The sequence below is a fragment of the Leptinotarsa decemlineata genome, unplaced genomic scaffold (genome assembly GCF_025532065.1).
Source record: "Leptinotarsa decemlineata unplaced genomic scaffold, Ldec_3_MD MMD2_tig00000251_RagTag_RagTag, whole genome shotgun sequence".
NCBI classification, from domain to species: Eukaryota; Metazoa; Arthropoda; class Insecta; order Coleoptera; family Chrysomelidae; genus Leptinotarsa; species Leptinotarsa decemlineata.
Window position 1 is genome coordinate 4167251 of NW_027412547.1, and position 144179 is coordinate 4311429.

General features: G+C 36.7%; 1 protein-coding gene and 1 long non-coding RNA gene across 2 annotated transcripts; both read left to right on the top strand.

Annotated features, from left to right (window-relative positions):
• Nucleotides 1–34843: 34843 nt before the first annotated feature.
• LOC141481647 (uncharacterized) lies at nt 34844–36311 on the top strand. Its single transcript, XR_012465077.1, has 2 exons — nt 34844–35584; nt 35642–36311. It is a non-coding gene; the product is annotated as an uncharacterized lncRNA (long non-coding RNA).
• Nucleotides 36312–63856: 27545 nt separating this feature from the next.
• LOC111512015 (uncharacterized) lies at nt 63857–108070 on the top strand. Its single transcript, XM_074173551.1, has 3 exons — nt 63857–64203; nt 101985–102998; nt 106476–108070. The coding sequence occupies exons 2-3, from the start codon at nt 102086–102088 to the stop codon at nt 106616–106618; spliced, it is 1056 nt and encodes a 351-aa protein (XP_074029652.1). The 5' UTR covers nt 63857–64203; nt 101985–102085; the 3' UTR covers nt 106619–108070.
• Nucleotides 108071–144179: the final 36109 nt, after the last annotated feature.

Genomic DNA, 144179 nt, shown 5'->3' on the forward strand with positions numbered 1-144179 from the left:
CTAATTAGCGGATTATTTCAGTCAAAAGTGCTATTTGTATGGAAAATCATCATTTATTTAGATTTGCATGCTACTATAGACCATAACAGAAGATATTTTGTTGTACCTACATGAAGTTTATATCCATTTTGCAGTCAGCAAATATAACACGCTAGAATATTCAATCACACTAAGGGAAAGAAGCATGCCAGAGTCATCTACTCCTATTTAGAAGTAACGTAAACAATTCGTGAACTGCACCATAGCAGAAAACTGTAAAAATGGATTATGTTCTTTTCAAAAAACAGTATAGATATCAGGTAGATAAGTATTGCCATATGGCAACGCCAGTCTGTTATGTGTTAATATCCAGCGATTCAAATCCAATGTGAATCGCTACTTTCGCACAGGCACCGCTCCTAGAGCGCCTTAAGGATTTCCGTAGTGCTTGTGTTTTGTTTTTGAAAAACTATCTTAGTCATCTCCTGATGGTGCTAACTGAGTCAGCGAAACTAGGGTCGAGAGGGTGGTTTTGTCCCGGTGTAGAAATAGTATTTTATTAGGTACACTATTGTACGTATCCTTAGAACTACTTCAATTCTCTGTAGAAGAAAGAGCACATGAATCTTTGTCTGCTGTTTTTGTTCAACCCTGATCATTTTGACAACGGTAAATTTGCGATTTTCCGACATAAATCTCAGAGTTCTCTATGTCAGTCGCAAAGAACAGCAGAAGACATACAAAAAATTACTTAGCATTTTTCTTTCAGTTCAAGAGGAAGAAGGACGGCCCAATTCTCCGTCTATTGTGCGGATGACAAATTTTCGATGCAAATAATAAAAGACGTTCGTTGGTGTTAATCCGCTTCGAGTATTTACGGTCGGGGTGCTATTCCGCCAGTGGAAGGGGAGAAAGAAATCAGGAAATTCCCATCCATTAACTCTTATTATTTTGAGGAAGATTACTCGTTGGAAAATGGTAGATGAGTATCAGTATGGTCAGTACATATCCGATATGCTTATATTCATTATGTACCTGTGCCTCAATATTTGAAAAATAGGATTCATATAATCAATTCATTCAGATACAAAGATATTACTTTTGCTTATTTGATTTGTTCACATCTGAAAGATAGTTTCGAAATGGAATCCAAATGAAATCACTCATGCGACTCACTTTCATACTTTCCTTACGGATTTTGTATGAAATAGTTTATAGAAATGGAAATAATGACTATTTCTTCTACTACTTTCTTTCGAAATTCGATGCAAAATTGAAAGATCTCCTATTTATAAAATAGGAAAATATGAATGCAGCATTGGCTTATGTTAGGTTAGATCCAAATTGAGTGGGTCTATTTGACCATCTACCGCAACCCGCAAGGGTTTATTGTGGCTCACGCCTATTCATACTCGACCAAATAAACCCAGCTTCTTAACGAAGCCGATTAGTTTGTATGGTGAGTGGTCTTTCAGGTCAGATGGTAAGAGTACGGCTCTGGCGAACTTTATAAACCTGATTCGGTCCCAAGCGGGCCCAAGCAGGCACAAAGTATATGCTCTGCTGTTTCATCGTTAATGATATAGTCGGATAGTCAAGGCGCAAACGTTTGCTCACCTGTTCATGGGGGGTTTGTTGCGGTTTCATAAGGTACCCCGCTCTTGAGGAGGTGATTCAGTCGTTTCCTGGGAGCACCACCAAATAATTTTTTTTCAGGTTCAGGTATTAGATCAGAAGTTGAAGAGTTGAGAAGCTCTCGCTCGACATCCATCTCCTCTGTAGACTCGCTCCTGATCTGCATTTATAGAAAGGTCAGGTGGAGTCGTAAGCTCTACATCCATCTCTTCTTCAGACTCGCTTCTGATGCCATTCAGACAGGGAATAACAGAACCACGAGTGATTCTGTCATTCTCGTATCCAGCGGGGCTACGTGGAAGCAGGCATCCGATGGCCGGATTGCTCAACCCTGACCTTTCTAGCTAATGCACTCGCCAAAAACAGCATGGACAGTGGTTCAGGCAGTGAAAGATGAACAAGTTCAGCCAATCCGCCTGCAGCGTTGGGAGACAATTTGCGAAAATCTGAAAAATATTTTCTTTCTCGTAACCATAAACTAGATTGTTGTTTCGCTATACGTAATATAGAAGATATGATTACTGAAAGTGCAGAAAACACGGGTATCTGAGTTTTCTTCATCTCCTAATGATGCCAACTATGTTGGTGAAACGCGCCCCTAGAAGAGTCTGGAATTTCTGGTGATTGGGAAAAGTACTTGTTTTTAAGTTTCCATATTTCACCTATTTTGGAATGATGCCATTGCAAAACACGGAGAGTTCCGGAATGTTTCGCTCGATATTTTTCAGGCTAATGATCGTGTTCAATTGATGAATCAGTCAATCGATATTTATTCGTGTCCGGCATTAAAAATGAAAGGTGGAACTAGAAGCCTTGACGTAAAATAATTCCAAAACAAGAACTTTGCCCACTCACTTGATTCACCATACTCTTTTCGAGGCGCATCTCCCCAACCAAGAGGTGAAGAAAACCCGAATTTAGACGCCAACTTGCTTGGTCGAGAAAAATATTGTAGTTCTGGTGATTGGTTAAAGTACTTAGATCTGGTACTGAAGATTAACTGAATTTTGTTAACGTTATTGTTTGCCAGTTTTTGTTCAGGGCTCTCCAACTTTCTCAATAACCATTCCTCTTGAGCAACAATCAATGGTTCCGACTCATATACCTCCATCAACTATTTCATAATGGTTGTACATATATGAGCGATTTTTATTGCTTCACGAAGCTCAAATTGAACAGTCTTTGGTATATCGCTCAAATACTGAGCTCTGCCTTTATGAATACTTTGATGTTATTAGATGCTGAGCAGAATAAAACAGCAGATAACATAAACAAGCAACTTTGTTCAATATACCCGTCATCTAAACCATATTTCGAATGACTGACTGGTTGGGCTAAGTTTATTCTTCACGATTTTCCTGATCCATTGAAAGATACCAAAAAAGCGATTCTATCTATATTTCAGATTGGATTTTTGGCTTCACATAATAACATAGTCTTCTACGTCCGGAGTCATGATACAAGAGAAGAAAATCTGGTAAACCGTGGTTGAAGAAGAATCTCTCATCTGCCGTCGGTTGATGTGGCGTTGAGAACCTGTAAAGTCTCACAAGTACCGTGTGGTACGAAGCCCTAGACATTGACATTAACAAGAATAACCCAGGACTAACCGGTTACGGTTAGTCCTGGGTTATTCTTGCAATTTCATGCGTTGGTACCGTTGGATGGTCCTTTACTGGCTTACGTGTGAAGCGTCTTACTCAGGTTCATTGACGAGAGGCTAACCTCGTCTTGCCAATTCAGTGAAGTCAACATAGTATTGACCGTTTCAACAGTCCACAGTCCACTAATGTTTCCAATTTGCCTTATCGAATTACTTCATGTATTAGCCTAAGGTTTAAATGGAAAATGGGAAAAATACCAGTGTGGTCGAAACAGAACTGGCTGATATCTCAATCGCCACAAAAAAATAACCAGGAAAGGATAACAATCTGAACTGACGGCAGACAAACGCTATTAGCCTTGAACAGATAACGTGCTACCTCAGAGCTAGTACTAGAGTGCCACCAAGATTTAGCCAAAGCCTCGATAGATGATAACATTATCCTGAGGTGGGTTGAAGGGTACGACAGGAGTAAAGGTATTGCCGACTTAGTCCAGCCGCTGGTATTGCCAGTGGCTGGACTAAGAATTTTGGGATCCAGTGGCACCTACGGCCTGATGATTTCGACAATTGCGGAACTACCCAAATGTTACACTCATGCTCAATCCCTAAAGAAATGATATGGAATCAAAGGATGTAGTATTGCCAAGATCACCCTGGGCGACCCTGGGAAGCTGGTGCCGAAGAAATATCTGGTGATGACCAAGAAAAATCTATGCTTAAGAGTAGGATTTCTGACTGGCAACTGTCAAGTGAGGAAACACCTACATAATATGGGGCTAGTGGACACACCTCTATGCAGGATGTGGAACAGGAAGATGAGACTGTCAGGCATGCCCAATGTGAGTGCCCGGAGTTTTTGTCAATGAGAGAGTGTTCGGCGAGTTTTGGCCTACACCTGCCGGTATAAAGGATATGTCTTTCAGTGACCTGTCCACCTTTCTGGAAAGGACAGGATGGACGATGATTCAGGAGAACAAATCCTCCTGGATCATCGAGCATGTACAATGGGTCACATGTAGCATAAGTGCTGTGGGCTCACACTCACCCTCCCTACCCTGCAGATACAGATACTTCATGTCTTACTTCTAACCTAACTTTTGTATTGTGTGGGGAGTGGTTTCAATTTTTTATGTTTATATTACCCTAGGAACAGGGTAACACTTTCAGATAAACAAATCAATGATAAAGCGCGAAGTCATTTGTCACATTTGCAGTGATCGAAAAAGAAAAAGTTTTGTCTCTTTGATGGCGGCGCTGCTGACATGTGACTTAAATCTTGTTGGGATTGATCTAAGCCACCTAGGGCTTTCTTTCACTCGGAGTACTGGTCAGAATCCATGGTACTCAACGCCACATAAACCTACAAACACATCAAACGGAAATGCAGGGTCTGTGGAATAGCCACATGCAATTGTGGCCCACAGTTGGCTGCGTTTTTGTGGAGAACATTCTGAGAATCTGTTTGAAGTTTGTTATCAGAAATTTCAATAAACTTTGAATTAATAAAAAACGATATACCTGAAATGTCATGATGTTACAAAGCCTCTGTTTTACCGAAGGTTTTCCCACTGGAACTCAAAAAATATTTTCAGTATTCGCCTCAATCTGTGAATTCAAATATTCTGAATCAAAGCTCATGAATTTACTGAGAGGAGTTGCATATTTCAGAAATATTGAAAATACTGATAAGTACTTTGTTCCGAAACTACTGTATATGGAGGGGCGATTACCAGTTTGGTTAGCTTGGGAGCTCGTTCTACTCATTTCTTCGACTGCTATGTGAAACGGTGGTTCGAGCCCTACATTCATAAGATCGATGTTCACTGCGTATCGTCCAATCCGTACCAGAAATCGCACGTTAAGAGTTAAAACCTAGTTAATCCTCATCACGTACAAGTTTTGCTTCTGAGGATTGCCGTTCAAAAATAGTCAACTTTGTATCAATTCAACCTACTCTCCAATTCTATAAGCTATGTTATCGCATGTAGAGTCTGTATGACCACTGGCGCTGTAGGAGCTTTTCCGGATATTTTGGCTCCATCCACTCGGTATCATCATCGTTGGCTGGTCTGATTTATAATCGTTCCTGAGTAATTTATATCTTCGGCCGCTTTTATTGTTCCATCGCAAGTTGGGGTCTGCTTGCGGGTCCTAATATATGGCTTGATAAAGCAACTGCTCGGAAGTTTTCACTTTTCCAACAGAACTTCCTGCCAGAGAAAAATGCAACTCCGCAATTTTTCTGTTCTCCCAAATGGAATGAATATTTTTATGGTGTTGAATTTTGTGCTCTATCAACGATCCATTTTGGGTTGAGAATTCTTTAAAAAAACGTTCGACCTATCAGATATGATGTAATGAGCGATTTCATTTCTCTGGTATCATTTAACATGCAAAAAACAGACTATATGATTCCAATTTTTGTGTTCATTTTGATTTGTAAATTGTGAATGGAACATTTTTATATGTATATATTTCTAAATTATTGATTTTCAATAGCTCAAGTTTTACTATTTTCTATTACTTCGAATGGAAATGTCAGTTGAATACAGAGTTCGTCAAGATGTATAACTTTCAAGTTAATGATTTGTATATGAATGCTATAATACATCAGTTTCAATATTTATCAGTCATACCACACACTTATTCGAAATCAATTGTAGACAACTGTGACGATTTTGAGAGACTTGAATACTATACTGAAGTATCAAAAACAGCACAAGAAATCAAACGTTCTCTACATTTACATTCTGAGGAAAACACTACCCTCGTTTTTCCCTATACAACCCCTGATAGCGAAATACTACTTTTGAACAGTAGATTATCACATGAATAGTGTACCAACTCAACATCAACAAATCTTATGGTCCTGATACCGTACCTGTCACCATATCCAACGGATGCGTCAATGATGGCTTATCAGTCCATCTTTGTTCGTGGCTTTTCAGCTTTTTCAAATACTGTTCCTTACAAATGGTCAACGACTGTTTTTTTATACCTTCGCCATAATGACGGTGTACCACACGGATCGATATTGGCTAGAAAGTTTCTTCTGGAAAAAATTCTTCATTTGAATATTCATTTGAATATTCAAGTATAAGCTACCAATACATACTTTCGGCACAAAAACAATAGCTCTCATTTTTCAATAGGAATCTGAAAAAAAATTATGCCTGTGGGAACAGAAAACTAGTAGACTACAATACTATGAAAACCCAAGCACCAATTTTTTTTAAGAGATTGAATATGACGAAGCCAAACATCATAATGTCGGGCATAGAATTCTGCTAGCTGCCTTGGTTGAACAGACTTTAGCTAGAAGACAGCAAGAACTCCACAAGGAAGAGAAGCTGCCACAACCAGTACTTGTACTTCCCTACATCAGAGGATTATCGGAAAGGATAAGACGGATTGGGTCCAAGTATAACATCAGGACCTGCTTCAGAACTGGGAACACTATCCGTAGCAGCCTCACGAAAACCAGGCCACCAAACGCGGACTGCGATTCCAAGAATTGCATTTATTTTCGGTTAATCTTTTTGATTTTTTCAGAGTTGTCAAATCAATTTATATTATATTAGACAATGGGAGTCTGAACTGAGGAAAAATCAGAGATCCTTCGATCTCTATTTCGAATCAGAAAGTTGCACTCATTACAGCAACATTCGAAGCTTCATAGATCTCAAACTAGAAAAAGTGCGGCCGAACGTGAAAGAAATGCTCACTGTGTTCTTGAAATTAAATGGCATTGGCATTGTGATTTTTTTCTTACTTACTTTCTTACTTACTTACTTTCGAAATAGAGTGCAGAAGTAGAAGATTTGATAGATGAATGTCACCTATATTAGTTACATACCTATGCATTCATTGTTAGGAATCACACGTTAAAAGGTAAGACCTCGTTAGTCCTTAGCTCGCACAAGATTCTCAACTTCTAAGAGTTTTCGTTCGTATGGAAACGGATTAACGGAAAACAGATTTTAAACAGATTCATCACAAGTATTATTTCATCTCACTCAGTTCAAAGAGTTCAGAATCATGGAACTCAACTCCAGTATTTTCCAGGATTTTGGGTCCAAAATATGATTTTCACGAGAATTCCATAACTCACAGTATATGTGATTTGATGATGTTTTTTCTTCAAATAATAATACCATAATACAATAAAATCGGACTAAATACTGTCTTCTGTATTTTTAACACGAGTTCCACTAACCAAGTTGATGTTGAAGAGCTACATCCGTTCATCCCCTGATAATGCCACTCTGGTTGAGGAAGTGCGCGACGATAAGAATATGGCAGTTTTGCTTTTGTTTCCATTCATCAAATATACTTCACATCTAAAAACTATAATTCACATCATAACATTAAGAGGTCTGAAGCGCATTAGATTTCTTTTATTCATAATTCCATTCGGAACGAAACAAAGATTGATAGTGTTGAAAAGAGGGTTCATCCGGAATAGAAGAAAACTTTTAATCCATCAAAGTTTTATCTGGCGCTAAGAACTGCTACTTAGCGTTCCTGTTCCAGCTTACATGGACGGTGGAATTGAAAAATTGTGTGACTAGAATTCATGAATAAAAGAAGATGACTTAGGTTGATGTTGTTTGAAGTGTTCATTGATTATGTTTTCTCCCCAGCTTCAATTATTGAGCCATAATAACTTCCAGGATGGTAAATAACTTCAATTGTGAAAGATGACACATTTTAAGATTGCAACTGTTCGATAAACTGAAAAGTAATTAAATCCAGTTTTGATATAAAATACAAGTGCACAAGATGATGTCTAAAAAATCAGTTGAAATTTTCAGTTTTGACATCAAGCACGATGGCAATCAGGTACAATATATATGAATAATGAAATAATGATTCATGAGCTTCCCTACTACAGGTGATTGATGTTTGAAGGAAGTCAGTAAAATACATAAGAGCGAATTACATATGTAATTGAAGACAATTTTGAGCAGAACAAGACAAAAAAGAATTCACAGGCAGAAACAATGAAAATATTATTGTACATTGCGAATACTTTTTTAGAAACAATAAATCAGTGAAAATATTATAAATTTTGTCATCATTTGTTTCATTTCAGCGTTGAAAACCCAAGCACCAAAGGGATTTCCTTCGATGAATTCTACGCGTTTTTAGGTTCGCTGTAATTTTTTAGTTATTTTTGGGCCTTTTGAAATCTTCTGAAATCTATAGGCGAGAGACGTAACCCTTTCAAATCCAGTTATGTCTCTTTTAAATTGAACATCGCCTAGATTATAAAATGCGTAGTGCCTATTATTCCATTACATCCTTCATTCCTCATGTTTTAGAACAAAATCCACTATTTCTCAAAAATGAAAACATATAGGTGTAACTGATTACTGTCTGCATATGAAAGATATCTGAAATAAACTATTACAATGGAAACCCATTATAATGATTTTAAACCACCAGATTATTGAAAACATTGTTTTTTCTAAATTTCTAGGACTATACATCGACAACGGTCTCAAATTCAATGAACATATCAAATTTGAATATAAAATTGTCTTCTGCTTGTTATGCTGTGAAAATTGCTGCAAACGAACTAGGGTACCCAATCGCAAAGACAGTATACTACTTCTTGATAAAGTCACATTTGCGATACGGTGTCCCATTCTGGGGAGTGTGCAGTGGTAATGTTCTTCAAAGTGTTTTTGTTTTACAGAAAAGAGTTCTGAGATAACTCTGTAAACTGAAATTTTGCAATTCGTGCAGATTTCACTTTGAGCATCATAACATATTCACGGTAGTATCTATATTCATACTTGAAATAGTGTGTCTCATGAATAAACACAAACAAAATTCCATTTCAGGGAATAGATACCCCACCCGTTGAAGTCACCATCTCAGACTACCATTATCATCTTCCACTCTCATTAAGGATTAAATTATATATAACGGCTGCAAAATGTACAATCACCTTCCACATACTATTGAAGATATATCGTCCAACGACAGCTTCAGAAAGGCAGTTAAAATAGAGCCTATTATAGTTTGGAAGAATATTATGTGGATAAAATAGAATGATAAGTAGACCTGAACTATACACTTTGATATCATAAACCTTCTATTGTTTGTTATATTTTGAATTTCAAATAGGTGACTGATTGTTTTTATTCAATTTAATTTTATATGGTAGTGACTGTATCTGTAGAGTAGGGAGGGTGAGTGGAAGCCCACAGAACTTGGGCCACATGTGACCCATTATACATTCTCCCGAGGAGTTGTCCTTCAAGGTCATAGTCCATCCTATTCTTTTCAGGAAGGTGAACAGGTATGTGGGAGAGACATCTCCTTTATATCGGCAGGTGTAGGCCAAAACTCGCCGATCACACACTCTCTTTTTGACGATAACTCCGGGCACTCGCATAGGATATGCCTGAAAGTCTCATCTTCCTGTTCACACATCCTGCACATAGATGTGTCCACTAGCCTCATATTATGAAGGTCTTTCCTTAATTGACAGTGGCCAGTCATATATCCTACTATTAAGCGTAAATTTTCCTGGTCATCGCCAGATATTTCTTCGGCGCCAGCTTCCCAGGGTGGCCCAAGGTGATCCTGTCAAAATTGCATCCTTTGATTCCATCCCATCTCTTCAGGGATTCAGCATGGGTGTAACATTTGGCTGGTTCCGCAATTGTCGAAGTCACCAGGCCGTAGGTGCCACTGGGTCCTAAAATTCTTAGTCCAGCCGCTTCCTAGGCTGAAGAGTCAGCAATACGATCACCCTCACTCCTGCCGTGCCCTCTAACCCACCTCAGAATGATGTTATTATCTACCAAGGCTTTGGCTAAATCTTGATGACACTCTAGTACTAGCCCTGAGGTTACACGTTGTCTGTTCAAAGCTGATAGGGCTTGTCTGATGTCAGTGCAGCTTGTTATCTTTTTGCCAGAAATTCCTCTCCTGGTTATTTATTTTGTGGCGATTGAGATACCAGCCAGTTCTGTTTGGACCACGCTGGTATTTTTCTCATTTCCCACTTAATCCTTAGGCTTAGTGATCTGGAGTACACTCCACATCCTGGGCCTTCTTTGGTTTTTGAGCCGTCTGTTCATATACGTATTGAATTTGTAGCATCTGACTCTGTGTTCTGTTTTATTTATATTTTATGGGGTTTATTGAACACAAACCTGGGTTCAATTGAATCACTGGTTGCCTGAAGCAAAGGTTGCGCAGTAAGTGCTTTCCGCCATAGGCCCAGCCTCAATTGACCCATTCAACTTCGAGGTTTATACCAGCCGTGCGCAATCGTACCATGGCCATTAACGCAACCTCCTTAACGTACAGGTCCAAAAGGGTCAGACCCGTAATCAATTCCATCGCCGCAGTTGGTGTTATTCTCATGGCTTCTGTGATGTTTAAACAAGCCAGTTGCTGTATTTGATATAATTTTTGGATGGCCGTTGCTTGTAGAGCTTTCGGTCCCCATGCAATGGCACCGTACGTTAACATAGGTCTTATTATTACAGTATAGATCCAGGTGACCACACATTGTGAAAGACCCCATGCACGTCCCAGTGTGCTCCGACATTGCTCATGAGCCTTATATGCTTTTTTTGCTCTACTCTGTAGGTGAGAGTGTCATGCAAGCTTTTTGTCGAGGATAGTACCAAGGTATTTCACCTCTTCAGAGAAGTTCAGTTTGATTTTGTATATACACGCTTTGTCAATACGAAATTATTCTTTGATATCACAGCATATTTTGATTGGGAGTGGTTTCAACTTATATATTATATTTAGCACCATTCAATCGGTTCATGAATAGATTGTCAATTAGAAGAATCAGGTGGAACATCTGTTGGGCAAAATATTGGAAATAACACTATAAAAATACCCTTGATTGAAATTTCAGTTAGCTATATAGTTCGTAAAATGATTCCCCACGAATCAAAGGTAGGCAAACACAAGCGCACATTTTGGAAAATCTGGAAAAACCCAAATAAAACTTGAGTTTTCGCGAACAATGTCGCTGACAGTAACTAGTTTGTCAATAATTTTCACTTCATACTTCGCATTGCAGTTTTATTTTAGTTTGGTTCCAATAACGAGTTTTCTTTTTCAGTAGAAAAAATAGTATCTATATTTCTATATGGAAGCAACAGTAACCAAACGGTAGTTCTGCAATCACCCCGTAGTAACATCTGAGAGACGGCGAACGAACGCGTCGAATCGAGATGCTGTCTCGTCGGAAAAGAGCATGAATGATGGATGGATTGCGTTTCCCCGCTGCAAATCGCAGACTAGGCTAGCTCGTTTGAGGTTAGGGTAGGTCAGTGACAGGCGAACGAGTACCGACGAACTCGGGACAGACGAACAGACAGAAAAAAGTTCAGGCAGTCGGTATCCAGACAGAGCATTCTAATCACCCTGTCATCGTGATTGAAGTCTCGCTAGAGACTTGTCCCCGCCCTACCAGACAACCTAGTGTGTGGATCATCAATTATTTATCTTATTTTATCTAGCCAGCACGGATTTATTGTTATAGCTGAGGAATATTGAATGATACCGGTTGTGGAGAGTTTGTTTTTGAATGCGAAGCTCCTGGTAAATAACTCATGTGCATTAGTCAAGAAAAATACGAATTTACGAATCTGAAAGAGGGCTATGCTATACTCAAGTGGTTTTTTCAAACAATCCAAAGTTTTTTCAAAGCATTTCTGGTTATTATTTGGAGTGCTACATCATATTTTGTTTGCTGTCATGTGAGAGGTTGCTTTCACACCGAAAAAACTGAAAAAATGATCATTGTGACAACTTAATGAATCAACTGTCTTAAACCAATTCATTTCCAACAGTATTTCACTAATCATAAACTAATTTATTTATAACACTTAGCAACTAACTCCTAATTTATTTCCATTATTTGAATTTCTTGTTTAGCCGCTCGATTCACTTTCTGAACTGCCCTCTTGAGTCGGGAAGCCGTGGTTATATAATGTAACAATCCTTTCTAGAAATCTGTAGTCGGTTCGGTACTCGACTGGAGTTTTACCGGCGGTTGCATACTTTCGCGGTGATGTCATGGGTTTGTTCGACGGGACAGGCACAGAGTATCTGCTCTGCTACGGGGGCCTGAATTAAGCACGTCATGTCTGTGGATGAAAGCTACAGAAGCATACGCTGAACATGCTACCAGAAAGGGTTCGAGGGTCTTAAGCGTCTCATGGTGGCCCTGCCCCTGACGTCATTTCTTCTATACCCGACCAGCTATACCCATCAAGCAGTTGCGTGATGGGTGTAGTTGGTCGAACCATGTCTTCGAAGACGATATACTATACATTTCAGAAGTGTGCCAGCATTATCACCAATGAACATTTACCACACCGTGGAATAAGTAGTCATTGGCTTCGTGATAGAAATCATACTTTGAAAGGTAGCTCGCACAAGTTTTGTTGTGGCGGCTTCTGTTCCTTGTGGAGCTCTTGGTGTCTTCTAGCTAAAGCCTGTTCCAATCCAAAGTGATGGTGAACCAGTACTTGTACTTTCCTACATCAGAGGATTGTCAGAATGAATAAGAAGGATTGGGTCCAAGTATAACATCAGAACCTGCTTCAGATCTGGGAACACTATCCGTAGCAGTCTCACGATGAACAGGCAACCAAACGTAGACTGCGATTCCAAGAATTGCATTTACCGGATACCCTGCGAGTGTGGAGAATCATTCATCGATGAAAGTAAGAGGCCATTGAAATTTCGCATTGCCGAGCACAAGAAACACATACAACGAGGAGAAACCAGCAGATCCGGAATAATAGATCGTGTTTGGACTCATCAACATAACATCAAGTGGGATCAAACTGAAATCATCTGCAAGAAGGAACACTGGTTTAGGACAAAATTCAAAGAAACCGCATATATGTTGTACAACAACGCATTTAGCCAAGCTAGCGTAGAGATACGCAACATATGGAAACCTCTAATCAAGCGGAACACGACCAACTCCCTGTTAATATTTTTTAATTTTCAGCTTTTATTATCTCAATTTTTTTTCTGGTTGTAGCTTGTATGTTATTTCCTTGTAATTTCAGTTTTTTGTTTAAATAAAATTGTTATTTTTTGTTAATCTTTTTATTTTTTTTTCAGGGATTTCAAATCAATTTATATTATATTAGACAATGGAAGTCCGAACTGATGAAATACACCACAAAACATTGTCAACCACCTTCAAACAAACATTGAATACCCGGTACGGACCCCAAACCAGCGACTTATTCCGGGGATATGAGAAAACTATGGTCAAGCTTACCAAAGAAGAAACTCAACTCAGCTTCTTGTGCAGAGCTAGAGACAACAACATATTACCCAAAGGTTTTTTGCTGAAATCGCCAATCCCAGAAGAGACAGCCAAACGCATATTGGAACGCGCCAGCCGAGCACTGATAAGGTCTCAAATTATTGACCACCGTTGGAAGAGGTCAACTCTGATGCAGGATGCCATTGAACGATTTGGAGAAATAAGAAGAGAGACCTTGGAAGAGGATCATGGACCAATCTTTGCCAAGATTGAAAGTACGTGCTTGAAGATCCGACGAGACATGGAGGAAGTGGAGAAGGTTGGTGAAACAACAATACCCAAATGCAGAACGAGAACAGGACAACTGTGAAGCCACCAACGGCATCAACATGAGTTCCCGCCCGCTCACGAACGTAAAGGAATATTTGAACCAGAGAACCAGTTTCAACTCCTAACGTCAGCAATGAAAAACGAAGAGCCCTGAACGGGCTACGTAGAGACAACACCATCAAGATCTTACCTGCAGATAAGGGAAACGCTGCTGTGGTGATGGATACTGATCTCTACGAACAGAAGATCGAAGAGGTGCTTCAGATAGGAAAATACACGAAAATCGTAAGAGACCCTACTGCATCAGTTGAAAGGAAGTTGTACCAGACTTTGGAAAAACACCAAGTCTATTTTTCGGAAAAAGAGCGATCATCGCTAACACCGCACCACAGTAAGCCACCTCACTTGTATGGACTACCCAAAATCCAAAAAAAGGATGTTCCGCTCAGACCGATCATTAGCTCCAGAGATTCAGCCACTCAGAACTTATCCAGGTTTTTACTACCAATAAATAAACCATTGCAAGGTAAAACATCATCTTTTGTGAGAAATTCAAGACATTTCGTTGAACTACTAGGGAAAATCGAAGTCAAAGAGCAGGATCAACTGATCAGCTTCGACGTGGAAAGCCTCTACACCAACATTCCTGTCGAAGAAACACTTCAAATCATACAGAAGAATCTATCCGAAGATGGGGACCTGAAATATAGAACAAACTTACCGATACAAGTAATCATGGAAATACTAGGATGCTGTGTACAAAACTGCTACTCCCAACTGAAGGACGAATTTTTTACGCAAGATGACTGCCACCGATTACAGCTAATATATATATGGAGTGGTTTGAAACTCTGGTCATTGAAGAAGCCCACAAAAAGCCCCAAGTCTGGTTGAGATACGTAGACGATACCTTCATAATATGGAATCATGGGAATGCAGAACTAGACATTTTCCTGAAGCACATCAACAACGTAAGTTCGTCCATCACTTTCACAATGGAGAAGGAAGTCCACAACGAATTACCTTTCTTAGACGTATTGGTGAAGAGGACCGACACTGAATGGGAAACATCTGTATATTGAAAACCCGCTCACGACAGTATCTGAACCAGAAATCCAACCACCATCAATCGACTAAGAGAGGAATCATCAAGACTCTACTAGACGTGCTTTCGGATCTGTAATACAAAGGAAGGTCTCGAAAAAGAAATAGGCATCATCAAAAATAACCTTCGATGGAATGGTGACTCCAGAGTGGTGGTAGAACAGGCTTCAGCTAGAAGACAGTAAGAGCTCCACAAGGAAGAGAAGCCGCCACAACCAGTACTTGTACTTCCATACATCAGAGGATTATCGGAAAGGATGAGAAGGATTGGGTCCAAGTATAACATCAGGACCTGTTTCAGATCTGCGAGTGCGGAGAATCATACATCGATGAAACTAAGAGGCCGTTGAAAGTTAGCATTGCTGAGCACAAGTAACACACACAGCGAGGAGAAACCAGCAAATCCGGAATAGCAGAGCATGCTTGGACTCATCAACATAACATCAAGTGGGCTCAAGCTGAAATCATCCAGGAAGAACACTGGTTTAGGAGAAAATTCAAGGAAGCCGCGTATATGTTGTCCAACAACGCATTTAGTCAAGCTAGCGTAGAGATACGTAATATATGGAAACCTCTTATCAAGCGAAAAACGACCAACTCCCGCCAAACGGTCATCTCCCGCTAAAACCAATGAAGCGGAAAGAGGAAAGAGGGGATAGGTGAAAGGTGAAAGCACCCGAATGACCTATAAATAGTCAGATCTCGGAGGAATAAGTCCAGTTATCACCCGAAGACGATTGTGGATATTAACAATCGAAACGTCGTGACGTAACTTGGTTCGGAATCTTTTGATTTTTATTTTTATTCTTCATTTTTGTTAATAATATTTTTTAATTTTCAGCTTTTATTAATATTTCAATTTTTTATTTTCTGGTTTTAGCTTGTATGTTATTTCTTTGTTATTTCAGTTTTTTGTTATTTTTTATCACCTTAAGACGATTGTGATACTAACAATCGAAACATCGTGAGGTAACTTGGTTTGAAATCTTTTAATTTTATATTCTTTAATTCTCGTTTTTTGTTAATAATTTCTTTATTTTTTCATCCCGTGTTCATTTTTTATGTTGTTTGTATGTTATTTCATTGTAATTTCAGTTTTTGGATTAGTAAAATTGTTATTCTTCCAGCTAATCTCTTTAATTTTTTACAAATTCTTTCAGGGATTTCAAATCAATTTACATCATATTGGACAATGGGAGTCTGAACTGATGAAATATAAAAAACGCAATTGTTCCGCAGTGTTTTTCAGCAACTTTAAATAAATGACAAGTGAAAGATGACAGAGGAGGAAGAAAATTGAATCGTGACAATATTTTGGTAATAAGAATAGTTGAATTGAGACGCGGAAATGTTTCTTTCTATAAATACTTGAGCACAAGAATATTTTAGCTATCATCTGTACTAAATGAAGCGTTCATAATTCCAGACACGAAACATAAACGAAGCATCTCACAACAAGGGTCAGCTGCAACCCTTCCACCCTGGCAAAAACTTCGTAGCCATCTCACGGCATGCCCCGGTTTATCCAACAATCTGAGTGGTTACATGTGACTTGTGTAAGCCGACAGACAGACCAACGGCGACCGAGAAAAAGTATGAAAGAAAAAAGGATGAAGTGCATTTTATCCATGCAGTCCGGCCAGCAGTAGACGGGGACGGGTTTTTTTCTCTTCGGAATCTCCAATTCAGGCCGCAGAGAGTCTCCAGAAATAATAGTTTCAAAGTGATTTGTCGGTGAATGACAGGCTTTCGAATCTCCGTTATGTCGAAGATAAGCAGTAAACGATGAAAAACTTGGTGAGAGCTCGGGTTGAAATCCTTTTTTAATTTTTAAATCGTTTTTTACGTTTTATTTCATCATTCCATCATTTTCATCGATCACATTTCGCTTTAAGAGTCATCTCCCAAATCATTATTCTTTCAGATCACGATAATTCATATTCTATGTGAATTACCCTCTTTATAATTTTGAATTTCAACCTTTTTGTTCGCGTTATTTCAATTGGAAGTCCGAATCACTAATATTGTGGCCTGAGTGTTTTGGGTGTATACTTACCCTCCCTTCTATACAGGGTGTAACTAAATAAGTTTAAAACATTTGAGGAGGTGATTCCTCGTCGTAAGGGGTGGAAAACTCAACCCCTTAAATTTATTTCCAATGTAACTTTTTGTCTTATTATTTGTTTACCATTTAAAAATTTATATACGATAGCCTGTTTCATTCTGAAGAAAAATGTCTCGTGGATTTTTTGTTCAAAATAAACCAGTTCGCATCAAAACATTATTTTACGAACAACTACAGAGATACATCGTCATAAATGCGAAAATACGAAACTAATCTATCTATTAGGTCGCTATTAGTGATAGTGGCAATTGAATTAGTATGACGCTGTCAGTTTATGAATTTTCGAAATTGAATTATTACTAATTGTGTGTTGTTTTTCTGTTCTTAATTTCTTACTTTAATAATTCACTTGTTATTAAAATGGCATACACAAATGAGAAAATGGCTGATATGCATTACGTTTACGGTCTGTCGCAGCGGAATGGGTGAGGAGCTTATAGAAGATATGCTAAAATGTATCCCCAACGGCAGCATCCTTCACATAGAATATTTGCTCGACTTCATCAACGATTACGAGAATATGGTTCATTCGACAAAAGAACGCAGGGTTGTGGTCGCCATCGAGAAGTACGAACACCACAGCTCGAGGAAGCAGTACTCAATTTGACTGAAGAACAACCTACTACCAGTAGATTGCTTTCCAGCTGAATTTTGATCATATGACGGTTTTTCGAATTTTGAAGGAACAACTCTTATACCCTCACCATCTGCAACGGATACAGGCACTGTTACCGCGAGACTTTCCGAACCGTCTTGAATTTTGCAATTGGATGTTGGAAATGATTAGAAGAAATTGTTACTTTCTGAAGACGATAGAATTCACAGACGAATGTAGTTTTTCTCGGGATATGATTATCAATTTTCATAATTACCACATATGGGCTGATGAAAACCCTCACGCTATTGTCCCAACTAACCACCAAGAACAGTTTTCTCTTAACGTGTGGCTCGGAGTTATTGGGGATGATTTAATTTCGCCTCATTTTCTACCTCCTCGATTAAATGGTGAGGCATTCGTTCGATTTTTAAAAGAAGTGCATCCAGTACTGCTGGAGGAAGTTCCTTTGGGCGTCAGAAGGGAAATGTTTTTTATGCATGATGGGGCTGCCGCCCATTTTAGTCAAGTAGCACGTCAGCATTTAACTGGAACATATGCAAATCAGTGGATAGGTCGAGGAGGACCACAGAACTGGCCCGCTCGATCTCCGGATCTCAATCCTCTCGATTTCTTCATTTGAGGCCATTTACAGCATTTGGTTTATCGTACTCCTGTTCGCGATGTAGAGGACTTGAGAAACCGCATCATCGATGCGTGCAGGGTAATCAGAGAGACTCCAGGAATATTTGAGCGATGAAGAATCACCTCCTTGAATGTTTTACACTTATTCAGTTACACCCTGTACACACACATACATACGTATTCATATGTGTTATACGTATTCACAATGAAAAATGAAGTCGTTACAGGGCAAACTTGCCATATAAAATTCAAAGTTAATGATATTTTCTAGAAGACGAAACGTCTTTTAGAAAACATAACGTAGAAAAATTCTACGTTACCGTGTGGTCCTCAGAAAGTGGCCATTGCAAAGTGCTATTTGTTTTACATTTCCTTCGAAAATAATAAAGCTAGGATGAAATAAGAACGAAATTCCTAAATTTCGGTTTTTCTCGGATATCTTCGATACTTTTCGGAAGATTGAAACTTTGTGAATGGCATAGTATTAGGCACATAAATGTGCTACTTTTCTTCAATTAAGTCGACCCCGTATCACTTACCGTTTCCTATGTCCCAATGGTGTTCATTGTTATCTGGGACACAGTGTATAAGTTTTTTCAGTGCAAAAATAGTCCACAAGTGATTTTTTCCTCAACAGCTCGTTCACAGAGGAAAAATATAGTTTGAAAAACTAAAAAACATGCTTTCAAAGAACATCGAAATAAAAAGTTAAAAATAATTTTTGTAAAAATAAGCTTAAAACAATAACGAACGGGAAATACTCGTATTATTGTGAAAAAAGCGCGGGATATACAAAAAATATCTCACAAAGCGTCCACGCTTTCTTCGCAATAATACTAGTATTTTTCGTTCGTAATTGTTTCAAGCTTATTTTAACAAAAATATTTCTAACTTTTTAGTTCGATGTTTTTAGCGTGTTCTTTAGTTTTTTATACAATATTTATTTTTAATTTTTCAGTTTCGTATGCTATAAAAGCGTGTTTTTTTAGTATTTTCAAAGTATATTTATTTTATCTGAACTTTGGGATCAATCAGCCGTATATTGTTCAGAAAAATGACCATTGATATTTTTCTATTCCGGAGAGGGAGCCTGAAAATCAGCTAAGCTAATCAGCTAAAACATCAGGCCAGCAAAGGAGGCGCGCGTGTTGATAAAAAATTAATAAAAAAATACTTTTTCAAATGGAGAAATACATGTAAAGTGAGTTCGAATTATAATAATGATGATGATAATAATACTGTTTATTCCTTTCAGATCATACAGTTATGATGTAGGAAACGTCAAACACAAGTATATTAAAACAACAATATGCAGATTAAAATATAACGGAGTTACATCAAGTGAAAAACAATTATTATATACAATATACATTTAAATACATATAAATAATACACACATTATGCAACGTTATTTTCATAGAAGTCTTCCACTGAATAAATAGTCCAATCAATTAAAAACCCTTAGAGGTTAATTTTGAACTTTTTGATATCGGAGAAATTTTTTAGAGTAGTAGGTAGACAATTGAAAAGTCTTGCTCTGGCCAAAAAGTTAGACTTTTCATAGGTTGAAGTCTCATGTTGTTTAATTTTAATTAAATTTCCTGATCTTGTGGTATATCAATGGCACTGAGAATTGGACACGTAGTCATTCATATTTTTCCAAGTAATGACCAAACAACCAGAGATATAAATTGTTGGGAAAGTCAAAATTTTATTTTGTTCAAATTTGGTTCTATCTAGATTAAAAATTAGGCGAAGGATTCTTTTTTACAGCCATAAAAACACGATCCGCTCCTGTACAAGATGACATTGTGTGTAGATTGAACCATAGAATAATACACGTTAATCAAAGATTTTACATCCAAAACCTGACGTAGTTGAAATAGTGCATAAAAGCTGCTATGAAGTTTTCTAATTGCATGGTTCAAATGAAATTTCCAAGATAAATTAGTGTCACCCAAAAATTTGGTTGTTTCACTAGGGAGAATTGTGACATTATTGAATAAAACCTGTATATGATTAATAAATATTTTTTCACCAAAAAATTCAACTAATATTGATTTTTTTGCATTTACGACAAGCTTATTATCATGACACCATGTCCTAAAATTATTGCTGAAAAAATTCAGCTTCTCTTCGAACTCTTCAGGACTATCTGTTGCTGCAGAAATCAAGGACATTACGTATAGCGTCATCTGCCAGCGAATAGATCAAGCAATAACGACGATATGTCAAGGAGGTTATGTACAGCGCCATCTGCCTGTGAATAGATCAATCATTAGTGTCGATAATTCTGTCAAACACAGAACCTGAGCTTGTGAGTTACAAACTAACAAACATACATACATACATACAGGTGAAGCTAATAAAAGCGTGTTGAATATATACTTTTGTCAAATGAAGATAATACATGTGAAGTGAGTTCGAATTATATCAAGGAGATTACGTACAGCGCCATCTGCCTGCGAATAGATCAAGCAATAATGTTGATAACTCTGTCAAATAAAGATCCCGATATGAAATGAAAAAGAGAGTTACAAACAAACGTAAGTACATACATACAGGTGAAGCTAATATAAAGCGAGTAACAAAAAGTTTTTTTTCTGAAGAGCCAATTGATACACATAGTCTAAGATCCCGATATAAAACGACCTTCACCGAGCTGGTTAATGGATAAAAAGTATTTCAAGTCAAATTAAATATATCGTTAAGTATATTGGGAATGGGTTGCCTGAACAATTTCAGTCCAGAATATGACTTTTTTATAATGAAAAAAATTTTTTTTTCAAACATTTCACTGGTGTAGTTAATAGATAAATTATATACCGTTCGTCAGTATAAAGTCTACAGAGTATGCAAACGTTGGGTTGCCTAATTTTTTCCTGCCCCAACTCTTGGGTTGCCAGGTATAAACAGGTAAAACGATAGTAGTAACTTGCACAGATAATTATTTTCTGAACACGGTGGTATAGGGTTGTCTGCGAAAAATCAGTCCAGAATCCCGGTTGTCGAATTTAAACGAACAAGCCAGCCTATGCGATGGAGAAGGATACAGCATAGCAGCTGTGTATAGTTTCTGCATTGCGGGAAAGAGAATGCGCATGCTAGTTGCCTGTGGAAATGAAAAGGATAGCGATAGGCTCATAAATACTGTGCATCATTTTAGAGTAGATCGTCTATATAGTTAGAATCGAAAAAACGTGCTACTTTTTATTACTGTAAAAAATGGTCAAAAAGTGTTTTTTGTGTAATTCAGATGAAGGTGTAATCGATTTCAATGATGAAACTTTCAAAAACTGTTAATTCTTCAATTTTAATGTTTTCGATTTTCATTTAAGGGGGTATTCTGGTCTAGACGCCTAAATTTTACGTACTTTTCTAACTAAGATAAAAAGAAATGAAAAATATTTTTTTTATCCATTTTTTTATAAGATTTTTATTGATGTTTGAAGAGTATAAACAAAATTTAATATAAAAAAAATCACAAAATCGTCCAATTACAGGCCGGTGGAGTGGGGACTGCAAAAAAAAAACGGTGCTCCCTGGTTGACATGATTTTAACCCTTGTAGTGATATAAAACAAAAAAATCAAGAAAATTCTTCAATAATAAGATGTCGCTATCGGGTTACCCGTTACAAAAAAAAAACACAAAATGGCGTCAACTTGAAAAATAATTTTTTTTCAACCTTTTTTTACGTTTTCGAATTTGAAAAAAATAATTTAAATTTAAACTTTTCGAAATCCGGGGCAGGTCCGATAGAGAGATGTATAAAGAAGATTCTCAACAAATTTCAAAGAAATCGGTGAAGTAGAACTTGAGATATCATGTCAACCACCTCAAAAAAAGTAGTTTCGAGAAAAACGCGTTTGAAGTTTGAGAAACAGTTCAAACTCAACGCGGCCGGCTTCGACGCCGAGTCACAAAATCCGCTGTATCTCCGGAAATAATTCTAATTTTGGAAAATCCGTTTAAGGGCATATTTTTGAAGATATAAACTTTGAAAATATACAAAAAAAATCGATTTTTTCAAATTTCTAGATCAGAATACCCCCTTAAGCTACTCCAAAATGATGCACAGTATTTATTAGCCTATCGCTATCCTTTTCATTTCCACAGGCAACTAGCATGCGCATTCTCTTTCCCACAATGAAGACACTATACACAGCTGCTATGCTGTATCCTTCTCCATCGCATAGGGTGGCTTGTTCGGACTTCTCTGTCACACATATCCGCTTGCCGCAATCTTTTACTTTTTTAAATTCGACAACCGGGATTCTGGACTGATTTTTCGCAGACAACCCTATACCACCGTGTTCAGAAAATAATAATATATTTATTTTAATGTAATTTTGATGTATTAACCAGACCGGTGCAAGTTACTACTATCGATTTACCTGTTTATACCTGGCAACCCAAGAGTTGGGGCAGGAAAAAATTAGGCAACCCAACGTTTGCATACTCTGTAGACTTTATACTGACGAACGGTATATAATTAATCTATTAACTACACCAATGAAATGTTTAAAAAAAACATTTTTTTTTAATCATAAAAAAATCATATTCTGGACTGAAATTGTTCAGGCAACCCATTTCCAATATACTTAACGATATATTTAATTTGACTTGAAATACTTTTTATCCATTAACCAGCTCGGTGAAGGTCGTTTTATATCGGGATCTTATACTAACAACAGTGACAAGCAAGTTCACTGAACTCGCCCTCGACTCACAGTCAATAACACTCCGTCCTGCAACCGAAGCCCATCCTGCCGGTCTCCGCCACCAGCCTGAGGGAGTGCATGTAGATCGCGCACCTGCTCTGTGTGCACACCAGCCAGCAGTAACTGCAGCTCGGTGCACTCAAAGGGCATAATTAAAAAACAATATTTTCTTGAAATGCTGCTTCGGCTGTTCGTCGTCCAGACGGCGGCGAAGCCGACCTGAGATAACTTGCACCACCCGCAAGGAAGCGATTGGATACTGGAGAAGGATTGAATTGCATTCGTGAAACGGGAAGAGAGAGAAATCAAATATGTCTGATAACTGTATCGAGGTGAGATATGTTCGTATAGGAAAATGAATATTTCGAAATGAAATCGTGAGACATCTTACATAAGTATCTGTCAGGTATATTTGAATGTCCATCGTGGTATTAGCCGGGAAAGTAGATGTTTTCCCGTGGGAATTCACCAGAGTCTACCGTGAAGAAACGTTGTGGGAGATTAATTTTGGTAGATTTCATTTTGAATTATTTATTTTCTTCTTCATAAACTACACCTCACGATTTGATCTCCACCAATTTTTCTCTAACACAGTAGCTTTTGTGTAGTGAAAGTTCATTTTCCATATCATCATGTAATATTTATATACTCCACGTGATCACAATTGATACTACCTATTTAGGTACTTACTCGATCATAATTATAAGAAGTATGGATTCAACTTTCATGGAAAGTTGCAAAAACATCTGCAATAACAAAATTTGCTTAGGTACGTCATACTCGAAATGAAAAAAATATACATAGAGTACATAAAAAAAATCTCACAATACAATAGTTATGACTCACAATATAAATACACATATATACACACACACACCCAAACACATACAGGTTTGATAATATTAGTGGATCCCGTGCATGGAAGGTATTTGTGGAGCCAGCTCTGAAATATAGCTGAAGTGATGCTAAAAAAAATCAGAACCTTGGAAAACTAATTTGTTTCGCTTAACTCCCCGTGATAAGACATATATGTTTAAAAACTATTTGTGGCACCCTAGATCCACTAATATCATCAAACCAGGGTGTGTACGAAATATTCCACAAATATTAATCTTCGAGATGACAGATATTCCACTAATGTAGTACAACATATATTTTGTGCAAGGAATATACCATAAATATTATTCTTCGAGATGAGTGTATTAGATACTCCACTATCATAGCACAACATGTATTTTGTGTGAGGAATATTCCACAAATATCATTCTTTGGGTTGAGTGTATCAGATAATTCACCAATAAGTATAAGAAAAAATTTATTTAACACACAAATTTATTTATCAGGTGAATAGATGATAGTTAATATAATAATTGGAAAACTGAAAATATTATTTGCTGATTTCAGGGACACCTAATTTGTAATTAGGTGTCCCTGCTAGTAATTTATGGATAGAAAATTAGAATTCAAGAATTGTATTCATTTCACTAATTCGGACTTCCATTGTCCACTATATAAAATGATTTGAAATCCCTGAAACAACTGAAAAAGAAGAATTAAAAATGAATAGCTGAAAATAAGAATTATATTAACCAAAATAAACCTGAAATGAAATAATAGGGAAATAAAATACAAATAAAATAGAAAGAAAATAAAAATAAAAAGTGGAGCGATTCCAAGTCACGTTAGTTCACGACGTTTCGATTGTTAGTATCTACAATCGTCTTCGGGTGATGACTGGACTGATTCCTCCGAGAGATGACTATTTATAGGTCGTTCAAGTACTTCCACTCATCCCCGCTTTCAATTTTCCGCTTCACTGGTTCCTTGGGAGATGACCGTTTTGGCGGGAGTTGGCCATTTTTCGCTTGATGATGGGTTTCCATATGTTGCCTATTTCTACGCTGGCTTGGCTGAATACGTTGTTGGACAACATGTATGCGGCTTCCTTGAATTTTCTCCTAAACCAATGTTCCTCTCTGTGCAAGATCTCAGCTTGGGACCACTCGATGTTGTGTTGATGGGTCCAAACATGGTCTGCTATTCCTGATTTGCTGGTTTCCCCTCGCTGTGTGTGTTTCTTGTGCTCGGCAATGCGAACATTCAATGGCCTCTTAGTTTCACCAATATAGGATTTTCCGCACTCACAGGGTATCCGGTAAATGCAATTCTTGGTATCGCAGTCCGCGTTTGGTGGCCTGGTTTTCGTGAGGCTGCTACGGATAGTGTCATTGTCAATCACCTTCAAACAATTGTATTCATGATATAATTTAGTATATTTTTGCCTTGAAGAAGCCATTGTATGGTGAATCATATGTCGCGGTTTTGTAAACTATCAATCTGTGAAAATCGATTATGAAGTTTCATTATGAACATTTGTTTCTATTTTGTCCACCAACTTGTTGGATACCCATACTAGAATCACTGCCAAGTCCACAATTGAATTATTCACATTCCTTCCATGTTCTTCTTTGGTGGAAAAGGAATGTGAAGGATACTATGGTTCATAAAGCTGTGCACTGGACAAGATGTAGCTTTCAACAAGTCGTTGTGAAGATTAAACAGTGTTGGTACTGGAATTGATCCCTGTGGGATGCCTGCATTTATAGATAGAATGTCGGATGAAACTCCATCAACTTCTACGTGAAGTGATTTGTCTAAAAGGAAGCTAGATAGCAAGGGATATAACTGTGGGGCAAGTCGTAAGACGGAAGCTTGGCGACGAAACCCTGGTGCCAAACGCGATCAAACGTCCCGGAAATATCTAATGCAACAGCCAGAGTTGTACCATATTTCAGATAGAAGACTATGCAGTTCAATTCCATTCACAGTTACATTGTTGTTGAATCATTATATAATGGATTTGAATCCGGTGATCTATCAGTGAATAATCAACCACAATATATTCTGAAGTTGAGTAAACCACATTCATCTCATTGCAACCAAGGACTATCACATTGATAACTAATAGGAAGTTCATCTGTATTCTGCAAGATTCCCACATATTTTGGCCAAGCAAATTGTCGTCCGTGAATAGAAAACTAGTTTGATATCTCTTGTTCTGAATTTAACGGAGTTCTCTTGGGCATATATTGGTTCCTTCGATTGAAAATGCCTGAAATCTTGGATTTAGAATTATATTTTTAGCGGAATTTGTATCATATCAAACTTTCCTTTGAAGTTTTCTTGGTAATGATGGATGATATTGGATGAAGAACTGTAACATAAGATCATAATATTTTCAAAAGATCTGGGGAGGTCACAGTGTAGATAATTCCAAGTCCACAAGTCCCATACAAAATTATTATTTCTTTATAAAAACACAAAAACTATGTCACTGTTACTCTACACGCGTTTCACTCGCCAAGTTGAGATCATCAGGATCTACAAGCTATTGATTATCTATAAAACTACCTGCTCATATCAAATACTCAGTCTGGGAATAAATAAAAGAAATATATCTTCTGGTGACTGACAGACCATGCGTCGTGTAACAACGATATATATATATATAAATATATAGATGCATTCAGTTTTCATTAAGAGTGGATTTGATGTATTTGAATCTCTATCCCAACTCTTACTGATATATAAGATCATTTTCACGATTTTTCATACTTTTTGAAAACTAGTTTTTGAATTCTTTTATTTTACCTCAATTAATTTTGCATGCTGTTTCCTGTACCAATGAATCCAAATAAAGTATTCATGAATCGTTTCTTTGTACAATGGTTGTTATAATAATGAAAAAGTATTGATTGTTTTTCTCTCCGAATGTATAAGTAACAAAACTCAATAATCCAGTTGGTATTCCACTAATATACCCGAATAGGTAGAATATTACTTACACAGCTACAGCTAGAGATTCTAAAAAATTACTGGAAATAACCCATATAAAGGGCGCTCAAAGCAGTGACTTTCGGTATTCCACAAATATTGGTGTGTGTAGCAACATGCATGAAGGATCTTAGTGGCATCTTACACATTGAAACTGCGAAGTAGGTATAGATAGACTCGTCATCAGCTGACCTATGCGAAAATCACCTGAAAAATTATGGTATGAGCGTGCAAGTATACCACAAATGTGAAGTCTGCCACAAATACTGTTTTTTATATACACAGTGTTCCACTAATATATGTAAACGTACACATATACACACATATATAGGTACATATATTAGGACCACTGACAATTGAATACCTCATCAAAGTTATAGAAAGCTTGAGTGACAAGTGAATATTTTACTTTGAACTTCAATTCTTTGATATGAAGGTCTTTCCACTCACTAGGCAAAGTGTTATATATTTTTATGGGAAGAAACTCAGTTTGTTTCGCTGTGTTTTAATAATGCATCTTCGGTAGCCTGATCTTTGTGTTTTGTATCATAATAATTGTGAATCCTGGAGCCACTATTTTATTTATTTTCATTTTTATGTACAAACAATACTGCTTCTAGAATATACATGGAAGGTAATGTAAGTATGACCCATTTCATAAAGATTGGTTCAGCATGGGTTCTGGAATCAACTTTTTCTAAATCTCTCATTATCTTTTTTCGGATAATGAATACTTCACTTGGATGTGAGGAAGCACCCCATATCAGTATTCCATAGTTTATGTGGCAATGAGCCATGCCACAATATGCAGTTCTCAGCACATCGTTTGAAACTAAACTCCTTAGTCCTCTCAATGCCTAGCGACACCTTGAGAGCTTTTTACATAATTATGTCGTATGTCCATTTCAATTAAATTTGTTGTCAATGTGGACTCCTACACAAGGTGGACACACCTCTTTGTCACCGTCAGACAATTGGGATCTATTTGTAGTAGTTATTTCCTGAGTTTTATTTGCGTTTAAGCATAGAACATTAGCGCTAAAGTATCTTTCGCATTTTGTCAGTGTTTCACTTGACAACTGATCTAGTTTCCCCACTTGTTGGTTATTTATGACAAAAGTTGCATCATCGGCATATAAAAAAAATCTGCTCTATCAATACATGTAGGAAGATAATTTATGTATACAATAAATAAAAGGGGACCAAGTACGGATCCCTGAGGTACTCCATGCTTGATAATTTTGGTATCAGATTTTACATTGTTATATAATATATATTGCAGCCTGTCTGTCAAAAAAGAATGTATTAGGTCATATGCTATGCCTCTAATACCATATTCTTCAAGTTTTCTCAATAATATGTCATGTGAAACACTGTCAAATGTTATAGATAGATCGCAAAGAAGGAAGCGAGTGCTGATAGCCAAATCTTTATTATGGGCAATGATGCGTGAACAATTTCCGTCATTGCTTGTAATGTAGACCTCATCGATCTGAAACCATATTGAGCATCATTCAAGTATCTATCCCCTTTAAGGAAATCAACAGCTCTAATCATGACTTATCAATTATGCACAGAAAAAAGTATTTCTTTGAAAGAAGATCATAAGTTGCTTTGAAATTTTTATCTCTATTGGGAAAACTATTACTTTATGCCAACATCGCCATGTTCCACCAGAAAATCACACTTTTTTCAACAAAGAAATCAAATTTCTTGGCCTTTCAACGACATAATTCGTTTGATCATATCATTGCGTAGATGAACTATTTTGAATCAAAAAAATATAATATATCATCTCAAAATCCACCACCTATTTGAAGGGAAAAATAAACTGTTTCCAATGGAGAGCAATATCAACTTGATCTGTAAGAGGAGTTACACCTCTCTAAGCGAAGCAGTAACTCGTCTTGATAATGCCATCTGAGATAATGGCGAAACGTCGACTATCGAATAGTACACAACGGATGAACAGCCGGAAAAACAACACATCATATATATATATATATATATATATATATATATATATATATATATATATATATATATATATATATATATATATATATGGAATTCCACTTCCATATTTTCTGTTTCACTGTCGTGATTCAAATCAATAATGAATATATTTCCACCATTAATATGGAAGTGTCCAATCTCCATAAAGTTTTTTTCAACTAAAATAATTTTTTAATCCTTTTCTGCTGTTAATATTCTTCACTAATATTAGATACTTCTTCAACTAGCTCTATTATCTCCCTATCAAATTTTGGAAAATTATTTTCACGACTGATGCTTTATTCCAAATCAACTCGATGGAATTGAAGAAACAAAAATAGGGTTGGGATTCTCTGTATGGTGTGCCATACATTTCAGCAATAGTCTCAAGGGCATACATTTTTTCGAATGTTTTCGTCTGTAAAACTTCAAGTAGTTGGTTTTTGAAAACTTTGTATTTCATCTTTCCTCGAATTTTCATTCGATACTTTGATCTGCTTTCGGGAATGATAGGAAGCGTTGTCAAGAACTATTACACTATTCGTATCCAAATTTGGGATTATTGTGTTTTCAATCCATTCCTCGAAAATATCAGCTTCCATGTTCTTATAGTCAACATTGCAGTCCTCAAGTTTTTTCCCACATAATTTCAAAGAATTCGATACCCGTCCTTTACTTCCTCCGCAATGCGCAATGATTAGTCGTGATCCTTTGCTTGCAGGCATGTTAGGCGTTAACATTTTTGAACCATCAGTCCACCCTTTCGTAACTGTATCATGAGTGTCATGCCAAGTAAAGTCCAAATAGAAAATTTGCCGTTGTTCTTGTCTACATTCAATTATTTGTTATAAGTATTTGTTACGCAATTCCAATATTCTTCTGCTTTCCATAACTGCTTGACGTTTGCTTATTATTTTGAATGTAAATCCTAGTTTCTTCACCCAATTCTGAATAGTTTCACTCACAGTAGCTCACGTTATGACCGTTATTCAATTTCTACCTTATGATTTCAATTGTATTGCTAAATCAGAAAGGATATATACTTATAGTTTTTTTCTCTGATGTTTTTCTTCGCCGTAGTAGTCTGAAGTTTTTCTTCACTCCCGTTTCCTTGTTCTTTCGTTAAAAGTCGCCGTATTCATGTAAATATTCAATGACCAAAAGTCACCGGACTAAATGTGACAAGATTCATGAGGGCGTACTACTACAAAGTTCTGTATGCGCTTTGTGGAATTCGCATGCACTTTGCACAAAACAGGACAAAACGACGAGCAAACATTACACTCGGGAATATTCACAGCTCCTGTTAAGAGCGCCAGAATGCTTTGAAGCATCGGATAAAGCTGAAATCCTGCTTGAATATGCATATTTATCCGGAACGCTTTCGAAAATTTCGAATAATTACTTTCGGAAATATTGATTCGCACGGGCAGATTGGAGACGTGCATTAAGAGGTAAAATACATCCGATCGGATATACAGTGTGGCCCATTTTTAATGGAAATACCCCCCTAAAATTTGAAGTAGTAAACCAAATTCAATAATTTTTTTTTGAAATATCAAGTACTGAAAGGTCTACCTTGGGACAGAATTTGAAATGTTTATTAAAGTTTCAGGGCATACTACGTTATTTTTTCTTAGTCGAAAATCGGGATTTTTATTAGCGATTTTTTTTATTGAAAAAATTACTACGCCACTGGATTCAGAGTGCCTCTGAACAAGTGTGACCGAAATTTCATAGAAAAATATTCCTTATTAACAAAGTTATGACAACTCAAAAATTCGAAAACTCACACAGCTAACAGTCACAAAAACACCCTATATCAACAGATATAGCCATGAGAATATTTTTTTAATGATTTCAAAAATAAAGTGCCACCAGATGAAAAAAAAAAAAAGGGTAAATATTTTTATTGAAAATAACGGAATTATATTCAAGTTTTCACGCAAATCAACTAAAACTAAGACCTAATATTTCAATTTAAATCTTAGTTGCCATGGAAATGATATTACAGTTTGACACTAGTGAAAGATTTGAGTATACTATTGTCAACAATATTCACCTTACAGTTCTGCGAATTATTTTGTGTCACGGTTGCAAGATTGAGCGTAAGAGAGAAAATTGAAATTGTACGCTTTTCGGGAGATGACGTTAGAAGTGCTAAAGAGATTTGTAGAGTATTTAATGAGAGACATCCAGATCGTCCTCGTATTAGCTGCGGTACGGTAAATAAAATAAATAAAATATTCAATGAAACTGGTGCAGTATCAAAAATGATGTTAAAAAGTAATCCTGTACAAAGATGAAACAGGAATGACAGGAATATTGTTTATGGGCCCAAGGAGAATATTTGAACAATAAAAATTTACTAAAAAATATTTTATATACAGACGAAGCCACTTTCACTACAAATGGAGTAGTGTCATCACAGAATTGTCGCTATTGGACAGCGGATAATCCTAACTGGGCAATAAACTGTAAAAGCCAGTATTTCCAAAAAATCAACGTCTGGTGTGGGATATTGAACGAACGAATTATTGGTCCTTTCTTTTTTTAGAAAAACATTGATGCGCAGAGGTTTCTAGAATTTTTAAACACAGAGTTTTGGGATGCTATTCACGAGCTGCCAATCAATGAACGATCAAATGTAATTGTCCAGTAAGATGGGTGTTCAGTTCATTATGCCAGAGCTGTGAGGCAATGGCTTAACGAACACTTTCAAAACCGATGGATAGGCCGTGGTAGTCCGTTTATAGAGTGGCCACCCAGATCTCCAGACCTCACAGTTTTGAACTTATTTCTCTGGGGACTTCTCACAAAGAAGGTTTACAAAAACCGCTCAAGAGATAGAAATGAACTTTGTCCAAGAATTCGACAGGTATGTGCAGATATTAGCCCTCAAGAACTAAGAAACGTAATCAGAAACATTCGTAAGCTCTACGACACATCGAAATACGTAGTGGATTAGTAGAGGCTACTAGAATATGAGTTAGAATTAATTGTTGCACTGAATCGAAACATTTCAATAATTAGATATTAGTTACGTGTATTGAAATTTTTGCTTCATTATTAGTTTAATTGTGTGAATGTAATTCCGTTATTTTCATTAAAAATATTTACGCTATTTGTTTTTTTTTCCATCTGGCGGCACTTTATTGTTGAAATCATAAAAAAATGATATATTGTGACTGTTAGCTGTGTGAGTTTTCGAATTTTTGAGTTGTCATAACTTTGTTAATAATGAATATTTTTTCATGAAATGTTGGTCACACCTATTAAGAGGCACTCTGAATCCAGTGGTGTAGTGATTTTTTCAAAGAAAAATCGCTAATAAAAAATCCCGGTTTTCAACTAAGAAAAAATATCGTAGTATGCCCTGAAACTTAAATAAACATTTCAAATTTTGTCCCAAGGTAGACCGTTCAGTACTTGACATTTAAAAAAAATTTATTAAAATCGATTTACAACTTCAAATTTTAGGGGGGTGTTTCCATTAAAAATGGGTCACACTGTATATTGGTTCACACGAGGTGTCAATTCGAAACTTTCCTGAGAACGATTAGAATGAAAATGGATTCTAAACTAAGTCTATTCCAGTTTCAATGTCATAAATTCATTTTGCTCATGTTTTTCTAAATTTTTTATATAACCATAGTAACTTTTATTCCTGCGGTATGAGAAATCTAACTGATATTTTTGCTTACATACATTTTAAAAAATTACTACCGTCATAACCGTGGCTATCGAACCGCCCGGCTTACCACGCTAGGTCGCTAGCCGGGCAGGTCGACGAGGGTGTTTTGTCACTCTCTCAATCAACCGATGTGTGAGTCGGTGGTTCAAGCCCCAGACTGAACGATCGATTTTCACTCACTATCGTCCAACCCTTGTTAAGAATCACACGTTAAAAGGTAAGACCTTGTTATTCCTCAGCTCGCTTCTGAGGGTTGTTGTTCGTAGGGGTGTGACAGTTGCCTAATAAAAATATTTTCAACATATTTTTTTATGAAGGTATCAAAGTGACAGGGAAATAAAGTGAGATGAGCTTGTGTATATTTCGTGAAATATCAAAATTAGGACCGCTGTCATGAAATAGTTCTCATACGATTCTTCATCAGGGACAGTTTAGTATACACGGTGTTTCAAATTCGATCCTCACCATTCGGATCTCGGAAATCATGAGAGATACTAAGATGGTAAAATTGGGTCAAACTTGCGCATTTGCCTGACTAACAAAATGCCGTTCAGAAAGTTCCAAAATTCCGAGTATTTTCGGAGATATCCGGATTAAACAGAAATTTCTGAAAATTTCGAAGGATTCGAAAATAAATCGCTCTTCCACATTGCCCCTTTTTCCCTGCCATATAATGTTGTTTTCAGATTTGCTATCCGACGTTTTGTCTTCCGGCCACCATCATCAACTTTATGTTTTCTTATGGGCGGTACATTGGATTCTTCCTGTTTTAAATAGAGCGGAATTTAACCTTCTTAATGATGTATCATAAGTTATCATTTTTTTATCGAAACATTGAAGATATTGAAAAAAAATAATTCTTGGAATAGGCTTTGACTTTGATGTTTCTTAATCTGATCTTCAGTTTGTTACACTCAATGACATTTTGTTATTGTACAAGTCATTGATTTTTTTGCGAAAAAGGGCTTTCACGAATGAAGAGAAAAGAGAAATGATACAAGGTTATTACATCTACGATAGAAACAGCGTTAGGACTTCAGAAATGTATTTAAACTTGTATCCCTAAAGATGACAAGTTAATGGATCAAAATTTCACCGATCTTGGTCCGTTTGAAAACCCAATGAAAAAATACGGAGACAGAATAAACAATCAAAATTTAATAAATGAGGTGTGTATGAGGCAAATTATACATTGTGTCCTTTTCAATGAAAATAGAACTTTGGAAAAGTTACAATAATTGAATAAAATGCGAAGACAAAGGTGAGTCACAGCAAATGCTCAAAATACTGGCCCTGTTCATGATAACACAACTGTGCCCTACTTAGAATATTATTCACTGCACGATTAATTTTCCTCTTTCTCAATTTTTTGAACTCTCTAACAATCCTGTGTTGAAGGTCCTCAATATTTTGATATTCCCTCTGATCATAAACTCTATTTTTCAGTGTATCCTATAAGAATGTGTCTATAACACTTAAGTCTGGAGACCTTGCTGGCCACCTCAGCGGCCCATTATTCCCTATCCATTTATCACCAAATCTTCCAGTCATCTAATTGGATACTCGTCTGTTAGTGTGCGGTGGAGCATCATCATGTTGAAACCAGATGTTGTTATAGTTAGCCAAAAGTAGATCAACCAAATAGTCTTCAAAAATCGAAATTAAAAACTGGTTTCTCCATTCGGAATTCCGTCAAATAAATGGGGACATAAAATTACATCATTGTAAATTCCTGCTCACTCGTTAATACTAAATCGCACTTGAGGTCAAATTTCTCGAAACTGCTAGGGGTTGTTTATGCTCCAAATGTGAATATCCTACAATTCGTAAAAGTGCTTTCATCTGTCCAATTTATATTTTCCAGGAAAACAAGAAAATCAGGTCTTCTTATTAGCCAATTACAAAACTCTAATCGCCTTTCGGGGGATCACCTGGATGCAATTTTTAAGATATGTATATTTTGTAACATTTTGAACCGCTTTTTTAAGATGTCTCCAAAGCACTTGTATGACAAATATTCATTTCGAAGGAAATTTGACGTGTAGATATTATTCTTCATTGAAGAGGACACAATGTCTAACTCACCTCATACATACCTCATTAGTCAAAGTTTTTTTAGTTTCCTGGTCCATACTGTCCCCGTATTTTTTCCTCGGCTTTTCATATGAACCAAACTCGGTGAGATTTTGACCCAATATTTCGAACATAGTTTGATGTGGTTGTCGTCTTTCAGGATACAAGTTTATAGTTATTTATGTATCAAGGGAATTAGGAAGGCTTTAATTACCGATGGCAAAGTTTGCGTCCCGAGGGCCTCTGGCCCGAGGGACAGCAATTGCCTGAGGTTATTAAGGCTCATTAATTCCCGTGGTACAGAGATAATTTTATTTCTGACCGATTTCAATAAAATTTTGTTCATTTTTGAAACGGAAAAATGTACCAATTCATTACCTTCCCGGTATATTTGAATCAGGTACCGTTGATTATAGTAGAGTTTTCTTGTTGCTAGGTTGTTGCTATGTTGCTTGTTTATAAACAGAACTTTGTTATCAAGCTGTGTTTGCGGTGAAAACGTGTTTTCTACCCCAAATATAATGGAGGATATTTTGAAAAAAGCTGAACAAGCAAGAGAATCATTAATTCCATCGAAAAGTGAAGCCGTATACCAAAAAGAATACAAGATATATCTGGACTGGCTGACACGGAAAAATGTTATGCCAAAAGATGTCACTGAAACTGTATTTCTGGCATATTTTCAAGAACTGGTAAGGAATTTTCTGTTTTTCGGTAGATTTGGTAGTAATTGTGTTTATTCGTTTCAGTCAGAAACGTATAGTCCGAATTCTTTATGGACTAAATGGTCAATGCTAAAATCGATGGTGACTATACATGAGAAACGAGATATCACCAAGTTCAATGAACTACAGAATTTTTGGAACGGAAGAGTAAGAGTTATAAGCCGAAAAAGTCTGCTGTTTTATCTCCTAAAGATGTTATCAGATTCCTAAAGGACGCTCCTAATGATATTCATTTATTGCATAAGGTAATTTTTTTCTTATTTTCCTTTTTGTGTGTATTTATTTCCTTTTTTTTGTTATAGGTTGTTTTGATTATGGGTTATTTTGGAGGATGCAGAAGTCAGGAACTTTTGAATATGAAGATATCGGATATAGAGGACCGGGATTCCGTTATGGTAGTGAACGTACCGGAAAGTAAAACTGGTGTATCGAAGAAATTTACAGTTGTGGATGAAAAAGAGTTCTCCGCTTTGCCTTTATTAAGACTTTATATGTCTTTGCGTCCTAAAGGTATTGAACGATTTTTTTTGAGCTTCCGACAAAATAAATGTACATCTCAGCCAATTGGAAAAAACATGTTTGGTAAAATCCCCAGCAAAATCGCAATGTATTTAGGATTGCCAAACTCATCTTCCTATACGGGACATTGCCTTCGTCGCACTTCTGCTACTGCTCTAGCCAATGCAGGAGCAACTATGACTAACTTAAAAAGACACGGAGGTTGGAAAAGTTCCACGGTGGCGGAGGGGTATTTGGAGGGTAGCATCGAATTGAGAAATAAAACGGCGCGTATGTTGTCTACTTTGTCATCAGAAGAGGCAGGTACCTCGACTGTAGTGAACAGAAGCTCCAGCCATACAAAAGAAGAAATTGTTTCCAGTGGCGGAAGTAATTTTCAGGGAACATTTCAAAATTGTACATTTATTATTTGTAATGACGTGAATAAATAAAATATGGTTCAGTTTTCATTTCTATTTACTTTTACTTGTGAAAGGTAGAGGGAATTATAAAATCTATAATGTCCCAAGGGAGTTATGACCCTCTTTATTGATAGCGTAACTATGACGATATAAGCTTATAATATCCCGGTCAGAAATAAAATACATTTCCGATGTCCTAACACTGTTTCTATCGTATTCGTAATAAATTGGTATCATATCTCTTTTTTCTTCATCCGTGAAAGCCATTTTTCGCCAAAAATTCAATGACTTGTACAATTTCAAAATGTCATTGAGTGTAACAAATTGAAAGTCAAATTTAGAAACATCAAAGTCAAAGCCTATTATGATAAGAATTCATTTTTTTCAACATCTCCAATTTTTCGATCAAAAAAAATCATCACTCATGATACGTCATTAAAATGGTGAAATCTGGTTCAATTCAAAACAGAAAGAATCCAATGTAGCGCCCATAAGAAACAATAAAGTTGATCATGGTGGCCGGAAGACGAAACGTCGGATAGCAAATCTGAAAACATCATTATGTAGCAGGGAAAAAGTGGTAAAGTGGAAGTGTAATTGATTTTTGAATCCCTCGAGAAATGAAGCCAGAAAAAAAATAAAAACCCTTTACCGAATTGTCTGTTTTTTACGAGTATTTCCGGATATACTCGGAATTTCGGAACTTTCTCAGCGGCATATTGTTAGCAACTTTGCTCAAATCTAACTATCTTCGTATCTCTCATAGTTTCCGAGATCCCAATTGTGAGGACCGAATTTGAAACACCCTATAAGCATTATTATTCAACTCAGAATGATCATATTTCACGAAAAAATTCCGAGAAATACCATTTGTCATTGAGTACAAAGAAATGGTCATCACTATTGATTGCAATTTCCTCAAGAATCAAGCTCTGCAAAATTGAAGTGAAATTATTTCCAAACTATTAGAATTCTTGGGTTATCACTACTGATTACTGATGGAAGAAATTATCACATCTGAAAAAAAAATCAAAATTGTAATAAAGAACTTCATACAGGTGTAGGATGGGCTAATTTTCTAATTCACCCCGATAAGTAAGTGCGAAAATTCAATATATTCTTCATAAAGGAAAATATGAGCAACCTGGTGCAATTAACACAATTTCGCTAGTGTATTACATAAAAGATATTTTGACTGATTAATGTCATTATTGCAATCTGAATCAATTCCCAATTTTGTTCAGCTTCACTTCTGATTTTTCACTCTCTCTCTATACATGAGTGTATGATCGAGAAAAGACGGTGCTTGCATTTCTGCCGGTCGTTGACTTGTTGGTGTCTTTCATCCGTGATATGAAGAGACAGAGTGAGCTGACCGTATTCTCTAATTGAGAGTGAAGTCTACAATTTCTTGGACGGGTTCTCAGGATGGGTCTGTAGATGTCCGATGAATTATCGACTGATATGAATTGAAGTAAAAACTCTCAAGATTGTCTATAATGAGATTATAATACATAGAGAAATCAGTTGTAGCAAGGATATACAGGATGGTCATAGGAAAAAGAAACAGATTCGATATCGAAAACCACTTCAAAAGTTCATAACAATATAGATTTTTAATTGAAAGACAGTTTTAGGAAAAAAGTTTTAAGGCTTTCTACTTCTCCATATTCCTACAATAACTATATATATATATATATATATATATATATATATATATATATATATATATATATATACATATATATATATATATATATATATATATATATATATATATATATATACATATATATATATATATATATATATATATATATATATATATATATATATATATATATATATATATATATGATCTAGAAAGGTTAATGAAGTCAAGTTGCTGGAAAGTAATTTCATGAAAATCAAAAAATAAATAGATAAGTATTCTTTGATCATTCCCATATTGATTTCAATTCAAGAGCCACCGGTATACAGCTGTTTCAGCCTATTGGACATCGTCAGTACCGGGCAGGCGGTCCTCGATTGAAGACAAAATGAGAAAAAACCAAGAAAGTACTTGATGCGTAAACGCAAGCGAAACATAAGTGGAACCACCTATTCGTGTGACACCCAAGTCAACTTGCCAAGTATTTATGTGAGTGTTGGTGGTTTGACCACTCAACCGACAACTGCGGTAGCAGAACTTTAGGAAGCTAACCTGAAATGCCATCGGAAAACGAATCAACATGTTTCTAGAAATGATATGAAATCTAGAAATTTACTGTATTATATACTGTTAATTAAAAGTAAATTCAGTGTTTACCAACCTGATAAGCTCGTTTCAGTGAAATTTTTACGATTCTGGTCCGAAGTTTAGAAAAATCACACCACACACCAACATTGGAGGAAAACAAGGTATTTACGAATTCCATTTCACATCAAAATATATGCATATACTAATGAAATTGACCAAGATTATAATAGGACATTCAAAATGAAGTTTGCAAACGAACTACAGTGACCTTGGATAATAAACTGACATTTTACAGACAAAGAGTGCGTTCCGATATTCACACTAAAATAGTTCGGTTTCAGATTAAAGTAATTTTCTCTTTTGGCAATTGATATATTTTTTGACTTCAACATTTTTGCATTCATTATTAAAATTGTTCTACATTTTCTGAAATCAGTTGTGTCTTTTTCAAATTTCTTCACAGGAACATCTGCAAGTAAGATCAATTTATGGATTTAATCTTTGTGTTTGTGCCTCAATTCACCTGAGGTGTTAAGAAAAATCTCTATACACTGAGTTATAGGATTTAAACTCAACATAAGTATCTAGCCGAATGAAATTTTCATTACAAGAAATAATAACAATAATAATATTTAAAAATTTATTTTTTGAACCCACATATATATATATATATATATATATATATATATATATATATATATATATATATATATATATAAATATATATATATATATATATATATATATATATATATATATATATATATATATTCACAACGAGCGTTCGTTAGGAATAAAGGAGAACGATTCAAAATGAAAAGTTGAAATTTTGTGGTACTGGGTTTTACAAAATGGCATTCTCAACTGAAATATTTTCAACTTCCGGTCTCTTTCCGTTATACCGGAAGTTGAGGGCAACAATGCCAATACCCAAATTTGTTAGTTTTCAAGATATTAATTTTTTTCTGAAAAATTTGACAGTTACAGCACCACCCGAAAAAATCATAACTCATAGACAGTAACAGTTGAGAATGTGAAATTACACAGAATCACACCTCAAGCATCTAGTCATGAACAGGTTCATCGAATTTTCGAAAATAATTTACAGGGTGGTCGAAATTTCCACCTAAGACATACCTTCAAGAAAACTGATGAAACACGATTTTTTTCAAATGGAAACCATACACTATTCTATAATTTTTGGATATTAACGAAAAAAAAAAGATAACAAATTGATGAAGAATGTCCTATACCTCAAATACACCCCTGGCAAGATATATCCGATTTTGGGAAATATTCGAAATGTAAATCATTCGAAGAAATACCAAACAAAGGCCAAGGTCAAAAGGAGAAAGAGTTCGAAGGAGGCAGGAGTGGCAGCAACTATAAGTGCACCTCCACGGAGGGAACCCCCAAGAAGATTGAAGAAGACGCGCAACGACAGTAATATCGCTGTACCTTCCAAAACCTTCACGGAGGCCACCGTGAGACACCTCAAGGTGGCCAAAAAGAGTGTATGTTTGGCGAGTCTTGGCCTACACCTGTCGATATAAAGAAGATGTCTCCTAGTGACCTGTCCACCTTCCTGGAAAGGACAGGATGGACGATGACCTAGGAGGACAACTCCTCGGGAGGATGTACAATGGGTCACATGTGGGCCTATGCTCACTCTGTCCACTTTAGAGATACAGATACAGAAGACGAACTAGATCTTAATTTCATTTCAAATTGCCACTTTTCCGAGGCATACTACCGTACATCTTCCCACCAAGCATTAGTACAACAAACAAGCAGGTTAGTTTTGTTTGGATTGATTTTGAAGTTATGAGCTTCAAATGCTCAAATAAGACGAGCTAAATCTTCATTTGATTTTGAATTGGCAATAGCATCGTCATTAGGGTGAAATGATAGATAAAGTTGTGTGTCATTCGCATACATATGTGAACTACACTGTCTAAAACAGTGCAGTGCAGCACTGCAAGTTTAAAAATTTCACTGCTTGATTTTCCCTTCGAATGTTCTACCAACTGTGAACGATCTTTGGGAAAGCTCTTTATTAAATTCACAACAGGTTTATTCGAATAATTGATGGTATCAAAAGCTTTGGAGTAGTCTATAAGTATTGAAGCAGTCGTTTCACCATTGTCAGTAGCTTCAAGAATATAATAAGTTATTTTCAAGAGGGCAGTTGATGATGATAGTGACCGCGATATCCGGCTGGAACACCGGGTTCGGCGCATCCTCAGGGAAAATGATGACGACGTGATCCGTCCAGCTTCGGAGGAAGAACTGAAGGGGTACATTAGGACCTCCAAACCCAAGAAAGCTCCGGGAATTGATTCAATCAACAACAGGTTGTTGAAACAGCTCCCAGAGAACTTCATCAGATACCTGCTGGACATTATCAACAGCTCATTCTCAGATACTTCCCTCGAAGATGGAAGCATGCCGTAATTGTCATGATTCCGAAACAGGGCCAGAACCCGCTGTTTCTCCAGAATCATCGTCCGATTGGTCTGCTTTGCTCAACGGCTGAATTGGCTTAACGTGTTGTGCTGCAGAGGCTAACAGAAGAAGTTAAAGACCGAAATGTTCTGCTTGACGAACAATTCAGCTTCAGGAGGGCACACTCCACCGAGCTGCAGGCCCTGAGACTGGTCGAAAATTCCATCTCAGAGCTGAACAACAGGAAGACAGTCCATCTTGTCCTCCTAGATATTTCGAAAGCCTTCGACCGAGTCTGGCACAAAGGCCTGCTACATAAAATGCTCGATTTCGATCTGCCTCGGGGTCTGGTCCGGTGGATTAGGTCCTTTCTGAAAGTCAGGACATTTCAGGTCCGAGTTGAAGGAACCCTGTCTGCCGTCAGGGAAATCGAAGCTGAAGTGCCTCAGGGAGCTGTGCTGTCTCCACTACTGTACAGCCTTCACTTGAGCGACCTTTCGAGGTTCGATCACGTGAAGGTTTCCCTTTACGCCGATGATACGGCTCTCCTCGCTTCTTCCATGGGTCGGGCGTTGGTGGTCGTCTACATGCAACGCGTATTGGACGACCTCGAATGCTGGTACTTTGACTGGAAGATTCGAGTGAATCCAGAAAAAACTCAGGCGATAGACTAAGGGAGATGCGCACGCAAACGCGAGTCAAGTACCTAGGTCTTTGGGTGGACTGCCGACTCACCTGGGCAAATCACATTGATTATATCAAGAGCAAAGTGCAGATGAGGATAGCTAAACAATATCCTCTGGTCAATAGAAATTCAAAACTCAATCTTAAAAATGAAATTTTACTATACAACACGATGTATGCTTCAGGTGCTTGGGGACAAACCGCCCCGGTTTTCCAAAATGGAGAGGTTTGAACCTCTCCATTTTGGAAAGGTTGCAAAACAAACTTCTCAGGATGATGGTGAATGCTCCATGGTTCGTGCGAAATGAAGCCATCCACAGAGATTTGAAGCTGTTAACTATAAGGCAGTCCATTCAGTCGAGGAATCAGAGAGTTTTCGAGTCAGCGGAAACTCATGATAACCCATTAGTTAGGGAAGCTGCAGATTACACTATAGACGACCCCACTCGATTCAGAAGGCCCCGTCGCTCAGCTGAGTGAAGGCCCCACGACGTCTGTTAAAATAATGAACAGTATGTTCATCGCATACCCCAGTCAGGAAGGGGTACACAAGGCCAGAGTGGCATAGAGGTCATTGACCTTTATGTCGCCACCAAAACACCTTACGTTATGAACCTCCTCACGAATCTCAGTTGAAAGGGTAAGGGAAACAATTTCCATCCTGATGAAAATGGAAATGACTAAGAGGGCAGTAGCACAGCTGTGATCTTTTCGAAATCCTGACTGGTTGATTGGTGAAATATTGAAGGAATTTAAATAGAGGTTGATTTGAAAACTCATAATTTTCTCTAATACTTTCAAACATGAAGGCAATAAGGTAATGGGGCGCAGATCATTGAGATCATTTGGATAAGATATCCTGAATTCTCTCATAATTATCAAGCGAAAAAGTCTCGACTCCCAGTGCCATCCTCTCGAGATGAGCAGCACATATAATAACTCCTTTTTCAATTTCCTTTTGTATATACATTATATAAATTCATTACCTTGGGGGTGTAAAAGTCGGTACTGTTGAAAAAACAAATTAAATCACCTTTTTAAACTATTTATGGGTTGTGGAAGCTACATAATAATTGAGAGATTATTTTTTGTGAAAATGCCATAATGGTTTAATAATATTCCTATTTTCCTCGGTGTTGCTGAAAATAAAACTCAATAAATGAATCTGTCAATAATGAAGCGATTTTACACCGTCGAGAACTTTATTGCACATTCTATCAATGCGATTGTCAACCGTTTCATTGCATATTGAAGATGTACATTTTTATGGTATCTCATTTACACTTTATTCGCTGTGAAATTCTGCTTGAATTAGTTTTTCATTAGCAGTAAAACGAATAGCAATAGTCGAAGGAATTATGGGTTGCACCGATAATGTCCATAACGAAAGTAATGATCATAAATTTCTAGAGCGTGGTGATAGTTTTTCAAATCACCGTAACTTCATTGCATTTCTTCGCATCGTACAAAGTGGTTTCATAAAGATATTTAAGCAGTTCTGTAGGAAATATGTTTGGAGCGAAACTACCTCAAAATTAGTTATTCTGTTGTATTTATATTGTTTATCATATTCCATGTTCTGAAGCGACATGCTCATTGATTAATCTCAAATCAGATCAAATCAAACTTTATTCATCCATTGCATAATTGTCATTTTTACAATTGATATTATTGTTACAGATAATATAATAATATAATATATAATATAATATGATCCTGTACATAAATGACTTAAGCATAAATGCTTGAAGTGCATATTTCTGAACGAGGAATTTTTTTTTTTTTTATTTCAATGTTTTAATGTTCGGAGAGGTGCAAGATTGTGCATAGAGAATAGTTTTTTTTTTCAAAACATTGTATAGAAAAATTGAGTAGAAATGGGTAAACTTGAGGAGCGCTTTTTCATTTTTTTTCCCTTCATTCATTGATATTTAATTTTTTTTTCAATTTCTTCGTTCATTTTATTTTATTTTCATTCATTCATATATTTTTTCATTTTATTCATGCATCTTTTTTCATTTTATTTTCATTTATGGGTATATTTTATTTTCATTAATCATTTGTTTTATTTGGTGTTTCAAGGAACTGAGTTTATATATTTTTTCAATTTGAAGTGTTAGTTAATTATATAGTTTCGGATCTATGTAAAAAATGCTATTTTGGGAGTGACTTTTTCTAAATAATGGTATATCAATTGATAGTTTCGTAATAAATCGGGTTGGAAAAGTTTTATTGGGATTTATAGTTAGTTTTGTATTTTTATACATATATAGCAAGCATTGGTGCACATGTAGTTTGTCAATGTCAAAGATGTCTAGGTCTTCGTAAAGCTTATTAGTGGAGAAACGTTTGTTTTTTCTGAAACCTATTTTTAGTATACAGTTCTGAGTAGTTTTCAAATTTTGTAATGCATTATTATATGATCCTCTCCATATACAGTATCTAAATAATGGTTCAATTAAAGATGTATTAATAAGTTTTATCGACCAATGTATGCCTCGAAGAAATGGTGGAGGATCTGGGACTGGAAAAATAACTTGCATGACGTTCAAAAATCAGGGGAATTGAGAACGATATTAAGTCCTTAGGAGGGATTATTTTTTGGGAAAGAAAGGTTATGGCATTCTACTCTTTTATCCTCATACAAAAAAAATTGTGGAAATCTTCCAAAGATGGGAAGAAAGCAATTGATTCCAAAATAAATTCTTTACAAAGATGTACAGATTATAACAAAGGAGTAACTTTCAAACACAGACAACTACTTTGATTTTCACGACAGAAAAAAAATCTTTCGAAACGAATACTTTTATATGACCATTGAATTATACAAAAAAACACTTGGAACACATGGAATCCTATCAACTCCCGCTGATTTGAGTGGATCTCTGCTGTCTTACGCTGATCTCAAATACGCCAATATTTTTTTCGTTAGTTTGAAGAAGGTGTTTATTTTCTCCTTCTTTAGAATTTTTTGATTTGGTTGGTGACACCTTCTTTATAAGGCAGACAGTGCCTTGGGGTTGATCTTCACTGGTGTTTCTCTTCTTCTCCCTTGAACGTGTATTGCGGATTATGTAATTTCTGTCGTAGACGCTCGCTTGTAACACAGTTGTTAGGTGTTTTATTCCATCGTCGGCGTACCTTTCTTCACATATTCTCATAGCTCTGTTCACCAGGGTGTTGGTTGATGACGGTTCGTTTGGATGATGGTTGGATCCATTATGTGGGGATCGATCTGTGTTTTTTTCTTCCAGTACACATCATGACCTAGTTGATTACCTTCTTTGATGAATAAAAAACCAAGAAAAGGGATTTGGAGGTTTTCTTCTAATTCCATGGTGAACTGGATTTTTCTTATTATAGCTATTCAGATGATTTATGAAGTATTTCTTTTCCATGGCTCCAAATAACGGAAGTGTCATCTACATCACTCAACCAGTACTTTGGTCGTTTTTCTGAGGTTTTAATGGCTCTTCCTTCAAATTATTTCCATGTAGAAATTCACCACTACTGGGCTGAGTGGACTGCCCATGGCGACTCCATCAACTTGTTCATAAAAAGTTTCATTCCATTGGAAATGAGTTGTCGTTAGTGAATGTCGAAATGAGTTGATATCTTGTGGAAAGATCTTCCCTATGTAGCTGAGGGATTATTCGATTGGTACATTTGTGAATGAGGGTACAATATTGAAGCTATTTAGAATTTTGTTCGGCTCCAAGATGATGACTTTCAAATGTTTGATGAAGTCAGTGGAGTCTCGGACGTACGGGCTTCCTGACATGTTTCTGCAGCATATCCGACAAATGCTTGTCGAAGTTGTAGGTTGGTGATCCTATGGCACTTGATATCGGTCGCAGTGGTACACCCTCTTTGTGAATTTTCGGTAATCCATGGTGCCACGGTGGTAATGCTTCTGATCTGCAAAGTTCCTTCTTTATCTCTGGTCATAGTGGAGATTCCTTTATCAGTCGATTGGTCTTCATCAAGATTTTCTCTATTGGGTCATTTTGTAAGATTTATTCTGGATGAATTTCATTAGTTCGGAATTCCATTGTCTAATATTCTAATCTAATAATATTTCAGATCATTCCATATCATTGAAATGATCTGAAATGTTTGGAAGAACAAATACAATACAAAATTCAAATGAATAGCTGAAAATAACAATTATAATAATAAAAAAACCTTGAAATGAAAGATCAATGTAAAAAAAACAAAAAATGGAGAATTGAACAATTAACAAAAAATTAAATTGAAAGATTTCAAGCCAAGTTACTTACCGGTTTTTCGATTGTTAGTATTCAAAATCGTCGTCGGTTGACTAATTTTTCCAAGAGATGATTATTTATAGGTCTGCCGAGTGCTTTTACCTATCTTTTTTTTTCTTTCTCTGCTCCACCGGTTGATCAGGAGATGTCCATTTTGTGGGAGTTGGTCGTTTTCTATTGATTATGGGTTTCCATACGTTGCGTATCTCAACGCTTGCTTGGCAAAATGAGTTGTTGCTTAACATGTATGAGATACATATATACATATATGAGTTTACTCCTGAATCAGTGTTCCTCCCTGTGAAAGATATCAGCTTGGAACCACTTGTTGATGTTGATGAGTCCAAATATGCTCTGCTATTCTCGATTTGCTAGTTTCTCCTCGCTGTGTGTATTTCTTGTGTTCACCTCTCAGTTTCACCAATATAGGGTTTGCCGCACTCACAGGGTATCCAATAAATGCAATTCTTGGAATCGCAGTCCGAGTCTGGTGGCCTGGTTTTCGTGAGGCTGATACGGATAGTGTTCCCGGATCTGAAGCAGGTTCTGATGTTGTACGTGGACCCAATTCTTCTCATCCTCTCCAACAGTCCTCTGATGTAGGGAAGTGCAAGAACTGGATGTTAACATGTTAAGGCTTCTCTTACTTACGAGGAAAATCCTGCTGTCTTTCAGCCAATGTCTGTTCCACCATCACTTCGAAGTAACCATTCCATTGAAGGTTTAGTGATTTTCGTTTGGTAGTTAAGGTGGGATTGTGGATGGTGATCAGCTTGTATTGAAACAACAATTTCGGTTGATACATGAACACAAAAAAACCTAATTTAACGAAACAAAGAATTTGTATGAAGAGTTGAATTTTGAACCTGTTAAGTGTGGGTATTTTTCAAAGTTTTGGTTGGCAGCACGTCACTAGTAACTAGTGAACAAAACAAAGAAAATGACCAGTGTCCTATGTACCAACTTTTGTCAACTGTGAGGAATTTAGTCAATTTTAAACAGCTGTATATATTCAATATATACCTAGTGGAAATTTTAACCGATTGGAATATTTGGGAATTATCAATTCAACGTAACCTGGAACACACAATAAACTCCACAAAAAAACAAGTCTAATGCCGTTTCCATTGAAAATACTGTGAATACTTTTTTACTGGAGACAATAATAGATAACTGGAAAACTATTTTAGGTGTATTCCTGTATTTCACATCTTCACAGTCACAAACGTGTAATACACACAATGAATATGGAGATAATCCCAGAAGCAATAATGTTGCTTCTGGGATTATCTTTGTCAAACAACCAAGCTGAATATTGAAGAGGAACAGCAGGCTGGGACAAGAGTAACACAGTTAAAGGCTTATGAAAATGATCCAGAAGATGCTGGAGGTACAATAAGATATCGTATTGTTCACCGTGATGGAAAACGTGTGATGTTCAGTATCAACAATGTTACCAGAGCACTCACCACTATTCAACCATTTGATCGTGATGAACTGATTAAACAAAAAGACTTATACGTAACTGTACAGGCGACCGACAATGGTAGACCCCTTCTTGCCGATATGAAGATCATTTTTGATGATGCCTAGTTCCTTCTCGAGACCTTCAATCGTATTACAGAGCCCGAAAGCTTTTTGCTCGACATAATTGTTATTTTCAGCTATTTATTTTAATTTCCTCTTGTAACGGTTCTTTCAGGGAATTCAAATCATTTTATATCATATTAGACAATGGAAGTCCGAACTATAAAATATACTTTTCAGTTCTGTATAAAGCAAATACGACGAAAAAAAGTTATTTCACACAGTCTACCGGTTTTCAAATATCATTGATATTTCAATGGAGTTTGTTTCTTCTTGGAGTAATTTTTCAATTCTCGTAATGCATTCTGTTCTGGAGAAATGTTCAATGCGACGTGTGAATGTAGGCTAATTCTCGGTTATGATATTTTATTTATTCTTCCCTCTCAAGAATTCAGATGTGGCTTTACTGAAATATTCGTAAGAAAGAAGTGCCGACTGGGTAGTGAATATTCTTGGCACGACGAGGGATGCTGACATTCACAAACAAGAATGTATAGATTCAGTGGTCTAGATAAGCGATCGCTTATGGACATGAATTTCAATGAGACTGAGCAATGAGTTCATATCCGGGCTCGGTTATTTGGAATAACATTTTTATTTTTGGGATCGTTCAAGTCTCGAGATAGACATGACCTACATAGAAGAGGTATATGTACTCGAAACTCCCACAAGGGACCTCTCCTAAACTAGGGAATTTATTTCAGGTCTGTGGAAGCTAATACACTGACACAAATAGTGACTTTATTTAGAAACCAGAGTCGATTTCAGTTTTTTGATACAAACAAAAAACATTTCCGAATTTATTTTGAACAATTTGCTGAAAGTACTCAACTAGCAATTTTATATTTTATAATGGTTGTGAAAACGTTTCGGAGAAACAAATTATAAAACTGTATTTCTCCCAGAAATGTTTTCAATGTGTTTATAGAAAAGCTATAGATAGGAAATTGGCACCGTTTTATGAAACATTATAGTCTTTATTAATATTTTGAAAGGCCTTTCACAAACACAAAAAACAGTTTCATTAACATTTCGGCAGTTACTATAAAATTTTTCCAACACTATTCGTCATGAATCTTATAAAATAATTGAAATACAATTTCATAACAGTTTTTCAATAATCCCAAGTATGCTTTATGAAATATAATGTAGCCTAAAACAATAACAATGAAATGAAAAAGTGTTCAAAATGTTTTCTTAAAGGCGAAAGGAGTAATTTTGTATTGGAAACTGTGAAAATATAATAGATATGTCACCAACTGAAAACTAACAAATAGAAATGTTGGGGCCATTTTAATAATTTCACTTTTGTTCTTATAAAACTGTTGAAGACACTATTTGTGCTTCAAAGATTGATATTTCAACTGCGAATGGAATTTTATTAACAAATATATAGCCTATTATTAGGAAAAGTTAAGCGTGCCACTCTTTTATCAACATTTTTGGAAAAAAATATTAATTTTACAAAAATTCACTCTGTCGACTATATGTGCCGTATTTCATATTTTCAACTCATCTAATGTCAGTATTCCGAATTGCTATCATTTTAAAATGGCGACCTTCTATAAAATAATTTGGTATCATATGTTACCCCTATAAAACTGTTAAACACTGTGATATCTTAGGATTTTCAATACATGCGTTAGCACTACTAAAAAGTTACATTTGCAGTCGTTTACAAAGAATTGTGTATAATAAAGAAAAACCTGATTTAATACAAATTAAAAATGGTGTTCTTCAAGGTTCAATATTGGACCCTCTCTATTTCATAGGTCACTGCAATTGTTACGTCAACGATACTCAGCTGTACATGGAATTCGACGAGAATTCAATTAATAAGGCCCTATGGCAAATCAAAACCGATCTGGATATGTTATTATCCTCGTCAACAATATATTGCCTATCTGTTAATGCATCTGAATCTAATGTCATGCTCTCTAGTGGAACAGCGGCTAAAAATCGTTGTTCCGGACTCATAAATAGTGTAATAGATGGAACAGAACTTCCCTTGAAAGGAGTTACAAAAAACTTGAGCCTGTATCTTGATAACAGCCTTCGTTTTAAAACATACATTCCGCAAATTCTGAAACGGGGTTATGAATTTCTTCTTGGCACAATCATGTCGTTGGAATTGCAAAGGCTGCTTCTCAGAAGCTTGGAACACTGTTCCGAACCAGAAAACTGTACACATATCAGCAAATTTCAATGCTTCATAAAGCTCCGATCAGATTTTCTTTGGAGTATTGTTCTAGGAGCTACGCCCCTAAGCATATCCTGCCATCCGCCTGATTGGGGACTCGAACAACATTTGCAACCTTGATGGTCTGTATCATCGAAGAAAGGTTAGGGTTTGTCTCTCTTTCATATATACTTTCACGAGGCACATTTGATTTCGCCAAGAGCGGTACATATCAGAAATACGCAACGGAATGTGGGTGCTTATCGTTTTGAGGCTCAACTTAGTACACCTCGAACTTCACTGCTTGAGAATTCTTTCATTTGGAGAACTGCATGTATGCGGAATAAACTTTCTGAGAACGTTTTCTCGAATGAATGTAATATCCAGCTATTCAGATCCAACGAAAATCGCTATTTATGCAAGGCGTCCTTAGAAGAAACAATTCCTATGCCTTAGAAAAATTATTTTGCTTTCCTACCAAAAATAACTGATCCACAGTTATTGAAAAAGTTATTATTGTTCAGAAACGTAATTATCTTGAAAACTCCCAAGTATAACCTGCTTCTCAGCCAGGTTTTCGATAGAATCACAGTTGTGTAACAGTCCTATTGAAAGACATGAAGAATATTCATACCTCAGTAGACAGTAACAAATTATGTGCTTCAATTCTGGTAGAATATTCCAAGCCATTCGATACAATAAGTCATCAGCTCCTCTTGGTTCATTCAACTTTTCAAAGTACCTACGATTTTCATATTATTTCGTAAACCTCGTTGGAAATACCTAGTGAATCGTACATAGTGAGTGGTGATGAATTATTCTAAATTAGATTTTGTTGTTACACGTGATGGTGTCCCCCAAGAATGTGTTCTGGAGCCTCTCTCATTCGTGATTCATACATTTCAATTTCAAAAATGACATCACCACACCAATATAAATTGTGATGATATCGTCACGCAAAAACACATGGAACTCGACGAGTCATCTTCATCAGATGTTTGCCAAAAACTCAGTAATTATCTGAAATCTCTGGTTGATGCATCATGAGAATATTATGCCTCTCTACGAAATCATCCTCCATGCCCTTCGAGAGAACAGCAATAAGGAAACGATGTCTAATCTGCGTAAGTCTCAAAATCGATGATGTGCATTATCCCAGAAAGCCGAATGTGATAATATCAAAATTCTTGGAATGATATTGGTTCCCTCATTGTCCTTCACATGTCTCCTTAACTTTGAGACGAGTCTATTGTAACATTATTATCGCAGCAGAGAGTTACTCTGTAGAAAATCTAAATACATCCTTTGTGAAACTCTTGTGCTAATAGCGCATGCGAATTTCATTGACGTGGTGTATGGCCCGTATACATTACATGACTACCGGTACACGAAGACACGATTATGTCATCATCTAATGATCTTATGGATGGTTGAACATGGAGAAATGGAGAATTTATCATGTGTGCACTTCCATTCAGAAAATTAATAGTCACGGTTATCTTTATAATGAAATTAAACTGAAAACAGATGTTCATGAATTGATTTTAGATACAGAAACATGCATACAATCCCTCAGCATAGAACATCTCATTTCATGTTCGTTCAGCATGTATGTTTGTAAGAAAAAAATAAAAAATATTCACTGGACATTGCTCTATTCAATATAATATATGAACTCCACGATACACTAGACCACTGCTTCTGATAATATGAAATTGCAATGCCCATAATCGTTGCATGTGTACTATACATTCAATGTTTTACATTCTTTTACATATATTTTATTTTTTTCATCTGTAGGGAGCTTCACGTCTGTTTTTACTGTCGACACGAACCTCTACGACAGAAACGTCAACGATCAAAAATGGAACGGATAAAGTTGCGAAATCTACGTTGAGCACCTTGCAGACTTCGACCCAACTTTTCACGACTTCATATCAGTCCCTATAAATATCGGTTGCAGACAGTACTAATTAACAGCTACACATTGTAATCAATAAGGGAGAGCCGTTTTCACTCCTCGGGTGGAAGTCCCCAAAAAACCTTTTGCAGAATCAGACGGCTTAAGGCGCAGGAGACGTGAGAGCTCTCCTCTCTCGAGACGTGGCGGCTCCCGCTCATCGTCTGAAAGCTCCATTGGACTCGTTGCATTTTGGCGCTAATAGCCTTCCTCTCTCTCAAGAGCAAGTGACGTGAAGCTTCCCGTGTGAAAGGACGTTCACTATTCATCTTGTGATATCTCTCAAATTCAAATCAATAAGGGAGAGCCGTTTTCACTCCTCGTGTGGAAGCCCCCAAAAAACCTTTTGCAGAATCAGACGTGGCTCCCCGGCTCAAGGCGCAGGAGACGTGAGAGCTCTCCTCTCTCGAGACGTGGCGGCTCCCGCTCATCGTCTGAAAGCTCCATTGGACTCGTTGCATTTTGGCGCTAATAGCCTTCCTCTCTCTCAAGAGCAAGTGACGTGAAGCTTCCCGTGTGAAAGGACGTTCACTATTCATCTTGTGATATCTCTCAAATTCAAATCAATAAGGGAGAGCCGTTTTCACTCCTCGTGTGGAAGCCCCCAAAAAACCTTTTGCAGAATCAGACGTGGCTTCTCGGCTCAAGGCGCAGGAGACGTGAGAGCTCTCCTCTCTCGAGACGTGGCGGCTCCCGCTCATCGTCTGAAAGCTCCATTGGACTCGTTGCATTTTGGCGCTAATAGCCTTCCTTTCTCTCAAGAGCAAGTGACGTAAAGCTTCCCGTGTGAAAGGACGTTCACTATTCATCTTGTGATATCTCTCGAATTCAAATCAATAAGGGAGAGCCGTTTTCACTCCTCGTGTGGAAGCCCCCAAAAAACCTTTTGCAGAATCAGACGTGGCTCCTTGGCTCAAGGCGCAGGAGACGTGAGAGCTCTCCTCTCTCGAGACGTGGCGGCTCCCGCTCATCGTCTGAAAGCTCCATTGGACTCGTTGCATTTTGGCGCTAATAGCCTTCCTCTCTCTCAAGAGCAAGAGACGTGAAGCTTCCCGTGTGAAAGGACGTTCACTATTCATCTTGTGATATCTCTCAAATTTGACCTGCTTCTCGTGTAATTTATTCATTATGTAGTCAATGAGCGCGGCTTCGCTCGGATTTATGCCATCAAATAAGTGTCAGTACAATAGAAAATGAATCAATAGGAGAACTATATTTCAATGCTTGGCTGGGATTACCAATTTTTGAAAATTACTACCTAACCTAACCTAACCTAACCTACTCTATTCTACTCTACTCTTTTTTTTTTGGTGGAGGTGAAAACTCATGTTTTCCGTACGCTTCTGCTGTCTATCGCTATACAGGTATATCAAACTCGATACGAGTCTCGCCCACCGACCAAAACACCTCCTTTCATTCCTCCCTGTGCCTGGAACCATCTTTGGCAGGCATAACATCGGACAGCAGGTGGAATATTTAGTTTTATATTCCTTGCATGGCTCTGTCTTCCTGTTCTTTGGCCGTCATCAGTTTCTTTATATATTTTCCTATAATACCAAAATCCTTCCTACCTAGCACCATTTGTCCGATGAGATTTTCTGGTGTCAATACAGTGCCTATTTCCAGTTCAGCCTCCAGTCTCTATTCTAGCCATCTGTTGCAAATAAACAATGTGTGTTCCGGCGAGTCCTGTCCATCACAGTATATGCATTGGTCGTCCGTGGATTTGCCGATCCTGTGTGTGTATGACCTGAAGGAGCCGTGACCTGTTAATACTTGTGCCAACCAATAATCAGTTTTCCGGAAGGCGCACCCAACCCATATATTGATGTTATGGATTAGTACTTTTGTCCTCATAGATGTTATTCTTTCTTCATCCCATCGCTGCTGCCATTCCTCAATTATGCTTTCTCTCATCCTTGTTTTTTCTTGGGATCTCCCTGTGGCCTCTGTTCGGTGCAGGAGAGTTCTCTCTTTAACTGATAGATCTATGGAGGGTGTGCCTGTAATTCCCTGCAGGGATCTGGTATCAGCGATTCTATACGCCATGGCCGATCTCAGCCGATCTCAGTGAACTTTCCCACGTTGGAGCAGCATATAGTACAGTGGAGTAGACAACTGTATTTATCACCTCTCTTTTTCTCGAGGAGGGTCCTTCGATATTGGGCAGAATCTTTATAAACACATCTGATTTCTTTATCGCTTTTTCTATTATGTATTTAATGTGCTCGCCGAAGTCCAGATGGGTGTCCAATATTACCCCCAGGTATTTCACTGTTCTTCCTGGTACGATTTCTGTGTTCAGTAGTTTGAACCTGATTTCCCTCCTTTTCTCCAAGCCCTTCAAGTTTATTGCCTCCGTCTTCTGCGGGGCAGCTCCAGATCATTCTGGAGACAATATTATATTTCCTTTGTGTATGAGGTCTTCTGTATCATCTGCTCTGATCATGATACTGAGATCATCGTCGTATGCGATAAGTTCAACCCCATCTGGGTGAGCGATATAGAGGGCACCGTCATATAACACGTTCCACAGCGGTGGTACGAGTACGGAACCGTGTGGGACGAATAGTGTTTGCGGGTGACTGAGGTTATTCGTAATGATAATTTTTCTGTTACTGAGGTAGTCTTCTATCACTTTGGTCAAATATCTGGGAATCTGTATTTCATTAAGTTTTTTAATGATAATATACCAGCCCACTGTATTGAATACATTCTTCACATATAGCGTGATCATTGCCACCCATTTATTTTTTGATTTTCTAGCCATTCCATTATCTTACCAACAGCCATCACCGTTGATCTGCCTTTTCTAAAACCAAATTGGTTCTCAGCTAGATTTCCTCTTTCTTCGATTGCTTGCGCTAATCTCTTCGCTATCATGCTTTCGTATAGTTTTCTCATGTACATTTAAGATGCAGATCGATCTTTTCCCGCAGCGACTTCCAGTTCTTTCCCTTCCATAGTAGTACTACTAGTTTTGCCTCCTTCCACTGCTGAGAAAATTTCTGGCAGCTAAGCATACTGTTGAACAGTTGTAGGAGAACATCTCCGCGTACTTCTCCGAGAATCTTAATTGCTTCTACCGGTATTTCGTCGGGTCCTGGCGCTTTCCTATTTTTCATTTTCTTTAATGCTTTGCGCTAAACGGTGGTGGAGGCATCTGTAATATTTCATTTTTCGGCGTCTCGGTTTGGTTTCTTCTTTCCGGGAAAAATACTTTGACATATTCCGATTTTTTTTCCGGGGTGAGTCTGTGGGACGGAGTTGGTTTTCCCAAGTGTCTCATGGCTATTTTGTATGCTTGTCTCCATATATCGCTGTCCAGTTCTGTGCACAGGTTTTTCCAGTATGTTCTTTTGGTATTGTTCATTAATGTTTTATGTTCCTTCTTGACTCCTTTTAATACTGTTGTGGTGGCTTCCATTTCCGACTCCGTGCATGCGGGTCAGCGGACTCCTGCGTGAGTTGCATTTCATTCTCGATTCTTCCACTTCTGCTGTTCACCATTATGGCCTTTTATCTTTTTCCACTTTCATTTGGCACTTTTTTACTATGTTCTTCATTACTTTCGTGATTTGTGACAGTGTTCTATGTTACAGAAGTAGATCCTCCTTGATTTTCTCTTGAAATATTCTGTCATTGAAAAATATCTGATTGTGGTTCGCTTTGGGATTGTTGCTCTTGGTCCCGTCCGTTGAAAATCCAATGTGATCGTGAAGCGTGAACAGCTCTCCCTCGATTATTTTCCAGTCTTGATTTTTGTTGAGATATTTTGTGTTGCCGCAGTTATATCTATATACGATATAGATTTTCCTCTTTGGAATGGGGGTGTGGTTTCCGTGTTCATAAATACTATTTCTAGGGTAGCAGCCTATTCTTCGATGTGTTCGCCGCAGGCATCTGTTTGCGGTGAGCACCACAATCCGGACTTGGCGTTGTAGTCGCCTACAATGACTGTTTCCCTTTTATTCATGAGTATTTGTGTTGCTATTTCATCAAATAATTTTTTGAATTTCTCTATGGGTCTATTGTGTGGAAAGTACCCGCTGTATAGGTCCCAATCCTCAAATTCCAGTGCCACGTATCACGTGCCAGCTTTTATTGTACGGATCTGTATATTATGGTTAATTATGCTGATGGCATTATCCCCGCTTATATCCCTGATATAGTTTTTGTCTTCTGCTATCTTCACATTTGGCTCACTTATTGGCATTATGTCGCATTTGGTTTCATATGCTATTATACCGGCCATATCGTGTGCTGCCCTTGCTCTTCCCAGATTGCACTATAGGATTTTGACATCTTTCTCAGTTATTCCTATCAATATGGCTCAGATGTTCTGATGTCACTGATACAAACTCCGTTTCTTCTCCATTTTCGTTACCCATTTCCTACGAGCTTCGTTCCTCGTCATCCTGTCCCAACCTAACCTAACCTAACCTGACCTAACCTAACCTAACCTAACCTAATCAATTCTACTCTACTCTACTCTAATCTACTCTGACCTCACCTGACCTAACCTAACCTAACCTATCATAACCTTACCTATCCTAACATAACCTAACATAACATAACCTAATCTAACCTAAACTAACCTAACATAACCAAAAAAGTTGCTAGATTTTGAGATTTTTTTGACAAACAATTTATTTCATCTTACATAAAAAATAATTTACTACTCTGACCTCACCTGACCTAATCTAACCTTACCTATCCTAACATAACCTAACATAACATAACCTAATCTAACCTAAACTAACCTAACATAACCAAAAAAGTAGCTAGATTTTGAGATTTTTTTGACAAACAATTTATTTCATCTTACATAAAAAATAATTTACTTTTTTCAATAAAAAGTATTCTATGTTACTTCTAATGCCTCCAAAAACATAAGTACAAAATTTCATGATGATTGGTTGAGTAGTTTTCGCGTGAAACAGTAACAAACGAACTTACATTCGCATTTATAATATTAGTAGGGAAGTAGGGATAGGGATTAGTAAGGATGTAGTCTTTTTTTCACTAGGCTACCTGTCTGTTTGGATTTTATTATATTTAAAAATGAATGAAATATCATGTTCTCGCACATGAAATCCCTAACATTTATGAGTTCAAGTATGAGACTGCCGTTTTATAATTTATAATTTTCATATTTTTTTATCATATTATCACTCACATGTGTCTTTAGTTTACTTTTGTTATAAGTTGTTCGAAAAGTTTTGGCCGTTTCAATGTCATATCTCAATGAATATTCATTTTACTGTGTCGTCGTATATACTGGTCGATGGAGAAATTTTTTACAAATTTAAATTTTTCGAGCGTCATAGAGACATATTAGGTTGCAAATCTTAGATGATAAGAAGAAAAAAAATGTTAAATAATATATACCTTTTCATCGGTGGGGCAAGCGGCTATAGATTTTTGAATATTTGAAAAAATACTATTGTATGGACATACTCAAGCGCATCAGATATAGATAGCATCAATGTCCTACGTATTTTTGATAATGGTCGTATGTTAATCTGATCGTTTGCATGATGTTTGTTCGTAAGGGTTTAAAGTGAAAAGAAAAAAAATTAATCGAGCGCGTCAGATTTTCTAAGGGAATGTTAATTGCACCAAAAAAAGCTCTCATTTGATAATCTAACGATTTAGATCTGACGCAAACTCGCGGCCATCATTATAGTGTGCAAGAAAAATTCGCAATTTTGAAATACTCAAGCGCGTCAGATCAAGATATAAATGGTTCATCTTTATGTTCTAGACATGCTATCTCATAATCTGATGATTATCTAGAGGGATTCGCCTAATCTGACAAAAAAAAATATTTTCTTAAATTTTTTCAAATCATTGAACTTAATCAATTGAGAAGGTCAGGAAATAGCATGCAAATAAATGAGTGTAAGTTTTTTAAATAGAATAATTGTATTTATAAGAAAATAATTTGAAAAATATGCCCAAAAAAAATTAAATTTTTTGTAATCAATTGCTTAATTATTCATCATCTTCATCACAAACGAGGAGTCTCTGTGATCAGCTGTGATGACGTCATGGCAACAGAATTCATAGTGTGGACAGAGTGAGAGAGTAATATATAGTGAAAAAGGAATAGAAACGCGGAGAGGAAAATATAGGTATCCCACAGCTGCACGTATTGAACTTTATCGACGAATTTTTGTTATTTCGGGTTGCGGAAATCGTCAGATTATATATTTTTTGTTATCCTTGAATTATTTTCTTGAAAATAGCTACGCTCGAGAATGATGATCAATTTTTTTTAATAATCTGATCATTTATCCTTCACGGGTGGCCTTATATATGAGGCTCATATTTGGTAGAGTTACTCAACCGAGTCAAGGTATCCCCCTGTATATTAATATGCCGCGCTTCAGTGAATCCTGAAATCCCCGCTTGGGCTCCCCTATGATTAGGCGATTTTCAGCCAAGACGATTGAATTGAACCAAAGCGCTACCGCAACAGATAGGAAAATTAACTAGGCATTTGGCAATGAAAGTGTTGATTAACGCACTATTAGGAATTTCATTTCGGAGCTTCGAAGATGAGCCCCGAAGTGGTCAATCCAGGATGAAGATTTGAGGTTTGAGGAAAACCCACATACATCGGGTGGACAAGCATCTACTACGTTGATGTTAGCCATACCTACATCGATATTAAACATATTAAAAGGAAATAAAATGCATCTTTATGAAATGATACCTACTCAGGAGCTCATGGAAGACGATTTTGATAGAAGAACTTATTTTTGTGAGCAAATGATGGACATGTTGGATAACAATATCATCCAATTAGAAGAAGTTATGTTTTATGATGAGTGTACTTTGTCTCTTAACGGTCATGCTGATATGTAAATTTGCCGCTACTGGTCAACGGAAAATCTTCACTGAACGAGAGAACACATGCAATACCCTCAAAAGATTAATGTTTGGGCAGGGATTGTAGGAAACCATATCATTGGTCTCTTTTTCATTGAGGGAATGGCGATAATTATTTGGCACTACTTCAAAATGATGTCATTTGAAGTTTAGCAAATTTATATCCTGATCCAGGAAACCCTCAAGTTTCAGTGAAAACGATATGGTTTCAGCAGGATGGAGCCCCACTACATTAGAAAGTTAATGTCCGGCAATACCACGATACAACATTTCCCAATCGGTGGATAGGGAGGCGGGGAACGACTGAATGGCCAGCGCGATCACCTGATCTTTCATCATTAGATTTCTTTTTATGAATATATGTGAAGGGCAATGTGTACAAAACTGAACCTTCAGATTTGAGTGACTTAAAATACCGAATAACGCTTGTGATTAGGTCGGTCATGTCTGATATGTTGAATAATGTTAGAAGACAGTTTTATTTGAGATTAGGATGAACGCTTTGCATTACATTTTAGTTTTTGATTGTATTTTATCGAATTTCGGTAACGACATGATTTTAATTTATGTTATCTTGATTGTTGCAATAAACTTGAAAGCGATAACATTTTTGAATAGATAATGAAGAAACCATTCGAACGATATATCACAAACCTTTACTTCCCATTAAAAAAATTGGGGGTTGTACCTGTCATTTGAAGGGGGTTGAAAGTAGGGATGGCATTTTTACGTTGAAGAATGCAAATTATAATTTACATTTCACGTGTTTTGGGATTTTTTTCAAATATGCAGTAACCGGAATAATGAGTTTATTTCATTTGGCTTTAACACACTGTATGTTTCCTATCGATGAAATTCATTATTATTATCAAATATTGTTATTATTAGAAAAAACATTTGAAATCGGGGCTGTTTCTGAGGGTTTCCGAGAAAAAGACTTCGTTGATTCGACTATATTCAACAGAATTGAACGCTGGCTGTTTTGAGACTTCTACTTTTTACGCTACTTACTTCACTCTTAAACATTACAGACTTGATTAATATATGTCGTGCTGGAGTCAGGCGTTTTTCAGAGAGATTCTGTTTAATAATTCAACATCCAGCATAATGCCGTCGGTGACGTTTTCCGTTTATATCGAGGAGTACGCCGAATTGAAGATTTTGAACTTGATGAAAGTCGAATACAAGTGGGTATAGCATCTATTCGAAAAAGTGGTTGCCTTGATTGACAGCAACAACTTTTTTGCTTGAAAGTCATTCGTCATTTTGGTGGAGACTAATTACAGTGGCCAACAACCTAAAAACTTTTTAATTGATTCCTGAGTAATTTGGTGTTCTGATCACGAAATAAAAAAAGGTTGTATCACCCACCAAATGAATATTACTCCAAAAATAAAAAAGTTATTGTTTATTCCAACGGTACATTTGCTGATCGGCTAATAGAACATGGACAGAGCTTTTGTGTCCTTGTAGTCTAATTAATAAGTTCAAAAACATGACAAATAGAGATAAAGGTCCTAAAAATATGAGCGATAGCTCATTCGATTCGGAATCACCTCTAGAAAAATGTGTTTTGGTGCAGGTAGAAAATTGCAATTGTTATTAACAAAATAAGATTTAAAAAAATGGTATTTATGTTTTCGTTAATAACTCAAAAAATATTATTATTCAAGCAATTTTGAAAAGAATTCGTTAAAAAGAAGAAAATTTCCGATGAAAAGTCCTGACTCACGAAATTGTATCTCAATTATTTATAATTTTAATTCGAGGTAGAAAATAGGGTTCCGCGCGGCTGTTACGGCATGCGCGCGCTGTCGCTAAAGGGAGTTTATCAAAAGAAATAATTTTTTTATAACATAAAATGTCATTTTAAAAATTTGAAAAAAATCTAGTATCTTCTTAATACTTGAATGAATCGAGTCCCTTAGAAAAAAAAATTATTCAATCGTTGACTAACAATTTTTTTTCCAATCTCCGTTGGCATAAATAATGGGACAGAAGGTATAAATGATTGGCGTATAAATTTTAAACTCCGTGGAGCCCTTTTAATATATATATTTCATACGATCCTGCGATAAAAGTTCATAAAAATTCAATAATTTGTTAATTATGATTTTTTATAACTATTGCAAAATAAAATGTCTAAAAATTGTTGATTTTTAATTGTTTAAAATCGATTTTCTTATATTTCGATTGTTTAAATAATTAGTTTAGAAATTATTTTGCTTTTAAAGATCTTAATTTACACTTTCGGATAGATTGGCATGAAAAATGTTCTTTATCTTTATTCATTATTCAATTGTTTATTAGTTTAACAATTTGTTATAGTCAAATATTGACCAACGTGATATTTTTTTTTCTGAAACAGAATAAAATTATGAAAACAGTTATTTATGGAAAAGAACCATAACATTTTTTTTTATTTAATAATACTTAATTATATTGACCAACGTTATATTTTTTTTCTGAAGCAGCAAAAAATTATAAAAACAGCTATATATAAAGTGCCATATGGCTGTTTTCATGATTTTTTCCTGCTTCAGAAAAAACTTTAACGTTGGTCAATATTTGTTTATAACAAATTGTTAAACTAATAAACTATTAAATAATGTATAAAAATTTTTCCTCCAAACTATTCGAAAGTGTGAATTATGATTTTTGAAAGCAAAATTATTTCCTAATTAATTATTTAAACAATCGAATTATAGAAAAATCGATTTTAAACAATTATAAATTAAAATTGAAAGAATTTTTTTTCAAATCAAAACAAAATAGCAAAAAATTTTCAAAAATATTGAATTTTTCTATTTGTTTAAAACAATTTAATAAACAAATTTCCTCCTCTTCAACTTGCTTTCTTCAAAATTGCTTAATTTTTTATATTTATTCAGTTATTAACGGAAAACTAAATACCATTTTTTTTCCAGTGTACTGCAGACATTTCAATTTTTCCACAAGCAGAGTTAAATGATTAAGTGAGATATTTGGGTTTGACTGAGGAAAAAGCAAAATTATTGGGTTCTATACTTGAAAAGAAATATTTATCGGAATGTGGAACATCTATTTGCTATTATAGAACAAGATATGATCAATTCACTAAATTTTTTCGGCAGGACTAAGACCTGGTTTACTGCCATGATATTGACAGTCAAATAAATGAATTTGGTATTGAATACCCACAAAAAAGCAGAATGGACACGTTTTATTGACTCATCAGAGACAAACTGAAAGGTGTGTTAACAAATAACGGAAATACGAATGTCTCAGTGCCTGTGGACATTCAATTCATACGAAGGAAACTTAACGAATATCTTGCTGTGAATGCTGTGCCCTTTTGCCAACGAAAAGGATTCAGAAAGTTTCCATTGTCAAGACTGGTGATATGTGAATTTTTTATTTTTTTTTCTTAGAGCCACTGTTTCTGAAATACGACGAGTCAAACTTTAATATTACAATAAATAATGAAAATTTGGAACAATCATGAAATACAAATCAATTCAAAGAACTAAGATTATAAAAAAAAATACATCAAAGGAGCTGCTTCGTTCCCTCCTGTTCATAAAAGAGGACACATGCCTCATCGCTCACATTTACATATGTGAATTATTATTTAGACGAACACAGCGTTTATCAACAACAAAATTCATTAACAACAAAACACAACGACAACAAAACACGAGGAACTAACGCTAAGTCTTTTCTCGATCAGCGAGGAGACTCTATATAGCGGGTTTAGTTCTCGTCGGAAACCCCAGAATGAGAAATAGTGATGAAATAAAAATTGGTGATTTTGTAATTGTCAACTATTTTGAGGAATATTATCCGGCACAAATCACGAATAAAGACACTGAAAAATGGTTGGCTAATGCAATGGCTGAGGCTGGTGGAAAGTGGAATTGGCCAAATACCAAAGATGAAATTTGGTATGATCATTATGAAATTGTCAAGAAGATCAAGATTTCTGTTGAAATTATTGAAAGAAAATTTTATGCAGTTGGAGAAATAAAGTACCATATATGATATGATATATGAATGCGTTTGTGTTAGTTTTGCATTAAACTTTCAATGATGGGGAGTTTTTGTTTTCTGTCGGAATAATGTTTCTCAAATGTCTGATATTGGGTCACCTTCTGAATTAGGTTCACTGACCTGTCTGATTTTGAAAGAAACTTTCCTCCTACTGTCGGAATTAGGTGTCATTGGGGTAGTTATAATAAAATGTGAATAATATTACTGTAGACGGAGTTTTATTATGAATAACTATTCAGATCTCCTTAGAAATCATTATTGAATCCGGAAAATTGAAACTGATCGATATCATCAAATAATCACTATAATTATTTTCGATATAATGTGACGTAAATTTCTAAAGGTGTCTGAATTTGGGTCGCCTACCTTACCTATAAAAAAATTCGCATAATTAACACAACCGTCAACGACGTCTGCTCTCACGTGTTTGGGTCGCGTTCTCGGCAAATGCGTTTCATTGCTAAAACCGCCCCTCTATCCCCGCGCATCGTCCCCCGTCGTCTTACAGTAGACGCGATGCGTAATGGCTTACTGCGTCGTTTTGTGTTGGTGTTGTCTCTGTTGCAATGTTTTTTATTTTTTTTAGCATCTAATATGTCTGATGTTTTTAAAAATGGTAATATTATCAACACGGAGAGAGCTGAAGAAAAATTTTATAAAATTCGAAAAGTCGGCAAGAAAACAATTGTTTTTTAAGAAAAAAATTGATCCTGTTACCCAATCAAACTTTTTTCATATATATCAAGAATGTTCTGAATAATCCAATAATTGAATGATATACAGAATTTTGCATTGAAAAAACAAAGTTGTAAGTGGCCATTGTTACATTGGACACCCTATTTCTGTTAAAGAACTGCTCAACTATCATATTCGAGAGTTTTGTAAACACATCCCGGTATATTCATTATCATTTTTTGTATATTCAGCACCGGTTCATACAGTTCACTTTTACTTTAAAGGTTGGTGTATGAACGCTTCCATATATTTACATTGTGATATATTTCTTAAGGAAATTGTTTGTTGTATGAACCAGACATAAATCGTGTAGTCCAATACTTAAAATCCAACAAAAAACGAAGCTAATTCGCGCTCCACAGATCAATCAATGACCAAACAATGCGTCATTTTGTTGCCGGAACTTAACCCAACAATTTTGTCTATATTTAAATGTTTTTCTCAGCCTCGGTAAATAATAAAGGGACATTACGTAACTGCCAGTTGCCTATCCTGAAGCGCGCACCGCTAAAGCACGAGACAGTCCGAACGCGGTTCGGGATCATGTCTGGCCGAACACAATGTATTCCCGAACGCGAAACTCAGTATGTGACGACAGCTCGTTGAGTCGGGTCCGTTGCTGCAGCGCCCCATGCACAAATTTTGATAACCGAAATATGAAATTAGCGAGTAACCCTTATCATAAACCTCGCGATCTCGATAAATGATCCCTTCAGCTCATTTTTAATGTCACAATCTAGCCCTACCTTAGTGTTATAATTGGATCTTACCGGGCAAGAGAGACTTTGGCTTGGAAACCGCACTGTTCAGTGAGATATCTCAGACACAGCGCGCTTTTCAAATGTTTATTAGTGTACTGGAAGATTGTTGTGATGCGTTCAATGACCACCTCTGCGGGGATATGGATACAGCACGAATAAAGTATGTTTAGCGTGCTTTAGCTTACCACTCTTTCTCCTACTTTTCAACCTGACCTTGGCGGTGTTCTAACCTCAAATTCTGCACGTTTTCGCATTCACAGTCCGGCTACCTGATGAAATTTTGATTGTGTGACCCCGGAAGCGATTTTGGATACATTCCAACCGGTTACAGAGAATGTTGTGGATTTTTCTCCCATAATGAATAATGTGGGATGCCAGTCTCTTCACTATGATCTTTTTTTAAATAGCCTATAGATTGTATATGTGACGTCAGGTGTTTATTTTTGAAACGATTTCGTTTTCCGTGGCAGACATTCTTTTCAATAATTGCACGGAATTCTTTCAGAACGATTAGTGAGCGATGACTATCGACGAAGAATATTTTCAACGTGAATTTCGACAACTCTATTTTATTTCGAGTCGACAACCACTCAAAACATTCCTTGAATTTCAGTTCAATGCCCCCGCTCAATGTTTCCTGATCGAAAAAAAATATTTACTTGGTAATTTGTAGTGTCAATATGATTTGTAGTGAACAAATGTAATGAGGCATGTGTTATTAAGCATTATTCTCATAATACGAAAAATACTCCTCTGGCTTTGTGTCCCAACCGATAAGGTAGGTTTTTCATTATCTTTCCAGTACCGAGAAGGGATAAACATTGTATTTGAGACAGGTATAGTTCAAGTAAACGATATAGTGCAACCTACCTTCCAACATTGGGAAAGTAGGGATTCAAATAACAGGATGATAATTGAAAATACTTTTGAATACTCACACACTCACACACACACACACACACACACACACACACACATATATATATATATATATATATATATATATATATATATATATATATATAAATATATATATCGATATATAATCGATCGATATATATAATCGATCGCTTCAAAAACATTTTATTAACTTCCTTCGAAAGCTTCTGATAATTCCTCTTCCTTATTGTCTGTTTCACTATCATTGTCGTCCTTTAAATCGATAATGAATTTATTTCCACCATTAACCTGGAAGTCTCCAATCTCTATGTAGTTTTTTTCAACTAAAATTACCTCTCCTCCTCCTCTCCTCCTTTTTTGCCAGTCTTCTTCGGTAATATTAGATAATTCGTCTTTTATTAACTCTATCACGTTTTTATCAAATTTTGAAAGATTATTTTCACGCCTGATGCTTTGTTTCAATTTTCCCCAAATCAACCCAATGGGATTGAATCCCAATGGGATTGAATACCAAAAAATAGAGGGGAAGTCTCAGTATGGTGTGTCCATACTTTTCAGCAATACTCCCAAGGACATACACTTTTTCTAATATTTTTGTCTGTAAAACTTCAAGTAGTTGGTTTTTGGTATGGTCATCTTTAAAATACAAATTGTTATCCATCAAAAAACTTTGTATTTCATCTTTCTTCGAATTTTTATTCGGTACTTTGATGAGCTGTCGCAAATGACAGGAATCGTTGTCAAGAACTATTACACTATTCGCCTCCAAATTTGAAATCAATGTGTTTTCAAACCATTCCTCAAAAATATTAGCTTCCATGTTCTTATGATAGTCAACATTACAGTCCTCAAGTTTTTTTCCACATAATTTCAAAGAATTTGGAACCCATGCTTTACTTCCTCCACAGTGCACAATGATTAGTCGTGATCCTTTGTTTGCAGGCATGTTAGGCGTGCACATTCTCGAACCATCAGTCCACCCTTTCATAACTGTGTCGTTAGTATCATACCATGTTTCGTCCAAATGCAAAATTTGCCGTTGTTCTTGTCTATATTTAGTTGTTTGTTCTGAGTATTTGTTATGCAATTCCACTATTCTTCTGCTTCCCATAATTGTATTACATAATATGATTTCTGTTGTAGTAATATAATTGCTTTTGTAACAGTCATATATTGTTTTTTTAACAATTTTATTAGATGAACATCAAAAGGTTTTGGTAATCCTGTATCACATCGCATCTTGCGTTCAAAAGGTTTGTTTTTGACTATTTTACGTACAATTGAGAAAGGAATTTCGGTCAAATCTGATGTTGCTTGTAATAGTTTGTTTCCCTCGAAAACAAACTTCAGATGTAGATTCTTATATACAATAAAATATACTCTCTGTGTTTCAATATTCAAATGCATCCGAATCTTATTCATTGGTATCTCTTTTTGACATTGTTCACCATCGCTATTAGAATTACTACACTGGAAAAAGTCGGTGTTCATTCACGACCAGAAATTTCATCGAGGTATCTAGCCGGTGTTTAGCTACTCAATACTGGCCTATAATAAAAAATATTGCATGCTAAATAATAAATATTAACGCATGCTGCTGTTTTGCATGGTTTGTCATGATTGCTTATACTTTACTGCTTTACTGATCTTAAAAAAATGTTCTGTATCTCAAACTGCTATAAATAGTGAATAAAAACTACACCGAACATACAACAAATAGTGATGAAAATTTATGATTCCAAGAAGTTCAATACATGAATAACACTTTTAGTTATATCACCAAAACAGTCATTGTTATGAAATACTTATATAAGTATGTCTGTGAAATCTCTAAAAATTATTCACCTGTTGCTTCATTCCAGTGCCATCGATTCATCACAATAACATGAAAATGAATCCACATAATTCTTATTAACAATTCCCGCAGGTTTAAAAAATTGTTTGGGAATAATGGTACTGTATGGCTACAGCCTAAAGGAGAAAATAGTTTCAGTGTACCCCAATCAGAGAAATCAGAGCACTTGAATAGTACATTATTCATTCGATTGATGAAAGTATTCCAGGAAGGAAAAAAAGGTTATTAGCACTTCAGTACAGGAATTTATTATAGTGTGTCCAGAAATGGAAGAAACTATAAATTTTACGTCGTAGGCGTACTGCTTTCAAATCAAATAACACATCAACTATGACAAATGTCAAAATATGTCCAGTAGTTTCGAAGACATTCTCAAACAAATAAGTATTTAGTAGAAAGGGATTGAAAAAACAATTTTATTTTGTAGGCGGTTTAAATAGATATTCCTTTGAATTATACCGTCAACAGACACACTGCAATCATCAATTACATCTTTTTCTGTTGGGAGTTCAAAGGTCATGGTAGAGGGGTTAGTCTTACTCTTAGTGATATTCTTCAGTTTACTTCGAAAGCGCGTTGAATAAAAAGCTATCAAACATTGAAGCTAGTTGTTTGGGAACCGTGAAGCTTCAGCATTGAATCACAACACAACAAAGTTTTTGTTTCGGGGTTGAAATTAGATGATTTTAATGTATTTCCACGTGTTAAAACCGAAAGTGACCATAAAAATTATATATTAGCTCTTGTTTTCAAGATATAGTATCATTATATTATATATATGTATATTGAGTTTTCAACAAATGAAATATTTCATCACCAACAGTTGGTACACATGTTTGTTTACATAACACCCCTCTCATCAGCTGTTCTTAAGTAGTAAACATAACCTATGTGAGTTTGTCAATTGTACGCACGTGGTTGCTATTGAAATTATCGTGTGAAGTTGATTTTTAAATTAATTTAAGTGCTGATCTGAAATGCCTCGAAAGTGTGTGAATTCTGTCGATAGATTTTGCTATATATGTGGTGAAATAACATTTAAGGCTCAGAAATGACACCTATCGTTAAGACAGCCTATGAACACTATTTTGGTGTGAAAGTTGGGGACCAAGATAAATCATGGGTTCCTCATATATGTTGTAATTCTTGTTCCGTCATATTGCGAGAGTGGCTGAAAAATAAAAACCGGGCAATGGCTTTTGCAGTACCTATAGTTTGGCGTGAGCCTACCAATCATACAGACGACTGTTATTTCTGCTTAACTCCTCCCATTAAGCAAGGTTTATCTATGAAGAAAAGAGGAACGGTTAAATACCCTAATCTCCCATCTGCTCTTCGGCCTGTACCACACTCAGACAATTTGCCAGTCCCTTCTCCACCCCAAAACTATTAAATTTTAGAGGAAGGTGATGAAGACTGTTTAGAAGGAGCAACCCATCCTTCTACATCCTATGACCCTGATTTTGAGGTAAGCGATAGGTCTAGTGATCCGCACAGAATTAGTCAAGCAGAGTTGAGTGACCTTATAAGAGATCTTTGCTTGTCTAAGGAAAAGGCTGAGCTGTTAGGGTCAAGACTACAACAGTGGAATCTTCTAAAACATGATGTGAAAATATCTCAGTACAGACAGCGTCAAAAAGATTTGCTTCCTTTTTTTGAGAAAAAAGAAAACCTCGTAGTTTGTTCTGATGTTAATGGTTTGATGGACTGCTTGAATTTGGATCACACTCCATCTGAATGGAGACTGTTTATAGACTCTTCAAAACTAAGCTTAAAAGCTGTACTTCTGCATAATGGAAATCAGCTACCCTCTATTCCTATAGGTCATGCAGTTCACATGAAGGAAACGTATATAAATATGAAAACACTTCTCCAATCAATCAAATATGAACAACACAAGTGGCACATCTGTGGTGATCTGAAAGTCATTGCTATACTCCTAGGAATGCAATTAGGGTTCACCAAGTACCTACTGTTGTTTTTTGTGTCTGTGGGACAGTCGGGATAGAAAATCTCACTATAAAAAAATGAACTGGCCTACATGAGACCTAAACCCTAATGAGAAAAATGTAGTTTACGAGCCTCTTGTAGATCCTAAGGATGTTCTCCTTCCCCCATTACATATTGAGTTGGGACTAATGAAAAACTTTGTGAAGGCCATGGACCAGGAAGGACAAGCTTTTAAGTACTTGAGAGCAAAGTTTCCCAGGTTGAGTGATGCTAAAGTCAAGGAAGGCATCTTTATTGGGCCTCAAATCCGTGAAATCGTAAATGATCCTGCTTTTGACATGATTTTAACAGGAAATGAAAAAAGAGCCTGGGAAGCCTTTAAGGCTTAGATAACAAAAGAGATGATAACTTCACAGCATTGGTTAAAGAGCTTCTTCAAGCTTACCACCAACTTGGATGCAACATGTCCTTAAAAATTCATTTTCTTCACTCTCATCTTAATTTCTTCCCACAAAACTGTGGAGCTGTGAGTGACGAACATGGAGAAAGATTCCATCAAGACATTGCCTTAATGGAACAGAGATATCAGGGCCGTTGGAATGAAGCAATGCTTGCAGACTACTGCTGGTCTGTGTGTAGGGATGCTCCAGAAGTGTTTTATAAAAGACAAGCTAAACGACAGCGATCTTACAATGAATCGGATGGACTTAATTGAAATTTGGTGGTACGAACTTCTTTTATTTGTCAAAACACTAAGAATAATGTTTTTTTTATTAATTTTGTACTTAAAATATTCTAAAAGAAACATAACAATATTGTTTTATGTACTTTCACTTTTCACGTATAGTATAACTAGGTACTCTTTAAGATTAAGTACTGTGTATCTCAAAAACCAGAGCTAATAAAAATTTTTCATTGTTATTTTCGTTTTTATCACCCCAAAATTAGTAGAAATTGACTAATTTAGTGTAGGAAACATTCAAAAAATATTTTTCTGTTGTGTTGTGATATAAATGAAAAAAACATTTGTTATGAATGTTTATAATTCTTTGAGAATACAATATCCGCTCGAAATAAAAAATAAGGAGGAAGTAGTGCAAAAATTCGCGAGTATGACCGGTGTCAATAGAACGACAATTTTTAGAAATCTTGAGGAACTCAAGGAAAACAACAGCTCTTTGGAGCCGAAATTATTCACTGGAAAAAGGTGATTGGTTATCGAAGAAGTTAAGAAATCTATTAGGACAACAGTACACTCTTTTTGCATAAAAAAACGAAATACCTATATTAAATGAAGTTTTGTCAGTTATTCGTGGAGACAGTTGTTTTTCTGATATAAGAAGAACTAGATTATACAGCCCATCAAAAAAAAATTGTCATGTTGCCGAAAAAAATCAACTGATTTTGGTTAATTCATCTATGCTGATTCCAAAAATACAAACCTTCTCTTTGTATCAGCTCCAGTTTTCGAGATATAACACACTCATCAAATACCTAAATATTCTTACATTTCTGTATATTCCACCACTATAATTGCAATATGTTTATAAACAAACTTAACAAATCCTAAGACAAATGCATACTAATGACTTCTACTTAAAGTGTACTTTTTGGAAAATGCCTATAACATGAAATTAGCGCTGATTGCTTCTTACCTATTGTCCGATAAGCAAATAGTATTTTCTCGGAAATGGCCTTAATAAATTCCTATAAAGTTGACTGCATTCCATTGTAAAATTTAGTCTTAACTTGAGTACATTGTAAAGGAAAGTAGCAAACCAGTTTGTGATTTTATAAAAAGGGCATATCAAGCCTATTTTGGTGTTCATTTAGGAGACCAAGATGAATCCTGGGCTCCACATGTAGTGTGCAAAACTTGTCTTGAAAAATGGCGACAGTGGATGAAAGGGCAACGAAAATGTTTCAAGTTTGGTGTTCCAATGGTATGGAGGGAACCAAAAAATCATTTTGACGATTGCTATTTCTGTCTTGTGAATATAGAGAGCATTAATCGTATTAATCGACATACGTGGACATATCCTAACCTGGATTCAGCAATAAGACCAATTCCGCATCAGCTTGAGCAGATACCCATTCCAATATTTAGCAGCCTACCTACGTTACCAGAGGATAATGTCGAAACGTTATCTGACGAACTACAGACTAATAGAGTTGAGGAAGACGACAGTGATTTTGAAGGAGATTCAACACGTCCTGAGCGTTTCACTCAGGAAGAGCTAAGCGAACTTATTAGAGATTTGACCCTTCCAAAGTATGCTTCCGAGTTGCTTGCTTCCAGACTAAAGGAAAATAAACTTTTTCACCCAGACACCAAAATGATATGCAAGATGATATGGTTTTTTGTGAGAATATTGAAGGACTGTTAGAAAAAATGGGTGTATCGGAGTATACACCAGATCACTGGCGTTTTTATATCGACAGTTCCAAACGAAGTTTAAAGTGTGTCCTTCTACATAATGGCAACAAATATACCAATTGGGCACTCGATGAAACTGAAAGAAGAATATAAAACAATATCACTGGTGCTAAAAAACATCAAGTATGACCAACATGAGTGGGCGATCTGTGTTGATTTTAAGATGGTTAACTTTCTCCTGAGCCAACAAGGTGGCTATACAAAATCTTTTTTTTGAATACTTGTCCAGCCAATTCCCTGCACTTTGTGAAGAAAAATTGAAAGCCGGAATATTTGATGGGCCTAAGATACGACAGCTTATAAAATATTCGCATCTTACACAATCGATAACTGAAATTGAGTGTAATGCATGGTGCTCTTTTGTGAAAGTTATGGAAAATTTCCTTGGAAGCAATGAATCGGAAAATTACCGGGATCTAGTGGAAGAAATGCTCAACAATTTCAACAAAAACGGTTGTCATATGAGTATCAAAATTCGTTACCTCCACAGCCACTTAGACCGTTTCCCAGAAAATCTTGGTGACCTCAGTGAGGAACAAAGAAAACGCTTCCACCAAGATATCAAAACGATGGAAGAGAGGTATCAGGGGAGATGGGACACTCATATGATGGCGGATTACTGCTGGAGCCTTTTGAAGCCTTGGCAAGAAAATCATATAAAAGGAAGTTTTCAGGTGTCGCCGAATAACAGATTTGTGCTGCGATGCTTAACATGAAAAGTTAATTTTTTTTGGCAGATATGTGTGATGATTTTTGTAAGTATATTGTTCTACAATAAATATCTTACTTTTTATTCGTGTTTCGTTTATTTGATTGGTAGCAGCACTACATATATGTAGGTAGTGCTGCGTTAAATTACCCTATATGTTAGAAATGTGATCAGTTGTCGTATTTTCTGAAAACGATCTAACGGAACAGATCTGGTGGCAAGTTTAGATGCAGCAAAACCAAATCACCTAGAAACAGTAAAAAAATTCCGGCAGCAAATTGTGTGTTTACCAGTGTTATGGAAGATATTACAAGGGCTGAACTTCTCTTTAGCAGAACAAGATATAAAGAGCACGTTAATGTTAAGAGAAATAAAGAGGGCCAGAACAGTGGGTAAATCTATTTTTCATTTGGATAAAACATATGTCAATGAGGGTCATACCGTCTCGAAGAGTTGGCAAGACCGGAACATCAAATCCCTAAAGTGTGCCTCTCAGTACACCTACACTTTTCTACTTCTTGAAAATGGATTCAAAGTCGAATCCGAAACGTCGAACAATGCGAAACTTTGACCGCGATTCAACCCAAAATTCAGATGTTCAAATTTCTAACTCTGGAAACCTATTCTATTTGTATACTTATCTGGTTTCGAAGAATTTATTCAAACCTATATATCAAACCTACGATCAATTTGATATTATCAGTGCCAATAAGAATAATAATATCAGTGATATTATCAGTATACGTCTCTCCGGCATCTCCGTATACTTACCTCGGGGTGGAACAACACCACTCTCAAGAGGTAACAGCAGTGAAAAACTCTCTCCGCGGCAAGTATCAGCACAAACTTCGACAGATCTGGTCATCGGAACTGTCGGGAAAGAACAAAGTTGCTGCAACAAATATGCTTGCCGTTCCAATCTTACTGTACTCGTTTGGAGTAGTGAAGTGGACTCGGGAGGAGCTGTATCAACTCGACGTGAAAACCCGAGAAATTATGCATCTCTATAGGAGTTTGCATCCCAAATCGTCCGTTCCACGGTTGTACTTCCCCCGACAACAGGGAGGCCGTGGACTTTTGAGTTTGGAGTGTCTACATGACAGAATGGTACTGGATACAGCCTGTAAAGTCGTTAGGAGTTCGGATCCCCTTCTCTGCATGGTCTGTGACCATGGGAGAGCAGGAATTGGAGCATTTCTCCTTAGGGCAGCTGCCCGAGCAGCTGATGAACTCGGTACAGTTTTCGACTCTGAACGAGGTGACCACAACTCTGTCACCGAGTTGGAACCGGTCCAGCAATAAGCTCAGATAAAAACCGCAGAGATCACATTACTTCTGCAGAGACACAAGGATAAGCCAATGCATGGGGTCTTCTCCAATAACATTGAAGACCTTGGCTTATCAAAGCGCCTGACGTTTGCTTTTCTCAGATCGAGTGGGCTGAAGTCGGAAACTGAGGGGTTCATCATGGCTTGCCAGGATGGTGTCTTCAACACCTTAGTCTACCGCAGTCGCGTGATGGGTATAGAGGTTCCTGACACAAGGTGCAGGGCATGCCGCGAGGCGCCCGAGACCCTAATGCATTTGCTATCAGCATGTCCAGCATATGCGGTCTCGGCCTATATCCATCGACGTAACACTGCCCTAAGAGTGTTATATCACCATCTACGGCACTCTTACGGTATTGACGAGACACCGGTGTTGCCCTACGCTCCGGGAGATATTTAATCCGTTGTGGGAAACGAGAAGTGCTGAATTTATTGGAACTATTCGTTCCCCACCCTTAGGCTCATACAAACTAATAAGCCTGATGTAGTCCTTCTCAATCACCAGAGCAAAACGATATTTGTCGTGGAGTTTTTAGCTCCTGGCGAGACGAATATCGACAGAAAAGAGGAGTAAAAACGGATAAAATATCGAGATTTTCTCTTCGAACCCCGCAGACTCTATCCAGATCACTCTGTCAAGATGGTTGTTCTGATTATTGGAGTCCTTGGTGGAATGATGTCCTCTCTACTCTCGAATCTCAAAATCATACCGGCTCGCCGCACTAAGGCAGAAATCTCAGCCGCACAGATGCAGAAGGCTGTCATTCTTGGCTCACTGCGTTTGCTCAGGGCACATGATTCTCGGACCCAATGATCACTTACCCCACGGTGTGGGGAGTGGTCATTGGTTGATTATGCTGGCGCGCCCTCTCGAATGTATCGGATCTTCGGGGGATAGGGCCTGACCAGCGCACGCTACGGTGAAAAAAAATTAATATCAAATTGATTTACATCAAAAGATGAATTATAACTGAAATGTTTCGATTTAAATACGTTGAATAAAGAAAATGGATAGCCTTTGATACATCACCAGGTGATACATATTTATTTTTTTCTACACCCGTACTCTAACAATACACTTATATGACCATATTCCGTTTCATAATTATATCCATTATGATACAGATTTTTCATAACGACACAGATTATCAACCAATAGAAACCCATAATTTTTCAATCAAAAATCCTGTTCCTTTGTTTGTCCTAGATTCTAACCTAAGTAACTAATTGCTTTATTTGTCAAAATCAGTTTTCATATTACCTACCTATATTATCAAAATGTCTGAAAACAGCGATATAGAAGGAATACCATCGACTCCAATATTTTAAAAAAATCAGATTGATTACAGTTGTTATATTCAATATAAATATAACTAGAATCTTTATAGTTTTCATATATCCATGATAATACCATTGAGTTTGTGTTTTTTTTAAATATGAGTTAATTACTGTAAATGTGTTCAATACAAATATAATATTTATAGTTTTTCATTATTTATCGGGTTTAGAAAAAATAGCGTATGCAACTCTCATGTAATGGTTATTAATACACTCGCATACACCATACAAAACTCGCCTTCGGCTCGTTTCGTATCCCGGTTAATGCTCGTGTCTTAATAACCATCATTACATGATCGTTGCATAATATACTATTTATATGCAAAATTGTTTCAAATTCCAGTTACTGACAAATTGGATTTTTTTCAAAGAGCTAATTCATCAAATGTTTCAATTTTTTGCCTTTTCAATATTTGTTTTCAATTTCAAATATAATATTCTGATTACTTTATAGATCTGTAGAAGGTAACAATCCTAAATAAAGAACTATTTCAAAAATAAATTGTCATCAAATTGAAATATTTAAACAAAATTAGTTTTTACGATTTTTCACATATCTTTTAGAAAGTTTAATTGTGACAAAACTAGAAATACAAATCAATTCAAAGAACTAAGATTACAAAAAAAAGGAAAGAAGAAAAAAAGGAAAGAAGGAATAAAAAGGAAAGAAGAAAAAAACACATCACAGGTGCTGCTTCGTTCCCTCCTGTTCATAAAAGAGGACGACATATGCCTCATTGCTCACAATTGATTTTGGCGAAATTGGGAACACGTGTGAATCGTTGTATTCATGCCATGTGCTGTGTAATGTCCGTTGTAAGTAGTCCCACTGTAATTTGAAAGTGGATATAGATTATAACGACAAGGAGCCACATTGTCTGCTGCATAATTGCTCATATCTAATCCATCTGAAGAAAAGTCAATGGAAACATTCAATTTGCCTCTGAACCTTTCCGTCGGAGATAATCTTTTCAAATGAATCACTAAAATACGGGGAAACTTAGAGATTGATAAGGACTTTGTACATTTTCTCCTTTGCTTGCACCTCGAACATATTGGTTTTTCATCTCCATCCAGAGTTTCCTCTCTTGTGAAATAATCCAAGCAATGTGACAAACTCCCTTGGCCAGATCTTTGTGGTATGAAAAGGGACAAATCCCAGAAAGGACAAAGGTTACTGATGAGTGTCCACAGTGTGTGCACTTCATAGTGGATTTTAATTGACCAACGAAATAGTCTACAATCTTGGAGTTGTTCATATTCAAATATCTCTGCCAGGACTCTTGTGCTATTCCGTTATCGCTCAATTTTTCGTCAATCTCAGCTAAGATTGGTTCAGGTTTCTCAGTAATTTTGTTGAGGTCCTCATGTAAACCTTCTAAAAGATATCGAAGGAATTCGTAGGCGTCTTGATGGGCAGAACCCATGTATCGAGGGGCAAATCTTTGAATCTGATTTTTGAAGTAGACTGTGTTAATTACTCTATCAGATGTATCTTCTGACCATAATTCCTTGATAACTTCTGCGAACGATTTAATTAAAACACCTTTCATACTAGAAATACTAGCATTGATATCTTCTATGTATGCAACCTTTGTTAGGTATTCCAGCAACCATCCCGTGTTTGATAAACATTGGATTATACTGTTCATGAAACAGGTGTTTCCAAGATTTTTTAAATCATTGAACCCAAGAGTTTTGATTGAAGAATGTATCACCGATCTATTGTTACAACTACGTTTGCCACCACTATCTTCTTCTGAGTAAACACGGATAGGATGATTCACCCCTTCATTGGACTGGTAGGATAAGGAATTCGAAGCAAAACTGTTCAAAACTGAATTAGATATTAGTTCGTTTGAGGGCTCAGCCAGAGGACCAAACTCACCCTCATTTAGAGTTCCTCTATCAATTTATATCGATACCCCCCGTCAGATGCGTATTGATACTATTTTTAACGCAATATGATAAACAGCGTCAGTCACCTCTTTTGAAGTTCTTTGTCGAAAGTCACTATTTTAATGGATCCTTAGCGGCGTCCTCAAGGAACATAGAGGGTAGAAATATCTCAGTGACTTTGTGGATGGATTGCAGTGGCACTTGTTTGAGACGATTATGTTGCTTGCTTTGATGTATCGGCATGTTTGAATTCTTGAATTTTTTTCACTCCCAATGTAGGTACTTCAGTAGATTTTCACATCTACTGATGATCTTCAGTCTCTAAAATTCCATTCTTAGAACTGTGTAGACTACTCCAGTTAACTTCTATCAATCATTTCCCCAAATGAGTCTTTAGGAAACAATATACATAATGAATGATACAATATCTCTCAGACATTTCAAATATTTGTATTATTTTCACTTCAACAGTGATTAAGGGAGTACAGAGAACAGTTTGTACACATACATTGAATTTCTGAAAAATTAATATATTCAACAGGACAAAGATCATTCATTACAATATTTCGTAGAGGTGAATATGAAAATATATCTAATGGAAGTATATAATAAAGATCTAGAGAATCATGTGAATATTATATTTATTAGGGAATGGATTTAAAAATGTAACGAACTGAATAAAGAAAAAGAACAACTTGGATTTTATTAATCAAAAAGTAGATTTTTGCATTTGGCAATATATGGTCTATGAATAATCTTAGGAAAATAGTTCAGGAACTAAAGTACAGAGTTATCACTGTCGTTGCGCGGCTTCTTCAACCTTCTTGGGGTTCCCTCCGTGGTGGGAGAGAACACCTGTATTGAAGATATTCGAGAGAGAGCGTAAGCAATTTTGTTTTCAAATGATTTTTTCAATTTGTAGGCGAAACTTCTGACTTTTGTTTGAAGGTGGTTGACAATCATCAATAGTTTGGACTTCCATTATCTAATATGACATGAAATGATTTGAAATTTTTGAAAGATCCAGTCAGTCACACGAGAACGATTGTGGATACTACCAATCGAAATGTCGTGAAGTGATTTGACTTGAAAACTTCCAGATTTTAATGATATTTTTGTTTATTTCTTCAAGTTTTTGCTTGTTTTTTTATTCAGTTGTATTTCAGTTATATTGGTTCTTTCAAGCTGCTACGGATAGTGTTTCTGGATCTAAAGCAGGTTCTGATGTTGTACTTGGACTCAATTTTTCTTATACTTTTCGAAAATCCTCTGATGTAGGGAAGTGCAGGCACTGGTTGTGATGGCATCTCTTTCTTGTGATGCTCCTGCTGTCTTTTAGCCAAAGTCTTTTCTACCACCACTTTGAAGTTACCATTCCGTTGAAGATCATTATTGATTATGCCTAGTTTCTTCTCGAAACCTTCCTTTGTATTACAGAGCCCGAAAGCACGGTCTACCAGAGTCTTGATGATTCCTTTTTAGTCGATTGATGGAGGTTGGGTTCGTGGTTCAGATATTGTATGAGTGGGTTTTCAGTATACAGATGTTCTCCAATTAGTGTCGATCCTCTTCACCAATACGTCCCGTTGTGGGCTATTTCCTCCATTGTGAAAGTAATGGAAGGTCTCACGCTGTTGATGTTCTTCAGGAAAGTGTCTGGTTCTGTATTCCCATGGCTTCTAGTTGGCTTTTTCAATGCCCAGAGTTTCAAACCACTTCATATATTTGTTGGCTATAACTGGTGAAAATTGCGATTCCATTGGCAGTCCCTCATTTTGTGTAAGGAATACGTCTTCCAGTGGGAAATAGCAGTTTCTTTCACATCATCCCAGTCATTCCATGAATACTTCTGTAGGTACGTTCTTTCAGGTCACCGTCTTTGGATAGCTCCCTCTGTATGATTTGGAGTGTTCCTTCGACAGAATCGTTTACTGTAACTTCATTTCAGTTTTTTTGCTCAATATGACTATTAATTTCAGCCATAATTTTGTTGATTCTTCAAGGGATTTCAAATCATTTGATATCATATAAGTCAATGGAAGTCCGAACCAATGAAATTCAAGTTACTGACTTATTGGACTCTTCAGTAGTTTATATTACGCAGTAAGTTTGACCCTCACTACACTTCAGGGCTAGTACTAGAGTGTCACCAAGATTTATTCAAAGCCTCGGTAGATAATAACATTATCCTGAGGTGCAAAGGGCACGACATCAGGGAAGGTAATTGCATTGCCGACTCTTTAGCCAAGGAAGCGGCTGGACTAAGAATTTTAGGACCCAGTGGCACCTACGGCCACTGACTTCGACAATTGCGGAACTAGCCAAATGTTACACCCATGCTGAATTCCTAAAGAGATGGGATAGAATCAAAGGATGCAATCTTGCTAGGATCACCTTGGGCGACCCTGGGAAGCTGGCGCCGAAAAAATATCTGGCGATGACCAGGAAAAATCTACGTTTAACAGTAGGATTTCTGACTGGCCACTGTCAACTTAGGAAACACCTCCATAATATGGGGCTAGTCGACACACCTCTATGCAGAATGTGTGAACAGGAAGATGAGACTGTCAGGCATGTCCTATATGCGAGTGTCTGGGAGTTATCGTCAATAAGAGAATGTGTGTTCGGCGAGTCTTGGCCTACACCTGCCGATATAAAGGAGATATCTCCAAGTGATCTCTCCACCTTCCTGGAAAGGTCAGGATGGACGATGACCTAGGAGGACAACTCCTCGAGAGGATGTACAATGGGTCGCATGTGGCCTAAGTGCTGAGGGCTTACATTAACCCTCAATACTCTACAGATACAGATACACTCCAGCAGATTCTCTATTGATTTAACATTGTTTATTTTTCAGATTGTGAAAGGTTATATACTCAAAAAATCGTAAAAAATTATGTTATTTCACAACTTTCATTACTTAAGAAAGTATAATATAGAATAAAGAAAATACTTTTGTCTAGTTTCTACTGTTTATTCGGCTTATAAGCCAAAACCGGTCGTAACGAATAAATAAACACAGTAGAAACTAGACAAAAGTATTTTCTTAATTCTATATTCAACGTGAATTTCTACAAAATGAATAAGTCATCAATCGAACGACTGAAGAAAGTGATGTATGATTATTTTGATCATTTTTTTTTGCGCTCTTTGGTTATTGACTGAACTCTTTCACTAAAATCGCTCGAAAATTGGGGTGGCTGGAATTCAAGGAGGTAGTAGTGATATGTAAGGAAACCATTCGAGTTTTCAATATTTTTGGATTTGTATCAGCTCAATATATTGATTTACAAACGGCATTCACAGTTCAAGTTTTTTATTTTTCTCGCTGATTATCCTTATATTCAGATCGATTTTCAATCTCAATGCAATTCCACAATTCCTCCGATATTTTTGGCGAGCCGTGGAAATACTCGTAGTACGTTGGCTTTGAACCTTCTGAAGGAACAAATGAGTTTTGTGAATTTGCGCCTGCACCAGTCTCGGGTGTGCGCGCGTACGTTTATACGACGGATCGGATATTTTTAACTCGACAACTATTCGCCTGTTCGCTGCCAAAATGTTTGAACTATGGCAAATAGCTCAGGTTCGTTTACTACATAAAAATTTATAGAAAACGATGTGTTACTTGCCGTGTAGTTGACATCGGGTATGATTCATTATTTTGGAAGTGAGCTAGTCGATTAAGTTTATTGATGAGTATTCAGTTCCGAACCGTTGTCCTTCATATTGTAACCCAAAAATTGCTGGGTTGTTAGACCGGAGGGAAACGAACCACCAAAGTTCCTGTCAATAATATTGTTAGAAATACTTTCATCATCCGAACCAGAGCCGAGAATAAATCATTTCTGATCACTCGACAGTGCCCCTTCGACGCCATATAGGTCTAATCTGTAGTACTAGGTTCAACCAAGAATGCATTGCTGGACTGAAACAAGCCTGGGAAGGTAAAAGCGATGATATCTTTTCCATTTGAGGGATTGCTTGTAATCTCAATCCACGAATATTAAATAGTTCAAAATGAAAGTTCGCGATGGCATATAATCTACCTCTTATGTGGTAGCCACTATATGCAAAACACTGACCCATAAGTACAATTTAATTGAGTACTTTTTTTGTAACGGTTTTATTCTATCATTTGTTCTGTTTTGAGGTCGACTACCATTCAAACTTGAAATGAATACTTCCATGAAGGTTTTGGGATATTTTAATATCGCGTCATTCGTTCAGTTCTCATTCACTGATAAACAACTATACAAGGATATATTCGAACGCATTAATTATATTCGAACACATATCCAAATCCCTTAAGGATTCTGTGCTCTGAAGGAACGGTGAATTGACGATTTTAGTTCCATGAATGTCTTGCCGCCGGGATTCAACATTTTTTGTGGTACTTTTAGTAGCCATTTGCTAATTTTGGAATGTATGTCCAAACTTCTCGATTTTTCGGATCAACAAAGTGAGATCCTCTTTTATAAGTATAGGAAATTGTTTTGTTCTTGGCATTTGGATGCTGGTAAAACATTCAACTCACTTGTTGGATTCAATTACTCATGGAGAACAGAATCTTATTGATTTGAATCTTGGCTTCTAGGGGCAAAAGTAAACCTATAGGCCACGTGACACCAGAGGTGAGTTGGTATTCATCAACGAGACAACTCATACATTCAGAGAATGAGCTTTATCATTCTGTCCAGACGTATCGTCCTGGACATCACTTCCAGTGAACCGTTTCCATCTAATATGTTTCATTTCAGGCCTCCTTCTATCTGGATACTATTTCCTCATGTTAGTATTGCTGTAAGACTAGACATCCTTGCATGAATGCCTACTACAGTAGTAGCAGTAGTTATTAGTTACCCGCTGTTGAGACGATCACAATTGTTGTACCGACACTACAGACCTAAGTTTGGAACTCTAAGATCATTCTTGTTCTTCAAGTCACCTCGAGGCAGATAAGCTTAGCTATTAAGATAGGGACGAAGAACTCATCAGTGACTAGATTTTTGATTAATTATCTCAACAAAGATTTATGATCCTCAAACCTGTCCAAAAGGGAAAGAAAAATTAGTGTATGGTACGTGCTTTTATGCCTATGTAGATGAATTAATTCCCTCATCCTACTGCTATATCCTATCCTATATCTATATCTAAGGTAAAGTATAACTTCAAAACAGCAACGTTTCGAGTATTGAAGAGATATCCTCATTTCTTCATTAAGGAGCTTGGGTTCATTACATTCCCCTTAGAATTTAAATATTTGTGCTATAGGTGTTATATAATTTATATATTATGGAAATTTTGGTATTGTTTACAATTGGAAAAGTGATATCTTCTTACATTTAACACTTTGTGGCCTCAGGAGCTCAAGGCTTCCTGCCAGTATTGTATAATAACGGTTGATGAAATTTATAAACTGACAGATAAATCAGAGGATTTGTTGACAAGTTTGGAACCAACTGAGAAAGGTGTAAATGTTAGGGAAAGGAATTATAACTATTTTAACTGGATTCTAGTTTGATTCAATTGGTTACCGTTTGGAATAAATTTCCCGTTTTTGTTTTGTATGCTATATAAGCTCCAGGGTTGATGAAGCGGGTGGCGCTCTACCCTTCATCTTACCCACGCCCTTCTTCACTGTTTAAAAGCTGGCGGCCTACCCTGGCCTACCCTAACTTGACGCAACGCAGCAAGGCATTACGCGTCGCGTCTAGTGTGAGATCACGGGGGATGATGTGCGGGGGTATAGGAGTGGTCCAAGCAATGAAGCGCCATTGCCTAAAACGCGACTCGAACGCGAGCAGACGCGTGATGGTAGACGTCGTTGACGGTTGTGTTAGTAATGCGAATTTCTTTATAGATTCTCTCAGATTCTCGAAGCTATCCATCACTTAGTGCAGTTGGTATATTTTATGGTTACTGTATTTCAAAAGTGGAAATATGAATCACTAGCTGTTCTGGTATCTGTAGAGTAGGGAGGGTAAACTTAAGCCACATGTGACCCATTGTACATCCTCCCGAGGAGTTGTCCTCCTTGGTCATCGTCCATCCTGTCCTTTCCAAGAAGGTGAACAGGTCATTAGGAGACATCTCCTTCATATTGGCAGATGTAGACCAAGACTCGCCGAACACACACTCTCTTTGGCAACCTTGAGGTGTCTCATGGTGGCTTCCGTGAAGGGTTTGGAAAGTGCAGCGATGTTAGTGTCGTTGCGCGGCTTCTTCAACCCTCTTGGGTTTTCCTCCGTGGAGGTGCACAAGTGAGGGAGCTTTCCTGCAGGGGCAGCCGGTTCCTTGCCTTTATTCAAGGCGGAGCTCTTGGCGCCCGCCGCAGGAAGTGCCCTTGCTGTTGGAGGTGATCTGCTATGTCCATCCCCAACCACCGCCTTAGATTGAGGTGAGCACTTTTGTTCAGTTTTGGGATTGGATTTTGTTTATAATGTTTTTGTGTTGATTCATTCATGTGTGTTTCCACGAGTAGCTAGGGAAAAGTTGGAAACCTCTGGCAGAGCCCCGCATTAACAGATGTAGGCCTGTAACAATGAAGTTTCGCCCAGTTCCCCAAGGGGATCGTTCGTGACCGCATATCACCGTGCCGGCATTCAGCTGTAGGTACGATTCCTTACACCTTAGCTGGTCCACGGTGGCATGTTTCGCAAAGGCTTTTGGGGGGTTTCAGTTCCCCTCACCCTACTTATTTCTGTCACTTACCAGGTGTCCGGCGACTCCGTCCGTAAGGCCACATTAGCTTTCCGTACAGGACCTCACTCCCCTGGCTGTTCCCCTTTCCGCCACCTGGGGACGCGCCCGATAGGTAGCCCGGTAGGTTTCAGTTCTCCTCACCCTACTTATTTCTGTCACTGACCAGGTGTCCGGCGACACTGTCTCCTGCTCTCATATTAACGTACAGCCGCAGCTTCTTAACGTAGAATCTTGAAATATGCAGGTAGGTCCTTTGTATAGTGTAAATAAGCGTCAAGAAAGGAAATAGGGAATTTTCTTCTCCCAGGAGAAAAAATAGGGGTTCAAAGATTGTATTGAATTTCGTCAGCTTTGAAGTCGGAAACCTTAAGTTTTGGCTCGATAAAAAATATTGTAACTTTTTGTTTAAAATGGTCTGTCATGAAACTTAATGTGACAAACCGAATTCTACGCTGGCAAGCCGCGGGCAACAACTACTAGGTAATAAATCATTAATATACATAATATTCCGAGTACTGAATCTACCTGAAGTGTATTATATCATTTATTTCAACTTTCATGTACCACGTACTACGAACTGCAATCAAAATATTTTGCATAGGAGATATCCTAATGACATATAGCTTATCTCATTTCCATCTCGCTGGTATATAATAATATGGTAATGGTCTCTCTGAGGGCACTATAAATCAGAAACGTTGATATCTTCATTGCGTGCGCTCCCATTGAGGCCGGATGTGGGATTTTACAGAAGCTAACATCTCAAGAGTATCGCGTATGAATCATTCCAGTTTCATGACTATAATTGGTTGAATTATGTAAAAAATATCTTTTTCCGTTTGTAGGGAATTTTTATTTGTCGGTCACATGAGGCGTATTCAGAAAAATTTCGAACAATTTTTTGATTTGATTGTCTTTTTTTTTGACTGATTCAGTTGTATCAGTTGATTCCTTCGAAAATAGTGCGTTGAAACTTTCATTAGTGGGAAAAGGTACTTGAATGTATACCTCAACAAATTTTTTCTAATTAAAAAATTTGGGCTTCGATTGCTTTATTCTGTAAAAAGTTCATCAAGGATTTAATGAATATTAATGAACTGTTGGAATTATTGAAAATGCTGAAAGGTACTGAACCGAAATATTCGAATAAGGTAGTTTCTTTCAAAAAAAAAGCAAAAATGAATGCATGAGCCAATGAATTGAAAATTGAGAAAATGTAATTTGTAAAGCATACTAATTATTGTGACGTGAAATGAAAATGAATTGATAAATGATGGAACATGCAAAAAAGGAAAAATAGAAGAAATAGGTATTACTGGAGTTTTTTCCCAATACCAAATCATTATTTTTAACACCTCGACACGTGTTTCGATCACCAAGTGATCATCTTCAAAGAGGAAGATTAAAACTAGAAATTAATGTGAAGCTAACCCTATTTATGCTATAAAGGTAAACCATACAGGTAAACTATCCAGACGTACCACCCACACAGGTATACCAACCTAAATCAATTTTACAATTTTGCCTTATCTATTATTTTACAATATATGTTTATACAAAACAATTTTCAGCTATATAAAAATAAATTTCACAATATTGCCTATCCAAATTTATTTTTGCAATGTGCACTCTCAGTGTAGAAATAAGTAAACACAATAATATTATGAATATCGATGACGGACCTATGCCAAAGAGCATACTATACAGGGCTTTTCATGATGAGCGTTAATTAGCCGTTTCTGACAAACTATTCAACTGATCAACCTGAAAATTCCACAGTATACATAAATCAATATGACCTACACGCCTGAAATATTTCAGACGAAGCGGCGTTGTCGCTTCTACTATAAAGTAGCGGCTTCTTTGATTTTTCAAATGGAACACCCCGTATCTAATCATATTATGATTCATTATCACTTTGTCAACAAATTCATATACTATTTCTCTATACCTATCTATTACCGTTTAGAAGATATAAATTAATTTCGATATTTTTTTTACCAAACATGAATTTTTATAAATGCTGATAATCTTGAACTCTCTTGCACTAAAACGATCAAATTTGAAATGGGGTGGAGTGATACTATGAGGATCTTCACTCCGAGTCATATTTTCATTTTCCTCATACAGGGTCTTCAAAAAATGCAGATACTTTGATCTCATGAAAAAATGAGTGGAACTCAATTTTTTCAAATGGAACACCCTGTATATTTCAACATTCTTGAGCTCTACATCCAATTTTAGATTAACTTTGTTCAGATAATACTATTTCTATTTTGAACCGTTTCCGAGATAAACTGTTTCAAATGGAAACTGTCGTGGTTTTCTTGCTCGTTTTTTTGAATTCATCACTTATTTTGGATATTCAACTTTTTTTTTCATACTTAGTAATATTTCTTTTTGATCCAGTTTTTTAACTGTCTCAGATCAGTCAATTTGAAATTGGTATGTACCTACCTTAGAAAAAGTTACAATTTGTATACATTGAGGTATTGGTCTCTAACGTACAACAGTACACATTAATATTTTTTAATAGTGTACTTTGGAAAAATGAATAAACCAATTATTTAACGTCAGACTTTCGTTAGTAGTTTTGACTGATTGTGATAGCTACCAATTATAATAGAATAATGTCAAGATTAGGTTACAGTAATGAAGATTTCTTGAATTTATTAATAATTTATGGTGAGTGCAATAGAATTGCAAGTAGAACATGCCGAGTATTTCATGAAAGATATCCACAACTTCCGAAGCCGAATAATAATGTGATAAAGCGACTACTAAAAAACTATAGGTTGAATGGAACCTTCCGTCCAAAAATCATTCGTAAGAAGACTATAGTGGATGATGATGACAATGGTAAAACAGTTTTGGGATACTTTCATTCCAAATGCTTCTCTGCACGAGGTTGAAAGGGAGATAGATAGGTATACCCTACGTGACAATTTGTCGAATTCTTAATGAGCATGAATGGCATCCCTATAAGTTCTACTGTGTCCAACATTTGAAAGAGACTGATTTACCTCGTAGAGTGGAATTTTTTGAATGGTTACTTGTCAAGACTCAAGAGGATGAACATTTCCTTGACAATATCATATGGACAGATGAGGCCAAGTTCACAAAAAATGGAGTTTTCAATAGACACAACAGTCATTATTGGGCGCCAGAAAATCCCCATGTTGTCCGCCAAAAGAGTTTTCAAGAAAGATGGCAATTCAATGTATTTTGTGCCATAAAGAATGAGTCAATTTTTTATATCGCGTTTTATGATGATAATTTGAATGCATCAAAATATGAAGATTTACTGAAGAATGGAATTCAAATGATTTCAAATAATAGACCAGGAAGAGAACGTGTATATGGATGGTGCCACCAAATGGATGGTGCTCCACCCCATAATTCTCATTCAGTCAGCGAAGCTTTAACCGAATTCTTCGAAGACAGATGGATTGGTAATAATGGACCTTTTCGTTGGCCTCCTAGAACACCAGAGGGCAATCCATTAGATTATTTCGTGTGGGGTTTCATTAAAAATATGGTTTACTCTACTCCAATAACAACAATGGAAGATATGAAATCGAGAGTTACAACTGCTTTCAATAGTTTGACTCCAGACTTGATCAGAAGCGCTACACATGACAATCTTTTGAAGAGATTACATGTTTGTTTAAGTAGAGGTGGAGATGTGTTTGAACATATTCTGAAATACACTGACGATTGAGTTAACTCATTAATTTGTGAGTTTATTATTTTCAGTTCGTGTTTCAGCGTTAATAAAACTATTGTTTGAAGAGAAGTTTCATTCGATGGTTGAGGAGTATTTTAATAATCATCTTTTCATTGTATTATCTGTGACTGATTGAGAAACATCAAACGAAATCTGTTTTACAAAAATGAGTGATGACCAAGGAAATCATGTCAATTTCCGTTTGAAACAGTTTATCTCGAAAACGGTTCAAAATAGAAATAGTATTATCTGAACAAAGTTAATCTAAAATTGGATGTAGAGCTCAAAAATGTTGAAATATACTGGGTGTCCATTTGAAAAAATTGAGTTCCACTCATTGAGTGGAGATCAAAGTATCTGCATCATGGTAAAAAAAATATCGAAATTAATTTATATCTTCTAAACGGTAATAGATAGGTATAGGGAAATAGTATATGAATTTGTTGACAAAATGATAATGAATCATACTATGATATTATATACGGGGTGTTCTTTTTGAAAAATCAAAGAAGCCGCTACTTTATAGTAGAAGCAACAACGCCGCTTCGTCTAAAATATTTCAGGCGTGTAGGTCATATTGACCTATGCATACTATGAAATTTCCAGGTTGATCCGTTGAATAGTTTGCCAGAAATGGCTAATTAACGCTCATCATGAAAAACCCTGTATAGCTTGTTAAAATAAAATAATGTTGTTGGGTTTACTGATTACTACATAAGGACACATTGCAAAAATAAATTTGGATAGGCAATATTGTGAAATTCATTTTTATATAGCGGAAATACATTTGTCTGGAAAATGGATATATTTTCTATCCAATTGCCATTGAAACATTTGGTAGCTTTGGTTCCTTTGCTTCCGATTTTTTCAGAGATATAGGTCGAAAACTAATTACAGTAACAGGCGACTCTAGAGCAAGATCATTTCTTATACAACGAATCAGCATTGCAATTCAGAGAGGAAATGCTGCATCAATCCTTGGCACCATTTCTCCTTCTCAAAGTCTTGATGAAATTTTCTTTAGCCCACTAAACTGGTATGATACTATTCCAAAATATTATTCTTATTTTTTCTTATTAATCAGTGGGCTATGCTTGAAGACTGACAGTAAACAAATCTAAAGAAATGAACTTCAAACGTTCAAGCCAGTCTCGGATATATCTACACAGTAGGTTGAATAGACTGACGCCTATCAGAAAACATTTACTCCCCTGGCTAATACCACGAAGGGCATTGGATAATATCCGAAAGGCGTCAGTGCAGGAGTCTTCACAGAAAATTTCTTGCATATGCAATTGGCAATACAACTGAAAGAGTCGACCTTCAATTTTAGAACAGGCACACTTGCAGACTGGTTTTGGGCTCATTAGCCACTTGTCAGTGCAAGATAGTGGCCATCATCGACCTGAAGTCAATGATATACCATAACTGAATCGGGCAAATTTCGGATATGCAGTTGGTTAGTACCTCGTTCACTAGATGGAGTGACATTTTTGATGTTCGCTCCAACTTAAGATGAGGAATCGAATACTCTGAAAGAATTTCGATTTTCAATTATGGAATATCATTGACTTCAGGTCGATGATGGCCAATATCTTGCACTAACGAGTGGCTAACCGGTCTGCAAGTGTACCTACCCGTTCCAAAACTGAAGGTCGACTCTTTCAGTTGTATTGGCAATTGCATATGCAGGAAATTTTCTGTGAAGAGGTCTGCACTGACGCCTGTCGGATATAGTCCAACGACTTTCGCGGTATTAGCCAGAGTAGTTGTTTTCTGATAGGTGTCAGTCCATTCAACCTACTGTGTAGATATATCCGAGACGTTAAAAGTTCATTTCTTTAGAAATTGTTAGAGAAACAATTTAGAATTCAAGGAAACACGAGTAAGTAACAAACAGTACTAGTTGAAGTACAACTCAGTGCACCTAGAAGTAAATTTCTCCTTCGGAAATCATTCGTAATCGTCTCATTTTTACGAATTACTTCCCAAACAGTTTTGATGTCTGTATATTTGGGTAATAAAATTATGTGGTCTGGATGATTAATTGGCAACGTCCTTTATCGACCTTCCACCTTATATGTCTAGACAATATCGCAATTTCAACTTTTACGACATTTTTCACATATGAGTAATACACTCAACCGCTTGGAAAATTAAAAATATTTACGTTCACATTACGTGACAAGTTAATGGAGACCAACTGCCATTTTGTCTATTGCTTTACCAATTTATTACTATATAATGTTTGCGTTGCCTATATTGCTAGTCAGACATTTCATCATTGAATTTGTTTGGTTAAGTAAAAGCTGTACTACGATGATTGATGGATCTTCACGGAGTTACGACAGAGTTGAGTGGGGTTGGATTTCTTGAGTTATCGATACCTTGTTGTTTTTATCCTAATGAGAGTGGGTGTGAGCATGTACCTATCTTGTTTTCGTCATATCGATTTTCTATGGTTCTAGTGAAGAAATCGTTTTTTATACGAAATAAATATCTTTTCCGCCGCTAATCACCATAAGGTTGATGCGGTTATTTTCAAATAAAAAAAAAGAAAAGTTCTGAAGTGGAATATTATTTTTCTTGTTGTTGAACATGAAACAAAGACGCCCTTAAAACTTCGTATAAATATAAATATACTACTAACAGCATAAAATCATATAAAAATTTTGTAGAATAATATTGATGGGAGTAATTCAATAAAAATCGTTTCAACCGAAGCACTTCCGGTTATATCTGCATGGTCCGTGACCATGAGAGATCAGGAATTGGAGCATTTCTCTTTAGGGCAGCTGCTCGAGCAGCTGATGAACTCGGTATAGTTTTCGACACTGAACGAGGTGACCACAACTCTGTCACCGAGTTGGAACCCGTTCAGCAAAAAGCTCATATAGAAGCCGCAAAGATAACCTCACTTCTGCGGAAATACAAGAATAAGCCAATGCATGGGGTCTTCTTCAATAACATTGGAGACCTTGGCTTATCAAAGCGCCTGACTTTTGCTTTCCTCAGGTCGAGTGGGCTGAAGTCGAAAACTGAGGGGTTCATCCTGGCTTGCCAGAACGGTGTCTTCAACACCTTGGTCTACCACAGTCGCGTGATGTGTATAGAGGTTCCCAACACAAAGTACAGGGCTAGCCGCGAGGCGCTCGAGACCCTAATGCATTTGCTATCAGCAGCGTAGGTGGTATCGGCCTATATCCATCGACATAACGCGGCCCTCAGAGTGCTATATTACCATCTACGGCACTCTTACGGTATTGACGAGACACCGGTGTTGCCCTACGCTCCGGTGGATATTGAATCCGTTGTGGGGAACGAGAAGTGCAGAATTTAATGGAACTATTCGTTCCCCAACCTCAGACTCATACAAGCTAATAAGCCTAATGTAGTCCTTTTCGACCACCAGAGCAAGACGATATTTATTGTGGAGTTTTCAGCTCCTATCGTCCGAAAAGAGGAGGAGAAATGGATTAAATATCAAGATTTTCTCTTCGAACTCCGCAGACTTTATTCAGACCATTCTGTCAAGATGGTTGTTCTGACTATTGGAGTCCTTGGTGGAATGAAGCCCTTCCCACTCTCGAATCTCAAAATCATACCGGCTTGCCGCACTAAGGCAGAAATCTTAGCCGGACAGATGCAGATGGCTTGGCTCACTGCGCTTGCTCTTGGCACATGATTCGCAGACCCAATGATCACTTACCCCACGGTGTGGGGAGTGTTCGTTAGCTGCTGGCGCGCGTTTCCGATTGTATCGGGGTTTCGGGGAATGGGGCCTGACCAGCGCATACTACGATAATAATAATAACATTTATTTTTCATAAGACATAAATATGTATTGGAATAGTCAGGTATGTGAATACAAAAAGAATCATACAGTCACATTGAGGAATTCTTGCACGGTATAGAAACGGTGATTTAGTGAAAACATTTTAAAATTGCGTTTGGAAACATGGATTCTCTCAATCTCTCTAAGAGAAAGAGGTAACTTGTCAAACATTATCAATCCCAAATAAAAAGTGGACTTGGCAGTTAGGTTGTATTATTAATAATAATAATAATAATAATAATAATAATAATAATAATATTTATTTGAGTACGTTACATAATACATATATATATAGGGTTCAACGTGGAAGTTATTACGATTTATGGTATCAATACTAATCAAGACGATGCCATTAGGTTCAGGGTCGCCAGGAGCTACCCTCAAAGTGTGGTACTATCTCCCCTTCTGTGGTCGCTCCTGGTGGATAGTCTGGATTGGCTTACTCCAAGGCATTTATTCACCCAAACAGTGGTTGGACTACAGTTCATCCCTACAGTAGGGATGAACTACGATGTCTAAGAGGCCTTCTTACAGGTCAATGTCATTGGAATCATCATTTGCAGGGACTTGGAATTGACTGTCGGAAGTGGTCGCGAGCTGATTGACATTTTGTTTCAAAACTCATTAATAGCACTATCAACGGAATTGCTTTCCAGAAAAATGAACATCAAAGCAATGAAAACACATAGGTTGAAAATGAAAATTGGTCAAACATCCCCTACGTGAAGATCGCAAAAAAGAATTCTTGTTAATTCGTCATGAAAAACCAGCGACAATTTTCAAAAGAAGAATGAAAATAAAAAAAAAACATATTGTTTTTTATTTGAAAGCAAACAACCAAGGTTGAAATTCATCACCACTTGATATTTGAATATGAATTTTCAATTGATATATTTTACCCGAGGTGTATTTTCCAATTTAAAATACGACACTTATAAATCATGTGATTGTATGTAGTGAATGACTTCTTACTTGATTTCGATACTAGTAATAAAACTAATCGTTTGAAATTTTCAAGTTTTCTTTAAACAAACCTCTTCAAATGAGTTGCACATTCTCCATACGATGGTTCTGCGAAGAAAGCGATTGAAATATTTTCCATGTGCCCGTGGATCTCCCGCTGTAGTTTATTATTTAATCTTTGTTTAGTCTGCTCCGTATATACAAGCAAGATTTCTGAATATAGGGTGTTTCCTAAATACGGTATGAAACTTCATAGGGTGATTCGTTAGGTCGTTTTAAGAAAAAAAGTTTTTATGAACTTATGTCTGTGGAGTTGCTTCGTTTCTGACATACAGGACGTTGAAGTTTAGAAATAATGGTATTTATAAAATATCATAAACATCCTTAAACCGATTTGATTGAAATTTGCTACAGTTATTTGCAGTAATGGGGCGCTTATTTAGCCTTGAATATATTGAAATTATTAGGTCCAGTGGCATCTCACTGGGCATCGGAGTCAACAATATTGAGAAAAAGAAAGAACGCCCATGATTTTTTTGTAGTTTCTTATTTTTCCTTCATATCAATCTTCGTTTTCGAGAAAACAAATTCATTTCAAAAACTATTTATAGACAACATAAAATGGAGTATTCCTGATGATACTGCAATTGTCAAATATTTTATTCCTCAAGTCATTCACATCTAGTACAGCGAATTTATATACAAGAGCTTTCAGATGACCCTATAAATAGAAATCTAGAGAATTCATGTCAGGACTGCATGCTCACCAATTCTGAGGTCCTCCACGTCCAATCCAGCGATAAGGATAGGTTATATCGAGGTGATGACTTTGAAGTGAGCTGGTGGCCCGTCGTACATGAAACTCATGTTGCTTCCTCCAAGTCAGATTCAGATTTATTCAGACTAAAGTGTACAGAAAAAGATCGATGATTATCATAAAGTTTGTATGCTTGAGTCGTGCTTGTCTGCTACCCCCCAGAAACATTGTATTTGTACAGTAAATCATTGAATAATGGAAGTGTAATTACTCAGTATATTATTCATTTGAAGGGGGAGTTAGACCTCAATGAAGAATAGGATAATTTCAGGAACGTAGGATTGTAGGACTAGAAATTACGGAGAATACATCAACTGATTTATTATTCTGCGAATTTCTTTAGGAGTAGTACCGGTATTTCTTAAAAAAAAATGGGTAAATAATCTCGCAAAAAGTACGTGTAGGATTCTACGTGGTAGAAAAAATGGACCATATCATATCATATCTAGCATACCTATATGCACCATTCCTGGTCTCTCATTCCTATCAATTATTCAAGGCCTAATTCCGAGGTATTGGTATTGGCATGATTATGAGTGATTCATCTCCAAAATCATTCCCTTCGAATAATTTTGATATTTAAATGATATTAACGCAGGTTTTACCACAACCATTGAGGCACACTGCAGAGCATTTGATGCCTGCTTTTCGGCAATCACACATACTTCCACAGTTTTCCTGCAGACTTGAAGGTTTGGATTGGTATCCAAATTTTCCTATGCTTCCAGTCCCAAGCTCAAGTGTAAGGAACCGTGCTGACAGCTGAATGGTCGCAGGATGATCCCCTTGGGGAACCGGGCGAACCCTCATTGTAATCAGCCTTCCTCTGGTAATGCAAGGCTCTGCCAGAGTGACCAACTCTTCCCCTGCTACTAGTGAGAATACACATGAATAAAAAAAATACAATAACAGACTCAGAAAAAACAAAAACCAATCCGGAGGCTGGACAGAAATGCTCACCTCAATCTATGGCGGTGGCTGGCGATGAACAGAAATGTCCACTTCAATCTACCGCTCGGAATGAGGCTGAACATGGCAGATCATCTCGTAATATAATACAAAAGCCAAGGCATACGCGCATTTGCGGCGCCGAGGTCAAAAGGAGAAAAAGAGCGAAAGAGACAGGAGTGGCAGCAACTACAATTGCACCCTCCTCCTCTCACCCTCTACCTCCAACTTCCTGCAGCGGGCGCTTCGCCTTGAACAAAGGCAAGGAATCAGCTGCCCCTGCAGGGAAGTGCCCTTACTTGAGCACCACCATGGAGGAAACCCCAAGAAAGTTGAAGAAGCCGCGTAGTAAGAGTCATGTCACTACACTTTCCAAAATCTTCACGATGGCCGCCGTGAGACACCTCAAGGTTGCCAAAGAGAGGGTGTGTTCGGCGAGTCTTGGCCTACGCCTGCCAATATTAAGAAGATGTCTCCCAGTGACCTGTCCACCTTCCTGGAAAGGATAGAATGGACGATGACCTAGGAGGACAACTTATCGGAAGGACGTACAATGGGTCACATGTGGCCTGAGTGATGTGGGTCTACACTCACCCTCCCTACTCTACAGATACAGATACAGAATTGTTCGTTGAAAACTCTCTATGAGACTGCTTTGATCTCATTTTTTGTAAAGTAGCCACAAAACACCCGGTTTTTTTCATAACTTTATTTTTGTTTATAACTTTTTTATTTTCCATTTCATCATGAGGAGTTATGATAATATGGTTGTAGACAATTCAATTCACTACATATTATGTTCCATAACATTTTCTGTGGGGTTGCTAGTTTACTAGATACAGCGCCAAGGGACAAGGGTTGCGACCCCACAAACTTGACCTTGAGTTTATACTAACCCCTTTAACACATCAAATAAATGAAATTTCGTCTTCTGAAAAACGCACGCTGATGCCTATTGAATATAAAATTTCAATGGACTATTTCCAATTATAGTGAAATGAAATCTCATTACAATTGAGTGATTTTTTTGCTGGTATATTTTTGGCAACACTGTTTTTGACAGATCACGCGTGAATCGTGTCTTGTGTCATTGTCAAACTTGTTCAGTCGTTTGGTCTATAATTTAACCAAATAATCGACTTACGAATGAACAATGCTTGCAAATTATTCAACTTCATTATCAACATTCATGCTCTGTGAAGAAAGTGCATCGTGCACTTCTTCAAATTTATGAGCAGTTTCGTCGGCCTACTGGAGGAGCTATTCGGAAGCTTGTGACTGAATTTCGAACCCAGTTTACATTATTGGACATTAAACCGCCAACACGCATACGTAGAGTGAGGACCGAAGAAAATATTGCGGCTGTATCCGCCAGTGTTCGTGATGACCGTGAAATGTCAATTCGCCGCCGTTCGCAACAATTGGGCCTCTGTTACTCCACTACGTAAAAAATTTTGCGAAAGGATTTGGGTGTAAAACCTTATAAGGTACAGCTAGTGCAAGAATTGAAGCCACACGACCTCCCACAATGTCTAACATTTGGTGAATAAGCGCTGACAAAGTTGGAGGAAGATCCACATTGTTATCAAAAAATTGTGTTCAGCGACGAGGCTCATTTCTGGTTTAATGGCTACGTTAACAAGCAAAATTGCCGCATGTGGAGTGAAGACCAGCCACAAGCATTGCAAGAGCTACCGATTCATCCCGAAAAAGTCACTGTTTGGTGTGGCTTATGGGTCGGTGGCATCATCAAGTCGTATTTCTTCAAATACGACAATGGCCGGAACGTTACTGTGAATGGCGAGCGTTACCGTGTGAAGATTGACGACTTTTTGTTGCCCAAAATGGAAGAATTGGACATGCCTGACATGTGGTTTCAACAAGACGGTGCCACATACAACACGGCACGCGAAACAATGGCCCAATTGAGAGTCGCCTTCGGTGAACCGTTTATCTCACGTTTGGGGCTCGACAATTGGCCGCCTAGCTCGTGTGATTCAACGCCTTTGGATTATTTCTTGTGGGGTCATGTTGAGGCTCATGTCTACAGGGATAAACCAGCAACGACTGACGCTCAGGAAGCCAATATTGAAACATTTATACGTGAAATACAGGTCGATATGTTAGAGAGAGTGTGCCAAAGGACAACATTTGCATCAAATCATCTTCAAACATTAAATCATATTGATCGTTCTATTGATTCCAATGAAAATTTCATCAATTTGTTCAAATCAAATAAATAAAATTTCGTCCTCTGAAAAACGTACGCTAAGACCTATCAAATGTGAAATTTCAATGGAATATTTCCAATTTGAGTGAAATGAAATCTCATTACAAGTTATTTCCGATGAGAACAGCCATTATCATGGAAAACTCGATGACGTGCGAGGAGTGGGTTGAAGAGAAGCGGGTGGATTGAAGGCACAGCACAGTCTGCTGGTCGTGTTCTAAAATCAGGTCTGGCCATGAGCCAGCTGTCCGCGTGCCTGCCGTGTCGAGCCTCTTCCACTAAGCGTACACATAACCCGGATATCGTCAATTCCGCATACCTTTCCGGAAGGATGAGAAACGAATGAAGGTCATGACGAATTGCGCAAGTGACAGTGAATAAATGTAGCTCACTTTCCCTTAAAGTACTTCAGTTATTAGTTACTCAGATTGCATTTTGCTTGGTTCATTCGTTTTATTAATAAAAAAAAACAAAATGATGGAATTCGCTCGACATATTTCGATCAGAATCAATGGAATCAATATTCATACACATCGTTCCAAAACAAACTTGGTGTCCTCGTTGATCAGAAATAGACGAATCTAAAATTTTTTAATCATGTCATACTAGAAATTTTACTGCCATGTGGATAGTAACTATCGGCTATGACATGTCGATTAAAATATCATTAGTATAGTTTCTTGTTTTGAGACTAGACAAATATTAATTTGGTACTTTAACTTCACAAAAAAGTAAATATCATATCTGAAGAATTGAACTTTAAACGTTCAAGCCAGTCTCGAATATACCTACACAGTAGGTTGAATGGACTGACGCCTATCAGAAAACAACTACTCTCCTGGCTATTAACACGAAGGACGTTGGATTATATCCGATAGGCGTCAGTGCAGCAATCTTTACAGAAATTTTCCTGCATTTGCAATACAACTGAAAGAGCGACCTTCAATTTTGGAACGGGCACACTTGAAGACCAGTTCCAACGAATTTATCGGAACTATTCGTTCCCCACCCTCAGGCTCATAAAAGCTAATAAGCCTGATGTAGTCCTTCTCGACCACCAGACCAAAACGATATTTGTCGTGGAGTTTTCAGCTCCTGGCGAGACGAATATCGTCAGAAAAGAGGAGGGAAAACGGATAAAATATCGAGATTTTCTCTTCGAACTCCACAGACTCTATCCAGATCACTCTGTCGAAATGATTGTTCTGATCATTGGAGTCCTTGCCTCACTAAGACAGAAATTTTAGCCGCACAGATGCAGAAGGCTGTCACTCTTGGCTCACCGCGCTTGCTCAGGGCACATGATTCTCGGACCCAATGATCAATTACCCCACGGTGTGGGGAGTGGTTATTGGTTGATGATGCTGGCTCGCCCTCCCGAATGTATCGGTGCTTCGGACACCTTCTTGTTAACACCTGAAATTGAACAACGTACAGGACTTCACTCAGGTTACTTACAAAACCTAATTAAATCTCTGTATACAGGTATTAATCAACTATGTGACGTACAAACCTGATGTGAAGCCGACATATTACCATACTGACCCATCTGTCTGTGATAATACGGACTAGTTTAATACCTTTCGCTAATATTTTCAACAGTATTTCTTGATAATTTAAAATGTTCAAAGAACACTTCTTGGGAGTATTGATGTACAAATCAAGCCAACTAACACAGAACTTACCTATCTAGATATGTATATATTTATGTACTGCGCAAGTCAGTTCCCTTGATTCCTGCTTTCAGTCGAGTACCGAAATCATGGTTCTTGAACTGGTTCCACAACGAAACCACATCGGGTTGGAACAAAACAATTATCGTTCACTAAACGGTTCTCTCGTGCTTGGAACGCATTTTTGCTATTGCACAGGCGCGTCACCGTTCCACCGTTCCAAGAACGGTTTCTTGATATGTTGGAACAAACCTATTATGTCCGGTTCGGAGACATTGATTGATGACACTAATAAAAATACAATGAATGGCTCACGGTGTAAAATTCATCAAATAGTGACTGTCAGCTGAGTTTCATTATTGTAGTTTTTCAGTTTCATCCTGTTTGAACTTGAGTTTTCATTTCGTTTATTATCTTTTAATACACAAAAAATCTGCAAGGACCACTGCTAGTATTTTCAACGAGCAGAAATTTGAAACAGAAATATGTATAGGAATTGTTTAGGAATGATCAATAACAAAGTCATCAATGTTGCAGAACTACAAAAGTTTTCTGAACACCCTTACGAAATGGAAATGGTTTATGAACTGAAACAAGATAATTTCGAGAGATGAAGTGAATTTTGTGAGATCCTCAAGAAGAGCGATATTATCTGAAGCACTTTTCCAAGTGAGAAATTTGTAGAAAGCTACAACTCCAAAAACGTTTACTCCAACTGAAACTATACTTCTGAGAATAGTTCACCCACCATTGATGGTGAACTTCATATAGAGCAACTAATAACGGTCAAGAAAAATGAATATTACAGTCAACCCAATTTTCCGAATCTCATGGATTGATTCAAGGATCTGAAGACTGTTTCTGCCAATGATAAATCCTTTCATTATCCACCAATTGAAAATTGAGTCTAAATCTTCTAACAAAAATCCAGTCATCGTCCAATTTCTTTAGTCGCACTCTGTTTATGCTTCAAGATTTCAAAACACCGACTGGGATATAAATCAAAATTGCCGTTCTTATTTTCTTGGCAGAAGTTGCAGTGTTGTTCCGGCTGTTCTCTGCATGCAAGATATTACAGTGTATACATTGTTGCATTGTTAATGCAATGAGCTGAGTGGAATACTTACTGGCAAGTTAAACGTTGGTGGAATAAGAATTCCATGAATTTAAAGAGTCAGATATAAATTACGCCTATGAGTCGGCAATTCATATAGTGTTGCGTTTAGACATATAAGTATTTAATTATTGAAATCAAGGGAGTTCTGTAACGACAATGGAGTTAGATTATTCTTTGCAGTCGAAAGAATAGATTGGGTATGTGAGTGATTACATTGCTCCAGGAATCACTTTGGAGCAACGGAACCGGTTCCATACATAAAAAAATACATACATAACCAAAATTATTTTGTACAAGTGATATGCATAAAAAAACCGATTATGACAGGAAGTAATGAGGCATGATGTGAAAATAAAATATTTCTAATTTTTCTCAGAAAATAGTGATTGTTATTCAATAAAGATTTATTTTCATTGATTCAAAAGATAATTAAAATTTAAACATTTGTTTCCGATTTTGTCAATCAGTGACTTCGGTAATAGTTATATTCGATGTTGCTTTTGACGTTTCTCTCGGCACATTGAATACTAATTATCTGAATGTTATAGAAAAATGAGCTTTGTTTTAAAATCTAGCCGTGAATTCAATCACGATACTTGTTTGTTACTCTTCAACTCCATTGTTCGTTCAAAGCTGGAATATGGTTGTGTCATTTGGAATCCAAAGGACTTTTTATATTCTGATACTGTAGAAAAAGTCCAGAAACGATTACTAAAAATACTCTTTTCCAAATAACACAATGTCTGTCCTTTATTTATATAGTATGCTAGCCAATTACAAAAATTTAATGTGCAACCATTGCACATTCCTTGAGTGAGTCCTCTGAAGTGATTTTTGTTTTTAACATTCTTAGAAAACTGAAAGTACCTGAAATTCTCTATACTATTGATTTTATTGTACCTGACGTGAGAATGAGAAGGAACAATCTATTTCTATCTCAAACAATTTGTCTCCTCTCCAACAATGTCTCGAAACAGTTGACAAAATGGCGAGGAACTGTGAACTGGACATATTCAGTATTATAGAGGATTTCCTTTTAAACTTTGGTTTCATCACGAAGAATTGATTGAATATTATTGAAAATGATTTCAGTCGAATAGTATGATTTTTGTTATCTGAAATAGAATGTACACATTGGAAACCTGAAAATGTTTGTCTAAAGGTGATTGACAATATTTCATGATGAATTTCACAAGTTCGGACTTCCATTGTCGAATATATAAAATGATTTGAAATCCCTGAAACGCTAACACCGCAACACAGTAAGCCCCCTCACTTGTATGGATTACCCAAAATCCACAAGAAGGACATTCCGCTTAGACCGATCATCAGCTCCAGAGATTCGGCTACTCAAAACTTGTCTAGATTTGTACTTCCCATAATACAACCATTACAAGGAAAAACATCATCTTTTGTGAAGAATTCAAGAAATTTTGTCGAACTACTAGGATCAATTGAAGTCACACAGGAAGATCAACTAATTAGTTTTGACGTGGAAAGCCTTTACATCAACGTTCCGGTCGAAAAAGCACTCCAAATCATACAGAGAAAGCTATCCGAAGACGGGAATCTGAAAGAAAGAAGGAATCTACCTATAGAAGTAATTATGGAATCACTAGGATGCTGTGTACGAAACTGTTATTTCCAACCTAAGGACGCATTCTTTACACAAGATGAGGGACTCCCAGTGGGATCCCCACTTTCACCAGTCATAGCCAACATATATATGGAGTGGTTTGAAACTCTGGTCATTGAAGAAGCCCACAAGAAACCTCAAGTCTGGTTGAGATATATTGACGACACCTTCATAATATGGAACCTTGGGAATATTGAACTAGACGCCTTCCTGAAAGACATCAACAGCATTAGACCTTCCATCACTTTCATAATGGAGAAGGACATTCACAACGATTTGCCATTCGTAGACGTTTTGGTGGGAAACATCTGTATACCGAAAACCCTCTCACACGGGACAGTATCTGAACTACGAATCCAACCACCATCAATCGACTGAAAAGGAATCATCGAAACTCTACTAGACCGTGCTTTCGGGCTCTGTGATACGAAGGAAGGTCTCTAGGAGGAACTAGACATCATCAAAAATGATCTTCAACGGAATGGATACTCCAAAGCGATGGTAGAAAAGACTTTGGCTAAAAGACAGCAGGAGCCTCGCGAGGAAGAGACGCTGTCACAACCAGTACTTATACTTCCCTACATCAGTGGATTATCGGAAAGGATGAGAAGGATTGGGTCCAAGTATAACATCAGGACATGCTTCAGATCTGGGAACACTATCCGTAGCAGCGATTCCAAGAATTGCATATACCGGATACCCTGTGAGTGTGGAAAATCCTATATTGATGAAACTAAGAGGCCATTGAATGTCCGCATTGCCGAGCACAAGAAACACACACAGCTAGGAGAAACCAGCAAATCAGGAATAGCAGACCATGTTTGGACCCATCAACACAACATCGAGTGGTCCCAAGCTGAGATCATGCACAGAGAGGAACATTGGTTCAGGAGAAAATTCAAGGAAGCCGCATATATGTTTTCCAACGACGTATTCAGCCAAGCTAGCGTAGAGATACGCAACATATGGAAACCCATCATCAAGCAAGAATAGACAACTTTCGCCAAACGGTTATCTCCAACTGAATCGGTTAAGCGGAAAAAATGGAAAGTGGGGATAAGTGAAAGTACTGGAACGACCCATAAATAGTCATAAATAGTCCAGTCATCACCCGGAGACAATTGTAGATTCTAACAATCGAAACGTCGTGACCTAACGTGGCTTGGAATCTCTTAATTTTTTATTTGTATTCCAATATTTATTTCTTCATTTTAATTTTTCATTTTTTGTTCAATCGTTATGTATTTACCTGTATTTTATTTCACTATCATTTCACTTGAGGTTATTTTTGCTTAATATAATTGTTATTTTTAGCTATTCATTTTAATTTTCAATTGTATTGGTTCTTTCGGGGATTTCAAATAATATTAGACAATGGAAGTCCGAACAAGTGAAACTAAAAAGGTTTATTTTGAATAACTAATTTCCTATTCAACTTCGTTTTTTCGAAGTTAAATAGGAAGTCGTTGATTTCAATGATATAAAGTGTTATGTCCAATTGCATTTTTTCAGAGATCGGATCCTAGACTAGTCCGGTCAGAACATTACGTTCTGATATATTTTTCACTTCATTCATCGAATCGTTGATCTATATCGTTTTCATGAACGATATAAGTTTCAAATGATTTCGATTATTTATGGTGGTACTCAAAACGAAGTAATCGCGATTATTTCAGAATCACATTTGTTCAATTCATACTCTGCCAGACATATCGATATCCAGAGTAGAAAAAAAATTAGCTTTGTCTCTCTTAGCGTTACTATGCTGTTTTATTTCAACTCATTTTTTATTGAATTGTCCAGTAAATTTTATACTCATTTATTTTTTTCTAGTATCTTCGATTCTTTGTTCTAATGCAAACATTTGTTCACAGGTTATCCCAGTTTTCTGCTACAACTTGGTGAAGAAAGTCATCTTGATCATCTCCAGATACTCTCAAAATGGTTTTCAGGCCCACACAACGCGGTCTATGCAATGTTCATGCAAATACATATCACAAATACTTCGAATCACATCGGGACCCAAAGCCGGCCACACCCTGTATTCGGTGAATACCCGACAATTTCCCAAAGGATAACCAGTCGCCTTCGTGAATCATCCGTCAGTATAACTCTGCCAATTTCACCATATCAACCAAACGCAGCCATTCACAAGGCTTGTTCTTCGTTTCTGACATTCCAATTAGAAGTCCTTCAGTGTTCAACGCAGTTTGATTTCCATCGTCCAACGCAGTTTTATTTCCACAGTTTAACGCAGTGTGACTCAACGTTTCGAGTAAAGATCCAGGTGTGTCTAGAGTCGTTCACCGTGCAAGCACTGTATGAAGGGTTGTTGGTCATTAGCTGGACCACGGCCCAATCGAGACCCCAGCGCTGGAACAGTTCGGCACAGCTGGCCACTCTTCTGGTTCTCTTCGCCACTTTGACCATAGCAAACAGGTGCTGCGCTGCACCGGTAGTCCAATTGAACCATAGGCCATTTCATGATTCCAAACGCCCAACTTCCAGTTTAGTCATAAGTAGGTTATTTAGTTATGAACGTGATACTAGCATAATTTCCGACGATTCTATTGCAACTGATAGAAACACCACATTCGTGAAAAGAAACAAGCGTGCGTTCGAACCGTATCTGAGGAACAGGATCAGCAGGTTGAGAAGCAAATTATTTTCCGAAAGTAATTCAACGACTTTCAAAAACTCTCGAGCCAAATATGAACAGTTGAGTGCGAGTGATGGTGGGGATAGTGTCGATAATACGCGAGTGACTTTGAATGAAACGTTTCAGGCAGAGAATCGTCAGAACGGTAGCACTTTTCCGAATCGAGGATCAGAAGTGAGGGGTTTTCCACGGCCGATGCCACCAGCTCATGCTCAGGACGACGAATCATGTGAGTGCTGCATGCCCATTTATTTTTTCGTGAAAATCGCTCATTCTACTGTGTTCTTGGTCGATTTCGATATTTTACACCACTGGACCTCACATGGTAAAAATATCAGCACTATCAGGCTAGCATGGCGAATCCAGCACAATTGCAACAAAAAATACATCAATTTGTAGCTAAATAGTTGCTAATTAGTTGCCAAAACAACGATTTTGTTGCTCGTGCCGATCCCTAGAAATCGCAAATAATGCTATCGTGATATAAAGGTAGCAAGATAACTCAATAAATTATATACTTTTCCATTTATGATGCACTGTTTGGAGTTTAGAGAAAAATAATTTCAATAATAACGAAATCGATGAATTCGTTTCTCTTACTAATTTATGTATGAAACAAAATCGGTTCCAGGTAGAAGGTTGCTTTTATGAACAACGGCCGATCAAGGCCAACTATCTTCTTGCCGATTCTCGGAGTGTAATTGGGTACCTTCCTGATGAGCAACAAATTTAAAACACTTTTCCTTACCAGGAAAACCAGTTTGAAGATAGAAAAAACAAGGAAAATTAAAAAAAAATAATAAAAATCAGCCGATCGGTTTCAACTATTTTGTTGCTGATACTCAAGGTGTATTTGAATATACTCCTGGTGAGCAACAAATTTGAAACACTTTTTATTCTGAGTAAAACCAGTTTCAAGATAGCAAGAACGTGGAAAATGAAAAAAAAATTGAAAATCCGCCGATCAGTTTCAACTATTTTATTGCTGATACTCGAGGTGTTTTTAAGTTTACTCTTGGTGAGCAACAAATTCAGAACATATTTAATTCCAGGAAAAACCAGTTTCAAGATCAGCAAGATCATAAAAAAAATTAATTTTTTTTTGCTATATCCAAGGTTAAGCAACTAAATAGTAACTGGATCTCCTGTGAAAATCAATGGGAAAGTATATAATTTATTGAGTTACCTTGCCACCTTTATATCACGATAGCATTATTTGCGATTTCCAGGGATCGGCACGAGCAACAAAATCGTTGTTTTGGCAACTAATTAGCAACTATTTAGCTACAAAATGATGTATTTTTTGTTGCAATTTCACTGGATTCGCCATGCTAGCCTGATTGGGCTAAAAATATCATTTCATGTGGGGCCTGTTTTTGGGTACTTCCAATAAAGTTGTGTACTTGTTGTGATCAAAATATTTTGAAACTCAGAAATATGCGTGTTCTTTATTCTTGATCTATTTAGTATACCTATACAGGGCGTTCCAACGAAAATTCGACCCCCCCCTGTAAGGAAGAAACGGACGGGTTATCGAACATTTTAAAGAATACCTCAATTTTCATTTCTAGAGGGACTAATTCTGATATGGAAATCATACCAAAAACTTCACCCCTCTGCGGTCAGCAACTACCCCCCCTATGTTTTTCAATGGCATGGGGGGTCGAGTGATACATCATTTGAAAGGTCTTTCGTGTCTCTATCACATCTGTATTTTTTTTTTGAAATCAGTTCATTTGTTATCGAGGAATTGAATGTTCAACATTTTATTTAGGAAAAAACAGAAAATTCGCTGTCGCTCATGTTATTCAGGAAAACAACAAAATTATATCAATGGCAACACAATCAACGGATAAAGTGTTCAAAATGACCTCCAACTAGTTCTATAAAATGATACAGTCTACTTTCGATAGCGTTCCTTACATTATTGAAGATGTCCGAAGTCAGAAATCGGCATTCCCGAACAATGGGGAATATTTCTCCTGACGAAAATCAAGTAGTTTCCATGAAAGAGCTCTAAAACAATGCATTTCAAACTTATCATTTCAACCTTTTTCTTTAAAAAATTAATTAAAAACTTAAAAAAGAGGAATGAAATAATGCATTCAACATTTAAAGGGATTCGGTTCTATTTCACCATTTGGCAACATCGGTTATAGCTAATATAGGACAAACCAATACATACATGAGACAAACAAAGATGACATATTTCAGAGGCGTGCTGTTCTGTTTACTTCTGTTCCGAGTTCCGAAACATTCTGTAACATATGACATTTTGTGTATCCAACTTATATATATTTATATATATATATATATATATATATATATATATATATATATATATATATATATATATATATATATATATATATATATAAATATATTTTGGATGATGCAACTAATTTTTCCTTTATTTTCAGTATTTTACTATTAATGTAAGTTACAAAAAGGATTTGAAGCTCTATGACTTTTATTCGATTATCTGCGAACGCTTTCGACAGCTGGTCGTGTTGTCATCCTCCAGGCACTATTCTATCTCTAGATAGATATAAATATATATATAAATAAATAACAAAACAACTGTTGCTTATGTGGCTTGTGGAGGTGGTATTGAACTATAATTTATATTTTGCCTCAATTTGACACTATTGATATGATTGTTCTTCTTCTAGCATACTACTAACCTGAACTCCGATCTAGCAGTCTAGGCGCTGTTGCCAATATGTGAATTAGAAACAAATCCATTTAAAAATTAAAACCCAACATTTGAAACATCAAATTGAATACTTTTCGAAGTGAATTGAAAAAGTCATGAATTGAACTCAACTTAATTTTGTTCAAACTTGCATTTGGTGTAATAACCCAAATTGAGGAACATTCCCCATTCTCCCTCGCAGGTCTTCTTTTTAACGTATTGATGGCTCACGTTGTGGTCTGACTGAATAATATTCGTGAAGAAGTGACAGAAGTTACTACTAATCAAATAAATTCTACAAATCTAGAATACCTGCGACAGAGAATTGTTCGGGAATGCCGATTTCTGACTCCGGACATCTTCAATAATGTAACGAACGCTGTATTATTTTATGGAACTGGATGGAGGTCATTTTGAACACTTCATTCGTTGATTGTGTTGCCATTGATATTACTTCTGTTGATTCCTCGCAATAAAATAAGCGACAGCAAATTTTCTGTTTCCTGGGGATGTCATTGAGAAATAGGGGGGTACTTGTTGACCGCAGGGGGTGAAGTTTCGGGTATGATTTCCATATCAGAATCAGTCCCCCTAGAAATGAAAATTGATGTGTCCTCTGCATTTTCGATTACACGTCCGTTTCTGATTTACAGAAGGGGTCAAATTTTCGTTGGATTGCCCTGTATTGTAAGTAATAACGTTTCTCAATGGATATAAACATGGCATTTGCAGGACCCATTTTATTCAAATAACAGGAGACTGGATTTTCATGAAAACAAAAATCATTAATCTCTATTAAAGTATCAACTCTTCAACTTTGCCAGTGTTAATGTAATTCCTAGTATTATCATACCAGAACAATAAATATAGGACTCATTTTGGCAACAGTACTTTTCTAGCACCGGCGAGTCTAGCTTGAACTTCGTTTTCTAATCAGTGTTCATTTACTTTCTGGCAACACTCCTGCATTAGTCACAACATCAAGAATAATGATTTTTTGTTTCATTACAGCGAACAGCTCTTCAAAAATAAATTGGATTCGTTTCAAATTAACAAACAAACCAGTTAGAAAATGTACGAGACAGATCAAGAAACAATGTAACCTCTGCCAGTTGAATAATTTGGAGTTGTCTCTTCAAATTTGTTTGAAATAACATAAGGTAGTCTGTTTCGGTATTGCATAGAATCAGAAGCGTTCAGCAAAAGTATGGAGTGATAGATATCTCAGGATATCTGATAGGAGTCAGCCCAATAACCTACAGTGCAGGGGGTTAGATCATAAATGACATTCGCCGTTGAGAAAATTCAAGAGTACTGCAAATTAACCTCAATATATGAATCTATATAAAAATCCAAGTTTCAGGAAATACAATTGAAGCGATAGTGGGATAGCTGAACATTTTATCGAGCAAAATTCATAAAAATTTTCATGAAATGCACAAAGTTATTATTGATCCATTATCCATTATCCATCCATTATTGAGTTCTGAGATTTCAATTTGAATTTTTTCATTGACGTTTCAAAAACTTACTACTACCGTTAAAATTGCACAGCACGCATGTCGATCATAAAAAGCGTTGTCGTAAATATGAAATATGAAACATTGCATTGTGTGAATGATTTTCTTGACATGGAGTCTATAAAATTCATTAAATATGGTCTGTAATTCTTCCAGCACCTGCACTCACACCTGCATTGCACAGGATAATACATTCATTTATATTCTTGAGTATTCTTCCAATTGATTGCAAATCAATCGATGACGATATTGAAATCGAAAAAATGCATTGGAAAATAATTTATACATCTTTTTTGTAACAATTATCATCATTCCCAAACACACCATCTATGAACTCGACAGAAAATTCAATCCACAAATATCAACTATCAAATGTAACAAACTTCTTTTTTGTTCAGACCAGTTGCCTTGAAGTCGAAGCTGCAAAGAAAGACAAAAAAGATTCTCGTTCAGCAACCAAAGCTTAGCTTTGCAACTGTCCGCCTTCTGCAACTGACCGCCTTCAGGAGCCTCGATCATCGTTGATATTGGTGGGTTGATTCTTTTGTCGATCGCCTAGATGACGTCTTCGTTAGGAAAGATATCGCCTATTCATAAAGATGTTATTTATTCATCAAATCATTTTGGATATACTTTCATTTTCCTTTCAATAGTACGATACGACATTAGCTATTCAGTGATATTTTATGTAATTACGAAGCATCTTATTATTATTATCTCAGTGATTTATTTGAATTTGAGTGGTCACTGGATCTTGACAGTGACAAGTGATAAACTCACAGTTATAAAGTAATTTATGAGAATAAACGGAAAATAAGAGTAATAACATCTAAATATCATAGTTACCAATCTTTTTAGCCACCACTCTTCTTCAATGGTGCTTTTGATGTACCCTTAACCGATGATTTTCCAACAATGAAACTTTCAAATCTGGAACTACTTACATTTTGTGGCAATGTTTTGCATATTTTATCAAATTTTTATCACAGTGTCAGCCCCTGAACTATGATGGTAGAAGAATTTGGGGTAATTCCCATACTTTATACAAATTGCTATCTGTATATCTTCTACGAACCGCAACGGCAATTTTCACATGGTTCATTCGCATCACGAAAATCTACTCTGATGCGTTTCGGATGCATAAATTCGAGATAATAGAGTGCATGAGCCCATATTCTCAGAGCGAACCACTTTGTCGTCTCTGCTTCTGGAAGTCGACAATTTGAGTTGGTTCTAGATAGCATCGCTTGCGAAACTGACGTTATCTTAATATTCCCTGCCCGAGAAACAGAGGTGAGTCTTTATTGAATATTTGAACGTATTCAAAAAACACACTCCAATGTGACATTTTCATTTGAAAGTTCACAAAACCGCGACCCTTGTTTCACTATATAATATCATCTTCGGGCGTCAAAATACACCTTAAGATGATATTGTATGACAAAACACGTCTTGCGGTTTTGTGAAATTTCACAATACGCATTGTGACGCTCGATGATGTTATTCTATAGCGAAACACATGTCGCGGTATTGTAAACTTCCACTATACAAACAGTGACGTCCAAAGATGATATTGTATAGCGAAACACGTATTGCGGTTTCGTAAACTTTCACAATACGTATTGTGACGCCCAAATATGTTTTTATATAGCGAAATACGTGTGGCGGTTTTGTAAACTTTCACAATACGTATTGCGATGCCTGAAGATGTTATTGTATAGCAAAATCCGTATTGCGGTTTCGTAAACTTTCACAATATGTATTGTGACGCCTGAAGATGTTATTCTATAGCGAAACACATGTCGCGGTATTGAAAACTTTCACTATACAAACTGTGACGCCCAAAGATGATATTGTATAGCGAAACACGTATCGCAGTTTCGTGAACTTTCACAATACGTATTGTGACGCTCAAAGATGTTATTGTTTTGCAAAACACGTATTGCGGTTTTGTAAATTCTCACAATGTGTATTGTGACGCCCGAAGATGTTATTCTATAGCGAATCACGTGACGCAGTTTCAATAACTTTCACAGTACGTGACGCCCGAAAATGATATTGTATGGTGAAACGCAGGTCGCGATTTTGTGAACTTTCACAATACGTATTGTGACGCCTGAAGATGATATTGTATAGCAAAACACGTATTGCGGTTTTGTAAACTTTCAGAATGTGTATTGTGGCACCCGAAAATGTTATTCTATAGCGAAACACGTGTCGCGGTTTCATGAACTTTCACAGTACGTATTGTGACGCCCGAAGATTATATTGTTTAGCGAAACACGTATCGCGATTTTGTAAACTTTCACAGTATGTATTGTGACGCCCAAAAATCTTATTGAATAGCGGAAGATGTATCAGGGTTTTTTAAACTTTCACAATACGTGACGCCCGAAAATCATATTGTATGGCGAAACACATGTAGCGATTTTGTGAACTTTCACAATACGTATTGTGACGCCCGAAGATGATATTGTATAGCGAAACACGTATCGCGGTTTCGTAAACTTTCACAATATGTATTGTGACGCCTGAAGATGTTATTCTATAGCGAAACACGTGTCACAGTTTTGTAAACTTTCACGATACGTGACGCCAGAAAATGATATTGTATGGCGAAACACAGGTCGCGATTTTGTGAACTTTCACAATACGTATTGTGGTGTCCGAAGATGATATTGTATAGCGAAACAAGTAATGCGGTTTCGTAAACTCTCACAATGTGTATTGTGACGCCCGAAGATGTTATTCTATAGCGAATCACGTGTCGCAGTTTCATAAACTTTCACAGTACGTGACGCCCGAAAATGGTATTGTATGGTGAAACGCAGGTCGCGATTTTGTGAACTTTCACAATACGTATTGTGACGCCTGAAGATGATATTGTATAGCGAAACACGTATTGCGGTTTTGTAAACTTCCACAATGTGTATTGTGACGCCCGTAAATGTTATTCTATAGCGAAACACGTGTCGCGGTTTCATGAACTTTCACAGTACGTATTGTGTCGCCCGAAGATTATATTGTTTAGCGAAACACGTATCGCGATTTTGTAAACTTTCACAATATGTATTGTGACGCCCAAAAATCTTATTGTATAGCGGAAGATGTATCAGGGTTTTTTAAACTTTCACAATACGTGACGCCCGAAAATCATATTGTATGGCGAAACACATGTAGCGATTTTGTGAACTTTCACAATACGTATTGGGACGCCCGAAGATGATATTGTATAGCGAAACACGTATCGCGGTTTCGTAAACTTTCACAATATGTATTGTGACGCTGGAAGATGTTATTGTATAGCGAAACACGTATTGCGATTTCGTAAACTTTCACAATATGTATTGTGACGCCTGAAGATGTTATTCTATAGCGAAACACGTGTCACAGTTTTGTAAACTTTCACGATACGTGACGCTAGAAAATGATATTGTATGGCGAAACACAGGTCCCGATTTTGTGAACTTTCACAATACGTATTGTGGTGCCCGAAGATGATATTGTATAGCGAAACAAGTAATGCGGTTTCGTAAACTTTCACAATGTGTATTGTGACTCCTAAAGATGTTATTCTTTAGCAAAACACGTGTCTCGGTTTTTTCAAACTTTTACAATACGTATTCGAATATTGACAAAATAAAAAAAATTCAAACTGTGTTGAAAACGTCAAAAAAAATAAAGTATTTGAGTGCTCAATGTGTAGATTCTGGAATGAATCTTGAAAAAATGAGATAATTCATCAAATCGAAATGAATTATTTCAAAAAATTCAATTCGAAGTTCAATTAGTTTCAATTTTATCATCATTATACTTCATACAGTGTGGAGACCTTTGTCGGAATGAAATCCTCATCTCTCTAGTAAAAATCCTTCGGTCATCAATTTCTATTCAGTTAAAACACACTGCATTCAAATAATAGACATTCCAATTTGTAATGTTGCCCAGTTCATCTTTTTGAGCATAAATTACGCAAATTGAGTCATAGTTCTGCCAGGACTGCCGTTATCTGGAATCTAATTTGGGAACTTAATCAAATAATAGCATGAAAAGGCCTGCATTCTCAGCGGATATGCTAATTCTGTTACGTTACTTCGAGTGTCTGACAGAAGACACTAGTGATTCCCATAAAACTATACAGACTGGATTATTAATATTCGCATTATAATGTCGGGATGTTTTTCCGGGTTTTCGATCCGTGTTCTGTGTTTTTGATCCTCACTAGGATAATTTGCTAGTCTGTCATGGAATTCAGTTCAAAATATGTTTGTCCATGTTGAAACTATGGAACAATTTTGGTGCAAGTATAATGAGAGACATATGCTGTTGAAGTATGAATTCCAGTGACAAAACTCAATGCCAAATTCATCAAAAAACTTTATAATTTTCGTTTTCGTGAAGAAAAAAGCATTTTTGAATCAAGGAAAATATTGAGTAACTGATGATAATTGGATTTGAATGTAATAGACTATCGAAAGCAAATTATACTAATTATTAAATGTATGTGAACTCTAATTTTCAGTGTTCCTCATAAGAATGTATCAATAACACTTAAGTCTGGAGACCTTGCTGGCCACCTCACCAGCCCATGATTCCCTATTCATTTATCACCAAACCTTTCAGTCAGGTAATCAGGTACTCGTCTCTGGTAGTGTGCGGTGGAGCACCATCATGTTGAAACCAGATGTTGTTATAGTTAGCCAAAGGTAGATTATCCAAATAGTCTTCGAAAATCGACATCAAAAACTGGTGATAGGTTTCTCCATTCAGAATTTTGTCACGTTAATACTGAATCGCACTTGAGGTCGAATTTCTCGGAACTGTCTGGGGTTGTTTATGCTCCAAATATGTTCGTTATTTCGGTTGAGTATCCCACAATTCGTAAAAGTGCTTTCATCTGTCCAAATTACATTTTTCAGGAAAACAGGAAAATCAGGTCTTCTTATTGGCCAATAACAAAATTCTAATCGCCTTTTGGGATCATCTGCATGCAATTTTTGAGATATGTGTATTTTGTAACATTTCAAACTGCTTTTTTGAGATGTCTCTAAGCACTTGTCTGACAAATGTTCATTTCGAAGGAAATTTGACGTGTAGATTTTCCCGGGTTCATGTTCATGTTCATTCCAATTTCTTCATTCGTGAAAGCCATTTTCCGCCAAAAATTCAATAACTTGTACAATAACAAAATGTCATTGAGTGTAACAAATTCTGTTTAAAAAAAAATCTGTTTAAAATATGTTTTTCCGTTAACCAGCTGTCGCACCCCTACGAACGACAACCCTCAGAGGTCGAAACTTGTGCGAGCTAAGGATTAACGAGGTCTTACCTTTTATCGTGTGATTCCTAACACGGGTTGAACGATAGTAAGTGAAGATCGATCGTTCAGACTAGGGCTTGAACCACCGACCAACACGGCAGTCAATTCGAAAATTCAATTCCAATTTTTCGAAAAAGAATGATTACTTATGATACATCATTGAAAAGGTAAAATCTGGTTCTATTCAAAACAGAAAGATTTTAAAGCAGCGCCCATAAGAAAAAATATTGTTGATGATGGTGTCCGGAAGACGAAACGTCGGATTGCAAATCTGTCATTACCATTATGTAGCAGGGAAAAAGTGGCAATGGGAAGTGCAATTTATTTTCGAATCCTTAGAAAAATTAAGCCAGAAAAAAATAAAAACCATTTTCCGAAATTTCTGTTTTTTCGGCTATCTTCGGATAAACTCGGAATTTCAGATCTTTCTCAAGGGCATATTGTTAGTAAGATAAATGCGCAGCTTTACCCTATATCTTAACCATCTTCGTATCTCTCACAGTTTCCGAGTTCAAAATGGTGAGGATCGAATTTTAAACACCCTGTATACTTTATTCCAATACGCGTTTCACTACAAAGTAGTTTTCTGAGTTACGTTCAGAACTTACGTTCAATACGAATCATGTTTACTACTCGAATTGTGCCAGATGACTTTGAAAATATAAGATTTCTTCAACGGCCGTCTTCACGTTCTTTAATTTAATATGGACAGGCACCCTGTTCAAAACCATCATGATAAAAGAGATGAAAGTATGGGCTAGTATGCCGCAGTCGAATGGAATCTGGTGTACCAAATGTTTCGTATGCTACTGCGGCAGACATCATCAGTGGTATGTGCGTTTACTGCGAGGATGAAAGTTACTTCTCGAAGTCTCAGTAACAAGCAATTCTCTTTTTCACGTCTCTTCTCCACGTTTGTTCACCAGTATAACCCAAGAACGAGATTACTCCCTGGTTTTCCCCTCTCATTGTGAAATGGGTTTATGCCGAGAGAGTTCAGATATGAAAGAATTTCATTGCCACGCCTTCTGTTTCTCGTTGACTAATTAGGTCAATTCGTAAACGATTCCTCGTTGTTCCACAACTTGGCTTGAGGGTGGCTGCTAGGGATTAGTGAGCATAGCTCCCAGGGTAGGCCGCCAGCTTTTAAACAGTGAAGAAGGGCGTGGGTAAGATGGAGGGTAGAGCGTCACCCGCTTTATCAACAGTGGAGCTTATACAGCATACATAGCAAATACGGGAAATTTACTCTAAGCGGTAAGCAATTGAATCAAACTCTAATCCCGTTAAAATGTTTATAATTCCGTTCCTAGCATCTACACTTTCCTCAGTTGGTTCCAAACTTGTCAACAAATCCCCTGATTTATCTGTCAGTTCATAAATTTTATCAACCGTTATTATAGGATTCCCCCTACAATACTGGAAGGAAGCTTTGAACTCCTGAGGCTACAAAGTGTCAGATGTGAGAAGATATTACTTTTCTCATCGTAAACAATACCAAAATGTTCATAAGATATACACTATATTACACCTATAGCACAGATGTTCCAGGTTCCCAGGAACCCAGGTTCCCCAAGGAAGAAAGGAGGATGTCTCTTCAATACTTGAGACGTTGCTGTTTTCAAATTATACTTTACCTTAGATTTAGCTATATCGCCAGCTTAGGTTGAGGGAAGGAATTCATCTACATAGGCATAAAAGCATATACGCTACACTGATATTTTTCCCCTTTTGGGCAGGTTTGAAGAACATAAATCTTCGTTGAGATGATTAATTAAGCATCAAAAATCTAGTCACTGATGAGTTCTTTGTCCCTATCTTAATAGCTAAGCTTATATGTGTGTGTCTCCCTCGAGGTGGCTTGTAGAACAAGAATGGACTCAGAGTTCCAAACTTTGGTCTGCAGGGTTCTGTACGAGGGGGAATGTTCCTCCTGACGAAAATCAAGTAGTTTTCATCAAAGAGCTCTAAAACAACGCATTTTAAACTCATCATTCTAACCTCTTTCTTTAAAAAAATATTTAAATACCCAAAAAAGAGGAATGAAATAATGCATTCAACATTTAAAGGGATTAATTTCTATTTCACCATTTGGCAACATTGGTTATAGCTAATGAAGGACAATGAGACCGGTATGAGACAAACAAAGATGACATATTTCAGAGGCGTGCTGTTCTGTTTACTTATGTTCCAAGTTCCGAGACATTCTGTGGCATATGACATTTTGTGCACCTAACCTATCTTCCTCTATATATTCATGAATCAAACTCAACTTTATTTTGTTCAAATTTGCATTTGTTGTAATAACCCAAATTGAGGAACATTCTCATATTGTGATCGGCTCAACAGTGGATAAATACTAACTACTGCTACTGCATTCATGCAAGGATGACTAGTCTTACAGCAATACTAACACGAGGAAGTGGCATCCAGATAAAAGAAAGCCTTGGGTGTCGTCTGGCCTATAGGTTTACTTTTGCTCCAAGAAGCCAAGATTCAAATCAGTAAGATTCTGCTCTCCGTAAGAAATTGAATCCAATAAGCGAGTTGAATGTTTTACCAGCATCCAAATGCCAAGAATAAAACAATTTCCCAATCTTATAAAAGATGATCTTACTTTGTCAATCCGAAAAATCGAGAAGTTTGGACATGAATTCCAAAATTTGCAAATGGCTACCTACCAAAAGTACCACAAAAATTATTGAATTTCATGGAACCAAAGTGGTCAATTCACCGTTCCCTCAGAGCACAGAATCCTCAAGGGATTCGGATATGTGTTCGAATATAATTAATGCGTTCGAGTGTATCCTTGTATAGTTGTTTATCAGTGAGTGGGAACTAAGCAAATGACAAGGTATGAAAATATCCCAAAACCTTCATGGACGTATTCATTTCAGGTTTGAATAGTCGTCGACCTCGAAACAGAACAAATGACAAAATGAAACCGTAACACCATACTACGAAATTGCTCTCCGTCTCTTTGCAAGTTTCTTTACTTTGTGTTCCTATCGAAGTGATATTCAATACGGCATAAGTATCAAGTGTATAATGGATTGGATTTATTGAGTCCTCTCCTGTCTGAGGAGTGAATCCTCTCCTGCGAAAGCGAGTGTGCACGCAATGGAAGCAAATTGACGAAATGGAATATTTTCCGCAAACAATCACAAAACATCGTATACAGAGGTACATTCGTTTCGTGGAATCGTTCTCAGTGACTAGTTACTACATCTAGTCGATAATGATTTCATTACAACGAATGAGAGGCAACAAAACAAGACTAATGAACATTTTGCGGCTTCAAACATCATTGGCAATTAGCATTTCAGTGCTTTCGCTCCAAATTAATTTCATACCGACGGGAAGCCCTTCAGGTAGACTGTCAGTATCAATTAGTTCAATCAAAGCCTCGTTATGGGAAGAGTGTGTGTTGTTTTCGAATAGTACTTCAGGCGAAGTGGCAATCTCAATAATAAGAATGGGAATGCCGATTCATCAGCATGGCTGCAACACTGTGAGATTTTTACTATACAGTTCACAAAACCGAAATACTTGTTTCGCTATCCAGCGAAAACGCTAGTATGAAAACCCGTGTTGCTGGTTTTTACACTGTTCAGTGGAAATATCGTATAATATATGTTCAACTGAATAATTTTGTCGGTGATTAGGTACATATTTCCTAATATGGGACACACTAGTTTTTCGGAAAAGGGAATATCATCGCTAACACCGCACCACAGTAAGCCCCCTGACTTGTATGGACTACCCAAAATCCACAAGAAGGCTGATCCGCTCAGACCGATCATCAGTTATGAAGATTCGGCTTCTCAAAGCTTGTCTAAATTTTTACTCCTCATAATACAACCATTACAAGAAAAAACATCATCTTTTGTGAAGGATTCAAGGCATTTTGTCGAATTACTAGGAGCAATTGAAGTCTCACAGCAAGATCAACCGGTTAGCTTCGATGTGGAAAGCCTTTACACCAACGTTCCGGTCGAAGAAGCACTCCAAATCATACAGAGGAAGCTATCTGAAGACGGGGGCCTGGAAGATAAAACGAACTTAAGTATAGAAGTAATTATGGAATTACTAGGATGCTGTGTACGGAACTGTTATTTCCAACTGGAGGACGAATTCTTTACACAAGATGAGTGACTACAAATGGGGTCGCCACTTCCACCAGTCATAGCCAACATATACATGGAGTGGTTTGAAACTCTGGCCATTGAAGAAGTCCATAAGAAACCTCGTGTCTGGTTGAGATACGTTGACGACACCTTCATAATATGGAACCATGGAAATACTGAACTGGACGCCTTCCTGGAACACATCAACAGCTTGAGACCTTCCATCACTTTCACAATGGAGGAAGCCCACAACGAATTGCCAATCCTGGACGTATTGATGAAGAGGACCGATACTAAGTATGAAAGATATGTATACCGAAAACTCACTCACACGGGACAGTGTCTGAACCACGATTCCAACCAACATCAATCGACTAAAAGAGGAATTATCAAGTCTCTGGTAGACCGTTCTTTCGGGCTCTGTAATACGAAGGAAGGTCTCGAGAAGGAACTAGGCATCATCAAAAATGATCTTCAATGGAATGGCTACTCCAAAGCGATGATGGAACAGACATTGGCTGAAAGACAGCAGGATATTTCACGCAAGAAAGAGAAACTGTCACATCCAGTGCTTTCACTTACCTACATCGGAGGATTATCGGAAGGGATAAGAAGAATTGGGTCTAAGTAACATCATAACCTGCTTCAGATCCGCAAACACTATCTGTAGCAGCCTCACGAAAACCAGGCCACCAAACGCGGACTGCGATTCCAAGAATTGCATTTACTGGATACCCAGTGATTGCGGAAAATCCTATATCGGTAAAACCAAGAGGCCAATGGAATTTCTCATTGTCGAGCACAAGGCTTCGTGTTGGATGAATCACTAACACTAAACGCACACTATGACTATATTGTGAAAAGATATCAAAAAAACTATTTTTTTTCTCCAGGATTTCATCGGAAGTTTCCATGTTTTCAAAAATCACAATATACAGAACCATTATACAGCCCCATTTTGATTATTGCTTCACTCTGCTTTATCTTTTAGATAAAAACAATACACAGAAGTTACAGAAACTGCAAAATCGAGGTTTGAGAATCATCTTAAAATGTAATAGATACACTCCCATTCAATGCATGCTGTGTGCTCTCAAGTGGTATGATGTGGCAGATAGACTGTACTACTCAAGTATGAAATTTATCTATAAAATAACCAGAAATTTATTATCAAAATATTTTGATTTCTTCATTACGTACAATGATCAAATTCATGACTACAACCCAAGAACCACCAATCAATTCCACATTTCCAGGACAAGAACAAAGCAATCTATGAAATCGTTGTTTTTCAAAAAATTGAATGATTTTAACCAATTACCATACCACATTAAAGATTCTGTTAATTCATATTCATTCAAGGCTCAGTTGAAAATATATATTACATCACGTACACGGAATTTTTTTAATTTTCATGTTTCACATCATCCAATTGTTTTATTGGTTAGAGCTTTTATGTGTTCTGTATACATTGTGTTACATCGTGTTATATATGTTGAATATTTTATTCCCTACCCACTCGAATAATTGTTTTCATGCCCTAGTTTAATTGTAATATGGAACTAACTATTCTGAATATTCCTGATTTGTTCTGTTTTATGGGACAATATTCTCAGGAACACATTTCTATTTCTAGCTTTTTAGCTTCTTGTATTCATGTATCATTTGAACGTATTTTAGTGTTAGAAGAATTTTATACTTTTTTAATATTTTCTATATACCATTTTTACCTTTTTGAACTTGTATTTATATTAGGATTTCCTATTTTCGAATAAATAAATAAAAATTAAAAAAAACAGCAAGGGAAAACCAACAAATCACGAATAGCAGAGCATGTTTGGACCTATAACATCGGTTTAGGAGGAAATTCAAAGAAGCCGCATACATGTTGTCCAACAATGTATTCAGCCAAGCCAGCGTAGTGATACGCAACATATGCAAACCCATAAGAAAGCGAAAAATGGCCAATTCTCGCCAAATGGTCATAACCCGCTAAAGTGATGAATTGGAAATAGGAAAGCGGAGATAAGTGAAAGTGCTCGAATTAGTAACGTATACCGTATCTCTTACTATAAGGAAACCCACAAAAACTGGACGATTTGATTCGAACACAATATTCGATATTCAAGTATCAAAGGTATCAGGGGTATAATCAACTCATTATACTGGTTCATTACTTGATACTTACAGGTCATTCGAGTGCTTTCACCTCTACCCTCTTCCCTCTCTCCGCTTCATCGGTTTAAGCGGGAACTGACCGTTTGGCGGGAGTGGGAAGACGACCAACGATTATGATTATTTTCATTATTATTAGATCTGAATACTGAAATATCTATCTATCTCATGACTTTCATTCGTTTTTGTAAACTTCATTTAAATATTTTCTGCATTTTCTAACTTTAGTTTATATTGACGATGGCTGCTATTTTTGAATAAACTGAAATAACAGTGTTTAAACGTGATGTGAATTGAAACCTCGGTTGTAGATCAACTTCAAAATAAATACTGAATCTTTTCCGTTGAGATAATTTTTTTTTATTCCTAGAAATGCAAGTAGTATTTTTTTCCGAGTCTACAAAATGGTTTTATCAACGCCAATACGGAATTTCAAACAAGAATATCATTTGAAGACCGGGTGGCACGTGAAATGAAATATCATAGCTGTAGTTTGCTTGTAGTTTGCTACGTACAAATGGATCACCCAGTATATGAGAAAAAATATTCTGAAATATTCACAACGGATCTTTATAGAACAGGGAGAAATCGAAATAGTTATTCACTTTGAAGACAATGGATATAATCACTCGTATTATTGATAGTTATCAAAATATTAATAAATTCAATGATATATTCAATTGAAATAATACTGAGATTCAGAAATAATGAAGGTGATCGGGCATTCGAAGGTAAATTCACATGAGCGTTTACGAATATAAGGGTTTCTTGTTGAATGAATTTTCTTTGTTCAATCTCGTCTCGTATGTAGGTCTTCAGAGCGTGAAAAATTTCCGCTTCTCCTGCTTTTCACACTGGCGTGAGATGTATCTTGAAGAAAGGATGAAACGGAATAATAAAATTCTCCTTCCAGGTTTTTCATGATTCCTCATTCGCTCCACGGTTTTTTTGTTATAATGGACAAAAAATGCATGAAGTCTGGTAGTCGAAAAGCTCTCGAGTTGTTTTTGTGAGGATAAGAGGTCAGACATCTTTGTTATTGTCGGTTTCAAAGGAAAAAACCATCAGGCACTGAGTGTGTTTTTCTGAACTGAAACTAAAATAAGTTTTTATGTTTGGGAATATAGGAAACATACAAAAACATGTGATGTATTGGGAGTTGAGATATTTGTGAAAATATGTATTTGTTGGGAAAGAAAGTTTTTGGATTTCTACTACTCCATCTTGATACAGAAAAATATGAGAATCTTCCAAAGAAAGGAAGGAAGTAATCAATTGGAAAATAAGTAACTCTATACATGGATGTGTAGATCATGCAAAGAAGTACCTTTCAGACACAAATTGGAAGAAAAATTCTTCCTGAAACAGCTACTATCATATAAACATTGAATAACACGAAAGAAAATAATTCTTCCGAGACAAATACTTCTATATGAACATTGAATTATATAGAAAATACTTTTCTCTACTCAGTTTGTATTCCAAATACTCGTTATTGATTTAAATCAAATATCATTCACAGGATTTCTACACAATATTTAGGGCTCTTCAGCTGGATAACATTATAAGAAAAAACACACGATTCATCCATAAATTATGATTTTTATATCACGGAATAAGTTTGATCTACTTATGTCATCGATGACATCGTAATGACATTCATTCACCTATTTGATTGAATCCCATCCAAAAGGAATCTTGTTTGATTTGTAAGAGTTATATTTTTAGGAGTGACTAATTTTTTGGAAAGAAAGTTTTTGTCTTTCTCCCACTCTATCTTGATACAGAAAAATTTGGAAATCTTCCAAAGAAAGGAAGGAAGTAACCAATTCAATTGGGAAGATTCTTACATTTTTCTGTGTCAAGATGGAGTAGTAGGGAGCCAAAAACTTTCTTTCCCAAAAAATTAGTCACTCATAAAAATATAACCTTTATTATTGTTTTCTACGATACAGTGGATAGTGAGCTTTTCTTGAAATGAGGACGTGTCCTCTTCAATTTTGTTTAAATCAATCAAGAATGCTACTTTTGAGGTGAGATATTTATGTAACGCAGGCCGACAAAATTCTACCCAGAAACCAATGCGGACATTTCAAACGTTTTCGATGGGGTAAATGAATCCTGTGTCAGAGTTGGGTTCGTCATATATTTCTAGACTCAGTTTCGGTTGTCTGTTCGTTGTTTGCCCCCTGTGATTAAATTCCGCACATTCGCATAAGACATGATACGCCATCTCTACTCCTTTTGACCATTATCTACAGCTGACATTTCCTATATATATATAATTGACAAAGAAAGGTAAACACCGACTTATATTGAAAATATTTTATGAATTACTTACATACTTGACTGACAATAGCAAACGAACGAGTAAGTTTTCTGGTTGATCGTGAAACCAGTGAAGTTCAGTAGTGTATTGCAGATCTTCGATGTCTTATACACTCGTGGATACATCTGGGCATTGTCCTGCCTGTGGAGGCTATTGTTAATTCAGCATTCTGCGACCATGAATATCCCACACATGTCGGGCGATCTGGGTGGCCATGGTAAGCTGTTAATGTCATGATGATCCATGGAGTCTAGAGTTACTCTAGACACATGCGGTCCAGCGTTATCTCGTTGAAATGTGGGGTTCTCAATGGTCTCAAGATATGGAAGGACATGCAATGGTAGAAGGACATACCATTCCCATACCAATAAACCAACAGTTTGGTAAACATGCCTCTCCACAGCAAACTAGGGATCTCGTCTTTCACCATGACGCCTTCTCACTCTCGCTCTGGCTTACAGAGACAGGCTTCTCAGTGGTGTCATCAGTATCACACCGTCAGCGGCCATGGAGTTTCTTCTAGATCTACCTCCTCTCCATATTTTTCTGGAGAGAAAGGCTAGATGGACTGCATATAGACTTGTGCATATTGTCAATTGCACGAATCAGAGTGCAATTGACAAACCAACTGTTGGTTGACACTGGAAGTCACAGCATTCTGGAAATGACCTCTCCGGGAGGAGGAAATATTAAGAGCAGATAGTTGTTTGTTCACAGACGGATCAAAAACACCTTCCGGTTCTAGTGCAGGTGTTTTCAGTCGCAAACCCAGGACAGAGATATCAACCTGCCTAGGAACCTATGCGACTGTATTTCTAGTGAAAATTTACGCTATTGAATTGTGTGCGGAGAGATTGGAAGAATCCAACCTCATACACAAGTCAATAAAAATATTTTCGGACAGTTAAGCGGCGTTAGAAGCTTTTGGCTGCTACCGATCAACGTCTAAATTGGTAGCAAATTGCAAAAAACAACTTTCCTTGATAGGAATACTCAACAGACTGTCTCTGGTCTGGATTCCTGGCTATACTGGCCTGGAAGGCAATGAGCTCGCTGACTTCCTTTCAAAGAAAGGTTCTGCAAGCAGCTTCATCGGATCAGAACCTGTCATTGGCATCGCTTTAGGCTTTGCCAAACAAACATTGAACACCTGGATGGCAAGATTTATGAACTTCTGACAGAATCTTCCAGGATTGGCTTACTCCAAGGTGTTCATTCACCCTTCAATGCTCGATACCAAACAGTTGTTGGACTACAGAAGGGATGAACTACGATGTCTAACAGGCCTTATTACTGGTCACAGAGACTTGGACTGTCGGAAGACAGTGTGTGTTGCCTCTGTTTGAAAAATGATGGAACAGCAGAGCACATACTTTGTGCCTGCCCTGCTGGGGGCCGACTAACGTTTTTAGAGTTCGGCAGAGCCGTACTCTTACCATCTAATCTGAAAGATCACTCACCATACAAACTAATCGGATCCATTAAGAACCTGGGTTTATTTGGTCGAGTGTGAAAAGTTATAAACCACAATAAACCCTTACGGGTTGCGGTGAAGGGTCGAATAGACCCACTTACTCTGGTCCTATCCTAAACCTAATCTACCTATTGATAGTTTTCTTCCCTCCTTTGGAGAAATCGAAAACCAAAATCATTTTTTTCCAAAAACTTTACACATTTACGTTCAAACTTTACACATTTCCTACATTATGATACAACAGAATATTTAGGAATACGCTGTTTAAAATCATTAACGAACATCTTCTAGATGAATTGAAAAGGGAATATTTTTAGGGGAAAGTCGTTAGTTTGTTGATTTATTTATTATTAGTGATGTCTACTATCATTTTTCTGTTTTGCGCTGAAGGACATTGACCAAAAAATTGTAGGAATCTCGATATACAATTATCCAAGGTTCTAGCAAACACAAAAATTTGACGATTTCGTGTATTTTCTACGTAGTGATTGTTGATAAATTGAACAAAATCTTGTTCAGATAGTGCAATTAGAAGTGCCTTCTAACAAAGATATTAGGTGAGTTAAACACACCTGATTCATTAAAAACTACCGCTTTTGAGGAGAAAGTGTTTTAATCCGCAAAACATATTGGAATACTTCGTTCAATTAGTACAGGTGCTTACGGATTCATATAAAATGCCAATGAAAATTCAACTGTTGCGTTGACGGTCTGCTTGCAATATTAAAGAAACTAAATGCCAAGTCAAGACACAAGAAATCTTGTCATAATTGAAAGTTGAATTGAAAGAGGCTCGTAATGAAATTGCAGCCCTCAAAGAGGAACATTTTGAGTTGAGGAAAGCAGTTATCCTTCTAGACCGAAAACAGAGGAAGAATAATTAATTTGAAAGGGATTGACAATGTTTCGTGGTGTATTTTATCAGTTCAAACTTCCGTTGTCTAATGTAATATAAATTGATTTGAAATCCCTGAAAGAATCTGTAAAAAATTAAAAAGATCAACTGAAAAAAAACAATTTTATTGAACAAAAAACTGAAATTACAAAGAAAGTAATCATAGGCAACAACCAGAAAAATAAAAAAGTCAAATATCAATACAAGCTGAAAATTAAAATAATCAAAAATTATTATTAACAAGAAATGAAAATTAAAAATTAAAAGATTCCAAACCAAATTAATTCACGACGTTTCGATTGTTAGTATCCACAATCGTCTTCGAGTGATAACTGGACTTATTCTTTCGAAATCTGACTATTTAAAGGTCATTCGAGTGCTTACACCTATCCCCTCTCCCCTCTCTCCTCTCCATTGGTTTTAGCGGAAGATGACTGTTTGGCGAGAGTTGGTTGTTTTCCGCTTGATTAGAGGTTTCCATATGTTACGTATATCTACGCTAGCTTAGCTGAATGCGTTGTTGGACAACATATACGCGGCTTCTTTGAATTTTCTCCTGAACCAGTGTTCCCTCTTGTGGATGATTTCAGCTTGAGCCCATTTGATGTTATGTTGATGAGTCCAAACACGCTCTGCTATTCCGGATTTGCTAGTATCTCCTCGCTGTGTGTGTTTCTTGTGCTCAGCAATGCGAACTTTCAATGGCCTCTTAGTTTCACCGATGGATGATTCTCCGCACTCGCAGTGTATCTGGTAAAAGCAATTCTTGGAATCGCAGTCCGCGTTTGGTGTCCTGGTTTTCGTGAGGCTGTTCCCAGATCTGAAGCAGGTTCTGATGTTATTCTTTCCGATAATCCTCTGATGTAGGGAAGTACAAGTACTGGTTCTGGCGGCTTCTCTTCCTTGCGGAGCGCTTGCGGTCTTCTAGCTAAAGCCTGTTATACCATTACTCTGGAGTAACCATTTTCGATGATGTCTAGTTCCTTCTCGAGACCTTCCTTCGTATTACAGAGCCCAAAAGCACGGTCTTATAGAGTCTTGACGATTCCTCTTTTAGTCGATTGATGGTGGTTGGATTCGTGGTTCAGATACTGTCCTGTGTGAGTGGGTTCTCGATATACAGATGTTTGCCATTCAGTGTCGGTCCTCTTCACCAATACGTCTAAGAAAGGCAATTCGTTGTGGACTTCCTTTTCAACTTACGTTGTTAATATGCTTCAGGAAAGTGTCCTAGTTCTGCATTCTCATAGTTCCATATTATGGAGGTGTCGTCTACTTATCTCGATCAGACTCGGGGCTCCTTGTGAGCTGCTTCAATGGCCACAGTTTCAAACCACTCCTTATATATTGGCTATAACCGGTGAAAGTGGCAATTCCATCGGCAGTCCTTCATCTTGCGTGAAGAATTCGTCCTTCAGTTGGAAGTAGCAGTTTCGTACACAGCATCCTAGTTATTCCATGATTACTTGTATCGGTAAGTTTATTCTATCTTTCAGGTCTCCATTTTCCGGTAGCTTCTTCAGTATGATTCGAAGTGCTTCTTCGATAGGAACGTTGGTTGGAGGCTTTGCACGTCGAAATTGATCAGTTGATCCTGCTCTTTGACTTAGATTTCTTATAGTAGTTCAACAAAATGCCTTGAGTTTTCCACAAAAGATGATGTTTTACCATTAAGTCAATTAATTATAGGATAATTTAGTCGTGTTGGATTCAAAAGCTCCAGAATGCATGCATTAGGCTCATTATGGGTACGAGGAAACAAGAACATATTTCCGGGGATGTGGGTTGGTTGTACATGGAATCCAGACGAGTATTCCATTCTACAACATTTTTTCAAAAACTCCTTAAAACAAAAAACCATCTTTTCGAAAAAATATCAGAACTGACGTATACCATCTCAACTTGAGATTCAGGACACATCTCTATTTCGCGAATCTTTCACTTACCATATTGCCTACTCATTTAATTGGATGCCCATTGAATATAAACCTCTGCCAATGGGGAGCTTTAAACAAAAGAAAATCGATTTATGTCAAAATCAATCAACTTTTCTCCGAGCTCAACAAAATATACAGGGTGTAATTTAATAAGTGTAAAGCATTCAAGGAGGTGATTCCTCATCGAAAAAAAGATAGGATCTTTCATATAAAAAAACTTCATTGGAGCATCTCTTATTAAGATACGCCCCTTAAAGGGGTACATAAAATTTGTATAACAATTTTTTTTCACATGCACTAAAAAAGTTACAATATTGAAACTAACCTGACGTTTTGTACTACCAAAAAGACACTTAGCCAGTAATTTATTTGGTTTACCCCATGGTTGCAAGGGGTGGAAAACGCAACCCCTAAAATGTATTTCCAATGTAACTTTTTGTCTTATTATTTGTTTACCATTCAAAAATTTATTTCCGATAACCTGTTTCATTCTGAACAAAAAATGTCTCTTGAGTTTTTTGCACAAAATAAACCAGTTCGCAGCAAAAAATTATTTTACGAACTACTACAGAGGTACATCGTCATAAATGCGAACTCGATTTATTGTTATTTTGTAGTTAGTACCTGCATTGAACGATAAAAGGGTAATAAACAAAACTGATTTATCAATAACAAAATACACAACATGTAGAAATCATAGTAAATGTTCAATATGTCGTCCTTCGGACATCACGCATGCGTCTAGACGTCGGCGCATTGAGCCATGTATTCGCTCAAATATTCCTGGAGTCTCTCTGATTACCCTGCACGCATCGATTATGCGGTTTCTTAACCAAATGCTGTAAATGGCCCCAAATAGAGAAATCGAGAGGATTGAGATCCGGGGATCGAGCGGGCCAGTTCGGTGGTCCTTCTCGACCTATCCACTGATTTGCATATGTTTCAGTTAAATACTGACGTGCTACTTGACTGAATGGGAGCCCCATCCAACAGTCAGTGAATTCTATCGTCTTCAGAAAGTCATAATTTCTTCTAATCATTTCCAGCATCCAATAGCAAAATTCAAGACGGTTCGGAAAGTCTCGCTGTAACAGTGCCTGTACTCGTAGCAGATAGTAAGGGTGTAAGAGTTGTTCCTTTAAAATTCGAAATACCGTCATATGATCAACATTTAGCTGAAAAGCAATCTTTCTAGTATTGGTAGTAGGTTGTTCTCCAATCAAATTAAGTGCTGCTTCCTCAAGCTGTGGTGTTCGTACTTCGCGATGGCGACCACAATCCTGCGTTCTTTTGTCGAATGAACCATACTCTCGTAATCGTCGATGAAGTCGAGCAAATATTCTATGTGAAGTGTGCTGCCGTTGAGGGTACATTTCAGCATATCTTATAGAAGCTTCTTACCCATTCCCCTGCGACAGACCGTAAACGTAATGCATATCAGCCATTTCCTCATTTGTGTATGCCATTTTAATAACAAACGAATTATTAAAGTTGCACATTAAGAACAAAACAACAACACACAATTAGTATTAATTCAATTTCGAAAATTCACAAACTGACAGCGTCATACCAATTAAATTGTCACTATCGCTAATAGCTACCTACTAGATAGATTAGTTTCGTATTTTCGCATTTATGACGATGTATTTCTGTAGTTGTTCGTAAGATAATTTTTTGCTGCGAACTGGTTAATTTTGGGCAAAAAACCCAAATACATTTTTTGTTTAGAATGAAACAGGCTATCGGAAATAAATTTTTGAATGGTAAACAAATAATAAAACAAAAAGTTACATTGGATATAAAATTGTTTTTTTAGTGCTTGTGAAAAAAACTGTTATACAAATTTTATGTCCCCCTTTTAAGGGGATGTATCTCAACAAGGGATGATTCAATAAAATTTCTTTATATGAAAGATTCTATCTTTTTTTCAATGAGGAATCACCTCTTTAAATGTTCTACACTTATTCAGTTACACCCGGTATATATTTGTATTTCAATTTCGCTGTATATACTTGTGGCATACTGTTTTTTTTTGTTTTTCTTTCTCTTTCTTTTGTTCTTACGGTTGGATGGAGAGCAATCTCTGCGGTGATTTATCATATGCAGATATTGAATCCTGCCATTTAATTGGTTGTAATTGTATGGAATCATCAATAAAAGCCATTATTATTATTATTATTATTAATATGAGTCAAACGACGCGGTGCAACGTGGGTTACCAAACCGAGCAGGAGTATGAAGGAGCGAATCCTCAAAGATTTGCCTTTACGTGCCTAGACTACATTGATTGAATACCATTCAGCCCCCAATTAAACTGCGAACCCGGACTGGTACAAACTGCGAACATCAAGCCCCGAGAGCAGCAGAAAAGTATCATAGAGCGTACAAGTCACGTCACGTTGTCTGTGCATGTGTCAGTGTCTCATGAATGCATTATCTACGGAACACGTCGTCGTCCCTATGAAATAGGATGCGCCCAGAGATTTACTGAACAACTTGTAGAATCTTAACGAGTCACTTGAAACGTACCGCCTTGCGACTACTCTTTGTACTCTTCATAATCAACACGCATCTCGTCAGTATCAGTACCAGACACAAAAGGGGCGAGAGAACGTTAACAAATCATCTTAAATGGAATCGCTTGTCTGGGAATTTTTTGTCTTGAATGGGGCTTTCATGCTCTATGTCTGTGTCTGATTTTTAATTATGTTGTCATTGGTGCGGTTAGAGGGTCAAAGAATCCGCAAAGACGAATATTGCGATTGAGGTTTGTCACGTGTCTTTGAAATAATAGTTCGTCCAGATTTATATGGAAGATTCTGACTGAGTTGCAAGGAATTTGTTCGTTTTTCGAATTCGGATTACAAAAACTGAAGAAGTTATACCTAGTTAGTTGGGGGTATCTATAAAATTCTCAGTTTTTTTTTAAATATATGTTGATTTCTCGCAGTATAAAAACATGAAATGAAATAAAAAACCAAGAATATTATTACAACAAAATTGAAATCAGCAACTTATGTGGAAAACCATCAAATCTTTAACAGATACAAAGACAAATACTAGTGTTTTAAACAATATAGAATTCGAAACGGAAGGTCATGTAAAGGTCCAGAAAGACGTGACTGAAATAGCAGAAACTTTTAATGCATACTAGTACTATGTTGCTGTATCGCAGCTGTTCCAGTGTTTTGACAGAATCAGAATCAACGAACTTAGGCGTTGGCAGCGTTATAGAGCAGTGCTTTCAAAAAATTGTTCTACAGCGACATCTAGTGGCGAGTTACAGAAAAATTGATAGCCTAAAAACCTTCTCTATGAAAAATTACTTATACATGTCAAGTTTCATCACAATCGGTTGAGCGATGTAGAAGTTTATCACTTACCAACCAACCAACCAACGAACATGTATTTTTATATCTTAGATTTTGAATCGAGCTTAGAAGATATTGTTAATTCAATTAACGCTCATGAAGAATGGCCACAAATCGTTGTGGAGACTAATTTGGTTATTTTTTACCCAACTTGAACTGAGAGATCTCACTCTAATTGTTAATGAAGTGGAAAATAAATCTGGGGCTGAAATTATAGATATCAAGTTTATAAAAACACTCTTGGGGTGATAGGTCATGTTTTGTTACACCTCATTAATATTTCACTTCAGTATGGTCAATTTCCTGATAGATTAAAAACTAGCACGATCACACCAATACCAAATGTTAAAAACACAAATAAAGCTAGCGAATTCCGTCCAATAAACACCTTGCCGGGTATTGAAATGACTGTGTATGATCAGCTTTTGAAAACAATTATCTTATAATGTACAATCGATCAGGTTTTCGAAAAAATCATTCTTGCGAATCGGCCTTACAACTAACTATAGGTAATTGGACGCAATCTATACATAACGGAGACTATATTGTTGCAGTCTTTTTAGACTCGAGACGAGCTTTTGAAACAATAGATCGTGAATTACTAGTAAAAAAATGGAAGCCATAGGAATAAAAGAAACTGTACTGAAATGGTTTAAAGACCACCTAAATAACAGAAAACAAATCACTAAAGTGGATAATGTTTAATCAAATCCTATCAACACAAAAGTTGGTGTACCTCAGGGCAGTGTATTGGGTCCTTTATTGTTTTTAATTTACATTAACGATATCGGCTTATGCCACAACTGTGATTTTATGAATTTATTTGCTGATGATACACTGCTGTCTATATCTCATAAAAGCCTAGATGTAGCTGTAACTAAAATTAATTCTACTTCAGAAAAAATTAATGAGTACTTGATCGTCAACAATTTTGAAATTGAATATATCCAAATCAAAGTCATGATTCTAACTACACCACACAAATACAAACAACTCAATATAAACTCCTGCCTATTGAAAATTAATGACAATAAAATTAAACTTGTAACAGAGTTCAAGTACCTACCTGGTTTTAATATTGGACAACGGCTTATCTTTAAATGCACATCACACATATGTAACAAAAAAAAATAGCAAAGAAACTTTATTTTTTCACTCACTTGTCTACTGCTGCCAAAATCACTATATGTAACACGATTATACAGCCACATTTTGATTATTGCAGTACACTCTTATATGGTTAAGATCAAACCAAAATTAGGTCATTACAAAAACTACAAAATCGAGGCATGAGAGTGATTCTGAAATGCAACCGATATACCAGTATAACATTTATGCTGGATGCTCTACAGTGGTTCGCAGTAGAAGAGAGGTTGTATAAAGCAGCAATGATATTTATTTTCAAAACTATTATTAATATGCTACCATCATATTTCAGTGAATTCATTATATTTCGAAGTAGCACACATAATTATGATTATAAGACAAATCAATGATTTTCATTTGCCAAAATACAGTCTAACAAGTTCAATGAAAATATTATTTTATAAAGGCTTAAATTAATTTAATATATTGCCTCAAGACATAAGAAGCAGCAAAAGTTTACATATGTTCAAGATGAATAATATTCAACGATATTGAAGTGATTAGATATATGTGTATATATGTATATATATTTTTTAGTATATAGGTCTACTTAGAGTTAGATTTAAATTGACCTTGTATATATATTATTCAATCGATGTATCAATGTAATGTTGTATATCAGGATTCCCTTCCCATTCAAATAAATTCATTCATTCAGTATTTCATCGAAATGTTTATTTTTGTCAGTAGTATTTAAGTGATATGATTTTTTCCCTGAAATCTTGTGTATTGATAAAAGATGATTCATGAAAGAAAAATCAAAACTTTCTGTTATCTCATCGACTATTCATTTGCTGAACAAGAAATATACCGACTCATTCCAAGAGATAAAGCTTTGGCAAAATTTAAAAGAACTAAATTACAAAGGCACTTGGATTTCTATAGGCAAATCCGTAATATAATCAACCAGGCTATTAAAAGAGAAAAGAAAGAGATTATTTCGCCCATGAATTTGATAACACTCCACCAAGGAAAATGTGGAAAACTCTCAAGTATAAGAAATTCATACCTGAAAAGAAACATGATATTTTTCTGATTGATTCGGCTTGATGATGATCCATAGTAATTTCAAAAACCACATATCACGATTTGATGAACTTGCCAAATATGCGCCAAACTAACTGACTGTTATAAGGAAACAAGTATATCTGAGGCACCAGTCAATCTAATAATAACACTGCTGAATTTCAAACAAGAGTCAACCTCTGACGGAAGCAAGAAACTCTTTGGAAGGTTCGAAATTGATGAACATTTCAACCTAGCAGACCACTGTTATAATATTCATGCAGTCATTGTTCACTGTGGTTCAGGCGTTAAATTTGGTCATTATTACGCCTTGGTCAAAGAAGAAACGGACTGGTTTAAGTTTGACGATAGTCGTATCACGAAGTGTTCTGGCGATGCATTGAATCTATTGGAGCCTTTGGAGACACCCTACATTTTATTTTATGAGAGAGAGAGGACATTGGCAGATGAAGATCTTCAGACGATGTGGTGCTGCAGGTTTTTCCAGGTTTTCCTGCAGCTGAAAAAGCAAATGCGCCACTGGAATCAATGAAGTCGCCCTGGAGCGCCAATTAAAATTTTTGGTGTTGTTTTTATTTTTATCGTTTTTTCACAAAAAAAAAAGTTATTATTGATGTTATTATTTTAAGGTTATATGCTTCAGGTGATCATAATTGAACAGGTAGCTTAGGTGGAGATTCAGGTAATTTTTTGGAGGTAGTCTCAATTTTGGTTACCTGAGTAGTATGTAAATATTAGTGCAAGAAACAACTTGAAGTATTCAAATCACTTGATAAAGCTACTGTGTTAGCGAAACATGTGATATATTTTTGAAACAAAGTTTGTGGAGATCAAATCGTGAAGTGTAGTTTTTGAAAAAAAAAATGATATACCGGAAATTTTGAAAAACCCTAAGAAATTGGATAGGTATTTTGTAGAATCAATTCCACAAAATGAACCACCACAAGTTTTATTAAATTTTTATAAAAATACTAAAAAGGGTTTATACTGAATTTAATTTGGACGAAGTTAACAATCTGTTTGTTTACAAAACTACTTGTGAAATAAACACCAACGCTAAAGGATACGGTGGGTTGTGTATCAGGCTGATAAAGCTGTGTTCTCCTCATTTCGTACACTATATCACCCATATAATAAATTTCTGTTCAACTGAGAATGTCTGCCCAAATATCTGGAAAAGAGCCATAGTGAAGATTTGAGGGGTATCAGTTTCCTGCCTGTATTGTCAAAAATCCTGGAGGGAGCCATGAAGTTTCAAATTAAAAATCATATTTTGAACTTTTCTCTGTTGCCTTCTCTTCAATCGGGATTTCGGAAAGGGCATAGCTGTTTAACCGCCCTTCCACATATTGCGGATGATATAATGAAAGCAATAGATGAAAACAAATGTATGGTGTTGACACTATCAATCCCAATCTTTTGCTAAGCTAAGCATTTTGGATTATAATGGTTTTTCTGTCAATGCTCTTACATCATTGACGGACTATTTGAAAAATAGACAGCCACTGGTTAGTATAGAGGAATACGCCTCAGATATCTTATAACTCAAATCAGGGGTACCTCAAGGATCCATACTCGGTCTTATATTGTTTTCTATATATACATACAACTTACTACAGGCTCTTCACACTTGTCAGGTGCATTTATATGCTGATGATACTCAAGTATACCACAGCTTTCCGGCCAAAATGGCATACAATGCTTGGCATTATCGATACAGACATAAATAGATTTAGTGAATTGGCAACGGACCACTGTTAATCAAATGTAATGATCTTTGGTCCAAGATTTCACCGTTTCATAGTGAATAACTCTGTGAGTATCTGCTTTCGAAATGAGCCACTAGATATTGTTGGTGAAGCAACAAATCTTGGTGTTTTGATGGATGTAGATCTGAGATTTGAAAAATTTGTAAGTAAACTCTTACAACGTGCCTATTTTGCACTGAAAATCATTTATGCTAACCGACATATACTGCCTTATCATGTGAAAAAGTCCTTATGTGAATCTTTGGTGCTTTCAGTTTCCAATTATGCGGATGTTCTTTATGGCCCATGTTCAAAGAATCAATACAAAAATAAGATTCAAAAAGTTCAAAACTCGTGCCTTAGGTTAAATTTTGGTATTGGTTGGCGACACAGATGAGCTCATATAAGCTTCAAGAAATTTGATGCCAGAACATGAAGAAAAGAAAGTTACGTCACGCTGTCTGTTTTTTCCATGAAATAATTGTAACAAAAAAACCTTCATATCTCATAGGAAAATCACATATCGTACGGACATCCATAACCTGAATATTCGATACCAAAATTCAATACAGAAGTGTTCAGGCGGTCTTTCAGGTACTAAGTTTGTCAAAAGTATAATTCTGTCCCCAACACCCTCAAAAAATTTAATTTCACAATACTAAATATAGATACTATTTGTTGGACTGAAATTAAATCAAATTATTGATATCTTGTAAGGAATAGGTGAAGTAAACTCTTTATGTAAGGTGTTCGTATTTATATTATAATACCATTTCATATAACAATCACAGTTTTATTTTTGTTTTTCTTTTCATTTTTTTATTTTTTCCCTTTTCAGGGTTAAGTGGAAGAACATTTTCCTTGATGTATTTCATTACGGACAATGAACTTCGCTCTTTATTTCAATTGTATGTTGAATATATAAGTTATGTTGTGTTTTTTGTTTTGGTTGTGAAATAATAAAGGCGATTATATCATTATTATTATTTTCATTCTGAATAGTGTATTCAAAAATTCACTTCCCTCCGAACAAATTTATGAAGACGAACGGTGAATTAAACAAACCAATGACGAACATTTTCCTGGAAATTAATTTTTAGTTGAAATATGTTTCGAAAATGAAATGTTATACAAAAAATGTATTTTTTTATATTTTCATAGAGATTGATAGTCCAAAGAGTTTGATGTAGTGATTTTCCGTTCGAATCTATTGTGAACACTGATATCGATTTTCCTTTGCTCCCATAGAGAAATGGAAAGAAAAAATTCACATATAGTCAGTGGGCATATTTGAAGAACGACTCGTTCCTTTAGATGATTTATGATATCCTACCACGTAGTAACTAACGGCTACATCCATCAATTTACTCTTCGCAAGTGTTATGAAGGGCTATCTGAAAAGTTAACACGAAAAAAAGATCCAGTGAGTAAATGACTCGTACCTATTTACTGAATTTTGCTATCTTCAACCTTGTTCTCCTAGTGATAGGTTTAATTACCATTTACAACGTCGTGATTTTTATAGAAGTTTCCCAGATCCTTCGCCATAATTTATGATGAAGAAGTGGAATGTTATCAGTTAGATTTAAAAAAATCTGTTTTTCCGTTAACCAGCTGTTGCACCCCTACAAACGACGACCCTCAGAAGTCGAAACTCGTGCGAGCAAAAGATTAACGAGGTCTTACCTTTTAACGTGAGATTCCTAACACGTTTGATTGATTAGGTACACCCATTGATATGTATGGTTAGTAAAGCGAGGCCGTACTATCCAATTCATGATGATGAAATACCAAACATGAACAACGAGCATCTTCTAAAATTCCCTAATCTTGCACAAACGCATTTTTGTTGCATGGAATGTTTTTTAAGGATCTAGCTATATTTTCTACCCTGATTCCAAATCTGTACTAAGATTTTCGCTAGCAGTTCTACTTTTTGAGATATGAAGGGTAGCCATTTTCATCAAAAAAACGTGGTGTTCCGTCATAAAACAATTTATTTAACTATCTAATTGATAGTTGTTGGTTCACAGATGGATCAAAAACACCTTCCGATTCTGGTTCAGGTGTTTTCAGTCGCATACCCAGGACAGAGTTATCTACCTGCCTAGGAACTTATGCGACTGTATTTCAAGCGGACACAATTCCGACCCCCCAGAAGAAAGCAAAGAAGCCGCAGAAGTAATTCAGGAGACAATTCAACCCTCTACTTCTAAAAACTTACCTGTTAATCATAATATTGGAAACTTCATTTTTTCACGAACATTGCCAAAAATTGCAGATTTCAAATGGCAAGCACCACGTGATTTCCAGAAAAATGAAACCAATACTGATTTTAAATTTTGTCAGCCCCTAACTATTTCCAGGGAGAGTGATCCTTTAGATTTTTTTGAACTATTTTCCCCAGAAATTATTAAAAATTTAGTAAGATTCTCAATCTTGTATGCTGCGAAAAGGAATAAAGCAGGATTTCAGTTAGATGTTGGCGATATGTACACCTACATAGGAATTCTCCTTTTGAGTGGATATGCCCCATTATCACGAAAAACAATGTAATGGGAAACAAACGAAGATGTTCATAATCCTCTGGTGGTCAAGTCTATGCGCAGAAATCGTTTTTTTTGAAATATCTTCTAATTTGCATGCAGCAGATAACGATAACTTGCCTAAAAACGATAAGTTTTCCAAAGTAAGGTATCTTATTGATGCACTAAATAATAACTTTTTGCGATATGCACCTGTTGAAAGCAACATATCCATTGATGAATCCATGATTCCTTACTATGGAAGGCATGGATGTAAACAATACATAAGAGGTAAACTTATCCGTTTTGGATATAAGGCATGGGTTGCAGCACTAAAGTACGGATACTGTGTACAATTTCAAGTGTAACAAGGCAAAGATAAGAACATGGATATCGACAAAGGTATGGGACTGGGAGAATCATTTTGCAGAAATACTGAAGAAACATTACGATGATCAAAAATTCTCCCTTTATTTTTACAACTTTTTCACTTCTGCAAAACTTACCACATTGTTGGGTCAAAAAGGTATAGGAGCAACAGGTACCACTAGAGAAAACAGAACTGGCAAATGCAAACTGATAGAAACTGCCACAATGAAGAAGCTTGATAGAGGCTCCATGTGTTCTGCACTTGATAACCATAATAATGTGGTTGGTGTTCGCTGGAAGGATAACAATATTGTCACACTTATGTCTAATGAGTATGGGTTAGAACCAGTGGCCAAATGTAAAAGATATTCGGCAAAAGAAAGATCTGAAGTCAACATATCACAGCCTTACGTAGTAAATAGGTATAATACTTTCATGGGGGGTGTGGATCAGCTGGATAATCACGTCTCAAATTACCGAATTGCATTCAGAGGCAAAAAGTGGTACATTCCGCAAATTTTTTGGATGTTCGATGTATGTGACACAAATGCATGGCTTTCAGCGCGTGAGTATGGATACAGTGAAGACAATCTTACTCTCCGTCGTACAGTTACACAAGCACTCTTACTGAAATACGGAAAACGAAGCACATGTCCAGGACCGAAGAGGGCAAGCATTCAGTACCCAAAAACTGCAAGCGGACGACACATAATCGTAACTGGACAAAGGAGACTCCGATGTGTGGTATGCAAAAATAAGACCAACAAGTCTTGTGATGCTTGTGAAGTTCCGCTACATGATAAATGCTTCCAAACGTATCATAGTTAATTTCAAATAATATAAAGTTAATAAACCACCTTATATCTCAAGTGTACATTTATTGCACTCCTAAGTCCCAAGGGGTCATTATCGACCCACCTCAAAACTCAAAAACCAAAAAGATAGCATTTTTTCAAGTATTTTTCTGAGTCATTTCTGACGTTCCTTGAACTGAAAAAGTTATCAGGGCTTTAATGGGTTAAGATGTCTGCCCCAGTAACAGAGAGAATCTTCTTCACTTCAAGTTCCTTTCAAAACCGCCTACCAGTTGAATACATTTTTAATTTCCATAAATTCTCACAATTTTCGTTATTGGTTTGGGTTGTAGAATGAATGACACGAGAACATTTCGTAACCGTGTCATCAATTCGCATGAATACGAATGGGAGAGGTCAGAAAGATATTTGCATCAGAATCACTCAGTAACAGTCACTAATCAGTTGATGGTGAGGTGAAATCACACTCCTGCAGTGGAAGTCTAACTTTTTTACATTCGAATGTAACGAATACAAGGATGTACAGCTCATATATCATTCGATAGAATATTCATATGCAAATAAGGGACACACGGTCTCAGAGAGAGAACCAACTTCTAGATATGCGAATAATTCACAAAGGAGGGATATCCATCTCATTTCATTGATTCACGGAACGTGACTTGTTCCAAATAGAAGAGAAGTCTTTTCAGTATATCGAATATCTGTTTCATTATTCCACAGTAATAATTGTGATAATAGCTCACTAACAAAATTATTAACTGTATCAACCTGCCAGTGATAGGTGTCATTTACAGTTACTTTTATTAGAGAAAATAGTATTGTACATGTATTTCTATCTGTTGAAAACAGCAGTTCAGTAGCTAATGAAATGATGAAGACGCAGATAACAATTCCAGACATCGGATCAATTAAAATTTCTTGTCAGCTTTTTATCCTCAGTTGAACCCATGAAAATAATGACGTGAACCTTGATATTTCAATTTGGAAAAAATGAAAATGTCTAGAGTATACAGTGTGTGGCAACAAAAACTTAACAGAGCCGTTTTTGAATAAAAAAAATAAGATTTTTGATCTTATAGATCGACGGACACGTCGACTTCTGATTAAAGAGGGACACCTTTCAGACTAATCAGATTTTTTATAGTACGCACCCCCTCGGAGGGGTGCGTCCGACGACCCTTATTTAGATAGGGAAAGTAGGTCGAGTAGCACCTTGTTTTGAAGGTCTTTCGAATATCTTTACATCTCTGTCAAAAGAAAATTTTTGTAACGATTAGTTCTCGAGATAATTTGAAGATTCAAAGGTATTTTTATTGAGTTCAACTCTTTTTAAAATAAATCAAATTGTTTTTAAGGTACAATTTACGTTCAGAACTTTCATAAAAAAATAAATTTTTGCTTTTTATGACAACCTGCTATAACTTGTCCATTTGATTTCGTAAAAAAATAAGAATTATTTGTTTATTACGAGGAGATTTTTTCGGGGGATGGGGTTGGTTACCACCCTTACATTTTAGGTAATTGAGTGGCACCTCCTTATGAAGGTTGCTTTTTGACGTGGATATTTTATGCTTCTGATAAAAAAGTGAATCATACTAAAAACTTACCTACACAACGAATACAACCTGCTGATTTCCTTGAATGCTGATGACACAGAACAGTTTAAAAAACTGTTTTAGGGTTAATAAATCCCAATAATTGTTTTTAAAGCACACACAAAAAAGTAACACCTAATAAGGGAAAGTAACATAGGCAATTTAGAGTAAATGTTCAAAATGTGCGCCATTTTGCTCCATGCAACAATAAAGATTTTGTTCGAATTTCGCTCTTACATCTCAGGAGTTATAGCTCGGCATTCATCAATTATTCTACGACGTAATTCATCCAAATTGGCTGGCTGTGTAGCATAAACTTTAGAGTTTGAATATCCCAACAAAAAGTAGTCCAATGGTGTTAAATCTGGTGATCGTGCTGGCCATTCAATTGGACCTCTTCTGCCATAATGCATAATGGGGTGGCGCACCGTCTTGTTGAAAATGGATAAATTCATCTTGACATCTTGGATCCTGTTCAATTATTTCAACTATACGAGGTTGTATTGCCTCTTCAAGAATTTGTAAATAAGAATCACCGGTTGAATTTTCATAAATGAAAAATGGAACTATAATATGATTGCCTAATATTCCGGCCAGACATTCAACTTTTGAGGATGTTGGGTATATATTTCTGCGTATTGTCTTGGGTTTTCATCCGACCAATAACGGCAATTGTGACGGTTCACGCAACCATTTAAATAAAATGAGCTTTCGTCCGAAAAACAGATTACTTTATAACATCTGTTTTTCGGGATTTTGCATTATTCTCTCACTCATGCCCTCACAAAAGTCCTGTCTAAATCATCCTCATTGAGTTCGTGAACAAATTTAATGAAAGTTGTTCCATAATTGCTGGCGTTGGTAGAGTACACACTGGCAAAGAACTCTGCGAAATACTGTGATGTATCTTTTTTGCTCGCTGGTATTCCTGAAAAATTTCTGAATTTTTGTGTTCAATCCCCTAACATTCTGGTGATAAAATGAAAGTGTTTTCATCGTATTAGTTGCTCCCGAAAGTAAATACAGTAAACAAAAGAATACGATATTTGGAGATATTCAAATAGAAATAATAATGCTATTCAATATCATGTGGAAGTACATAAAGAAACTTAAAAAAACATTGTTGTCACTAAAAAAAAACATCGGAGACAAAGTGGAGTTGTGTTCCTAAAGTGGTTTGGTACCATTGTACATCATAGTTCCTGGGCTTATAGTGAGGATAGGTTCATTAAATCTTGCTCGATTCTAATATTATGTATGACGTCATCTCGGACTTTGATATATATTCACTCTCCTCGAGTCCATACATTTCTGGGGTTGAATAGTTCCTTGACATTTATGAATAGTTTATAGTTAGCTTTCCCTAGATCTTCACTCAAAAAAATGCCGCTACCTTTGAGATTTTTCTTTGAACTCAACACCTCATTTTTTTTTTATTTGGGTTACGAACTCTACTATTATTGTTCGTGGATTATTTGGTTTATCTTTCCCCACTCAAAATATGTTGTTGATTTCCAGTGAGGTGCATTTGATTTTTAGGTCGTTATTAATCAGGTTGCTAACAATCGTCAGCAAGTTTTCTTCATCAGCTTCGTTAACGCCCAACATCCTTAGATTATTCTTCTTGATTTTTTCATCTATACTATCTAGTCTTTACCTATTTTTCTTGATACTATTCACATTGGTTTCAACTAGTTTATCCATTGAATCCATTCTCAGGCAGAACTTATCAAATTTTTCCTCAATTTTTCCCAACTTTTGGTCAAACTGCTCCTCAATTTTGGTCATGAACTTTTCACATACCTTGCTTATCATTGCTTCAATTGTGATTTCATTCATCCTTTGCTAGCCCGAGAGAGTACTTACTATTGTGGTTAGCTATCGAGTTTTTCGTGAGAAGAAATAGTACAAATAGTAGTTTTCAAGTAGAAAATTTCAGCTCATACTTACTTTGCAATGATTTATACACTATTTACTTTCGAATTTAATGAGTTTCTAATATTTTTGGACTTCAGAAATACCTCCAAACTAACAAATTTCACAGGAGCGTTCGAATACGTTTACACGTGCTTGCTGTTCGACATCTATACTATATATGTAATAAAGGGACAAAAATGTATCCCTAGAATACGTCGTTTCTATTGTTAGTATCTACAATCGTCTTCGAGTGATGACTGGCCTGATTCCTCCGAGAGATGACTATTTATAGGTCGTTCGAGTACTTTCACTTATTTCCGCTTTCCATTTTCCGCTTCACTGGTTCCGTGGGAGAAGACCGTTTGGCGGGAGTTGGCCATTTTTCGCTTGATGATGGGTTTCCATATGTCGCGTATTTCTACGCTGGCTTGGCTGAATACGTTGTTGGACAACATGTGAGCGGCTTCCTTGAATTTTCTCCTAAACCAATGTTCCTCTCTGTGCACGATCTCAGCTTGGGACCACTCGATGTTGTGTTGATGAGTCCAAACATGGTCTGCTATTCCTGATTTGCTGGTTTCCCCTCGCTGTGTGTTCGCAATGCGAACATTCAATGGCCTCTTAGTTTCACAAATATAGAATTTTCCGCACTCACAGGGTATCCGGTAAATGCAATTCTTGGAATCACAGTCCGCGTTTGGTGGCCTGGTTTTCGTGAGGCTGCTACGGATAGTATTACCGGATCTGAAGCAGGTTCTGATGTTGTACTTGGAACAAATTCTTCTTATCCTTTCCGATAATCCTCTGATGTAGGGAAGTGCAAGCACTGGTTGTGACGGTTTCTCTTCCTTGCGAGGCTCCTGCTGTCTTTTAGCCAAGGTCTTTTCTACCATCGCTTTGGAGTAGCCATTCCGTTGAAGATCATTTTTGATGATGTCTAGTTCCTTCTCGAGACCTTCCTTCGTGTTACACAACCCGAAAGCACGGTCTAATAGAGTATTGATGATTCTTCTTTTAGTTGATTGATGGTGGTTGGATTCGTGGTTCAGATACTGTCCCATATGGGTGGGTTTTCGGTATACAGATGTTTCCCACTTAGTGTCGGTCCTCTTCACCAAAACGTCTAAGAATGGCAATTCGTTGTGGATTTCCTTCTCCATTGTGAAAATGATGGAAGGTCTCACGCTGTTGATGTGTTTCAGGAAGGCGTCTAGTTCAGTATTCCCATGGTTCCATATTATGAAGGTGTCGTCGAAATATCTCAACCAGACCCGAGGTTTCTTGTACGCTTCTTCAATGGCCAGAATTTCAAACCACTCCATATATATGTTGGCTATGACTGGTGAGAGTGGCGATCCCATTGGCAGTCCCTCATCTTGTGTAGAGAATTCGTCCTTCAGTTGGGAATAACAGTTCCGTACACAGAATCCTAGTAATTCCATAATTACTTCTATAGGTAGATTCGTTCTCTCTTTTAGGTTTCCGGCTTCGGATATCTTTCTCTGTATGATTTGGAGTGCTTCTTCGACCGAAACGTTGGTGTAAAGGCTTTCCACGTCGAAACAAATTGGTTGATCTTTCTGTGTGACCTCAATAATTCACCCTAGTAGTTCGACAAAATGCCTTGAATTCCTCACAAAAGACGATGTTTTTCCTTGTAATAGTTGTATTAAGGGAAGTGAAAATCTAGACAAGTTTTGAGTAGCCGAATCTCTGGAGCTGATGATCGGTCTAAGTGGAACGTCCTTCTTGTGGATTTTCGCAGTCCATACAAGTGAGGGGGATTACTGTGGTGCGGTGTTAGCGATGATCTTTCCTTGTCCGAAAAATAGACTTTGTGTTTTTTCAAAATCTGCTTAATTTAATTGTTATTTTCATCTATTCATTTTTAATTCTTCTTTTTTAGTTGCTTCAGGGATTTCAAATCATTTTATATAGTAGACAATGGAAGTCCTAATTAGTGAAATTCATTATGAAACATTGTCAATCACCTTCAAACAAACGTGGTATTTTAAGTTGGCATCCTGTCCCTCAGATACCTGTCCTTGCAGCATACCTGAAAATTCTAATAAAATCCATATTAAAAATTCAGATTTCAGTTTTATACTTGATAATGGGGTCAAACCCGAAACCTATCGTATAAATAAAATTTACCAGGGGTATTTAGACAAAAGTGTTTTTATTCATTTCATATTTGACGTAAACATCACATTGCTGGTGAAACGATATTACCGGAAAAGTGGGCCGTGTAATGCTCCAGTGTGCATGCATTATCGACCTCAAATGCATCGTACTAAGTACTCCATACTCTCATACCCATTCCTGTGGCATTCACGACTCCCCAGTTTGTTTTCCGGTGACCTACTTTAGGCCTCATTATTATCGATGCACGCCCCCCATCGTGTACTCTACTTCAACACACATGCTCAACCAAGTTTCAGCGAGAGTAGCCCGTAGCAATCAATTAAAAAGTGTGTGTGCAAGCTGCACGCAGACATTAAAACAATCGCAAACGTTTAAAACAATCGCTAGAAGGATGGCTGGCTTTTGTTCCTGAACGGTTTACCGCTGCGTTTTGTTGTCGAGCGCGACCTTCTAATGGGCTTTGAAATCCAGAGTTGTTTGGGTCCTTATATGGTGCGGTAAGCTTATGTAATGGTCGAGTTCGTTGGGTTCCTAGATTTACGATGCGGTCGAGGTAGTTGATTTCCTGCATAATAAAAACTCTGAATTGATGTGGGAGATGGAGGAAGATAGTTTTTCGTGTTCTAGTGGTTGGTTTCCTTCCAGGTGTATAAAAGACAACAATATATTATAACTGACCACAAATTCTTCTCGAAATGTTGTTCACTGTTGTCAGAATTATGAAAATAGATTTGGTTGATAACATGGTGAGTACATGCCTTACCGATTGGGTCATGTTACTATGTATAGTTCAAGTAAACGAAATAGTGCAACCTACCATCCAACAGCTCCCCTTTAATAATATAGTTAGGGAGCTAACTAATTCCGTTATTCAATAATCATTTCTGATTACATAACTTTCTTCGAAAGCTTCTGATAATTTATCTTCCATATTCTCTGTGTCACTATCACTGTCGTCATTTGAATCAATAATGAATGTATTTCCACCATCAATATGTGTCCCATCTCCTTGTAATCTTTTTCAACTGAAATTACATTTTTAATCCTTTTGCCAGTCTTCTTCAGTAATATTAGATACTTCGTCTTCAATTAGCTTTATTTCCTTCCTATCAAACTTTGGAAAATTATTTTTACGCCTGATGCTTTGTTTCAATTTTCCCCAAATCAACTCGATGAAATTGAAAACACAAAAATAAGGGGGAAGTCTCAGTATGGTGTGTCCATACTTTTCAGATATATACACACTTTTACAATTGTTTTTGTTTGTGAAACTTCGAGTACATAGTTGGTTTTTAGTATAGTAATCTTCAAAATACAAATTGTTTTTCATTAAAAAACTGTGTATTTGATCTTTCCTCGAATTTTTTCGGTACTTTGATGAGCTGTCGCGAATGATAGGAAGCGTTATCAAGAACAATTACACTATTCGCATCCAAATTTGGGATCAATCTGTTTTCAAACCATTCCTCAGAAATATTGTTATTTATATTTTAAATCTAAATCCTAGTTTCTTTATCCAAATAAGAGACTATACACTGAAGAAGTATACATTTATCTTCATCCGAATTAAGAGGAAACCCCATTACTCGAATATGTCAAACTTAACCGGACTAGACTGAATCAATATAATTGAAAAAGAGTCAACTGAGCACATAAGTGAAAATTATGTTTGCACATGCACTATTTTCCTTCATGACCACTATTTTATGGCTTATTATATTAAGGTATCATCACACACAAGCTTCAAGCTTCAGTGATTTATCATATTTATTTTCTGTTCTATTTCTACCTACTATTTCAATACCCGTTGTAAATTGTTGGAAAATAAACATTATTATTATTATTATTATTATTGATTCTGAAGAGTTTTGTCACAGTAGCTCACATTATGTCCAAAAGTATTCAATTTCTTCGTTATGATTTCAGTTGTATGAATCTCATTGCTTTTGTGACAGTCGTACATTGTTTTTTTCAATGATTTTATTAGATGTACATCTGAAGGTTTTGCTGATCCTGTATCACATGGCGTCTTGTATTCAAAGGTTTGTTTTTGACTATTTTACGTACAGTTGAGAAAGGAATTTTGGTGAAATCTGATGTTGCTTGTAATATTTTGATTTGCTCGAAACCAAACTTGAGATGTAGATTCTTTATACATTGAAACATACACTCTGTGTTTCAATATTCAAATGCATCCGAATATTACTCACTTGTATATCTTTTTCGCATTGTTGACAATCACTATTGGAATCACTACACTGGAAAAAGTCTGCGTTGT

What these genes read in the sequence shown, in the direction of transcription:
- LOC111512015 (XM_074173551.1), top strand. Translation starts at nt 102,086, where the DNA reads ATGTTCATGCAAATACATATCACAAATACTTCGAATCACATCGGGACC. An exon ending in TGCTCAGGACGACGAATCAT is followed by an intron (nt 102,999 to 106,475) that starts GTGAGTGCTGCA and finishes GTTTCATTACAG; the next exon opens with CGAACAGCTCTTCAAAAATA.